This window comes from Argentina silus, assembly GCF_951799395.1.
Source record: "Argentina silus genome assembly, chromosome: 3".
NCBI classification, from domain to species: domain Eukaryota; kingdom Metazoa; phylum Chordata; class Actinopteri; order Argentiniformes; family Argentinidae; genus Argentina; species Argentina silus.
Window position 1 is genome coordinate 18052607 of NC_139657.1, and position 143821 is coordinate 18196427.

At 43.7% G+C, this 143821-nt stretch overlaps 9 protein-coding genes across 10 annotated transcripts in view; 5 read left to right on the forward strand and 4 right to left on the reverse strand.

Annotated features, from left to right (window-relative positions):
• The first annotated feature begins 16927 nt into the window (after nt 1-16927).
• Nucleotides 16928-40302, forward strand: ccnd2a (cyclin D2, a). The gene is made up of 5 exons (XM_083666376.1): nt 16928-17290; nt 18671-18886; nt 22906-23065; nt 29902-30050; nt 36060-40302. Exons 1-5 carry the CDS (start codon nt 17096-17098, stop codon nt 36231-36233), a joined length of 894 nt encoding a protein of 297 aa, XP_083522502.1. The 5' UTR covers nt 16928-17095; the 3' UTR covers nt 36234-40302.
• A 1074-nt stretch (nt 40303-41376) lies between these two features.
• On the forward strand, nt 41377-44964 carry tigara (TP53 induced glycolysis regulatory phosphatase a). Its single transcript, XM_083667361.1, has 6 exons — nt 41377-41439; nt 42025-42062; nt 42250-42371; nt 42661-42738; nt 42919-43029; nt 44417-44964. Exons 1-6 carry the CDS (start codon nt 41408-41410, stop codon nt 44816-44818), a joined length of 783 nt encoding a protein of 260 aa, XP_083523487.1. The 5' UTR covers nt 41377-41407; the 3' UTR covers nt 44819-44964.
• An 8811-nt stretch (nt 44965-53775) lies between these two features.
• On the reverse strand, nt 53776-56404 carry fgf6a (fibroblast growth factor 6a; the record flags this gene model as incomplete). Its single annotated transcript, XM_083667390.1, has 3 exons — nt 53776-53952; nt 55434-55537; nt 56065-56404. The coding sequence occupies 3 exons, from the start codon at nt 56402-56404 to the stop codon at nt 53776-53778; spliced, it is 621 nt and encodes a 206-aa protein (XP_083523516.1).
• A 1120-nt stretch (nt 56405-57524) lies between these two features.
• Nucleotides 57525-84691, reverse strand: LOC310802534 (solute carrier family 45 member 3). Its single transcript, XM_083666951.1, has 5 exons — nt 84626-84691; nt 68746-69071; nt 64265-65092; nt 61434-61699; nt 57525-61152 (listed from the first exon to the last, which is right to left on the reverse strand). Exons 2-5 carry the CDS (start codon nt 68891-68893, stop codon nt 60715-60717), a joined length of 1680 nt encoding a protein of 559 aa, XP_083523077.1. The 5' UTR covers nt 68894-69071; nt 84626-84691; the 3' UTR covers nt 57525-60714.
• Nucleotides 84692-86859: 2168 nt separating this feature from the next.
• Nucleotides 86860-97097, reverse strand: ferry3 (FERRY endosomal RAB5 effector complex subunit 3). Its single transcript, XM_083666173.1, has 14 exons — nt 97048-97097; nt 96303-96491; nt 96000-96145; nt 94503-94684; nt 94281-94380; nt 93982-94103; nt 93330-93436; nt 92905-93102; nt 92463-92591; nt 91699-91770; nt 91345-91547; nt 89792-89849; nt 89608-89675; nt 86860-88205 (listed from the first exon to the last, which is right to left on the reverse strand). Exons 2-14 carry the CDS (start codon nt 96481-96483, stop codon nt 88113-88115), a joined length of 1659 nt encoding a protein of 552 aa, XP_083522299.1. The 5' UTR covers nt 96484-96491; nt 97048-97097; the 3' UTR covers nt 86860-88112.
• A 19998-nt stretch (nt 97098-117095) lies between these two features.
• Nucleotides 117096-127758, forward strand: dyrk4 (dual-specificity tyrosine-(Y)-phosphorylation regulated kinase 4; the record flags this gene model as incomplete). Its single annotated transcript, XM_083667266.1, is given in 15 exon segments — nt 117096-117116; nt 120185-120268; nt 121597-121746; nt 121998-122145; nt 122407-122570; nt 123403-123539; nt 124273-124413; nt 125403-125541; nt 125734-125815; nt 125994-126166; nt 126361-126421; nt 126621-126750; nt 126939-127120; nt 127498-127723; nt 127725-127758. Coding segments are annotated over 15 exon segments (1872 nt in total).
• Nucleotides 127759-132197: 4439 nt separating this feature from the next.
• ndufa9a (NADH:ubiquinone oxidoreductase subunit A9a) lies at nt 132198-136396 on the forward strand. Its single transcript, XM_083665984.1, has 11 exons — nt 132198-132264; nt 132833-133003; nt 133572-133669; nt 133811-133902; nt 134017-134158; nt 134498-134600; nt 135000-135070; nt 135378-135454; nt 135631-135726; nt 135916-135982; nt 136103-136396. The coding sequence occupies exons 1-11, from the start codon at nt 132210-132212 to the stop codon at nt 136271-136273; spliced, it is 1143 nt and encodes a 380-aa protein (XP_083522110.1). The 5' UTR covers nt 132198-132209; the 3' UTR covers nt 136274-136396.
• Nucleotides 136397-137925: 1529 nt separating this feature from the next.
• On the forward strand, nt 137926-140747 carry ribc2 (RIB43A domain with coiled-coils 2; the record flags this gene model as incomplete). Its single annotated transcript, XM_083667232.1, has 7 exons — nt 137926-138042; nt 138153-138234; nt 138503-138814; nt 139263-139381; nt 139619-139846; nt 139990-140156; nt 140639-140747. 7 exons carry the CDS (start codon nt 137926-137928, stop codon nt 140718-140720), a joined length of 1107 nt encoding a protein of 368 aa, XP_083523358.1. The 3' UTR covers nt 140721-140747.
• Nucleotides 140748-140811: 64 nt separating this feature from the next.
• ada2a (adenosine deaminase 2a) overlaps nt 140812-143821 on the reverse strand; it is a 6359-nt gene continuing 3349 nt past the window's right edge. For both annotated transcript variants that reach the window (XM_083667230.1, XM_083667231.1), the window contains exons 5-10: nt 143489-143616; nt 143135-143225; nt 142802-142910; nt 142471-142628; nt 141976-142178; nt 140812-141846 (exon numbers count right to left, since the gene is read on the reverse strand). In XM_083667230.1, coding sequence (XP_083523356.1) covers nt 141756-141846; nt 141976-142178; nt 142471-142628; nt 142802-142910; nt 143135-143225; nt 143489-143616 — 780 coding nt within the window. In that variant the 3' untranslated portion in view covers nt 140812-141755. The remainder of the gene's footprint in view (nt 141847-141975; nt 142179-142470; nt 142629-142801; nt 142911-143134; nt 143226-143488; nt 143617-143821) is intronic.

A 143821-nucleotide genomic window follows, 5' to 3' on the forward strand; every position in this document is an offset into this window, starting at 1 on the left:
AGTGACAGATGGCAAAAACCTGGGAAAGCTTTCTTATAATCGTTAGCCACTGACATGCTGAATACAATACTCTATAACTAGCCTGCTCTCTCTCAGTCTTTCTCTCTCTCTCCCTCCCTCTCTCTCCCACTCTCTATTTTGTTCTTTTTTTCAAGGTGAAGAATGTGAAGGGAAAAAAGTAAAGTGTGTTGAATAGCTTGAGGGCATATTCTACAAAGTTCAGTTTTCCCCTGCTTGATGTGGCCCAGGAAGTGAATTCAATACACAAATATTTGCCAGGTAGTTTGTCTCTCTTTAAGGCGCGTCTCTACCTGAACTGGGACGCCACTTAAAGCCACACTTAGACAGCCCCCTGGACAAGGTCCCCTTTCATCCCCAGGACCTGCTCTCCCCCGGCATTTAGGGTCGCCTGGCTGCTTGACGGATCTGCTGCCCATGACCAACTGTGAAAGTCTTTTCTTGGTGGGGAAATGCCTTTATGATAAATGTATGGCTTGGAACAACCATAGCATTTGAATTCATAGATTAAACATTGCCATTCAAATCAATAGTAATATCTTGTTGTAGTCCCTTTTGGCTGTACCGGTGACCGTCTATGATGTATTGGCCAAACTGCCAGGAACTTGTCAATTCTATTGTATATGTTCTATTTCTATGGGAACAACAGCTGAGGCAGGACTTGGCTCACAGCATCCTGACTGTTTCAGACGCAAGAGCAGTTTCCTCATATCTTGGCTCTTTGTCAACAATGACCTCTTTCAGTTGTTTTTTTTCCAATAATAACTGAACTCCTCTACTCAGCATTTAAAAAAACACTCATTTTTCCTGTTCGTTTTTTTTTTCTTATTATTTATTTCCACTCCTGTCTTTCTGGCTAGGCAGACTGCAAGCTCATAAGTGTAACTCAATCTCCTGGCGGGTGGACCGGTGGACTGGGGGGGGGGGGGGGGGGGTCGGCAGTGCAGACCATGCGTGGGCGAGTGGGTGGGCGGGGGCGGTGTCTGGAGACCCAGAAGGGGTGTCCAAAGAACACCTCACAGCCAATGAGCTTTTCCGTTCACCTAAAGACAATGACTCCCATTCCCTTTCTGAGGATTTTCCCTTTGTGGATTTGTTTCTTTTCTCATTTTTCTTTGAAGAGAAGTTGCCTATTAGAATAGATCAATGGACTGACAAAGCTGGCACTTCTTACATAACTCTAGAAAGTTGCAATAAACTGTAATTAAACTCTGTAACAACACAAACACTATCAGACAATATGAATGTTTTGCTAAATCAAATTCCCAATCCAGATAATTTCCATCCACCTGTTATTCAACCACCAGCATCAACTGTTTGCATTTGTCATTGTTTGCAGCATTCTCACTGATCAGTAGACTCAAACTCTTGTTTCATTCTCATTGACTCATACAAGACGGCCACCAATTCATCTTTTCAAAGGGGCCTAACCCCCATCTCTCCAGACCGTCTTTCATCCTGCTCTGACCCTCCCATATGTGCCTCTAATCTCTCCCTTGTGTCTCTGAAATGTCAAAGCTGTACGCCGCGGAGGAGAGGAGAGGAGACGAGACGAGCGAGCATGTACTTGCTCGCTATGGATTTCCCATGGAATGCACATTTTCGGTTCAGCCTGTGTTGCGTGTTTTGATAGGCAGTGATTATGGAGCATTTATTTTCCTACTGGGTGTGGGAACCCAACCTGTTGGTACACTACCATTGTTGGTAGTGTAGGCTGTTTGGTTCAGCCCACCGAGGTTGATTCTATGGCGGGGGAAACTGTGACTCATACTGTACTCCTGTAGATTATATTTCGTGTTAACAAATAAAAGAACGATATTCACCTTAAGGTGATGCAACAGTATATAGTTTTTTCAGCCACTAGTTCTAAAATGAGCGTTCACAAGTCAAAAACAGGTCCTTGAAATAGAAAAAAAATGTGTTGAGAAATTACCTGATTGGACAGAGAGGGGCACACCTCCCCATTACCATGAGCAAAAGCTCCTGGTAAAAAAGTTTGTTGGGCTTAAACTAATAACTGTGTTGTCTCATGAGATAAGAAATCGATAAACATTATATCATAAACCATACATTTTAAGTAAAGAATTAGCTACAAAACTCGTGTAGCATCTCTTTAAGGGGTGTTATAATGACATGCAGTAAATGGCAGGCAAAAAGGGAAGTGGTGCATAAGAAGGGGAAAACCGGTCTTCATAACTGGGATGAGCATCCCTCACGAACAGGACATAATAACCACATCATTTGGGTTAGGGTTAGTTTATGCCAATAGATACACCTTACATATCAACCCTTATATAACCCTTACATATCAACATTTCAGTTAGCTTTAGGTATTTAAGGTGTGTGTGTGTGTGTGTGTGTGTGTGTGTGTGTGTGTGTGTGTGTGTGTGTGTGTGTGTGTGTGTGTGTGTGTATGTGTGTATGTTTGTATGTATGTGTAATGCAAGAATGTGCACTCACGTTTCTATTTGTTTGTATTTCCAAGAGAGAGGCACACACAGAGAGTCCTAGGGGTAGGGGTTAAGCCCTATCTGACTGTGGTGAATGGGGGAGGTTTGGTGGAGAAGGGGAGGGAGGGAGTTATGTGAGTGAGTAGAAGTTTGATGGTGGAGGAGGGGGAGTTAAGGGAGGGAGCCTCAGCAAGACAATTCCCCAGACGTCGGCCATTCACAGACACAGGAAATGCTTGACCTCACACCCTGAGAAACGTCCACAGCAGCCCACTTGTGTTAAAGGTGTAATTGGGCATAATTAAGAGCTGGCAAGAGGAGGACCTGCATGCCCCACATGCCTGCCTTCCCCCTGCCTCCGTGTTCCACGCTCCCTCCCTGGCCTGGTGCCTCTCTGGAGCCAACCTCACCTCACAGGCAACACATACTGTATATTTACAGCAAATGTACTGCCCCTAAACATGCAGGGGAAACTTCAGGACAACAACGATTCATTCAGCTGCTTTAGTGTTAATCTCCAGCTAGCTAGCGTTCCTTAAATGCCTTGGCTGAAATTAAAACCTCATTTTTTAGTTTGTTTGTTTTTGTGTATCTTTTTGGGTTTGTGTGTTTTTTATTGTATGTTGTCTTGACTGCTAACATGATGTTCCTCTATGGCACACATGCTAAACTATCCTATACTGATCTCATGGTTAGTAGTTAACATGTTATTGTATCAATTCCGCTAATCGGATACATGTAACGAAATTACCTGTGAGATGGTTTTGATGGGACATGTGAAAGGAGTTTAAGAAAATGATGTTTCACACTGAGTGAATGTCCCTTCAGTGACCCCTCTTGCTCTGACCTGTGTTTCAATCACCTCTTTGTCCAATCGGGCCTACAGTGGTCTGAAAGAACAGCTGATTCACTGAGGATTACTGTACCTCAGGTGACATGGCTGTAGAGAAACTCATCTTTCAAGACCATGCCTTCCACGTCAGTTAACCCTCCATTATATCATCTCCTGGAAATGTGTTTCTCCTGTTTGGAGAAGAATGATGTAAAAACATTGTTTGACATGGATGGACCAACCAGCTGGTTTGAGACTGAGGAGGGGGAGGGGAGGGGAGGGGAGGGGATGGGAGAGGAGAGAGAAGGAGAGACTGAGGAGAGGGGAGAGAGACGGAGTAACTAAGGAGAGGGGAGGGGGAGGGTAGAGGAGAGAGCAAAAGGGGAGAAGGGGGGTGAGGGGCAGTGATCACTCAGGAGGTCTGACCTCTGACTGGCTGGGGGAGCGGATGCCACCATGGTGAAAATGTTGGAGGTAAGGCATTTAAGACCCCTGGCCCAGAGGAAGCTATTCTCTATGATGAATGGGGTGTTATTGCCCCATAATAATGGCACAGGCATATAACCTGTAGCCGCACTGAGCCTGCTAAAAACAAGGAGAGGAAGCGACAAAGACAGAGAGAGGGAGATAGAGGGTGGGGGGGGGACAGAGAGGCATAGAGAGAGAAAGAGAGAGGCAGAGATAGAGAGACGGGGGGTAGGCATACAGCAGAGGATTACCTTACCGGAGGGAGGGAGAGAGGGAGGGAGGGAGATTTACGACAGAAAGCAATGCTGGAGTTTTCTCCCCACTCTCCTGACCCTGGAGCCCTTGTGAGGGCAGGATTCCAGAGGCCCCTCAGACAGAGACAGAGGTGCAGGGAGGGCCTGGCTTGTTAGTAATCCACAGGTTCTCTCCTCTCTTCCCCTCCCCTCCTCTCCTCTCTTCTTCCTCTCCTTTCCTCTCCTCTCCTCTCCTCCCCTCTCCTCTCCCCTCCTCTCCTCTCTGAGCCCCGACCCTGGGGACTGTTTACACTTACTCTTGGCTCTTCCTTCATATACACTATAAATAGCTGTTTAGTTCACAGGCTGATTCAGGAAAACGCCGGCCGGCGTCCCTTTTTATAGCTTCTGCATGACACAGCAAGTAGACTCACTCTTCCTTTTTCCCCCTCCACCACCAAAACAACGCATCCCTCTGTCTTTTAGAAAACACACATGTATTAGATTAGGCCAGTTTGGAAGGCCAGGGTCACACTCCTGTCAGTAATTGAAATGCGATTATGTATGAGCTAACGTGATTATGGCAGGGGGGGGGGGGGAGTGATTGAAAGGTGAATGCCGGCCTGTGATGTTCCCCCCTGCTCCCTTGTTCCGCTGCAGAATTCCTGAGGTAATGGATCATGAATGGATGCTCCTTCATACATGAAGATGGCAGCGGGCGGACGGAAGGGCGAGCGAGTGGGCGGGTGAGCGGGCGGGCGGCCGTTTAGGACAGGAGCAGAGCTCAAAGAGGGGCCACCTACCCTGCCCCTTACCTAGCCCTCACCACACCCTCACCCATGGGACTTAGTTAACAGTTACCCCCCCCCCCCCCAGTCCTGTCCTGTCCCTCTGACCCAGGTATGAAAGGAGAAAAAAAAACATGGACAACATAAACAGAGTCGTCAGTTGGTCAATCAAGACAATTACGTCTTGTTTCTGATAAATGGTAGTCAGTGTTTTCACAAGGTGAGGGCGACAGACAGGGAAGCTTCCAGATGGTGTTGGACATGGTTTAGGAGATGGAACTCAATCACCACAGACATCCAGAGACATTGGAACGTCGGTGCCAACCGGGGCATCAGTTTTCATTCTCAACTCTCATTCACTGACTGCCAGCTTTACAGTTCTCCCTTAGTAAGGTAATCTATCTGGGGGGTTTTCAGGGGAAACTACAGTATGTTATTGGTTTATATATATCCTATATCCTATCTCCTTCAACTCCAGTCTTAACGCGGAATCCTACTGTAACTCGAGATCCACATGCGTAAGTCGAATCATCACACACATTTCCCATTGAAATCAATGCAAGATTTACACAAATGTCGGAGTTACACGCACAGATCTTGAGTGAGGATTCCACCCGTAGAGAGCTACTGGGTGTGTAGGCTTTTGTTCCAGCTCAGCAGTAACACACCAGATTGAACTAATCTGGTGTGAAACTGTGAAGTGATTAATTCTCTCCCTCATCGGGCTGTCCCTGTGTTATTGTATGTATGATGAACTACCAGCCTTGTAGCTGGTTGTCTGCTGTACTGTAGTCTCTGGGCTGGCTGAGCTCAGCATGCCATAGACTGCGCTCTGTTGGGCTCATTGTGAGTATGGGCCTGGGAGCTGTGCTGAATGACTTTTTGTCATGCTGAGACAGTTGTCTCGTGAAGCTATGGCAGGTGTGAGGAGCCTCCATGGTGTACAGTATCTAGATGAAGCATTGCAGAGAGAATGCTCTCAGAGGGGGAAAAACAGAATTGTTTCCCTGTGAATGTCCTGTAGGTATCCTTTGATAAATATCTACTGGGGACTTGGCAGGGGACCAAAGACAACAAATCCCTCTGGGCCACAGAAAATCATTCAGGCCCAACATGCAGGGTGATAATGGGAGACATGGAAGCCTCTTTGTGTGTGTGTGTCTGTGTCTGTGTCTGTGTGTGTGTGGTGTGTGTGTGTGTGTGTGTGTGTGTGTGTGTGTGTGTGCGCGCACGCATGCGTGTGTGTGCGAGTATGTGTGTGTGTGTGTGTGTGTGTGTGTTAGTGCGTGTGCGCAATGGCTTTGCAAACATGAGGGTCACACCTGAGTAGCCTGATTGCATGCATGCCTGGTGTGAACCCAGGCTGTAATACTGTTGGTGTAACCTCTTTTCAGGTATCTGTTGTTCTGTAAAAATTCAATTCACTCAGACAGAGCAGTTGTCCCAAACCAGTCAGTAAAAATGTCCCACTCATAAACACCAAAATGCAGGGTGTGTTTGCTGAGGTAAAGATATTCAGATAAGGATAAACTCGTTATAAGCTTGCAGGCAATACACAGGTGCAATCATACAGTGTACAGGAACTGACTTTCTGTAAATGACTCTAGTGTAAAACTTGTCTGATGCCTCTGTCTGTCATCAGTCTTCTTTGATGTGTTTTTTAGGGTGCAGCCAGAACTGGGGCGGTATACTTAATGGTAATACACAGTTCTTTTTTTTGTGATAAAAGGTTTTGGTTGACTACAACAAGAAAACGCAGAACAACAACAAAAGACAACAACAATGAACAGGATGGAGGAGGAGGAGGAGGAGGGGGTGGCAAAGGACAAATTACATTCAGTTTCAATATACAGGCTGGACTCTAATCAGTACATAAATGTTTTATTACCATTATTTTTTTTAAGATCAAGATTAGGTTGTTGCATCACAACCTTGGTGTTCCCAGCGAGTACCGTGCTCCAATATACTGTACTGTACACATAACAGACCTAACACACCTGTTCAGTCATTAAACCAAAGCCTCCATTGCTCTTATGAGTCACCAGAGATTGTGACGGAATGCTGTTGACATACCTTCATAATGACCACTAACCAGCACCAGACTTATCTTGATTGACAAAAAGGGGAGGCAGGGCTCTGTACAAACTGATAAGTTAAGAAGTTCCTATTTGCTGAGCAGTGAGAAAGCATGGAGGTATGATGCACACAGCAGATGGTTAGTAGGGAAGTGCTGTATGAGATTTTCTTATCTGAATGGCATCTTATGACGATATAAAACAACAGTGGGCGGAGAGGAAATGCAGTGCATGCAGGGGTGTTTGACTGTGTCTCCTGCCCACACACACGACATCCGCTATTGTTGTTGTTAGCCCCATGGTGTTGTGGCTGAGGTACTGGCAGCAATCACACCCCCCTCCCCCTGGAAGCGCTCCCCATCGTTCACACAACAGCATTCCAGTCATAACGACCTCTCCTACCCTGTAAATAAACCCAAACGCTGTCATAGGTCAGACCTGGCATGCTAGAGGACGGACTCCATCTTGATTGACGTCACCCATTACCAATCAATTCTCTTAATTCCTCCAAAGGCCCCACTTTGTGAAGTCCCTGTCCACTTTATCATAGGATGTGCATTATATACTGGAGGTCTGACCTGTTGAATGTTGTTGGAGATTACTATAGGGGGCCACTTTCTTTATTCCGCTTATTGAATGTTCTTTCGCTTTCTTTCGCTTTCTTTCTTTTTTCTTTCTTTCTTTCTCTTTCTTTCTCTCTCTCCTTCCCTCTCTCTCCCCCTCCCTCTCTCTCTCCCTCTCTCTCTCTGTAATGTCTCAGCTGTTCCCTGCAGGCTAGCTGCCTGAGTTAGTGCCTGTGCTGTTATGGGTTCATTGGGCTGGTATGCGGCAGGAATCTTTGGATCAAGGTAATTTCACACTGTTCAACATTTTCCCAGGCTGTTAAGCTTCCCTTTACCTTTGTGCCACTCGGAGAACGAGATAGGGAGCGACACATGTTGCCATTAAACACACACAGCAGCCCTCGGAGCTGACGCCACCAGCGGCTTGAAAGATATGGCCTATAAATTACAGTCTGACACCACAGTTTCCCAAAAGGATCAGATTATTGCAGCATGATCCAAGTGTGGGATGGTGCTGCGAATTCATGTGTGGTGCTGTAATAATGATGAAGGGAGTTCCACAGTTCTACTAGGGAGGCAGGCAGGATTGGGGCCCCCCATTTGTCTCATTGTGTGTGTGTGTGTGTGTGTGTGTGTGTGTGTGTGTGTGTGTGTGTGTGTGTGTGTGTGTGTGTGTGTGTGTGTGTGTGTGTGTGTGTGTGTGTGTGTGTGTGTGCCCTCATGCCCTCGTGTGCGCACGCCCCCCTGTGTGCGTGTGCCTGTCTTCATTTATGTCTACTGTACATCTGTGTTGGTGTCTTCAACCAGCAACACACTTGTGTTTTTGTTCTTTTTAAGGTCTTCCCAGAGCGTTCAGTGTTGTTATTATTAGATAGACCAGATGAGTGAACACCTGATGGGTATGGAAAAGAAGTATAATTGTTTAAGTAATCTGGTTCTCATCTCTGCTATACCCCAGCTCCTATGTACCATCTGTTGTGACGAGAGACCGCCATGGCCCTAACCACGCATGTTGCAGGGAACATGTGGCAAAAGGGGCACCCTAACCCGCTGTGTGTGTGTGTGTGTGTGTGTGTGTGTGTGTGTGTGTGTGTGTGTGTGTGTGTGTGTGTGTGTGTGTGTGTAAGTGTAAGTGTAAGTGTAAGTGTAAGTGTAAGTGTAAGTGTAAGTGTGCTAGCTCGCCCATGCATACGCACGTTCAGGTGTTTGCCGTCGGAACAATGAGTTAAAAACCTTGAACCCCTTATCTTATTCACAATGCTGGGTTAATCGGGTCAATGGGTCAATGGTAGAGCACTTTACCGCTGCTGCCATGAAGCTTCCGGTTAGACTAAAGCATTTCCACCATTTCAATTTTAAATTTTGGGGAACACATAGTTAAACTTTTCATGTTTGCAATCCTCTTTTGTCTGTTTGACAAACAAACATAATGCCAAGAGGCAGGTTTTCTTTGTTCCTAATAGGGAGGGGTGCGTGAATCATACAGTAGATTAAACATGATTCGCATGACTGCCTCCCTCAGAGTGGATGTTTCTCTCGCTGGCTGTTTGGCAGCAGGTGTCAACCAAGGAAATCACTCAACTTTAACTGAGTGAAGACATGAATATCCATGCCATACAAATGTATGTGATTACAGTTGACATGTTGATATGATAGCTCAATAAGTCTGACCTTCTCGGAAACTCAAACTTATTGTTCATCCTCCCAGGGGATCAACTGTCAGTCATTCCACAACTGTCAGTCATTCCAATCTGTCTGACTGTCTCTAACAGGACTATGAGTGATGGGAAATATTTAGGACACATTGAAGTTTGACCAAGCTTGTGACCCATCCAGTTTTCATCATAAATAAATGGAAAGTCTGCAGTCCTCACAGCTATATTCCCTTCATTGAAAGCCTGTCCCTTGACAGAGCCTTAGCATACAGGGTTCTGGTGCAGGTTTCTTCTCTCCATCCTGGTCTTGGTACGCTGAGGTCCCAGGTGGAAGTCCTCATTATGTTTTTGTCCTCCCTCTGGTCCCAACAGTCAAAAGCTCCAACAAGTCGGGAGGTCCTCCTTGTTCAAAATGAGTTCATGGGGGACACAACCTGCCCCCAGACAGTCCTTGCATTCTGTACCAAGGCCCCTCCGTCCCAACAATGCCTTTGTTCTTATGTGTGGGTTGCAATGGAAGCGAGATTAAAAGAGGCTTGGGTTCTGGTGTGGTATCAGCAAGCAGCTGTTGCATGAGTGACAAACTCAAGGGCTACCGATATGAACATGGGAAAATCCTGGAGAGGCAGGGGGGTGAAGACATAGCAGCAGCTGAGCTGAGCCACTCCGCTCAAAAATGTGCTGTTGTGTTAAATACAACTGTGAGAAAGAAAGGAAAACCTATACTAAGTATCACTCTGTACGGCCAAAGGAATATTTACATTCCTTGGCAGGCGGAGGTGCCCAAGAAGCCCTGCCGATCTACCTCTCCTCTGTGCTTTTACTTGGACCCAGTTTTGATGACTACATGAAAGGCAGGGTCAAGCATGTGAGGAAGGGGAGGAGAGGGGGAGGCAAGAGGGGGAGAAGAGGGGGAGGGGGGTAAAGAAAGGTAAATGAATACCAGACTGGTGTTTCTCTGTTGGCTAAGGGTTCGGCTGGAGCTCCACAGACATCCTTATTGTCTATCTGGTGCAGGTTCAACAACACCAACTATGTCCTCTGTGGAATGACTCATATGTCCTTCAACATGTTGTCAACTACCTCTTTGATATATTGCGTCTGATACGTATATATTAATGGTGCTTTAACTTCATTCTTAGACTTTTCAAGAGCTGTTTTTTCCACTGATGCTATTTATTCAAAACGTGAAGAAAGAAACATTGTTGAAGTTGGGGGTTTGGAGTTTTGTTGTGACAACCAACAATACAGCTACATATTATTAATCTCTGCTCGTCTGTATTTCAACCATGTCAGTAGTTCCCAAGCTTTGTTACACCTGCAAATATTCCCTAATATCAGTCATACAATTCAAAACTGTTGCAACAAGACTGACTAAACAGCAACACTGTTACAACCCCCCATATTTCACATGGAAATGTCTGATGCATTTATTTCAGCAATCGGTTCGGTCCATCTCCTCAACAGGGAGGGTATTCACCTTTCCCAGACACCCGTCCCCTCGCATAGCCAACCCCTCCTCGCCCAAGAGACATCGGGAGACCACAATTAGACTTTGTTCTCTCCCTCTTTGCCCTTGTTTTTTAAGTTAATGAGATAAGAGCATGTTTAAAGAATTTGGGAGGATATCTTTGCATAAAGAATGTCTGAGGGAGTCTAGTGCAGTTCCACAGACCTGGTCATTGATTACAACGCTGCATTGTAACATCAGTGATAGAATGGTGAGAAATCAGGATTCTTCTAAGATCCCACAGGTGGTTGAGCTTCCAGGGATGACCGTTGTGAAGTTGGTAACATCTAGTACTCATCTAGAGCGTGAGAAGGGATAGGGATTGTATGCCTATATCATTGTTGATAATTAATTGTCAGTCTATTACTTGTTGTTCTTTTCAATAAGTAGTCATCTGGCTTCATAGAAGTCTACCAAGACATCTCACCCTCCTCTCTTTATTTGCGTGGTTTTGACTGGCTCTTTTTCCCTTTTATGCATCTGTCAGAGACAGGACTCTCTCTGTGATGTTGTTTGGAAACTATATTCAAGCAACATTGTCAAAACACCCTACTGTTATGGTGCACCAAATGAGTCTGTCTGATCCAAATGAATCTGTCTAACTGAACTAACCTGAAGTGTAAATTATCAAAGTATGTTATATGCACAGCTGTGTAAAAGAGACAGTTTGGAGCCAAGACTGATTCGACACATTGAACTCAGTGCAACTGCTAAAAGCTAATGGAGGTGCATATGTTCCATTTCTTGTTCACACAGGAGTGTACCTAGAAAAGTTTTCACAGTTTTTTTCCCTTTTTTACATACTGTCAATCCTTTAGAGGATTCTCTCTATGAAGTTTTGGGAAACTCCATATTCCAGTGGCATTGTCAAAAGTCACTTCAGTTATGATGAACCAAATAAGTTTACCCGATTCAAATTTGTGTGTCTGACTTATCAACATGTGTTATATTGACATTAATGTCAATGATGTCATTGTGTAAAATAGACAGTGTGAATCCAAGATGTATTATACAGACTCAGTGATGATGTCTAGGCTTTCTAGTTCTGTCTTTTATCATCCAGGCACAAAGGTACAATATTGTACATGATTAGGCAGATAAAGGACATGATTATATTATAACACTGTGGTATTGGCATCTCCGAGCCCTGGTTATTCACATTTATCAGCTGTAAATAAGTTTAACCAGTAGAGCTCTGCATACACCAGACGTATTATTGTGGTATGGATGAACAAGCTTTCTCTCTTGTTATTGTTTTACTCCCACATCTGCGATTGTTCAACCACGAAGAAATAACCGAGGGAAAGCTCTGTTATGAACATTATAAGCAAATCATAAGCGTGTGCATCAGATGTTTTGAACCATTGACTCATATAATGAATAGGATAACATTTTATGTACCATTTATTAATGATTTCAACCTAATTGTTTCTGAATGATTTCAAGGTTGAAGACAACCTAATGTGAAGAAGTTACACATGGTCCATACTAGTGTCTTTTGTTTCGCCCATTGTGTCTTTTGTTTCTTAATGATATTTACAGGTATGACAAGCTTATCAGAACTGTGAGTTTTGATAGACTGTACATTTATGCTCTGCTTTATATAATTGTGTTTACATTGCTATGTGACTGCCATACCTTGACTTGCTCTGCTTTGTATGCCATATGATCTTTGGGAATGTCAAAGAGAGATATGTGTCCAAATGTCATATTACCTGTCATACAGGTAACTGGTAGAGAAACTGAGTATAGTGAGGAAGTACATCTTTACCGTTTACCTCTCTGTTGAGTCAGCAAGCATGCTGATCAGTGAATATTGATGTAAACGCAGAGTGATACACACATGGCCAGTCACAAGTTCCATCTCCTATCATTTGGAATGAATAGTGTGCATAATTCAAATTTTTGTCATAAACATTCCTCGTCCTGTCATAGTATATTTACATTTTGTAATAATTTATTATATCAACAATATCAAGTATTTGTTCACCAATATTTTATGTCATTTTTTCAGATTTTGACATTAGTGACACACAACACCACATTCTGTTTCAAAAGCTATTTTAATAACAACAAAAACTTGTAATGTTAAAACCAGGCACACAATATGGAATACAAGCACAAAATGTATTTCTATAATTAACATAAGGTTATATCTTAATTTTGGAAATTAAATACTGAACTTTATTTATGTCCTTATGTAATAAATAATTACATGTTTTAATCTATGTACAAATTAATCCATTCTTCAAATTGTGTTATCAAAGATATCAATAACATTTCAAAACATCTTTTAAAGATAATTACAAAGGTAGAACGTAATAAAAGGGAACATATAAGGTATATTTTGCTGCATTAAGTGTGAAAGATTATTGGGTTAGTTAAACCAAGAACATATAGAAAAAAGATTTGTCCACCTTTAAGCAGTTTTGCCCTCTAATGGTCTGTGAGTCAAATCAAGTCTCTTGTTCTATTTATTTTATTGTTTAATTTTGAACAAAATATGTTTTATTGCTTTATGATAATTATCTGGTTAGAATGCCTTTTTTTCAATGCAGAAGTTTCACTCAATCCAGATTGCAGCTGTTCCACTTGTTGTACTTGTCTGCAGGTGTTTTGTAGCATTTGCTTTTGTGGAGCTATGTTTAATGTGTTTTTCAAAACATGCATTTGTCTTTCACCTGTCAACATTGGTCTTATCTATATACGCCAACTTTCACACAACCCAGTTTAGTTACATTGTGGGAAAGACCCTATTTTCAGAATTCCTATTTCAACCTGTTTGATGGTTAATTTGTGGTGCTTTCAAATATATAGTTCTATGTAGCCTAATGAACACATTTGTTTCATGATCATTTCAATGCGAGGAAAATGTATATTTTTCCATCACTTTTATTCATAAATATGCTAAAAAAAATACACCAGATAATGAGAGTTAAACAATGATAGGCCTATCTGTCAAGAGTATTTTGTGGAAATACAATGTTTAGAAATAATGAATATTTCTGAAGTTGAAATTAACATAAGGTTGGAGATAAATATATAGAAACGTTGTCTATATATGAATTTCAGCTCTTATATACATTTTCAGGATATTTAAAGTTAACAAAGTACAACCGTTTCACTTTGTTTTGTATTCAATATCCTGTCCTCAGTCGGATTTGATTGTTAGGAGGAAGAGACGTTAAACCTACTGTCATTTATAAGCTATTTATTTCTTGAGACCACAAACCTTCTCATAATGTCTCAAAGACACCTTTTATGAACGTTAACCCAGCAACTCATACTTCTTATATTCAGTCATACCCCATATGCCTCTGTTATTTTTCCGTTATTTTAAACCCCAACGCAGGCTGTAGTCTACCGTGCATCTTTGAGGGAGTTGAGCATGTGACAAACCACTCCTGTCACCATGAGAGCTGAGAAAACGTTTAAAACTTCACACTCAATTCAGAATAAAGTTTTATAAACACTGTTGCTGTGCTGTCTTGGAGTGTTCTTTAATTGAAAGCATCCGGGAAACAATGTGCGCCTCTCAGCTCTCCCCATTCTGCGTTTGACGCGCGCTTGGAGCCTGCGATGACGTCATTATTCCGCGAAAATAGAGCGTGGTCTGTTCATCACTGTCGGAATGGTTATCAAATGGGCGTCCTTTGCTGCTGGTTATTGTGTATTCAACTTCTCTGTAAGGTTGAATCACGAAGAAGCTAGACACGAACTGTGGTTGCCTAAATGCCTATTTTATAAAATTTCATTGTTTTTTTTTAAGTTAAGAATTTTCCAAATGTCAAAAATAAATGCACAAAATGTTTTCTCTCTGCATGGTGAAATACCCTATGACTATAGGCTAAACGTTTCCGAACTTCGCCAAAAGGAAATACATTTGAAAATAGCCTACATTTGAAGTACAAAAACTGTAAGATAAATGTGACACTAACTAGTGCATGGGCTCACAACTCATCCATGTCAGGTGGAGAATAAGAACGCAAATCTAAAACTAATTTGCACAAAAACATGTAAAAATAGAGTTAATAATGTATGGTTGTACTGGTTTGGATGAGTCGGCAGTGTGAGACGCGTGGCCATCCGTGCGCATCACAAGCGCAGCATCTGTTGGGAGAGGTGGCAGCTTCCACTGGACATGTATTTATGCGCCTGTAGGCACATGCTAGCCTTTTATACACTATTGCTATTGCATTGTATTTGTATTTGCATTGTATTTGTGCATATCCCTTTTCGGTCATTCATAATGTGTGTCTGGTATGGGGAAGGATTTTGATTGGCATTTAATTTATTTTGCCGAGGGAATTTACCTATGCAGAGAGATTCGTTGAAATACATCAGTAACCCAGAAATAGGTCTATATGGGAACTCCCCCATATAGACCGCCTCTCAACGAGCTATAGCCTACTTGCCAAATGTGTTGTGTTGTAAAAGTTATTCCTGTTCATTGAAAAACTTCCCGCATTGTCTTTGATGTAGATCATTGTTTGCTTATTATAGTCTGGTCCACTCATATGTGAGTGATTACGATATTCTCGTCAGTCAACACCTCATTCCAAATAAATCGTCGTCATATTGCATATTAAAATATTTACAGAAAAAAATATTAGAAAAATATAAGGCAATAATCTTACTGTTACAGCCCTATGCTTGCATTTTTCCTAATTTGTGTGGAAAATCTTTAACAAAAGACATAATTTCTTTACTGTTTTGTTTTGATTATTATTGTTACATGTTAGGCTAACATTTACGCGCCGCTGTTTTGAGTTGTCACTCACTGAGCCAAAACGTATTTGAAGCATACTTGAAGGAGTCCACAAACTTTACCATTATCATCATCTGACTGATATGATGTTTGAAAGCTTCCTCATCAGACTACTCAATTTGAAAACTGTTCTCCATGGCTTGGTTGCTGGAGCGGTGGATATTATTCCACGATTTCTCTCAACCGTTGGGGGCCAATAACATCCGCTAGTCGTGTGATTGATAAATGGTCATTGTGGGGTTAGTATGGACCGCACTGGTGCTGAGAAGGTAGGCTATATGCAATAGAAGTCTGCCCAGTAACAATCGGCAAGCCTCGGTCGCGCGCAGAGGACCTATTGGCTATGCAAATTGTGACAAGGGGAGGAGGAAACAATCTAGAGACAAAAAAATGCTTTAAAGAGACATTTCCCACTTCTCTCTCAAGTGTTAGAACAAAAGTGTTGCCTTACAGACACCATTCGAATGGAATTTTACAACTTTGAATGCTGCAGAAGGCATGCCTCATGCATCTGAAACATGCAATCAATGCAGTCTCTCAAGTTGATTTATTTCTGATTAGGGGATTTGAATTGACACATAGACAAGACTAGCTTTTGACTAACCATGCAATGTCTATAGTTTATCTTGACACAAAACAGATTGAACAAAACAATTCAGTTTTGATCTTGCACATGCATGGGTCTTAAGTTTGGGTCTTTTACTTGTTCCACCTCAGTATAATCATAATATGGATTATCTGCGAAATTTATATACTGTACATGCAGTAATTCACAGCACCGTGGACTGTCATCTCATCAGTTATCTATAACAGAATTGTCGCAACAACTTTTCTATGCAGCGTTTCCTAGAAAGTAATCTAAACCACAAGCCTTGCTGCTATATACAAGATAGCTGGTTAGACCTTTTGTAATGTGTGTGTGTGTGTGTGTGTGTGTGTGTGTGTGTGTGTGTGTGTGTGTGTGTGTGTGTGTGCGTGTGCGTGTGTGTGTGTGCGCGCGCGCGCGTGTTGGAGAGGGCGTTAGTGTTAAGGTTCATTGAGTGCATTAGAAAATAAGTGAGCAAGTAAATCAACATGAATGAGTCTTCTTTTAGCGATGCTGAAGAACAAATGAATGCAAGTTTATTAAAAACAAATCTAAAAACTCACAACAAATGGAAACATGACGTGCTGCAGTTATACAGTTCTACACCCTTGTCTCTGAAGGCAGATAAACGTTTCTCCTGCTCAAAGATGCTGAAGAGGGACTGCGTGTATATTGAAGGACCCAATGGTTTTAAATTATTGCAATAATTATTATAATAATGCATGGATTGGATTGGGGGGGGCTATTTTGGTTATAGCCTAGCTTATAAGATGAATAAAATGACTTAACATATAAATGTGTTTCTCAATTCATTAATATAGCCATGCTTGGCCATGCTGTTGTCATGTAGAAACGAACAGGAACACAATGTTTGATGAGAGCATGTTGCGTCTGGGTAACTGTTCTATAATGAGATCTGCTTGCGTCACTTCGGTCAGCACAGGCAGGCTTCAAATGTAGCCAGAGGAAAGTAGAAGCGAACTGTGGGGGAGAGGAAAAAGTTCGCAAGGAGAGGCAGGACTACTCTTTGGAGCCCTGCAGTCTCACTTTTATGCCTCCAAAATACTTTCCATCCAGTTTCTTTGCATCTAGCAATACTGTTATTGTATTTTCCCAAGAATAACACGACTTTTTAAAACTGAAGCGATCATGGAGCTGCTTTGCCTCGAAATGGACACCATCATAAGAGCTCGTCCCGACCCGAATCTTCTCTGTGATGACAGAGTGTTACAAAGCCTTTTGACCATTGAAGAGAGATTTCTTCCACAATGTTCTTATTTCAAGTGCGTTCAGAAAGATATTCAGCCATTTATGAGGAGGATGGTTGCGACTTGGATGCTGGAGGTTTGTACCGTAAACTCTATTTCCGTGCTGACGACTCGTCTCAAATCCCTATAAATCGGAGTTTATACTCCCTCGTTTTGTTCAGTATGTATGGTGTGTGAAAGATGAGGTTTATATATCACAGTGACGACAACATAATCCTGATAGTAGCAATTTCTGTAATGTTTCATCATTTCTAAACCTGTAGCATATTTGCCTCGAGTCACCATGATAATATCTGAGAACCCCTAAGGGAGATGGTAACGATGATGTACCATCAGAGAAAGCTTTTCTTTGCATATGTCTGATCTTGGAGAGCTGCTATGGATTATAATGTTATTTTTTCAGATAGCCTGAATATTTCCATGCACACGTATGCAGTTCAATGCTTGCCCTATTCTATATTCTAACGCCATGTTGGTTTTTCAGGAACAGTTGCAGTTTTTCCCGACGACTTTACAGTATCATAAACGCATTAACAGCAGTTGAAACATGTCAGAAATGAAAGAGTAGTGTTTGAGCTATATAGTGATAAAAGAAATGTATGTGAAAAATGTTGCAAACAATTTTTATATATTTTTGAATATCCGCTCGCGGAAGGGGCGCGGGCCTTATCTGTCTCTCTGTTCTTCCCTCATCGAAATCCGTCATCCAGGAATTAAGTTCATTTGTTGACACTTTATAGGACATATCCTGTTGGGAACGATATGGAAACAAACACGACCGTTTGAGCTTTATTTTCATGTATCACTTATTTGACTCTGATTCTCTGAAGATTTTAAATTAATTTTTGAAAAACTATGTTGCCTTGGCGGTGACGCACTCCACACCAACCACATGTCACTTCGATTTAAATTTGACATTTTATTCGCATTTAACCTCTATTGACACGTTTATCAATTGTCGGGTCTGATGTGAAAGGGATCAATGAACATTATGGTGTGAAAATTATAGATGTAGGCAATTTATTTATATTTTTAAATATTTTATGAAAATATGACGAATGAAAAAAAGAGTTTCCGCACTGTGCTGCATGGGTGTTTTCTGGCTGGGGTGATTGTGACTTGAATTCATTTCTTACTGAATGAACTGAAGGAATGCGACTCTATTGACAGCCTTTGCCTGAGACCTTTTTCAAAGCATGAAAATAATCTATTTCGAACTTATTGATGATGTCGCAACAGCTCTGGGCTGGGCTCAATTCTTGGCGAGCTCCCAATGTGGTTCAACGAATTGATATGAACATAGTCTCATCTATTTATTTGATTATTTCTTGAATTTCGTTATCAATCTCCAGTTGGTCATGCATTGGAGATATTATAGTGATTGTAAATATACCGATGCTACTTGAATTTTATGTTTTCAAATGCTGCACATTGTGACAGTCGCATCTCTCTCTAGGTTTGTGAAGAGCAGAAATGTGAGGAAGAAGTTTTCCCCTTGGCGATGAACTACTTGGACAGATTTTTAGCCGTGGTACCAACCAGAAAGTGTAACCTGCAGCTTCTTGGAGCGGTGTGCATGTTTCTTGCATCAAAGTTGAAAGAGACGCGTCCATTAACTGCAGAGAAACTCTGCATCTACACAGATAACTCCATCAAACCACAGGAACTGCTGGTAAGCAACAGTTGGTTTATTGTTTTCTCAATTTCTGAAAGTGGATTGTTATTATTATGCTATTATCAAAAATGCTTTGAAAAACAGGGCTGCATGTCACTCAATTTGGCCAATGTTTAGGCCTATCAGAAGTTAAACTCTGAAACCCATCTTGAAACATTCTTCATTGCTTTTCCTTAAAAGAGGCTATATTATTTTTACATTTTTAATATGCTCATTCTGTCATAGATATCAGGTCATCACACTCAAACCTGGATATTAGCGATTTCATGAAGCAAAACCCAATCTGTAGGCATAACCGTCATTTGATGGCCTCATCACTTTAGATGTAGGAAGCACCCCAGAGCGCATTGTCACAGGAGCTCTGTACAGTGACAGCGCCACGGGACTTTACAGTAGGCTTTAGTATATCGGTCTACATCGCCATCTAGTGGCAGATATTTGAAGCATAGCAACGAGGTCAGCAGTTGAACTCAAGCCAAAGTTTGGATCCTGTCCTCAGATGAGGACCAAGCAAGAGAGAGGTCTTCAGAGACAAGTCTAGCATTTCTTGGCATATTCTTGGTTTTATATGATGTGTTGATTTCTGTATTGAACTGTGTTGTATTTTTTATGTGTTGTTTTGTTATTGTGTAAATATTGTGGACAGGGTGCAGCTGCAAAAGAGGCCTTGGTCTCAGTGTGTTTCCCTTAAATAAATAATGGTTAAATTAAATATGCAAATTAGCCTTTTATCTCAAAAGTCTTCACCTAAATTCTCAACCATGCATGTATGCTCACATTTGACACTTTGGGTCAGTTTCCCGCATATGAATTGAGCCTAGTCGGCTAGTCCTGGACTAAATCACACTGTCAATTGAAAATCTCAGTTGAAGATGCTTTTTAGTCTAGGATTAGTCTTAATCTTAGTCCAGGAAATCAGCCCTTATGGATTTTGCTTGAGCCCTAACATGGATGTCCAATGTGATAGATGCTTCATATGATTGATCCAAGATCCATTGGGCCAAGATATATTGAGATAGAGATTTTAATGACAGCCATGTCACACACCAGAAAAGTCTTAGGTCAATGCAACCAAATGTACTATTAGTTATTACATAATCAATGCACTGTATTTGTTTTTTCTTCTTTAATCTGTTGCATTGGCATTCATTGAGTTGGCAATTCAAAGTCAGATTTTCCCCCTGTTTAGAGTATGAGACTGCTATTGCTCACAGACACATCCTGTACTGGTCCTCTGTCGTTCTTAATGCCCTGAAGTTAGAACCTTTGGCAGGACCATGGTGACTATAGAGTTACCAGCTGTTTGATAGGTCAGCCAGCCCTGAGCAAAGCAATAGAGGTGCATTTAAAAGAAAAAAAAGTTAGCCTCTCACATCAGATAAGTATTTCCTCTGCGATGCTACGTAAACATTCTTTAGTAAACAACAGCGAATCCCACCCATGTTGTGAAAGAGGCCACATATGATTCAGATGCGGCTGGGAGCTGTAGGCCTGCTTTTCTGCCTCCTGAGTTGATTGCTGCAGCACGCAGGAGAGCAGTGCTGCTGATCCGCCTCTGTGTCTCCTAGCATGTGCTGGAGCTGTGAGATGTTCCCTCAGTCGACTGAGGGACTGGTGTACTGAATTGTGTCTGCCTCAGCCCCTCCCTCTCTCCCATTGGTGGTGTCTGTATTACTAACAGCTGGAATGAATAATTACCTGTAGATAACAGCAGGATAGGGAGGGTTAGGGTGGGTGTAAGATTGGTTTGGGCTGGGCTGGGCTGGGCTGAGTTAGGCTGAGCTTGGCTAGGCTAGGCTGGACCGAGGTGGGCGGGCTGGGTTAGACTGAACTGGGTTAGGCTAGGCTGCACTTGGTTGAATAGGGTGGGGCTTGATTAGGTTAGGCTGTGTGGCTAGGCTTGGCTGGGCTGGGTCAGGCAGGGCAGGGCGAGGCTGGGCTGAGTTAGGTTACAGTAGGTTAGGCTAGTTTGGGCTGGGCTGGGTTAGGCCTAGGTTGAATCAGGTCATGTTCCTCCTACCCTTGTGGTTCATACAGAGGATGAGCGTGTCCTTGAGCTGGTTCCATGAGGCCTGGGTGTGTTCACAGCAGTGTTGCTCTATATGGCAGTCTTTTGGCTGACAAATAGATACAGGAAACTGGGGATCAGCTGCTCGGGCCACGTGATCCCCATCTTTGGTAACAATTTCTTGTAAAAGAAACCGCAATGGCACCCAGAAGGTGTGACCGGAGGCAGTAGCAGAAGGAAGTGGGCGCCTGCATGGAGGGTGTGTTGCAAGGTTGCCACAGCTCTCTCTCTCTCTCTCTCTCTCTCTCTCTCTCTCTCTCTCTGTCAGCCTTGTAGTTCTTTTTCTCCCATTGCCTAAACAGGGGCCCTGAGGATAGAGAGAGGAAACACTGCGGACAGGGGTTAGGTCAGAGTGGGTACTTAGGCTTGTTGCACAGCATTTACCATCTCAATGAATCATCAGTGATTCCTTGATGAATGTATTGGCGTCCTATTTTGTCAATGACATCAGTCTTTGTCAGCGGTATCTCTGTAGGGTTGTTAGATGTGACTAATTGAGATATTCGTTTACCGACTGCTGAGTGTAAGTTAATAGGGGAGAGATACAGTTCACCTGAGGTTTGGAATTAGTTGCCTCAGAGTTCCGGTGTAGTTCAGAGAGAGGAGTTAATGGCTGCCATATTGGATTCATCTCATGACTAAGCGCATGTGGCTCTCTGAAGGGGAAAATCACTAGCATCCTAGGTCACAGTCACAAGGACAGTCCCAAACCACGCCATTCTTCCCAAGTTAGTCACCAGGTCCTCCGTTACTCACCCCTTCTCTTAGAAATGAGAGCAAGTGTACACTTAAACATAACACGACAGTAACCCCCCCCCACACACACAACTAGGCTAAGCTGAATGTCATTGCACAACGTTACTAATCAACATTGGAAATTAGCTGTTGCCACTGCTCACCGTTTAAAAAGTTGATTAATTCTGCTGAATCTGTCTTTTATAGTTATGATCGTGTTCTTGAATTATGTCTATTATTTGTCTTATGTCTAAGCCTCTACTTTTATGATGTTCATGTCAAACGCTGGTTAGGTTTGTTTTGTCTGTGTGCCAGGTAAGCTGTAAATCATTCTAAATTAGGTCTGTTTGTCGTTTGTTGAACATTATTGTATTATACAGAGGGAAAGCAGTACCAGTGGCAATGTTAATTCAGGTGAGGTGTAATTAATTGATTCGAACCCAAAGGGCTAAACAAGCCATAACTGGTGTACAGTATAAATCAATACCGGCAGTTTAAACAAGATGCTACACATTACAGTCTGAACGTATCTGCTCTTACCTCTCTCTATTTCCCATGTAGTCCTAGTCATGCACACTCTGCATGTGTAGAATTAATTCTGCATAGATTACCAGCCAAAAGGTCATCCATATAGGCCCCATTCATCGCCATGGCTGTGGTGCTTAAGCATGTTTGTGAGAGCTGGTCTTAAAGAGAGTGCTCTCCCTCGCACAACCCTGCTACCCCCCAACCCCCAGACCCCTCCGCCAGCCCAGCCAGCGCAGCCAGCGCTCCCCTGAGGAAAGTGTCACATGCTAGACAGACGATGTTGTGAGGTCACCTGCGTTCGTGTCAGGGAGAGCTGCTGTTGTTGCCTCAGCCAGGGAGAGTAACGTAATAGCAATCTGTCTCTGCTCAACCTCTCCACCCCCTCTGTGCCGTACTGGACAGGCTAGGGCCAGGGCCAGAGCTAGGGGCCCGCACAGTCAGGCAGAGACAGCCTGATACAGACTTCACTAGCCTGGCTGTCACTGCAATGGTTGTGCCCTACTGTATACTGTACTATATACACACTGTTCAGCCTAATGGCTTCTCTCATACTGACGCACTCTCATTCTCCTTTATTCTCTCTTTCAATCTCTCACTATCTTTCTCTCTCTCTCTCTCTCTCTCTCTCTCGCTCTCTCTCTCTCTTTCATTCTCTCCCTCTCCCCCTCTCTGTTTCTTCCTGCAGGAATGGGAGCTTGTGGTCCTGGGAAAGTTGAAGTGGAACCTGGCTGCTGTCACGCCGAACGACTTCATCGAGCACATTGTGAGAAAGCTGCCGTTGCCCGAGGAGAAGCTCGCACTGATACGCAAACACGTTCAGACGTTCATCGCCCTCTGCGCCACAGGTATGGCAGGAAATGAGGTCACACTTCCTGTTTTGTTGTCACTGTTAACCCTCCAGGTGCGGCGCTGTTTGTTTAATCTGAAACATTTTCACCTATCAGAAAAGATGACCAAATGGAACCGGTGGTTGCCATCTGATATCATATTTGGCGTGAATTTTGTTTTTTTGGGCTCCTGCTTAGGTTTCTTTGTACGTCGGAGTGACAATGGATCTGCTGCCAAGTCAATTGGGTGATGATGTCTTGCATCAACATACTTGCGGGTGTTGCAAAATATCCTTTCCCCCCCTCTCTTTCTCTCAACATGAAATCACAATCCCCTTCTGAGCAAACATGGCTGCAGGAGCTCCATCCAGGCTGCTTTGTAGGCCCGTCACAGTGTCACGCTGTAGTGTAACTTAACTGAGACGCATTACCTTGATGTGAAAATATGTGGCTTGGAAAAGGCATGTGTCATGTGGAGGACATCTCCAAGTGTCATCATCTCTCTTTTCCCCTGTTGGTATGGTGGTTATGTTCTGGAGGCATATCAGTGGCTGACAGGGAGTATAGTGACACTTCAAAGGCAGTGCTCCTGGTTAAGGGGCATTCTCAGACCTGTAGACCGATGGAGGATGTGGCGGGGGCGGCGCCAGGCCATTGTCTGTCTCTGCTCTGGAGGTGGATTGTTCCTTGGAGATCAAACATTGAGGAGTCGTGGGAGTTCAGAGGAGAACTTGAACATGATCTGAAGAACCGGAGAGGAGGAGGAGGGAGAGAGAGAGAGAGTAGGAGTATATTGTTCCTGCAGTGCAGAAAAGTGAGGCATGTCATGTTTTCATATCTCTCCCCCCCCCCCCTCTTCTCATGCCTCCCAACCGCTGGAGGGCATGAAGACTTTCCCATGTTAGGGGGAGGTTGGGGCAGGTTCTCCCAGCACACACACACACACACACACACACACACACACACAAACTCACCAGCGCCAGCACCATGGGGGATAATGAGATCCGCAGCAGCAGTAGACTGGTGTGTCTCCCCAGGGGCTGTGCTCCACCCTCCCCCCCAGCCAGCCAGCCATGGGCCCTAGGCTGGGCCCCACCCCTGGCCCGAACAGGAATGCTGCCTTGCCTACACTCCCTCATGGGAAAGATCCTTGTGTACAGAGGAGGGGTTGGTTGGAGGAGTGTGTATGGATGGATGGATGGGAGGGAGGGTGACAGGTCTTTAAACATGGCACGTTTGATGTGGAATCTCCTTTCTGATTGTGCAATGGATATTGTAAGTATGTTGTGAAAGACGGAGCACATTGATGGTCTCTATGGCAACTGGCCTAAGTCCCATTGAAGACACTCATGTCAATTCCACCCCTCCACCCTCCCCTCTCTCTCTCTCTCTCCCTCTCTCTCTCTCTCTCTCTCTGCCAATGGACAGATTAGTATGAGGAACGACTGTCAGTGATCGGACCTATTCCCAAAGCAACATTGTGCAACTCAGATTCAGAGAGTGCACTTTGTCCTTAATTGCTTCAATGAGGCAGTGGATGTAAATTTACGAGTCTCATGGAGATGTAGATGTCTTGTAGGAGAGTCTCTCTGTAGATAACTGGGATTAGGAACAGGCCATTTGTCTGAACCCTCTCCTCTGAGTTGTATCTAGGCAGAGAGAGAGAGAGAGAGATAGAAAGAGAGAGAGAGAAAGAAAGAGAGAGAGAGAGAGAGGGAGAGAGAGAGAGAGCAATTTGGTGCATCTGAAGATCTCAGGGAATTCAAAACCCATTTGTGCAATGTTCCCAGCCGTAAATCTTAACTATCTGGTGAGAATCCTCCTTGAGAACTCTCCTTCTGAAACATGCTGAGAAGGTAAAGCTGGAGGAGGAGATTTTCGAGGGGATTTACATTTGAAAGGCAGTGGGCAACAGATCACCTGTGGCCTCCTCAGTATTTCATGCATTGAGATTCAACCCCAAACCCACCTTCTTTTTTTTAACCTCCATGAACCAAGCCTTCTGTCTTTGAGAGAGAGATGGAAAGAGAGAAGAGGAGAGATGGAGAGAGAAAAAGGCCTCTCCATTTTAATGGTTCCTCTTTTGATGAAACAGTTCCGTTCGAGGCACTTGGTGGTGGGATTTTGTCAGGTGGCTCAGCTCAAGCCGGCTGGGTATTAATTAATAACAATCGTAGCCTCCATTCACCACTATGCAAATGGTTCCGGGGGGGCTTGGGTAGAGGCTGGGAGAATGGAGACAAAAGAGCCGGCCCTACATTTCATATGCAGAGGCATGTAAGGGTCAGCACAGCGGGGGCTCTCGATAGGAAGCACCAGCTTTTCTCTGGGGGCCTTTCGGATAATGGTGGAGAAACAAGCTCATTAAGGGAGATTATTTCCCCCGTTCTCTTCCACAGGGACACCAAACCAAGCACTCCTTGTTTCTCCCTGGTCTGGTCTCCCTTTCTATAGAGGTAAAGCTGTGAGCTGGGGGGACAGACAGACTGATAGGCCTGGACTTGTCTGATGCTAATCATCTCTCCAGTCACCACGAACCACCAGGTTAGCAGGATCGCTAACAGGACAATGATCTGTGGTTGTACTGAAGATATCTGTGACCAACAAAGGAGATTCTTCTTCAACATGGTCAGCAGTGACGGCTGAAGGCTGAAACCAAAGGGTTATACTCACCTGAAGTCCATTTGATAGGTAAAATGGAGGTATAATACTGTACAGTATCTACCCTTCAAGCATTCCAAAGCTATCCATAGGCCGCATCAGGTTGCTAGTTTTCCTGTTGTGACCTCTTTGAGCTCTCCAAGTTGTGGATGGGAGATACTGTATCCTTAGCTTAGAGGTGGATTTCTCTTGTGCTGTAGGGAGAGATTCAGTGATGAGTCATCAGAATCTACCCACTCATTTCCTTCTTAAATGGCTGTTGACTGGAGAATCCCCCCCTTATTCTAAGGACGTATGATTCATACCGTACAGTACACTACAGTGTGGCATGGAGGTGGTCTTTTACCAAGATTTGTTGACTTTTGATTAGTCAGAGCATCCAACTAATTTCCCTCCTCCTTTCCTCTTGTCTGCTCCATTGAAGAATAATCTTCAGCATCCGTCTGTGAGGCTGGAGGCTGACTGCATTCACACAGGAATGTGATAACACGGTGTGTCATAGAATGGCATGTCCTGATCTACCCCTACTTCATTTCTGTAATCAACGCCACATTATAAAGACCCAGGGCAGCTTAGTCACTCTAAGGCCAGAGAATTTATGTGTGGATGTTGCAGTCTAGTGACCCTTTTGAACATTACCTACTTGTGTGCTAGCTAGACGTTAGCCTTCCACTTCTAATAGCGTATTGACCACAAAGAATAACATTTGTGGTTTGAAGCAAAGTAAATGTTAGTGACTGGTGGGTTTTGAGTTTGACCTGAATTTGTTCTCATGACACAAGAAGGCCTCCCTGAGCACAGCTGGGGATTATGGGTAGACGCCACACCCGTTTGTCCTTCCTCAGCTGACTATCAAATGTTATCGGTCAAATCCTGTCTGAAAAAAAAAAGACAACAAAAACAACAACAGAAAAATCCTGATTCAACTCAACTGGGGCTCCAAATTAAAGCTGCCAATGCATGTTATTCCAGTTGTGAGGGGCCCCGCTTCCTCCTCCCACGCTGGCCTGAGTGCTGTTGCTCAAGTCTCTGGCTGAGGAGTGGTGCAAGACTGAAGCAAGTTGTTACAGGATCCAACAGTTGAGAAGAGAGAGGAGGATTCCTGTTTTTGTTGCTGGTAAATCACTGTTGCTTCTTCTGTAGACTTGGTGACCCAAACCCATCTCTTTAGTGCCTGGTCATGGATTCTTATGTTTCCCAACTTGTTATGTGGATATAGATCAGAGGATGTATATACAGGGGAACTCCCGCTCCCGCAAAACATTATATTTTGTACCAGCAGGGGGTGCTAAAGAGAGTAAGGGAAAATACATGGGCTCCAATGGAGATTTTCCCAAAAATGGCTTTCGAAAATTGTTTTAGATAGTAAAAGACAATCTGACTTATTTCTAAGGACAGAGGACTATTCCCTAAAATATTTAAAAAAAAAGTCTTACCTCTCTATGCAGACATAATATCACAGTTAGGAAGCTTGTAGTGCCTCTCTCTGACCCATACTATGTCTGCAGTCTGGAGAAGCATCTTTAAACTTTGTTTTGACTCCGTGGTCCACTCCATTAGTGGTGAAACATACCATAATGCTAATCCCAAAATTATATTTTAATCAATCAACAGGCCCCAGGTTCTCAAAATGTAACCCATTTACGAAACAACGTAAATAAGCTTTACATCAGTAAGTAACACAAGCTCTTGATTTATTGCAGTAGCAACATCTTTTTTTCGTCCTCTGTTTTTGGCTTTAATTCAACTTTCCAACTTTAATTAATTTACACATTTAAATGTGTATACAGTGCATCTTACCCACCCAGGAGTTGGCCCTGGCTGGCCAGGCAGGCTGGTTGAGCGGAGGCCTGGGGATGCTGTGGAGGGGGGAGAGGGGGGAGAAGAGGAGGGAAGGGGGGAGGAGAAAGGGCCATTGAAAGGGGTGAGAGGCCTGCAGGCCAGGCCAGGCAGCCGCTGCTTACAGGGAGCTTTTCCATCGCAGGCGTCCCCACTCAGCTACATACACTGTTTATCCTCTGCATGAATATCAATGAGGAGCTGCTAAAATACGGCCATTCTTCCCCCCCCACACGCAGCGGCCTCCAGCCCCGCAGTGGCAGCCTCCATCGGCTGCAGTGCACGCGTATGCCCCTTGTTCCTCAACAGACCTGTCTTGTCTCGAGTGCGAAAAATCAGCTTGCTGCCCACTGCTCCACTTAGCTCCCACAAAGTGTGTGTATGTGTCTGTACACTCCAAAGTGTATCTGTATGTGTGTACTGTATATGTTTATTCACACACACACACACACACACACACACACACACACATACACACATACAGTAGATCCATGTATTTTCTCTATATAAATCTATAGCTCTCGTAAAGTAGTGATGTAATGCTGGGTCTTTATGTGCTCCTTCCTCTTGATGCAAGGTTGTCTTTAATAAATCGCTCCCTGGCAGCGGCCCAGAGACTAACACAGGGGTGTATAATAAGTTCATTTATTTGTCAACACTGGGCCACAAGATGAGAAAGCGCCTGGCTCTGCATGTTAAAAAGGCAGTGAGGGGCTGCCTCCGCGGCTATCAAAGGCCCTACCTCTTTGATTTGGAGAGAGAGAAAAAAAAGAAAAAGAAAAGGAAGAAAAACTCCCCTTAAGAGCCATCACACACACAGTTTGCTTTGCAATTGAATATGGCAATATGTAAATGCGCGGGGCTATTTCTATGCATCTGCCCCACTCCTCAAGCCCATAGGTGGCCCAGCAACAGAGGAATCGTTTTTTTTTTTTTTGGTGTGTGTGGGGGGTGGGGGGGGAGTTAAGGGGGGCGACTCTTTTCTTCTTCCAAAAACTCACAAGGGTCTGGACACAGACTAGAGAGCGATGTGCAGCAGAGCACACCCCCCCCCCCCCCCCACCACCACCACCTCTCTTTGTCCAGCCGTCAGACTGAATTGGTATCAGCAGAGACGGTTCATTGCTGTGTCCCTCAGTTGGTTGAGATGAGGTGATGACTTCAGACAATGGAGCCACACTCTCTTTCCTTCCCTGGCAGCACTTAATTAATATGCTAAAAGATAGGAGCCCCGGTAATACAGATCACTGCCTGTTGTAACAACAAAGACTGGCCATGTGTACTCCATTCAGTGGCCCCAACTAGAGGGCCTTTGTTTCTGGAAAGAAAGTTAGAAATTGAGAAAGACAAGATGAGAGGAGAGAGTGAGTATATGATGGGCGCGTATGTAAGAGAGAAATATATATATATATATATAGAGAGAGAGAGACGGCGAGGGATAGAGAGAAATCGGGGGGAAAGGGGGAAGGGGGGGGGCAGGGAGCCCACAGACTTTGAGGAGTAGCGCCTTAACCTAGAGCTGTTTTTTTTCACTCCCTCACTCTGCCAGTCGCCTTTTTGGGCTCCTGGCCCGTTCACAAGCTGTCTTATTTGCATTATGAATGACAGTAAGGGGAGCTAACAAGGTTATTGGTCTTTGAGACGCACGCCTGTGACCACACGTGGAAAAAGGACCTACAGCAGTGAGCATTGGCAGAGGCACTGTGGCTCTTTATTCCTCCCTTTCCAAGCGCTATGGGGCTTTTTTCAGGGAGCACACGATTTACTCAGGATATGGAAGAAAAGGGGCCGGACTCGGGAGGGAGGTTGACTGAGGGGGTGGGTGAGTGGGGGTGGGGGGGCATTGCTTTTCAGCTCCTTTACAAGCCAAGTGAACCCTCATTATCCTGGTCCCTGGTCATTAGCGGGGGCCGTGTACAGACCCAGCGCAATAAAGGGGATTATTTATTACCACAAGATTACCAAATCATATCGTCTCTGGGGTACACATCTGTACCTCTATTGTGTAACTACTCCTGAACTGAACAAAACTATTCACTACATCTCCCATAATTAAATGCAGCGTATTTTGGTAACTCACCTGTTGTTTTGAGCTTGATGCTTAGCTTGCCTATTGGCTACAAAAGACAGTGCCTTCTGTTGAATTTCGTGTTAACAGTATTTGTATATGGAACCGCCAGACAAACATATTCACTCCTCTGTGTAATAATAGCCAATAATAGTGGATAATTTTTGATAATCATTGATGTGTGTGTGTGTGTGTGTTTCATAACCAAGACAATGGAATGGACATGAAAATAAGTTGTTTCACATGATTCATGAACATATATATATATTTTTTTATCTTCCAACAGATTTCAACTTTGCCATGTACCCTCCATCCATGATAGCCACAGGCAGTGTGGGAGCGGCTATCTGTGGCCTGCAGCTGGACTCTGGGGACAAATCACAGTGGGGAGACAATCTTACAGATCTGCTGGCCAAAATCACTAACACAGAAGTGGTGAGTGGCACAAACCTACTGCACTCTACTGTTTTACATTGGATAGAACACAAAATGACAAAACGAATGGCTCCTGGTTGACAGAAAGTTCAACGAGTACTCATTTGTGAGAGATCGTATTGATGAGAAAGATAGGCCTTCTTAGGGTAATTTATTATGACTAAGGGCAAGGTTTGACATCTCCTCTCTGACCTCAGTGCCATTTCTCAGAAGAGGTGTTATTCATTTCTGTAGATCTGTCTTCATCGAAGTACCTACACTTACAGTAAAACTGTGAGTCAAGACTGAACCAGTTTTAGAATGAATCTTAAGTAAAGTCTTTGATTTCCTCAGCCAACTTGCTTCTCTGTGAAAATGGGCCCCACAGTACTAGCCAACTCTGATTAACATAGATAGACTGTGTTCTCCAGGGTATGTCAATTTAAAAGCAGTTCCCCTCCCACCCCAACTGCTTCATATATTCACTGTGCCTTTGGCAAAAATTCCATGTTCCTTATCCCAAAAGGTCACACGCCACATCTGTGTTTAGACTAGAGCTATAGGTAGTGAAATGTCATCTCCATTATTTCCCCATGCAGTTCAGGTTTGTTTCCCACCACCTCCCAGGCCCTCCAGGTCCCCTACATAAAAGAGCTCCTAATCCAAGCAGAATGTGGTCCTCAGATGCTAACACTAACTGTTAGCGTAGCCAGCAGACGGCTCTGTGGCTGTGTGGTAGTGTGGCTCTGGGTGGACGAAGCTCCGTGTGTGGCTGTGTGTCTGTCTGTTGCCGTGGCAGGGCAGGGCGCTTAGTCCAAACACAGGCAGGCAGAGCCTCAGCTGGCTCAGGGGGCCTGGCTTTCATCAGGAGGAGGAGAGGAGGGGAGAGGAGGGGAGGGGAGCTAGCTAGCTAGCTGGCTGGCTGGGGTGGATCTAGGTGGAGGGGGATGGACCTTTGTCCTTTGGTGTGTTTGTAGCATCTTAACAGTCCAGGGTTGTGTGTCGGCATTCCTCCTCCAGCAGTGCCACAGTGACCTGTGATCGGAGCCCAGTTCACCCTGCTGTAGTTAGGGGAGAGACCCTCCCTCTGGACTCACATCCAGACAGAGCTGAATCAGAGACAGACCTAGAGCTTTACAAACTCACTGCTCTGTCCTGCTGTGGGATGGGAGATGAGGGGAGGGATGGGGAGGGAAGCTGTTGAAGTGTGAAAAGGACACCAAGGGGAGAGCAGCCACAGCGAGTGTATGTCCTGCCTCACTTGCACTGGTTACCCGCCCCTCTCTCTCTCTCTCTCTCATGGGCTGTAATGCATCGCTCCTGGAAAGCGTCCCTCCCCAGTGTGTGGCGTGTGAAGTCTTGCTCTGCCGCCGAGGAAAAACAAATAGCTGCCCTCAGCAGCACAGGCTCTCTGTGTGTCAGGAGTGTGTGGGGGGTGGGGGTGAGGGTGTGTGTGTGGGGGGGGGGGGGGGGGGGGGTGGCGGGGTCTAAGGCTGGGGAATGAACTGCCGTCTCCATGATCAACTCCTCGTCACATTCCTGGATGCAGACAAGCCATGGCCGTAGAACAACAAACCAGGGAGGGATCACCCTGTGTGTGATGCAACATGTGTGAGGTTCCTTTAGTGTAACACTGAATGGCCTTTCAGAATAGTCGTTTCTTTATGGGGGGATTGCTAGTGCTGCTAGGAGTTCGCTACTCAGCAGTACCTCTGTTGCATAATAGTAGTTACACTATATAACACAGCAAAAAATGAGGAATTGACGATTGCGGCCTGTGTCAACTCCACCTTGTCCAAAGTTGAACCACTTAATGCGTCAATCCCACGCCCTAATGGCTACCTCAACCTCAATTATCAATTTGACTGCATTCGTCAGTGTGGTATGAAACCCAGTGTGAAAGTGTACACACATTTGGTTTGGCTCATGGTGCCGCATGGGGAGATGGCCCGGAGCTGCTGGGATGTAGTCTACAGATCGGCCAGGCAAAATATGAAGTTGAAGTGAACTGGTGCCAACTGCTGCTGCCAACACCACCCCCCTGGCACCCCGCTGGCATTTGTGGTATCCAGAACCTGTGGTTATGCAGAGGACATGTGATAGGGCCAAGTCACCGTCTCCAGCCCGTCTCCAGCCGCCCGGGGAATGTGTGTATAGCCTTAGATACACCTGGTGTGGCACAGAGAGAGCACCCAGTCAGGCACAGCAGCAGAGGCTGTCGGCGCTCAGGCCAAGCCATGATGGGCAAGAGGCTGGCACGGACTAAGAATGCAAACTGTGTCAGGGCAAGGGGGTTTCGATGGAAAAGAAGTGTGTCGGTGATTCTTGTATAATCTGAGGGAGTCTCTGTACAGTAGCTAGTAGTTTCCTGACATACATACTGTACAGTATGCGGCTTCAGTTGGTCATTTGCACTGTTGTTTTGAGTGTCAACCCCCACACAAGATGCAAGAGAGAGGTGTTGCTATGATGAAAGTTGTTTTACGGAAATACATCAGTTAATCTGAAACTTGCATTGAACCCGTTGTGAAGAGAGGTTCCTTCTCTATTCCTGCAACTGGCCGTGTTCTTTGACACAGGAAGGGAGGAAGGGGAGATAGAGGGGGTAAACGACTGTTTCCTCGTTCTCATCTGCTTTGCTTGGCAAATGTCCACTCTCTCTCTCTCTCTCTCTCTCTCTCTCTCTCTCTCTCTCATTCATCTTTCTCTCAGAGTCACACACCAGGATACCGGAAACACACATTTCCCTTTACTCCCCCACACCCCTTTTATTCCTCCCTTCGTCCACTTTTCACTTTCTCTTCCTCCTCCCCTCCACTCAACCCTTCCAGGCCATCATAGAGGTCTTCACGAAGCCCAAATTGTCTCAAATCATGTCAGAATAGTTCTGGAATTTTGTATTTCAACAATGATGACTCCATCTAGTCATGTGAGTGTTCCCCTTGACAACTTAACCAATGGAGTGTGGTATCTCCTTGTGATGTTGAAACATGGCTGTAAGCTGATTGGATGGAGAAAGGCATCACATTCCTGCCATGGTGCTGCTAGCATACATGGGGTCATGTGTTGGCTGCTCTACCCCAGGAGCATGATCCTCTTCCTAAGCTCTCTCTCTCTCTTTCTCTCTTTCTCTTTCCCTCTCCCTCTCTCTCGCTCTCTGTCTCAGCCCCTGAGCCCGGAGTAGCACCACTCACTTGTGTGGTATGGTATGGTAGTTAAAACATTCCATGGCTTCACACATTTCTCCCTCTGGTTTTGTCTGTCTGCGCCACTTCCTCCTCGAGATGCCATGTGACATCATAATGGACGCCCATGGATAATCCGAACAGCGTTCGTCTCTGTGGTTCCGTCCCTCCTCCTGATTGACTTGTCTAAAAAGCTGGTTAATACATATGGATGTTTTTCGGGGTGGAGTTGAAGGGGTGGGGGTGGGAATGTGGATTCAGAATTGGGCACAAGCTCCATTCCCAGCTTATTTAGTGGTGCCCTCCCTAGTATCTAAGTACCAAAAGCCTCCCTGAAAACAATATTAGTGTTTCCAGTAGTCACACATTGAAGCCATTATAGTTTCTTCGAATTAAGCCTGTGGGCCTTGGCACAGGGCTCCAAACTGCAGCTATAAAGAGCAGCAGAGAGGGGAATGTCTTTTAAGAAGTAAAGGCCTGCATTCTTGCGGTAAGACACAGACAGTTCCTTTACATGTTTTGTGCTTTAGTTAATTTTCTCTGAGGAATTGATTTTTTATGACTAATGGGGCACATGTTGGTGGGAAGTATGGAACCTCTGGAGAAGATTAAGGGGACGCTGGTCGGATTTCCTCCACGTCAGCGCTGTTGCTGTGGGAGACACCCTTCCAGAGGCTCCCAGCTCTGTCTCCTCAACATGTGACTCCCCTGTCGTTCCACAGTCCAGTCCTAGGGACTAGAATTGATAAGATGAACTTAATTCATTGTGCTTCACTATAAAGGGTTTAGTGTTGTTGAGTGAACCAATCAAATGAGTTTTCCTCCACCATTTAACCCCCAAAACTGTTTTCTTTGACAGTAACAACGTAGTCACGAGTCTCAAATTGTTACATATATTTAGTGGAACATGCAGATCAGAAATTCGTAAGGATGCTAGCTAGCCTACTTGAGATATAGCTGCAAAGACGTTCTTTGGCTCAGGGCTTTTCCCTACAGATGTGCTGTCTGTGTCACCTTTGATATTGTGACTTTTATGACTCAGCTATGCACAGCTGTGATAGGTAGGGCCTCTGTTCTGCTCCCATTTCATCTCGACAGGCAACACTTGCCCAGGCCCAGAAACCATAACACAGGTTCAAACTGTGGCCCATCAGGTTTAAATTAGCTGTAAATTTCGAAAGAATGTTTCCCTCTCCACAAGCAGTATACATCCACTAAAGCTTCTGGCCGTGGGGCTCTCTCAGTCATATTTCCCACAGCCGCCTGGTTCTTAAGAAGTGTGTGTGTGTGTGTGTGTGTGTGTGTGTGTGTGTGTGTGTGTGTGTGTGTGTGTGTGCGCGCACACATGTGTGCGTGCCACCAGAGGTCAGTGGTGTCATACAGTATATGCTGCCTAAAGTGAGCAAACATGTTATCAGAGTACACCATAGTCTCAACTATTAGGCCATAACTCTTTCTCCCTACTGCTTTCCACTCAAGAGCTGCACCTTGTCCTTGTGGCCCCAGCAGAGCAGACATGGCCTGTTCATCTCTCCCACATCCCTGGAGGCTGTCCTGGGTGTATTTTTCTGCTCAGTCTTCCGCCTCTCTCTTCCTTTGGTCTGATATCCCCTCCATCATCATCCCCATCATGGTGGAGATGGGGGCTCAGTGGTGGTGTTGACTGTTGAGAGGGTGCTTTCTCAGGAGGGTTCTCGGGTTCTTGCCGGCACTCTTTGATGGTGAAAAAGGATCTCTCTGGGTCTCAGGTGGAACCCCCCACAGGCAGAGAGAGAAAGAGAGAAAGAGGGAGAGGCTGGCTCTCGTTAAAAAAACACCACCTTTGTGTTCCCACAGGAGGTGGATGTCATTAACATAGCTTTAGTACTACCTGTGTTTTCACCGTTGTCAAGGCTACTACTGTTTTGGTTTTGTGTGTGTGTGTGTGTGTGTGTGTGTGTGTGTGTGTGTGTGTGTGTGTGTGTGTGTGTGTGTGTGTGTGTGTGTGTGTGTGTGTGTGTGTGGGCGTTCAGTGCTTGGCCCTGGTGGGCTGATGTAATGCTTGGGCCTGTTCCTCGTCTCCGCTCAGCCTTGGCTGTCTGTGGGGGCGGTAGGATAGTGGTCATCCAAACCCTGGGACCTGTTCTCAGAGGGGCCCATGCTCTCAAAACAGCCTCAATTCTTCATGGCATTGATTCCCCAAGATGTTGGAAACATTCCTTTGAGATTCTGGTCCATGATTTCTCAGGTGCACTTTCAAGCTGTGAATCTCCCGTTATATCACATCCCATGTCACAAACGACTTGTGCTTTGTGACATGGTGCATTATCTTGCTGGAATTAGCCATTAGAAGATGGGTAAATTGTGGCCATGAAGGGATGCACATGGTTAGCAACAATACTCAAATAGACTGTGGCATTCAAGCGATGATTGATTGGTATTAACAGGCCCAAAATGTGCCAAGAAAACATTCCCCACACCATTACACCACCTCCATGAGAAGGTGTACAGGTGTTCCTAATAAAGTGTTCGGTGAGTGTAGGACTTTGTTAGTATCCTGTCAGGGCTGTGGTTCCGATTAATAAAAAGGAAAAATAACAATATGAAAGATCAGGCAGATACTGCAAGTGGCCATGACAGAATAGACAAAAACACAGTACATTTATCTTGTAATCTATGAGGAACTCCAATGTTTGCTCTGGCAAAAATTGTGGAGGTCTTGTATTTGTTGAATAATCATCTGTGTGTGTGTGTGTTTGTGCATTTCAATCTATATTGTATAGACCCGAATGTACATAAACATCTGTGTGTGTGTGTGTGTGTGTGTGTGTGTGTGTGTGTGTGTGTGTGTGTGTGTGTGTTGCAGGACCTTCTGAAGGCTTGTCAGGAGCAGATAGAGCGCGTCCTGGTGAGCAGCCTGCGTGAGGGGAGGCAGCAGCAGCAGCAGCAGCAACAGGTGCAGCGCGGGCCCAGCAGTAAGGGCCTGGACGAGCTGGACCAGGCCGGGACCCCTACGGACGTACGCGACATCAACTTGTGAACCAGAAGGGGGCAGCAGCGTACCCGGAAAAAGCAACAAACAAATCAACATAAAAAAATCAACAAAAAAGACAAAAACGACAAAAAAACAAACAACCCCCTTGAAAAAAGTGCTTGCTAGTTTTTGTAGAAGTTTTTATTTTGTGATACAAAAACATGCGCCCATGTATATTATGAAATCAAAGCTATTTTAGATACAAGATAGGTTTTCTAAAATAGATATTCTATTCTAAAAGCTATGAATTTGAAAGCTCTATGGTGCCTCAGATATACAGAAGGGAAGCCAGTCATATTTTGCATTCTTTTTTTGATTGTATGATCATGATAAAGCTATATCTAATAATAAGAAAACAACAGCTTATGAAGGCTTTAAAAAAAAGTGGTGGGGAAACCATTCAAGGCTTGCGTATTTGGGATCACAATTGGGGCAAAGTTTTTCTGTTTTGTTTTTTTACATTTTTGGTTCATGTTGGTCTGTCAGATAGGAGACATGCTGGGGCTCTTCTGGCCGTGAACGGGAGTCCTGGTTTGGCTGTGTATTAGTGGCAAGGAGAGCACTCTGTAGCGATTGCAAAGTGTTGAGTTGAGAGAGGGACAAGTACGGTCCCAAGTCCAGGGAACAGCCAAGTATATAACTTCTATTATTATTATTATTATTATTATTATTATTAACAATAATAATATTATTATTATTGTTATATTATTATTATTATTAAGAAACGTCTTCGCAAATTCAGAGTAATAGACTCCAATAAGCTCTTTTTGTCAGGCTGCTTGTTCATTTGTTTATGTGTGTGTGTGTGTGTGTGTGTGTGTGTGTGTCTGTGTGTGTGTGCCAGCATGCATCCATGTGTGTGTATGAGTGGGTGTGAGTACCATGTACCATCACGTTGTATCAGCGGTGTGTGTGTGCGTGGTATCGTTAAGGCTTGGCACTTCAGTGGGTTAGTGACAGACTATGGAATAGGGCAGGAGACAGGGATACTACAACTGTCTTCTTTGCAGGGCATCTACATTATATCACTGCCATATAATTGTACTTCATTGTCGGCCGACAAAAAGCTGTGGGTTTGAGCCCGCTTAGGGCATTTAGAGAGGATGGAGAGATAGAGGGGGCAGGTGAGAGGGACAGACGATGTCCCTCATATTGCCTAGAGTGGTTGCAGAGGACTGTCACCTCACATCTGAGGTAATTTGAGGTGTTTGTACAGTATATCACTGCCAACAGACCAATCACAAGATAGCATCGTATTTTATGTTATTGTTATTTGGGTTCTTCTTGCGTTGTGGAAGGAGCTTCAGGCTGCTTTGTGTCAGTAGAGTGGAGTACGGTGCTGTTGGATGCACCTTGGAGTCTTGGAGGAGGGTCAAGGCCTACGGCTCAGAGAGAGCAGAGACGGGGGAGGGTGGGGGGTGGCTGCAGGAGGAGAGGGGTGGTGGGAGGGACTGTAGGGGTGGATGGCCGGGTGAGGGTAAGGGTGGGGGAGGTAGAGGGTTCGTTGGGGTGCAGAAGCATGCTGCTGTGTAGGGGAAGGAGATGTGTAGGCCTCATAATGTTATCTTTGATTTCTGTCTTTAAAACGGATTCAGGCAACATATGAGAAATGAAGCTAGGATCAAAATCAGACTGCCAGCTCATCATTTGAGTTTGATCTTTCCTTGGGAAATATTGGAGGAGGGAAAGATTGTTGTATCAATGCATAGATCTGTCCCACACATAGAGTTGTTTCAACGCGCCTATGATTTCCAACAGCGAAGCACTTTGAAAACTTGCTCCCCAAGAGACAAATGAAATGGATATGGTGTGGGGATCTACGGATGTTTTCTGTTCTCTTGTTAGCTTTTTTTTCCTTTGGTTTACTTTGTAGGGCTGGTTTCCCACAGTCAGACGTTTCCCTCGGCAAGCAGGTGTCAAAATAATGCCTAACACCTAAATGACAGAGGACATTCCGATCGAAAAAAAAAAAAACATTCCGAAACAAAATAGAGTGAGAGAGGTGCGGAGGGAGTCTGACCATTTCATGTATTGTAACAAATGAAAAAAAAATGCCAATGCAAATTTTTTTAAAGGCTACAGACAAGGTTTGTGATTTTGTTTTGTTTTTGTTATGTTTTATTTTGGTTGTTATATCGCATTATGATATATTTGTTTTACTTGAATTTTTTATTTTATCTGCTTCACAGCAACAACAAAAAAAACGTAAAGTCACATGGGCGATGTACTATACAGTAAAGGTTTTCATCATAACATCTAATATTTGCACATGTTCTGAGGGCAATTGAGGTTGTCTTTTAAAAAGATGAGGCCATTGGTTGTTCGAAGCTACCGTTTTGTAATTTAGCAAGTAGAGGCTGGCCTGGTGTCTACAATGGTTCCCTATGTATCTGCATTGTCCTGACGTTTGTCAACCCCTGTCATCCCCTGAGATTGCTGCTTCTGTCTGTTTATTGGCATGATGGGGTTTGATCAAGTCACCCAGACGTCAGCAAATTCACGTGCAAGACAGACACAGGATACATGACTTTGCCAGCACAAGGTAGCTCTATCTCGTGCAGAGTTCTTAAGGCTATGTTTAGAGGAGGTAGGGTGTGTGTGTGTGTGTGTGTGTGTGTGTGTGCGTGTGCGTGTGCGTGTGCGTGTGCGTGTGCGTGTGCCTGCATGCGTACATAGATTTGCGTGAAAAAAGTGTGTGCGTGTGTGTGTTAGGCAGAAGGGGAAGGTGGTTCAGTGTTTTAGCCGGCTACTCAAAATAAATGTTTTTCAGGAAAACCAATCTGATAAACCAGGCTGTATTTAACCTCTCACCAAAATGTGCCCCTGCTCAACATCTTCAGGATGTCAGCCCTTTTTTGTTTTCTGCAAGCTCTATACTAAAAACCTGATCATGATTTTTGTTTTGTTTGTTTTTTACAATGTAGTTGACTGTGTTTGTTTTAGGTTTGAATTTGTGTTTAGACCACCTTCAAGTTGTGTTTGTTTTATTTTATGGGGTGTTCAGACCCAAACGTGTAGTAGAGAGTTTGTAAGGGGTTAGATACTGTATTCCAAAGTGAAGAGAGATGGAAGAGGTGTGAAGACATCATAAAGTGTCAATATTTTTATTGAGTTATTATTATTGTCTTTTTGCGCTGCTAAAAGCTATGATTTTGTTTCATTCTTATATACAAAAAAATAACATTACCTAGTTGTGATGTGTCACTGTGTGCTGCTATTTTATAAACATTTGTATTATAATATAATTATTTTACTGCTTAAGAGATACATTCAGAATACCGAAGTAGATGGTAAATAGAAGAACATTAAATGAGTATTCGACTGGAAATGTTCTTTGTACAGTTTTGCTTGGATAGCATGTTTCTTTTCCCTTTTTATCTATTTTGCTCTCCTTTTCTCTGTCACATTCTGCAAATGCGGTATTTCTATACCTCAGGTTTACTGGACAAAAACAAATGAATTATCTCAATACCTCACAACTCTGCAGTTATTTAGGGAGCCTGGGGAGGGCAATAGTACAGTAGTAAGCACAGTAGTTTCCCTGCTGTGAAATGTACTAGCCATGTTGGGGGTGATCATCATCCCAGTACATGGGGCAGAAGGCATTCAAGGCTCTCATCTGGACTTAAACCATATAGTGGAGGGGGCACAGCACAACAACCTAACCTACTGTAGCACTTACTTGGTCAGTTAAAAATGATACCATGTTCATGGGGGTGCTACATGTGAGAATCATGTCATATAATTGTAAAGACAAATGTGAATGTCTGAAACATCATTGTATTACATGATTATACATGCTTTGTAACAATCACGTTGAATGTTGATAAATTGTGGTTCCCTGATCTTGATTGGATAAGCTTCGTTTAATTGTTGTGTGCCAGGTCCAATGGTCAGGAAAGCAATACAAAATGAGTGAACCAATCAAACAGCTCACCATGTCAGGAACAAGAAGTTGCAACAGTGTGGGTTTTCCTTCAGCTGTCCCCCCTCCACTATAAATCACATCATGTACCTCAATGTCTGTTGCACAACCTCTGTTCAATAAACTTCTGCTTTAAAGAGTGTGACACCATATCAGTCCCAATGTTATTCTCACTTCTGTTTTCTCTTTTTTGTATGTATTAAGATTAGTGGAGCAGTTTGCGGGATGTGTGTACATAGTACAGAACAATGAGGTGAACAGTTGAGATTGCTGTAGTAGTGAAACCAAGTGGAGGACTGGTAGAAGATATGTGGTGAAGAGATGAGATGGTGGGGTTGCAGCCCACGCTACTAAAGTCTGTTGCGGGGCTAAGCAGCATTGTATTGTCATTAGAAGATTGTCATTACAAAAGAGTTGAGAAGACAGACATCACATATCCCCACTTGCCTGGATATCAGTAGATACATCCACCAAAAACCGTAACATACGTAAATCAACTAGGGGGCAGAGAAACACAGTGGACAAGTTAATAGGTGTACCCTGTTACTTGTTCTACATGACTTCCTGATCCTCTGTAAACAGTCAACCAGGCAGGTGGGGTTGGTGTCCTGTCTGTCCACAGACCCTGTGGAGCCATTAGGTGCTCTTGTATGCAGTCAGTTAGGCTGGTCTCTCTGGGACTGGATGGTGTAGGCCTAGTAAGTGAATAAGTTGGTTTCAAAGTTAGTGTTGAATTCAGTATTGACAACTGTTGTTTATGATTAATCAGCTCGTTATTGATCTGTCTGAAAGGATACCTTAAAACGTGTTGTTAAGGATCTAGGCATGCTGTATGATCAATAAACTCACCATGAATGATAAGTGTGTTGTCCCTGCTATTTTTGTGTTTATGACTCACTCTATCACTGTCGGATCATATGATCCATTGAGGACTTGCCTACTTTAGAATCTGATTAACGCAACAACGTTTTAATGATCTACTTTATAACTTTATGACTTATTTACTATATGCATACTATCTACCATTATTGTTTCCCCTTATTTATTTATTTATTTGTTCATCCCTAGAGCTCTGCTATTGGCCATTTATGCAATATACCGGATCGACGTGGCCAATCAGATTCTAGAGCGTTTCTTCGTCATTACGGTGCAGCGCGTGTGTAGCTCGGCTCACTGTCAGTTTGACACGAATTAACCTCCTCGTCAGGATTTGTGGTTCAAGTTCATCAACTACCTCACTTTCAAAAGCATAACAATGCTTACATTTGGCCTAACGATAGTCCGACAGTAAGTGTTGTACAGCTTCATTATTTTGGGCATAGTTTGGGCACTCCTCTCATAAATGTTGAGAGAGTGCTGTATGTCTAGGTTGGTTTCTATTCGCAATACGACAGTTTATAACTCAAAGGACAGTGAAGTATAGCCTTATGTTATTGATAAGGTGTGCGCTAATTAAGACCACGGTTGACCAGTTATTATAACCATAACCTGTTCATAATTCTATACTGTATGCGACAGAGTTTGAATCGTACGTTGTCATCAGTGCATGCAGTGAGCTAGTGTCGCATTACCACAGCGACTAGTGGCCACTTCCATAAAGGTCAGAATGAATGTGAATTTTAAGCCTTTGGAATGAAATGTCAAGAGTTACACAGCCTCACGCAAAGTTGAACTCTGTCAACAGCTCCAGTTGCTAGTTACAGTATCGCCTTCAGACTAAACAGAAACTTACTGCAAAAAAAACTATATTGATTTTCATATAATGTATTGTATTATTTGTTTTATTCAAACAGATCCCCACTTTCTGTGGTTGTTTTGTATACCTTTGTATGTATTGTTTACCTGTTTACGGATGTTCTTTTTCTTTCCCAGTGGTGAAACACAATACAATAAAGACGGCCTGTTGCAAGGTATGGTCGACCTACTGTCAAAGACACACTTTGTTATTGATATACTGTAACTGTAAAAGGCCTGAAACCATAGTATCAACATAAATGAGCTAAGGACCATTTAATCTATATATTGTAGAATGAATGTAATATTTCAATGCATATCAGTATGAGACCTATTACTACAATGCCACCCATCTTCCCCCAGGCCAGGGTATAGACTCGTCCCTATCTGAGATAGGGATGCAGCAGGGAGAGGCCGCAGGACACTACCTCAGAGACGTCAAGTTCTCCAATGTCTTGGTCAGTGACATGCTCCGCGCCCGACAGGTGAGTGGTGATGATGGTCCAGAGATGCTCTGGTTGGCTGACAGGCAGGTTGGCTGTTTGCTAACATGGTGGATTCCAGTCTTCCTTGATAGATTTGGTAGATTTGCTACACGCACAGTCCTGAGATCTTCATGTTCATGTTCTAACACATTACAGGTTACTTTAATTTGAACATTCCTGATGGGAAACAGGGATTAATGATTGTATTCAAGGGATTAATGTAAGTGGTTGTCAGCAATCTCTCCTTGAAAGTTGTATGTTAAATATGGTTTCATCTGTGTTGTTTTAGACTGCTGAAATAATTGTGAAAAACAACAGCAGTTGCTCCGGTTTAGAAATGGTCGCTGACCCACTACTCAAAGAGAGGGTGAGTATTATCCCTCCTCTAGGCTGAATACATGTAACATTATTCATGTTATTAGGGAGTGTGTGCGTGCGTCCGTGCGTGCGTGCGTCCATACGTGCGTGTGTGTGTGCGTGCGCACAGTTGTATGAACATGTGTGTTGTACACAGAGACATCCGGTAAAAGAGCTTGTCATTTTTCAGAGTTTTGGGATAGCAGAGGGGCGACGGGTGGATGACATGAGGAACATGGCCAAAGCAGCTGGTCAATCGGTTCCAGACTTCACTCCTCCAGAGGGAGAGACTCCAGAACAGGTGAGACTGGGGAGAGCTGGCTGGCCAGATAGATTACCTCTGTCTCTATGCCTCGGTCTCTGTCTGTCTCTCTCTCTCTATCTCTCTAACTGTCTATCTCTGTTTCTGTCTCTATCTCGGTCTCTCTCTCTCGAAGTGAGGTGGGAGACAAGGTGTAATACATTTTAGCAACACTAGGTGGCACATTTGCCATTCATTCCAAGGTAATCCTTGACTCACTGAGGATGTACAGTGCCACACATTTGCATCACAAGCCTTTAATCAAATGAATAAATTGAGGTTGGTCAGCTTGATGCTTTTGAAGGAACATTTCACAGATGGTCACCACGACTCAACAGCAAGTTATAAGTGGTCCTTGTTGTCTAAAAACCCAGGAAATATAAAACAATGTACACAATTACGCAAGAAAATAGACTTTTATCGGACCAGGAAGTAATATGTATGAATGATCAAATCCTACAATACCTATAGTGCTTTATGGCTCCCAGCCAGCGACAAAGGCGCATCTAAGCTAAAATACACATTAGTAAATACCAGTGATGGATGTATGCGCTAATGCAGTGGTTATGGATGTAAACAAACCAGGCAGTAGCTAAATTGTTAGCGGTAAGCTCACTCCTCCCTAAAACTTGTTGTTTTCAAAACCATGTGAAGTACCCCTAAACAAGCTTTTGATCTACAGAACTAATTTTGAAGCCGTTTTCACTTGCCCACGCAAAGTAAAGTAAAGTGATTTGGACAACGATTTTGAGGTAAAAAAAATTGCTGAAGTGTCCCTTTAAAGTGAGGGTCAAAGTACATGTACCCTTGATGTCACACAATGTTCGCCATTGTCTCGATTAAAAAGTCACCACTCCTGTTTGAGAAAACTCAGTGACTTTGTGGGAGTGTGTGTGGGGGATGTTCTATTCTATTGAGAGACACTTGCCAATTAGGACCCAGTTTGCAGGTCACACGTCCAGTGTGATCATCTCTAACCTAGTTACGTGACATGCACACACACTGTCAAGTTGATGATGCAGATCTGGTAAGACACATGACGGCCACCTGAGGACCACAGGGGCCTCTGACATCAGTATCTCCAGCCACCCAGGACCAGCTTTAGGCCACTCCATCAGGATAGAACTAGTGCCAACCAGTGTTCTGTGGGTTGGGGGAGGGGGGATGGGACGTGTAAGGGAGGGATGAGCCAGTGTGTCATTCCCACTTGTGCACCCATCTCCCGAAGTGTGCACTTCCCTACATGGATTTGACAGTATAGGATTGGTGTAAGCATGGGCTGCCAGTTCAGTCACATTCAAAGCCATGTTGGGAAGTGCAAAAGTGCATACTTCCAGAGAAAGTTGGACAATGGGGACACAGCATATGAGTGCTTTGTCTTGTGTAGGTGAGGGTGCGGATCAGAGCGTTCATGGAGCGCATGTTCCAGCGCATGGTGGCCGACAACTGCAGCCAAGGCCTGAAGAAGGACACCTCAGAGGGGACAGGGGTGCCTGAGACAGAGGGGTCTACCATTGGTCAGCCAGACGATGGGGTCCGGTGCCTCCCGGCCCATGTTCTGGTGGTCAGCCACGGGGCCTACATACGGGTGTGGGTGCGGTACTTTGTGGAAGAACTGCAGTGCTCCTTGCCGCCAGGGTCGGACATGAAGCATGTGTTCTCTGCCTGCCCCAATACGGGGATATGCCGGTTCATCCTCACAGTGAAACGAGGAGATGCCGGCGTTACCCTCTCGGCTACCCACTGTGTCTTTATCAATAGGAGAGACCATATCAAAGTTGAGGAGTAGAGTAGAGAATAAAGGCCGATCAAGCTTTGCACAGAGACTCCTCTCAGGAGTCTGGTTTACAGTTATTTGAAGCTGAAAAAAAAGGTAATTCTATATTTATTTATTTATTATGTTTGATACAATGTTGATGTATATTATGTAAAACAATGCCAGTTGGAAAAATAAACATCACGTTTTGAAGCCTTTTCTATCTCATCTCTGTACAATAATTCACCTGTCAAAACCACCTCATATTTTCTATGTGCTTTTATTGAAATCAATAAAACAATTTAAATCTAATACACCTTTCTTCCCATGATACCGCAATGCAACATCTCTTCATGGAAATACCCTGTAGTCATTTAGGCCTCACTGATTAAAGGAGCACATTGATTTCAGGAAGTACAATACACTGGCTCATGATTTACTGTATGTGAATAGGGAGGACATATCTCTGTAGTATGTGCCTTGTACGGTAGATGCTATACCAAATGGCAGGGTTAGAATTTCATGGAGAACTGTTAATTTAGGCTTAAAAGATACTATGTGAAATCAAGGAGTGTGTTCTGGAGTCTCATCAAAATCATTTCATAGTTAATCAATTAACTAACAAAATGGAGATGGTTCCCAAGATAGTCACTTGATTTGTGCAAAGGAGAGGAAAGCAACCAATCTAAATTCACAACATGCAGATAAAATTGCTGTGTCATCTGCACTGTTGATAACTTGATTTGAGCACCTTATTCTAACCTTAGATCCCTTTTCACCATTGCTACCTGCTTACATCATTGTGTCCCTCTCTGGCTGGCCATTACTGATTCACTGTTAGCGTGGGTGTCTCTGTGCTCTAATGACTCTCTGTTTCTATATATAAACTCTGTGGTGTTTGTAATTGTGTTGCGGGGACACGAAGTGAAACTCCACTGATGTTGTCCTTAGGGCAATAAGTGACTTTTTTACTGCTGTGAATTAACACAGCGGTGAGCAAGGACCGGGCATGTTTGCACCTGAAGAGATGGAGAGGTGTTCAATTCAATTCATATAAAAAAAAAATGATTCATCTGTTATTCAAAGGCAATTACTTTTGGGCACATAGTCAGCAACAACAACTAAGGTGTATACTGTCTCTACCCATTGACCAGCTGTTTTTGTTCTACTTTTTATATTGGCTGTTTTAGCTGATTTATTCTACAGTTAAACTAAACTGTCTATCATAGAAGTTGTAAGTTGTGTGTCATTGCAAATAGATTGCATCATAGCAAATAGATTGGCAGAAAAGTAGTTTCAAGACTTTTGTTTGTCCAGGCAGAGTGCCTGTAATGATGACAGAACAATTTTACTGGAATCAGTTGGTCTAATTGGGATCCTCATTGGTTACCAGAACATCTACGTAAGTCCTATGTATGTCCTCATTGCAACTCAGCACATCATGTTTTAGCTGTTTTATCATCATTGAATCCTAAGATAAACACTGCCTCATTTGTTGATCTAAAAGCTGAACAAAATGTATTTGGCAATTTATTCAATTGATGATTCATGAGAAAATACTCTTTATTGATACAGTATGTTTAACAGAAATATAAGAAGGGTATGAACATATTAAAAACAATTAAGCCATGCACTTGGCTGGTTGTCAGAATTTAAACATGGAAACATATACAGTACTTTACTATTTCCATATGTTATGATAGGACAATAGACAACAAAACATTTAACGTTATAAATAACAATACAGCATGTGAATACAATTCAATAAATAAATATTCTCGTTATGGCTCATTACTATTGCTAATGGTGTCCAGCACCAGCTACAATCTGATCTGGGTCTAAGAGGTGACATCATTCAGCCATGTGAGTATAATAAGACACAGAAGTCTGATATTAACAGTCTGTATCATAACATTAAAGAATACCAAAATACAACAATACCATGACATCCATTGAAAATATGGGCTACATTTGCGCAAATTGAGGCTATAAAACCTAAATTAAATGTTGCATGTAAAGTAAGAATTATTATTATTATAGATTATATTGACCATTTAAAATGCAACATTTTGGTCCATTTGTTTTACATAATTGACTATATCTCATGCTAAATAAATATTGCAATATCCTCTGGCTCATTGCCAAACCAGTTTAAAATGTAACTTACAAAAAGGGTTAAAGGACATCAGGACACTGGTTCAACCCTCTCACCCAAGAGGGCAAACTTACGTTGAATGTTGCCAGACTTATTCCTCATCATATGCTACTCAAAAACATCTCTCTGTATGACTTATGATAAGATACTGTGATGTAATGTGAGCTGAGGAAAATGATGGACAACCTGCCTGACATGTTCATAAGTTGTCCTAATATATATATATATATGTACTAAAAGTGCCTGATTTATACAGTCAGTCTAATCAATTCACTCTACATGCACGTGTTCAGAATCAGTTAGAATGCTTTGATTGGACTTTCATCCCTGACACAGAAAACCAAACTCGTTCAAATAGCCTACAGACTGTGCCGGCATGTCCTGTGTTTTGCAATGCAAATATTTAAAAGTGCATCACAAAACTTGCATAACCACCGGTGGATTCCCGGCCTCCTGCGTTTTACACACGTTCTCACCTACTCATTCTTGACCTCAGCATCATCTTTCTACAGTATCTGAAGATGGGAGAAATGTGCATCAGCTATGATGATGATCATCATCTTTCTAATTCATCTCGTTGCTTCAATCTAACATGCCCCCTTCTCAACTTGTCTTGTGAACCTTCCATTCGAACTAGGACTGACAAGCCATCACAAATTCAAGACAATTGAGACACTATGACATACTGTAGAACTATCCGCAGGCCATGATGATTAGCAAAAGTTACATTTTTCAAAGCCTCTTTCAAAGCTACTCTTTCCCTGTCCCCACAATAGCAGTTTTGATTGGACTGACTGGGCCATTGGAATGCAACACCTGCAAAGGGTCGTCGCAAGATGTGACAGTCTCCTTGGAAACGGCACCAGCCTGTTCTTGTTGCTGTTGATGTTCCTGGTTCTCCCTCTCCTTGGAGGGCTTTGGGTGTGGGTTCTCTGATCTTAATGGATCAGATGGGTTTACATGCTGGCTCCTCTTCTGTCTGTGTACCAGAGGTAGTATGAGCCTTTTTAGCAGGACAGATGAGGGTTTGGGGTTCTTAGGCCCTTTCGGGTTCAGTGACAGGCCATCCATGGATGAGTAGAGGATATCAAGGTGGCTCTCCAACCCCAGGCCTTGGAATAGGCACTCCTCCCTGCTGACCATCATCTGGTAGAGATGCAACACAATTAAGTTGATTTTTAAATTTACTTAAGGAATCTGGTATAAACTTAAAATTATATCTATGGTGGAAAGACAAATCAATTGTTGGAGATTTGAGAAACAAGATGTGACTGAACCAACATGGCCTGCTCACACGATAGCTTTCTAATAAATTCCAATGCTTATTATAGCAAACCTCCTCACCGATCTGAACATCTTCCCCTCGGTGTCCATACATAAGAAGCGTTTACTTTTCAAGTCGAATATTGACACAAAGTTACTTGTTTCCATTGTCATTGGTAGGATAACTGTAAGGGGAAAGGAAAAAAATCACCCAAATGTCACCAAATAGTCTACAGTACCCTACAACGTTGAAGAGTTTATTCCCAATGTCAAATAATGAAATGATCCCTAACAATATGCAGTGTTTGTTAAGTCTAGTACAACAATGTAATGTGAAAAGAGTGTTGTTAAAGAAAAATAAACTTACTCAAAGAATCTCTGTTGACAGTTTTCCTCGCTTGACCATTCAAATTCATCTTCATATCTCTTGTTTTAACTTTCTGCAATTGCACGAAGTTTGTGCGAATTCCTTTGTTGGAACTGCGCCGCGATGGGTCTGGGTGTAAAGGGTAACAATCCACCGGTCCGGAGAGGTGTAGGACAGCCAGCCAGAGCGCAAGGAGAGCCGGGTGCATGATCAGGATAGATGCCGCTCAACACGTTTGTCCGTGAGGTGTGTGAACTAGGCTACCATGTGCGCTCAATTGAAATGGCAGAAAGTCCAAAAGTTCAATTTGAAGACTGATCTGTGATTGGCTCAGTCCCGTTGAGGATTTTGACGGGCCGGACTTCCAGTAACTCTCTAGATCCACTGTCAATTTTACGACCTCCTCCAAGAAATTGAAGTATGCAAATTGGGAAAAGGTACTTCGTTTACATTTCGTAGGAATTCAACCACCGCCCACTGACCTCAAATTGGCCCAAGTACTACTGGTCTCTGATTGAACAATAGCTCATTACAATAGTTACTATTGGCCGTTGAAGATTATTTGCATTTACCTGCAGGCTGTGGTGTGGGTCGAATTCTAGTCTGGCCTCAAGTTCCTTTTCCAATTTAGAACTAACAGATTTGGACTGGTCAGGTGAAAGAAATACGGAGGAGGTGCCTCATCATCTTGCAGTGTTAGGTTGCACCAGATACATAAATTCGGCTAATACCTGCCCAGTTTGTAATCAGATCTGTGAACACAGACGCTGGACAGGTGGATTAGTCCTACTTCGCCAAAACATATTTGTTTTTGCCAGATGGGGGAGCTCCAGACCCAAAGTTGAGCGTGTTGAGAATTGTATAGTACTGTAAACCTTCTAGTTCCATTAATATCTGTAGGAATTTAGGAATGTTTAACTATTCCCTCACAAAAATGTCACTCACAGGGATCACTGGCTATTGTTGGTTTGAATACTGTATTATTCTGTACACAGGGTGACTAAGGCAACATCAGTACAAGATTCTATCATGTTTTAGCCAGATCACAGCAAATGCAGGTAAAAATGGAACATGACAAGTAAGCATAAAAGCACAACAATCCATAAAAAACATTTTTTAATATCATTTCAGGAATACAGTTGACTGCTGTGCACAGCACATACGTACAAAAATAAAAGGAAAACCATTTTTTTTTAATATATTAGTATTCTTACTCGTCATCATATTTTTTTCAGAAACAAATGATTGGAGAAGTCTGTTGTTTCAAACTAATTTACAATCATTTCAATAAATCGGAACTAAGGCAGAAGGTGAGGTATATGTTTAAAAAGTGGAGGGGGATTCAGAGGAAGCACACTCCCCTCAGTGCAGGAATATAAAACTGAGAGAGAACACAAAGGCTGCCGACACACAAGGACACACACACATGGACACACAAGGACACACACACATGGACACACAAGGACACACACACATGGACACACAAGGACACACACACATGCCCAAACCCAAGTCAACATCTAGCCCTATCCCTTAGGAACTTGTGTTAATCTGAAAGGATAAGCTATACGAAATGTATAAGCAATATAGTGAACATTCCACCAAGCCTATCTAAGGGCAAGGTGGATGTGTTACAGTACCAAACAGTATCTACAGTATCTAGTCTTTTCAGTTTTCCACAAATACATAGGGGGCAGGGGTTGATTTGGGATTAGACAACAAATTCACTACCATCCGTCATCTCTTGTGCCACAGACGGCACCATTGCAAAAGTTGGAGAGCCTGCACTTCAGTGGATAGTATAAGATCAGGTTCAGGCTTGAACTTCACTCCACTATTTGAGTACCTAACACCAGGATGTTAGTCTTGTTGAGCAGCTTTAGAACATTTGGTACAAAGACCTATGTATGTGCACAGGTGTGCAGATAATCAGATGCCCCTTATGACTTATGAGAAGCCATCGTGACTGAGGCACATGTCTCATTCTTCCAGGTATCTCTATTTCAGTTCACATATTTGCTTGTTGTCATGATAGTGTCCTGTTTTCTGTATAGACCGGCAAAAAATGTAAATAACAAGTAAATCATGAATAATATGATGTTATTAACAAAACAAATATTCTTCACCTTCATGAACATTCACATTGCATGTCTTATTATAATGAGATGCTGGGGAGAGGGAGTGATAGAAAATAGCATCGACTTAAACCACCAAGATTCAATGGAGATTTCTCTCCTTGAGTAGTCTGAGTTTTGCACCTACTCAGATATTTACACCTACTCTAGTAAAACTATTAGCACTGCCACACAGTCAAAACAGACTGATACTGGGAAAAAACTACTTTTGACTTGTTCCTGATCATCCTGGACAGTAAGATGGTCAAGACATTTTCCTTTCCAATTCCACTGTGAGCATCCCTATTACATATTGGAAAAGGGTTTCATCTGGCATACTGAACAACACAGTGTTGCTTTAAATGCGTCACAATTACAGTAAATCACCTGTAGGAGCACCAATTATTTGTTGTTTCATAGTGATCAGTAACACTATACAGTCTACTACCAGCAAAACCAAACACAGAGAACCCAACAGTACCATGATTTCCTGGATAATTTGTTTATAATTTTTCAAAACCGTAAGCAATTTCACCACAAATGAATCACAATGACTGCAACAACTAGACCCTCTCTTACAGTCCACATCCCAGATATCCCTTTTTTCCGTTTGTGTTGCATTGTTCAATGTGGGATGGGAGTAGTGCTTAAGCTAGCACAGCAAGACAATGCAACGTTATTCCTGACTCAAGGTAAATTGATCTGATACCACCTCTGCTTTGTCTTCGGCAGAAACAGAGCATGATGGTGGGTACACACAGATGCTATCTGTGTTTCATCTCTACTACATCAAACCTGCAGTAGTCCCCTCTGTTCTGTTCAGATAATACTGTAGGCATATGTGCATTCTAGTGAGGCCTACAGTAACCAGCTCACAGCCATCTTGCCAATGCTGCACTGGAACACAAATTGAAAAGGCATGAGGTAAAAATATGACAAAAATTTTAACTTTTTCATATGGATTTTTCTCCAACAAACCAATCATACATTTAGCATTGTAGTTATCAAAGATGATCTGTCTTTAAAATCAGATTATGCTAATCCATTCACAATGAGTCACTGTCACTGTTCATTGTACACCAGTCAGAGAGAGGTTCAGAATCATCAAGCCACTTAAACCCAAGAAAGCCACTTAAACCCAGGAAAAAATGTTTTCCCTGAGCTGCCTGCCATTCACTGATAAATAAACAAAGGAATAACAGAGCAAATGCAAGGGGGAAGTGAGTCAAAGGGGCAAAGTGATCCGGGTCAACCTGAAAATCACTTGCACTTAGAGACACAGTGAAAGAGGTCCATGACTCTGACCTTGGGCTAAAATGGCTTGGTGGGGGGGGGGGGGGGGTGTAGCCTGTCCAACATGTTCCACACCCTCACCAGGTTAAACAAACAATGGGGGCCACATGCACGGTCCCTTATACGTCCTCTGCATATCATAACTGTCCTATTCTGGTTTCCGCTACGCTCTCCACTATGGAAAACTACAATATTTAAAGAGGCAAGACCAAGCAAGCATTGAGTTCAAGTATGCTGCATACGTAGCCCAAACATCAGTAAGCCTTTGGTGAATTGCTTTTTGAGACATTGCTTCTATTTCTCTTTTACACAAGACCAAGTAAGTGAGAACGTAATGACCAGTTTGAACAATGCATTCAAGAGAACAGCAGGTATCTATGAGTACAATCATTATCTAAATATCAGATATCAGACATACTGTAGCCAGATTGTGCTACCTGAAATATTGTTGGCAAATCTTTGTGACATGAAAGAAGCAACAGTTCTCAAAAAAAAATTCTCAATAAGAATATTTACAAATTTCAAATAAATGTAGCAGACCCTCATATCCAGAGTGACTTGACCATGAAAATCAGCACTATTTACGCAGCTCAACATTAACTGCAGAAATGGAGGTTTCTATAAGTGCCCAAAAATAAATAATATCATCAAAAGACTGCCACAGTAAGAATTTCATTCACTAGTTTGGTTTTCAACCCTCATCAATTTTGAAATAATCAACCCATAAAGAGTTATTGATAAAGCAGAGCTCCCAGTCAGTCCGAGATCAGACAGACAGACAGACACACACACACACACACACACACACACACACACACACACACACACACACACACACACACACACACACACACATTTCAATCTGGTCTGACCATCTGAACATATAAAAGCCAGGATTGTCAAAGCCCCCCCCCCAGACAGGGTGGGGGGGTCTCCGGTTCTAGCTTCCCACCTCTGCGGCTGTGCGTTCCTCTGAGGACTGTCCAGCGCAGAGTCTCAATTACTTAATTGATCTAATTATGGAAAGAAAATAAACTGAAGGTACTTCTGGCCCTCTAGGAATTGGGTTAAAGCCCCCCACCCCCAGAGTGTCTCTGAGGGAGTGATGACTTGCGTGTCATCCCTATTTCTGACTGAGGGCCGCGTTTCTCGCATGCAAGGGAAGGAAGGGGCCACAAGTAGGAATCCAAGGCACCGCCACCTCACCTCAAAGAAGCAAGAGAAAACGCTTTTCTCCAGTAAGTGCTCTAGTTGCTCTAGTTGTTCTAGTTGCCCTGACACTAGACAATGAGAATGTTGGCACAGAGGATGGGAAAAAACGTCGTTAGCCGTTTGATGGATGATGACAAAAGGTAAAAAGTAAACAGGCATTCTTCTCAGTAGAAATTTCATGCACACTTTTTTTTCATTCGGGACGTGGCGCTTTGAGGTAATAAAAAGTATCTGTTTCACGTCTAGAGGTTGAGCTGAGCTGTCATCCACTGACAGGCAGGGCAAGGTCTGCACCAGTTATGGCAAGCACCCATATAAAGTGAGGGGACAGATGAAGTCTCTCTCCACCCCTTATATAACAATAAAATAATAAAAATAATAAGCAGCAAAGAATGGCATATCCCATACGTTCCTAATACAAAGTAAGCTACCGAAATATACATATAAAGACTGAATAAATACTATCATATATAGTGGTATTTCTTTCTTTTGCAGTCCATTTGTATTGATGTATGCATGTATACAGTATTATGTTACCTGGGAAATAATCCACATGTGCAAATAAGTGAGTTATTGCCAGTTGAGTTCATATCCGAGGGAGGAAGTGTGTGACAGTCATGGCGGTGGTGGCTTTATTGCCTCTCTTCAGGCGGCCATGCTTGCTGAGAGCGATGTAGGAGCCCCTGTAAACGGAGGACTCATAAGCATTGTAGTTGTTTGGCAGCAAACTCTCCCTGAACTTGCACTCGTCATGGAAGACTGTCTGAAAATCGTAAAGAAGAGAGAAAGAGAGAGAGAGTATTAGGGGTGTACTTGGAAAAGTCCAATGTCACAGTCTGCAGTTTGATAGTATACTAGCAAATGATGCAATGCAAACATTCTTCATATCAGGACTGACATGGAAACTGGCTCTCAAAATTATTAAATGAAATCAACCACTCTGTCGAAAACTCACCAGAAATTAAATAGAAATGAAATTAGTTGATATGCGTTATTAGTGCGTATCTAATAATTATCCCTGACCACATATTCACCCCATATTACTGAAACTGGTAGCTACATATGAATGCCAAGACACAGCAACCCAACTTATAAGAAATTGTAATGTAAAATCATACCCATTCAACTTTTAAATGGAATAACGTTTCTGTTTACAGTTACTTTGAGGTGACTGAGCATTCTATTAGGATGCTAACATGGGTACTGCCACTCCCCTAGTTTGCACTGCTAATGCTAAGCTCAGCTGTGAATAAACTGAACTAACCGAAATCTTTATATTGATAAGATGGGGTAAATGTGGGTTTTGAGTGAACTAACCCTTTAACACAACAGCAATCATCTATCTTATAGCAGATTTTCAATTTGAAGTTTTGCAAAGGCAGGTGTGCTGTCAATTTGATTTCATCTAGTCAAACAAATTCTTAATTACATTGCCAGTTAGTATCTTATTCTTAAATGTGTGCGCTATTGCGAATGTTAAGATAGGCACTTTGCATTTTATGTATTTACGAATAGTCTCATGAAAGAGTACCATTGACTGTTACACTATTTGCTGACTCTAACAGATATGTTCTAGTAGAAGTAGGCCGATGTAATCACAATTTGCGAGTTTTCTGTTGCGGGAGACTGTGACACATGCTGGGAAAAATGTCCCGAGAGAACAAGAGGCAAAGCCGATGATGTCCGTCAGACATCAGTAGCCTAATTCAATCACTTATCAAATCAGAAATTCTGAAACTCTACACGCCTATTGGTTCATCGCTAATGCTGAAGAGATTCCGTAGCCTACATCACGTCAATGGTAATTAATCTTTAAGAACCACGAAGTTCTATAGCCTACACCCTGATGACAGGTTTTGGTGCGTCCGGGGGCTTTCCCTCTCACACTGGGCCGTATTACAGCGCGTGACAAAATTATGCGTCTGTTAACCTCATCATTGTTTGCCTACAGGGATACCGACCATATAACAGTCATCTTGCTTTATATATGTTACCTATAATTGTGTACGAATGCTTAATAACAAAAGAAGAATATTTAATGAATCTTCGAAAAACACATTATTATAGGCTAGAATTAAATTGAATCAGATTTCTTATTACAGGATTCTCAGCATACGTTCAGATAGTGCACATCAATCCAATATATGACAGACAAATAAAACCGGATCAGCCCTAATAGCACACTATTCTCGGAGCCATTAACAAATATTGCAGGACAATAAATTGAATACTGTGCATACCTACCGTTCCGTATAACCTTCCCCGGCTATTCATTGCGACAAACATCTCACTTCTTACACCATACAAGCTAACCACTCCTCGCTCTACCGTTGAGATTTCTATGAGACCTGATTGAACAAAATAATCAAATGTTAGAAATTGTATAAATCACACACTGATCATATTGACACACAACAAAGCATAAATAATGGTTACTATACAGCATGTGCTCTGCGTCTGTGGGTGTAACCTTGCAGGTTTGCTCCGCAGGATGCTGTGTCTTTGTTCTGTTTCCATTCCCATGTTCAGTTTCCAATATAAACTCAGCAATGTAAGCTATGCAATTATTGCAGTATTGGACGTGCATGTCTAGCCTATTCGTTTCTGGGCCGCTGTAGGACCCAGTGTAAAAATAAGTTGGTGTCTAAATGTGTCCATACATTCATATCATGGTTGAGCTTAGGAAGACATTTAGCACTGATAGATACTGTTTTTAATAGATTTGTCTCTGCAGTAGAAGACATTCAATGCTCCCTTAGCGGCTGGTGACACATCATGCAAATTATCAGGGGGTACATAGACGCTGAAAGATCCATAATTATTGACGACCCCGTTATGTCTTGTCTATTGCATTACATCTCAGGAAGCAACTCACTGTACTGGTTTTCATTATGTACACCGTTTATCCTGCCATCTGGGAGGACCTGAAGGTGAAACCCGATGCCCACGCTGCAGTAGAGCCTCCGCACTCTTTTGATACCCAGCAAATAGTCACTCTCCCAGTTCAGGTCCGATTTCTCCCCCGAGATACCCAGAATGGAGCGGGAGAAGAGGGTCTCCCATCTTTTCTCCAATAAAGTTGCATTTGTCCTGCTTGGAATAGGATATGATGACACAATCCCAACTAGGAACCCCAAGAGAACAATCGCAGTCAACGTCCAGTGCGTGCTGGCCTCGTAGGACATACTGATGAGGAGCCTTTGCGCAATGGCCATCCGGTTTACCTTCAGGGCACGTGGTCAAAATTAATGGCCCTAAAAATACCACTCTTCTTGTTTTTCTTCGTTCGGCATGCTGGCAGAGGATTATTTTTGGAACGCAGATCAGGGCTTTGGGCATGAAATAAAAGGCCCGGTGCAGAGGAGTAGAAATGGGAGAGCGCGGCGCGGCAGAGCTTATGGTGATGGTGGTGATGATTACCATGTTTTGCAGCTCCGCGCCACTCTCTCTCTCGATGGGCAACGCAGGCCGTGGAGAATACCACTCACCAAAACCCTATTTCACCTTGCCAGGCTATCGCATCTCTAGATGACATCATACTGACTTCACCGCTGCCCCGTCGAATAATACAAAGGGCGGAGGATGGGGGGAGAGTGAAGTTGCAAGCAAGCAAGAAAAAGAGAGGCGCTGAACTGCAGTGCCAAGTCTGTGGAGAGTTCAACGGAATTCTGTCACACCGCCCGTGAAACCGAGCAGGAGAGAGACCTCATTGGGTGGCGTTGAGCGTCCGTGGGACTTGATGGGCACTTTGGCAGCTCCCAAATTGGGTCGGTGGTCATATGTCTGACAGGCTGCTTCCTTATTTAGAAGGAAGGTGTAAAAACAGTCCACTTGTCACCGGAGAGCAATGGCAGCCTAGGAGGCCACTTCCTATGCTGTTTGTTGAAGAACTTTCCCAACAAATTATAATTTTAAATGTTTATCCAAATTAATAAATTTTGGATGCATGGATATGGTTCCTTGCAATGCATTTATGCACACTGTGGAAAGCCAATATATTTAACCATAAAAAGGCCTATATGTGCCTTCTCCTGCAACATAAAAGAACATTATATTTTCCTTCTAATAAATAATGTTTCCATAGCATGCCATACGTCAGGGGATAGTATGCAGTTGCGCGCTCCTGCGCGCTGACACCGGTTCTCCAAATTGTATTGCACAGACTTCCAAAGGATGGCGCTATTTTCAATGTTTTAGCTGAAACTAAGAAGCTGAGGCGCTTATTTCAGAATATCCCTGAGTCACCACCCCAACCAAACAAGTTATGTTGCACGGCTGTATAGGCCTACAAAGTTGTGCGCAATGACATACATACTCACAGACAAGCAATTTACAATGCAGTACATTTATTTTGTATAAAAATCTATTTGATGACTGCACAACGTTGAGGGATTTACAATCAGAATAAAATAAGATTTTCTTTAAAGTCTAAAAACATCAAGGACAACTCATTTGAAGCATCAGTGAAGACTGAAGACATACAGTCATAGCAAATCTAGTCATAAAGTCCCTGGCAAATGCCCCATGTGAACGAATCCCTGATTAAGTCTTAAACCCTGGCACATTTACAAAACAACTTTGTAAGCTTACTAAAGTCATGACCCTTGGCACTTGCTATCATGAAACCCAAGTACAGAACATTTGGACACAGAATATAAGAGCAAAACACTGTTGCTACTGTAAGTTATTGTATAGTAAGAAATTAAATGGTATGTGTATGTGTAACTGTAAGGGATATACATGGGGGAACTCAAAACAGAGGAAGAGGACAGTGGTTACAAATGATCCAGAGGGAACAGCATTGACAAGTCAAGGTAAAGTATCCTGTGCACCAATGATTTGAGACAGACTTAACAAGACATTATTACAGTATATGTCAAGAGGACATGCACATTCAACAACGTTGCTCCTCTGAAATCTGAATTGATACAGACAATTTGTCAGGATTAAATAAAAAATAAAAAACTATAAGCCAAACAAAACCAAGTGTTTTCACTGAATTACAAATGTTATGAGCGATTTTACACAGTCAATTGTGTGTATGACTCCGTACAACTACCAAAATGACAAATGGTAGGCCATTATTTTTTTCAATATGGGAAAACATTGACACCAGTCAACAAGCTGTCTTGTGAGGGTAAGCAATCAAAGGTGGAGTAACAGTAAGATGGAGAAATATTAAAATAAATTATAGCACTGCAGATATTTTTATACCACATACGAAATAATAATTTATCCTTTTTTCACAGAAATAGTCTGCCCTTTTGCACCTCCAACAGATGCAACAAAAAGAAGGCAAAATACTTTAATATGTGCTTATGATGTTGTTGTTTTTTTTCAAGAAAAATAAATAAATACTTATGTACAAAAATGCTGAAATTTGTCGAGGCACTTGAAAAAGTTAACTTGTTTTCCCAAGAGGTCTACTAGTACTTTATGTCCTCATGTCATACAGTAGGCCTAAGTTAGATAAGTCTTCAACTGTGCGTTTGTGGGGGATTCATTTCATCATCTGTTTTTCTCGAAAGGAGAAAATCATTTTTTTCCTAAAAAGGAGGAAATCCTAACCTGTCTCTCTTTATATAGTGTTTTCATTGAGCATGAACAACCTGATATAATCTGTCACTCTCTATCATACATAACTGCCAATGAGGCAAACCCCCCCGCCCCCAAAAAAGAAAAACAGCAACGTTATACTGACCCTATAATGAGGATACATCCGATCTAGCCATCCTCCTCATTGCATAAATGGACCATGACACTTACGTTGACCTATAAATGCAAGGTTACTTATTATAAAGCCCACAGAACCTCAGAAAGGGTCGGCAAATTATACACAGAATGCATACAAAGTAACATGTTGATTGTAACACAAGCATTTAACTAACAAAAACCCAATTTAGAAGAATAACAGAAGGCCACAATATATTTTGATTACTATTTAAATATAAAGCAACAGATGAGGTACAGTCAGTCTGTAGCTCATAACTATAATGTGTATGCAGTCTTCTCTTAGATGACAGAGACTCTATAGGAAAGAGTGTGCCTATCTAGAGTCATGTCATATCACTCTCTCCACCTCCCCCACTCTCACTACAAAACACACACACACACACACACACACACACACGCACGCACTCTCTCTCTCTCTGTCTCTCTCTGTCTCTCTCTCTCTCTCTCTCTCACACACACACACACGATGACCTTCAAAAGAGATGAATAGTACGCAGAGCAGAGTATCAAAATGTGATAGAAAACTGTCATCATGCACACAAACATATTTTCAGTAACCCAGTTCCCCCTGTATTGCTGCAGTGTTGCTAGAATGACTTTTTGGTCTTTTGCTCATGGTAATAGAATTGGGGTTACCACCAGAAATACCTGTGACTGTATTTTTACAGCATTGGATAATTGACCTCATTAGAATTTCCTAGATTGTCATTTCAGATGTAACATGTGGAGGTGATGGATGGCAGTAGAGCATCTTACTCTTATGGAACAAGATGTGATGGAACACGTGAGAGGCGACTATCCTGAGATGACTGTCCTGATGACTTTCCTAATAAAACTCAAATGCTCTGATTCCATAGAGCCACTTCATGCTAATAACACCACAGCTAGTACACAGATGACCTCGCCAAACAGGCTGCATAAGAAATTCCCATAGGGATATAAATATAATGTATCAATATACAAAATATATATACAGTAAAACTGTCCATTATTACCAAAAAAACATCACAACATGAGGGGGCCAGTTACACTTAACAAACACCCAATTTTCCATTCAATGTTTTTTTGTTGTTCCTTGATGGACAAGTCCAATGGTCCCATCACCTGTGTGATTACAGTCTGGGTAAGCAATGCCATCCATCCATTGTGACAGCAAACACAACCCGGGCTGGCTGAGAAAAACTAAAAGAAATGCCCATACAGTTCAGTAGCAGCAGGTAGCTGTGCCAGCTAGGACTATCACCCCAGGTGGTGGGCAAGATTGGCTAGGGTTTTGTCAGATTGGCTAGTTGTTATCATACAACGCACAGTCTGTGTGAAAAGTGGGCATTTAGTGGGCATTTTCCTCCTGTTCACCTTGGTAGAGTGGAGTGGAGATACTGATCTAAAAAACAGGGCCACTGCCAAACTCCTCTTTGTAATTGGCTGGCTGAGAATGGCTCATTTCTGAATTCCTGTGGGTTGTACCTGAGGAAATGGAGACAGGACCTACAGAAACTGTCTGAGGGACCATGGATGTGGCTGGGTGTAACAAGGAGAGTATCAGCTGACCAGCTAATGCTAAATAGTAGCTACAGTAACTCACTGCTGTATTAGCTCTGGTAGGAACCATTCTCACTGTCACATACACGCACACACACACACACACACACACACACACACACACACACACACACACACACACGCCTCATCGCAGTGCCAACGGCAACAGCACTGGACCTGTGCATGCAGGGAGTTGTAGTACAGGGGTGCGATTCCTTTACTCCCATGTCTCTCAGTTCTTGAGGTCCTTTTAGTCAAAGATGATATGGTTGGCCAGGTAGATGGCGATGGCACCAAAGATGGCAGAGGAGGCCATGTAGGCAGTGACGGACTTTGTGAACTGAACGAACATGCCCATGAAGAGCGTGGGGAAGACCTGAGAGAGGAGGAAGGTGCTGTCCAGGATGGCAAAGTCCAGCCCCACGCCACGCTTCTCAAAGCCCCCCTCATCTTCCTCCTGCTCTGGGCCTGAGGCGCTGTGGGACAAACCATTCTGGCTGTGCGGAAGGGGGTAGTACTCTGTAGAGCTGTCCTGGCTGAAGTATGCATGTCCGTTGGTGCCTCCCCCTATTTTGTGCGCCAGGCCCCCCTCTTCATCCATAGCTGTTAAATGCACAGCCGAGTCCCGCTTGATTGCAGCAATACCGTTTTTATGCAAGTTTTTGTTTCTCTTCTTTGGCATATAAATCTGAAATACAATAAAAAAAAAGAAGCACATTTAGTATACTGTACAGTGAGGTGTATGAATCATGTGAGTTTGTGTGTACAGTATATACTAGGAGGGAGAGATCAGAGAGAGTGAATGTTGCGATTACTACTGTATGAGCATAATGTGAGCACATGCTTGGTTTCAATCTACATGCACGTACTGTATCTTGTAGTGTATATATCCAAGTTGTACAGACATTAAATACAGGTATGCATAGTACCCAGGGGGACCATAGTGCATGTGTGCCTGGCTGGTCTTACCTCCTTCTCCTTGTGGTAGTGGCAGGTGAGGGTGTAGGGCAGTGTCTGCAGCGTGGCGTAGGCAAAGCCTGTGAGGGCGGACATCATGGTGACCAGGACCACGTTCTTGGACATACAGATGACCAGAGCAGACATGGTGAAGCTGACCATGCTGCTCAGGTAGACCCGCCTGGAGCCAAAGCGGCGGACCAGCCGGCTCATGGCCAGGGAGAAGAAGGTTGAGGTAGCACACTGCAGGAACAGGCCCAGGCTGCCCATACGGATGCCTGTGAGAAAAAGATTGGAAGTTATAACAACACATTAAGGACCAAATGGGATTCAGTGTGCAGGAATTTCGAATTCTGTTTGTTATAAATATACAGCAATCACGGCACGGCCCAAGAGCAAGGTCTACTATACACCACAGGAAGAACATGTGTTTGGTTTATTGCCATGTTTGAGTACACCACCTCTCTTAATAAGCAATACTTTTAGCTGTGTGTTTATGTCTTAAGATACAGAACACCTTACCACAGAAGACCCACAATCGTGGGTTTAACTGTGGTGTATAAATGGCCCTTTGTGTGTGTTCGACGTCCTCTGTTTGCTCATGGCCATAAACACACACAGACCAGATCCGGTTTAAAGACCAGTTGGGCTAGGTCTGCAAACAGTTTGACTTGACTGTATCAGACGCCCATCACAGACAACATTAACTTTAGATAAATCCTGAGTGAGAAAGAGAGAGCACTGAGGGCGAGGCCAGGCGAAGCGAAGCGAGGCACATGTTTACTGAGGCAGTGGCTCCTTGCTCCGGCCTGACAAGTGTCTGAGTTTCTCTAACCCACTGAAGAGGAATTCAGTGTTCAAACATAGAACAGAGAAAGAGGTGCAGATGACTCCTCAGCTAGAAATATGTCTGAAAACTAGTTTGTTCTCCCCTCCCCTCGTCTAAACAGCAGTACAGGCTTCTCCATTCCAAATAAACACATTCAAGTGGTCTACAATTGCTGCTGCTATGGAGAGGATAGTTGGCGGCTGCACTGACTGTTTTTGTTATTCAATCTAAAGCCTTCTGCTTGGTATGATTTCTCGGTTAGCTGATAGTGTCTATGGTCACAAGTTCAACAGAAAAGCAGCTCATATCCCACAGAAAAAAGGAAGTGAATCTGATAACAAAGCTGTTTGAGAGCTGAGGACCGAGCCTCCTTTACAAACACTGCAGCCAGGAGACCATTAAGGAATCATGCTGGGATACAGTACAATCAAAACTGCATTGAGGGAAAACTGCAATAAGAGAAACATTTATTGTTTCCCTGTATGACTGAATACAAATACAAATTTGTTCTACTACTGAGATTTGTTTTGTGTTTGGTCAAAGTTTTAGTTAACATTAGGTCTGCATTTTCACAATAGCAGTAAGAATTTGATTTTTCTATTTGATTGAATCTGGCCCTAGCCCCTAATTCAGTGAAGAAATATACACAGTAATTCTGAACTGTTAAAGTAATTCTGACCCAAATTACAAAATATTTAGAACCCTAACCCATATTTGTTTTCTTACTTTGAAAGCAGTCTATTGACAAGGATGGCTGCAATCCATATACTGCTGATCATTAGCATTTTGTAACCAAAAGCTATAACAATTAACCATGTATGAGAGCAGACACATAATTCAGAAAATCTCAAGGTAGAAAGTTGTCTTGATCTAAATTATGGGGTGTAATAACAAACGCTGTGTTATAGATTTAACAAAAGAATGACTCAGGCCTCGGACTTTTGTGAATTGGCCTCTCTACCTGACTAGAATGAACATGGTCTTTGTTTCGCTGATTCTTTGACATTAATGCTCTGTGAGTGTGACATTCCTCCTGGTCCTGCAGGCACAGAAGGAGGGAGGGATGGATGGAGGGGGAGCGGAGGAGGGAAGCAGGAAGTGGGCATGTGTGGGTGAGCGCTCTTGAACAGGAGTCTTCGAGAGCTACACACAGACACACAGGGCTGACATTGTAAACTTCTCAGTGTGTCTCTTTCCTTCCTAGTTCTTTCTCTGTTTGTCTCTTTCACTTCTCTGTCTTCGTCTTTCCCACTATAGCCTCTCCAACCACAGCAATACAATTCAATGGGAATGTTCATTCTATGAACTCAACTTCTATGTCCCCAGTCCACTGTTGCCACATGCTCCACCACACCAGATTTAATATGGAGTTTGAAGGTCACAGACAATGACAGTGCTCTTCTCCCTTGCTCCAAATATAAGCTGTGTACAATATTCTAGGATCGAGGGGATTAGGAGCCAAACTTAATGAATGGCATATTTACCCAGCCGGAACAGAGAGTGCACTACAGTGCCCTGTTACCAGGGCGATCAGTGCTGTAACTGTAGAGGGTAACTATTAACTTGGCCAAACGGAGACTCCCTGACTCTGCCAGGCTTCCTTCCACCTGTGCTGGAGGAATGTGCATGCTGCTGCATCCTGCCCAGCTGTGTTGGGGCCGGCTGGGCCAGGAGGCCGCTGAGGTAGAGGACACACAGGCCAGGTGGTGGAGGTATGGGGAGGACAGGCAGGCAGGGTGGCTGGAAAAACACTGACGAACAGGGTGGAGGGAGGTTCTTCGCTACTTCTTAGCCAAACGCTTTTTCCTGGTGAGGTCTTTGATTAGTTATTTCCTGGTCAGGTCAAATGATAACAATAGGCCCTATCTGTATATGCACTTGAATATGGCCATTTGAGAAAATCCAGTTCCCCTGATCACGAATCCACCTCATGATCATAAATGCCTGGTCCAGTCAAAGTATGTGGTGGTAATACCATACAGTACTGTACCTATGGAGAAGAGAGCCAACTCACCTTCATCATAGCGCTGCCTGGAGGCGGTGCCCGGGGCAGCGCTGGGCACGCCCTCGTAGAGCCCCTCCCCCACAAAGTCTGTGTAGAAGAGCATGAAGGACATGACAGCCATCCAGCTGCAGAGCTGGGCCACACACAGCTGCCTCATGACCCGGGGCACATGGCAGTAGCTGCGGTAGATGGCCGGGGTCATGGACCAGCACGTCCTCAGCAGGCACAGCAGGGGGCCCGACTTCAGCAACCTCAGCTTGCACTTGAGCAGGTAGCAGCAGGAACGCGGCACACAGGGCGTGCAGGGGTCAAGAGGACCGGGCTCCAACACCGCCGCGCCACATGGCGGCTCCGCCGACACCTTCATGGTAATCAGCACGCTGACCACGAAGATGAGGATGAGGAGAGAGAAGAGGCACTCGGCCTGGCCTCCCAGGTAGACAGACAGCAGGCCGCGGCTCCAGTCCAGCGCCGGGAGAAGGTAGCCGATGCAGCCGCCCAGGCTGACCATGAAGGAGAACATGGCAAAGGCCTGGCCGCAGTCCTCCTCGTCTCGGTACAGGTCCGAGAGCAGTGCCTCCAGGGGCGTGAAGCAGACCTGGCCACAGAAGTCCAGCAGGCCCACCCCCAGGATGAGGAAGCCCACCTGGAAGGTGCGGCCTCCCCAGGAGAAGTAGGAGGCCAGGACATCAGCGTGAGGGATGATGAGGAGGGCGATGAGCACGCCCAGAGACAGCAGCCAGATGAAGGGCCGGCGTCGGCCGTAGCTGCTGTTGCAGTGGTCACTGGCTGAGCCAATCAGAGGGATGAAGAGTAGGCCTAGCACTGGGCCGATGCCTAGGGAGAGAGCAGAAGAGAAACACCAGTGAGCAGGCACATCAACAGTAGTTCATTCATCCTTAAAAAACAATCTGTAGCTCCAAAGCTATAACAATGAATCCATAAAAGTGATGACGGGGTAAAATCTGTAATCACTGAATTCAATTACATTTTAATACAACAAATTATGAGAGCTCCAAGTCAATAGAAATAAGTCCTAGGAATTGTTCTCTTTTCCTTCATGCAATGTTTATCCAGAAACAAGTCCTGTATTTGATGTTGCCCGCCCGGCTGGTATCTTCCAGCTTCCTGCCTCCTGAAATTGACAGGATTTGGAGGTTGGGGGGGGGGCAACCCTTGCTCCCCCCCATCGCCGCTCCAACCATCCCTGTGAGTGCTAGTGAAAGCTGGCTACAGATGGGTCTGTGCCTCAAGGTAACCCAGCATCAGCTTCCTCCGAGACTGAGCCAAGTTAATTAGAGCACACCATGACAAAGACTGCTTGTCGAGCACAGAGTTCTACATTGTGGCAGTTACAGTACAAATGGCCAGATGTACGAGGCTGGATTTCACAATGGGAGCGCGCGTGGAATGCTTGTTTTGAAAACATGGTTTCAAATTCCTTCGCGGAAGAAAGTTGATAAAACACATCTAACAGATCCACATGAAGGATGTCATTGCAATGCTCCAATATGAATACAAATAGGCATTTTAAATTAATATCACAATGTTCACACAGGTGTAAGAGAAACACAATGTTAAGTGTGACCATATTTTGTATCACTACGAGACATTGATGCGAAAGACAATATACTGTATATACATATGTCCGTTTTTTCCAAGTAGTTAACTATTTTGAAAGCAAATACGGTAAGACAACCGACACCATTATCTAGAGGAAGGGGCACACTATACACACACACACACACACACACACACACACACGGTCCCATTTCTGCTGCAGCTGTGGAGGCCGATCATAACAATCCACAGTGTGTGTACAGCCTGAGCTCTCACTCACTCACAGTCTTATACTGTGTGCTAAATATGAGCATTCCAGGGTACCCCTGACCAGACACACCACATACAATCCCACACACACACACACACACACACACACACATCACAGTGTGCTTCCTAACTCATCAGATCAGAATTCTTTTATTTGGCCAAGTATATTTGCACATACAGGAAGGTGAGATACACACACCACAACAAGCTGTGTAACGTATACACTCTTTAATACACACTCTGAGTAAAGGAGGCCTGTCCCTCTTGGGAAACCATGTCTAATGACAGAGAATGGCCGACTGGAGAGAAGAGTGACAACTGGGAGGTAGAAATCCTAACAAGTGGCTATTAGATCAAGTAGATGCCAGGCGTTCTGAAGACCTGACACTACTGATGGGAAAAATTGGCCTGCGGAGACACAATATCCATCTTGATTCACGAAACACTCCAATGCCATTCCATTAGAAGGGGGAAGTGAGGGAGGTTTGTGCCAATTCCAGAAAGGGCTTACAGCCGGGTTGTGTGGGAACGATACAAAGAATATTTTTCTCACTTTCACATGCAGCTGTTTAGAGAGAGGGAGCGTGGAGTGTACAGGACTTTAACACGCATCATACTATCTCTCTTACCATTGACGCTGTAATTGCCACATGTAATTGCCACATGCATGTTTCATTCTGTGGAGAGCAATCTTTATCTGTTTGGTCACAAGATAATCTTAGAGAGAGAGAGAGAAATGCCTTTACAGCAAACCATGTGGAAGCCATTTGTGGTGAAAGGATAATGCAACTATTCACATCGCCTACAGAAGAAATGCACAGCACAGTGGCTGAATATACAAGGCTGGCGGTTTTTTATTCAAAACCTGAACATCTAATGAAGCTGTAAGCTAAGGTCAAACAAAACAGCATGCCACTGATTTGCAAGCAATGAGGTTCCGACCTTTAAAAAAAGAAAAAGTCTGTTTTTATACATCCGGATGAGTCAGGAGCTCCAAATCTCTGGATTCTTTCTGCTATTGTTAGAGAGTTCTAGAACAACCCAAAGCCACACAGCACCACACCCCAGAACTAGAATGTACAAAGTGAACTATGGTTTGGAACTATCCTGTAATGCTCCTGCTCCATCAGAACAGACAGTGAGAGAGTGTTTATGTTGATCTGGTCCGGTGCCGGGCAGCACCCACAGGAGGCAGGAGGCAGGAGGCTGCTTAGTCTCACCCCATAACTAGTTGCTGGGGTGTGGCCTGGTGTGGTTCAGTGGTCAAGTGCTACAGCCAATCTGCCCTGCTGACACATTCTCTCCTCCTCACAATCCTATCTCTTTACACTGTCTCTGTGCAATAAATTTGATAAAAAAAGACAAAAGGAATTGGAAAGCTGGTAGGACACATTGACCTGTAAGGCAATGGTGAGGTACTGCCCTGTCAGCTCCCCTCACAGGCCCCCTGTTCAAAGCCCAGGGCCTCTCTACCTCCACACTGGGCCCTCTGACAGCCCTCACCAGGGACAGGGCTGGTGGGTAAGAGGTGTAGGTGGGGCCTCCAACTCCTCTCTCAACTTAAATCCCTTTTGCCCCAAAGCGAAAACAGCTCAGTGGATATAAACTAATATACTGTAGCTCTGGTCAGAAGAAGCTGAACCAGCACAGGGCATGACACCCCACACAGCCATGTTCATCCACACACTATAAAGTGGAACATGTCTGTGAAGTGAGACAGGAAGAAGAACCATAGATATGCTTAATTTTATCTGTATGAAATATAAAACACAACTTCCGAGTGTACAATCAGTTTAACTATAGCAGTGTCTTCCTGGGAGGCTGTAGGTCTGTGAAACTGAGGTTAAGCCTCAAGCAGCTCCCTCTCCCACTGCCTTTCAATTAGAAGCAGAACAAAGGAACAGGTTATTTGGCCACTGATCCAGTTAATGGCGTTAATTATGTCCTTGGGTCTTGGGTGGGAAAGAAAGAGGCAAGGTGCCCTGTGGCCCTGCCCCACCCTGATACACACACACACACACACACACACACACACACACACACACACACACACACACACACACACACACACACACACACACACTCCCTCTGGCTGATCTTTGTCCTTCTTTAGGCAATACATACAACAATAAATACAACTCATTCAGTAGATAATCATTAGAAATGTATAAGAAGTCCAAAGCCAACAACAGCTGATAAATCTTTCATGTTGTACACAGCTGCATGGCTTTAATATGCATGAAACATTCACTAGGACTGCATTGATGAGTCTTAAATTTGAACCGGTGACAGCTTAACTGCAATAAGAGAGACTTACAAATGATTAGATGAAATGTAATCATATTTTCTGCTATTCAAGATGGAGAAGGAACAGCAGGGGGACTGGAGACTGTATGAATATATTAAATAATGGGAAACAGTTCACACCAAACAATCACTCAAGTGGTCAGCTAGAGATGGATGAATCCCAGCAACTCTCCAGTTTCTCCCTGAGGGTGTGTGTGTGTGTGTGTGTGTGTGTGTGTGTGTGTGTGTGTGTGTCAGAGGGTCTCTCTCATTTTCCCCCTTGAAGAAGCCCCTTTCATGTTTCATGTTTCATGTTTAATGAATGTCCTGACAGAGAGAGAGAGAGAACAGGGTTGTAACCTGAGCTGCCTTACCTAGCACCATGGTCATGTACTGCTCCTCCACCCCGGCCTCCAGCAGCAGGGGAGGCACATACGTGATCCCCGCGGCCACACAGATCTCCAGGCCGCAGGTCAGGGAGTTCAGCAGGACGAGACGCCACTGAGACCTCCATCCAGGCATATTTACAGGGTCGCCTTTCCTCCGTCCACTACTAGGGGCAGGGAGAGGGAGCGTGAGATACAGATGGCGCCCCTCTGGACGCTCTGGGACGAGGGGGCCGTTGGGGAGGGAGAGCAGGGAGGACACACACCCGTCTCAGATGACCTGGACGATCCATCCTGTTCTCAGCATTCTGGATCTAGAACAGAGAATAGAGAAATGCCATGAGAAAAACAGATCTAGAGACTAGTTGAAAACCATGGAGACTAAAGGAGACCCAGCGAGGGGGGGTGGGGAGACTAAAGGGCTCAAGCATGCTGTGCACGACAGGACACTCCCAGGGTAAAGCACCTGGTTGTCTGTCAGATGCCTCAGGCATAGAAATGTCTTGATTGCTATACAGCATGGCTTTCTTAGGATTCCACCATGTAGACCAGAGACAGAGACAATAAGAGACATACACAACCAGACACAAAGGCAGGCAGGGATTAATATATGTTATACATATATATATATACACACACACATACATATACACACATACATATACACACACACACACACACACACACACTGACTGACTGCTCAGAACAGAACAGAACAGCTTCAGGACTGCTTGAACAACAACAGAGAGAGAGAGAGAGAGAGAGAGAGAGAGAGAGAGCAACGAATGCACCCATTTAGCACCATCTATCTTTTCCTTCTGTTTTCTCAAGGCAGGGCTCGGCAGAGGGCATGACAAAAGTGGTGGTTGACAAAGAGAGAAACATTCCAGAGGAGCTTTCCCTCTCTCCCCTGCCTCCAGGGCAGCAGTAAGGGTAGGGGTAGTAGTAGGCAAGCAAGTGAGGCTGGAGTCTTCTGAGTAACACTGTCCTGTCATTAACTCTCTGATTCAGATTGGTCTGATTACAGCTGTGTCAACTGCCTCCTAGCATTGGGGCAGCTCGATGTCATTTTTCAGCAGCATTCATTACAGTATTGTTCACATGAATCACTGCTAATGAGCCTGCTTTTACCACTTGCGGGTGCCTGCAGGACCTCACACACAACAAGATGAACTTGAGGGATATGAACCTGAGGTGATAGAGCAGTACTGAGTGTGTGTGCCATATTCTGCCCTTCAGTGCCATGCTCAAAATGGGATACGCACGCACGCACGCACACACACACGCACACACACACACTCATATAGTCCTCTAGGGCCTGACATGTCATTCACTGAAGGACATCTTCCACCAAAGATGGAAAATGCCATTCTCCTTTTCACGCCTTACTGCTGACACAGCTCTCCTTGACTCAGATCCCATTTTTCAGGCAAGATTTCCATGTGAATAGGTAGGATAGGTAGGATAGGTAGGATAGGTAGGATAGGTAGGCTACTGTAGGGCTTCACCTGTGATGACCAGCAGCTATCCAATCCAAATCCATTCAAATGGGGAAAAAGCAATGGAATGAATCTGCAAGATGTTTTCTGTATTCCATACAATTATGAGTGAAGTGGTGTTTACCTTTTATTCCAGTAAAGAAGACAAGAGCAGCCCCGTATCTAATGATCTTCCTTTAGTGAACACTGAGTCAATATGAGCCTCAACATAATATACATCATTGTCCTCCACAGTGAAATCGGGGAGAGGACTGTGGATCTTTCACCCTCCATTCATAGGTCACACACGATATCTCAGACACCACTGGGAAAATTGTGATGAGACAGACGGCATTTACAAAATGACACTGATTGGCCAAAGGAGGCACATATTTCCCTAAGTGTAAATGATAGAAAACAATGGGCCGATGAAAATATTTCACAGTCAATTCATTGACATCAACCATAATGTTACTATCGATATTGTCCAACAAGACTTCATCAAATCAGTATAAATGTCCCTGTTTTATATCAATGCATCTCATTATAAAACAGTCCATTATCAGTCCATACAGGTCATAGACAGCTATTCAATTCTAATTCCCAACAACGGATGGAAAAATTAATTGTTTTTATTCTCTCTCTCATTAATCAAACAATTCACAATAATTGTCACGCAAGGAGGGTGCTACATAATTCGCGGGGGGGGGGGGACATGTTTACTGCAGCCTTGTTTACCAATTCTGTCACAATTTACTATTTAACCTCCTCCATGTCACACACGTACATGCACAGACATACACACACACACACACACACACACACACAACCCTGTATAACAGAAGAACCCGTCATTTTCCTCACACAGTCCTCCAGGGCCTGACAAATCAATCTCCACTGAAGGACTTCTTTCACCAAAGATAACAAGTGCCATTCTCCATTTCACACCATCACACCTCTCCTTCACTCAGCCTGTGTCCTTTCCTTTTCACACAACGACTCATAATACAAAGTCATCTTTTTTCTTACCGATTTCTTTTCGTGACAGTAAAGCCTGATTCTTATCAGAAGGAAATTGAGCAGGAAATGGCACAAATATCTAAAGATCATATCTACAGTAAGGATCACTCTACACAGCACTGAACTAAGTACTGGACTGAGGTGACGTGATACCATATTGGAAAGGGGAAGGGGGGGAGGGGGGGGGGGAGGGGGGAGGGGGGGGGGGGGGGGGGGGAGGCAGTCACTTGAGACAAATTGATTGAGAGAAATCCCAGCTGATACGTGATCAGATTTCCTTGGCAAGACGATTTCTGGGGGTGGGGTTCAGCAGTCTGGAAAAGAAAGCTTGGCATGTTCCTGCATCGTTATCATCATTATCATCATCATCATCATCATCTCATCAACATAATCAGATGAAGCACTGTCGCCAGCGTGCCATCTGAGTACGAAAGATGTGCGAGAACACTGTGAACAGTCACAGACACAAAAACAACAAGGCGCTAAATTCATATTTGGTGTGAAATATTCTTCAGCAATGTAGCCCATCTGTTTCCTCCTCGCAAATCAAATGGCATTTTTCATACCAGACTCAGTTAGTCATAAAGAGCACAGTAAATCTGCATTGTTCAGGTGCAGGGTGCGTTGACTGGCTTACATTCTAGGCAGTCTGTGTCCTTCAGGAGAGTTTTAGTTTTTGTCAAAATTACTATGAGAAGTTGAGAGGAAATAGAACAAAATACAAACACGTGACAAACAAACAAACAAACAAACACATTGGCCATTTTGTAAACTGAGTTGGTATGTGTAGACTAAGGGAGGGAAGGGGACAGATCTGCATATAACAGCGAACCAATTCAATGACGACTTGGATAGCATGAATGATCTCATCATCGTAGACATTTCTGGAGTAGCACACAGAGCAACGTGAGACTGAGGAGAGCAGAAAAGCAGGACAAAGCAGCGGCTTGAGTCGGCTAGAGCCAGCAGGGGCTTGGGTCACCGGGGGATTGGAAGAGAGGTGCATTTCACACCCATCAAACGCAATTCCCACCATTCTCACCAGCCTCAATACGCCCTGAAAAGAGCCCATCGGGGGACCAGCCTGCCTGTGCACCCCCCAACACATATTCCTCATCTCCTAAACCGCCCTCTCCCCCTCTCACGCTCCCCCTACCCTCACACTCCCAAGCCTCAAGGTCAACTTATGTGCTGACCTGCATTCTAAGAGGACCTTTGAGATTTCTGCCCACGACTGGTTATTCTTGGATGACTTTGAAATCACAGTTTGAATGCCCTCTATTCCCCGTCCCAGCGGAGCCCCCCATCAAAATGTCTCACTCACCCAACAGAACCCCCTGATGGCATGAACATACAGAGAATCTGGGTTTCTGCAGTGAAGATTCCAGGGTTTGTAAATTGAAGGTTGACCCAAGTAGCAGTGGCCACACTGAGTCATAGCAGAGGAGGAGAGTGTATGTGTGTGTGTGTGTGTGTGTGTGTGTGTGTGTGTGTGTGTGTGTGTGGCACAGCACGCCAACAACATTAACATGGCAGAGAGCAAAGCAGGGCCGAGTCGTGCAGCCAGACCCCTCTCTCTTTCTGGGTCCAAGTCCTGGACAGAGGGAGGCACATAGCTACATAGCTAGCAACCCACACACAGCCATTCCACACAAGTTTAATGACACCTCCGGCTCCACAATGTATTCTAGTCATGCCCATCGATCGTCTTGCCATAACCTCACCCCCTACTTAATCAGAGCAACAGCCCTCAGAGCATTGTGAAGTGATTACACAGACAGGGTCCAGGCACAAGGGCAGCCACCGTAGAGAAGGAGCTGAGGAGGGTAGAGGGGGAGAGTGGGGGATGAGGGGGGAGGGGTGCTTTTGTCATGACAGGTCTCCTTCCCTATGCCCCATTACTAAGCTCCATTCAGCCCAGGCCCCCCAAATCAGCCTTAATGGTTCTGAGGGGTATTATTACAATACAAAACAGGCTTTGTGTACATTGTGCCTGGGTACGTAACTTGATATAGTGAGGTATCAGGCCCCTTCAATTGGGCTTTTATTAACGCGGAGGTTCATATAAATGGTGTATATAAAAAAATGTAAAAAGGGAGAGTCTGTGTGTGTCTGGCCTTGGGGCTGGGAGGAGGAATTGCTCCGACATGACATCACAACCACAAGTGCCGTTCGGGCCGTGGATGCAGAAACCTCAGGAGGAGGCTCCTGTGGCGTTCTGGCTCGGTCTGAAAGGCTGCAGCAGCAGCAGCAGCACGGTAGTCTCCCCCCTCTGCTCTGTTCCCGTTAAGGGACTGGACTGCCGCCTGGCAGAAAACAGAGCACACAGCACTGTCCACAACAGCAGCAGGCTGGGCTGCTGGGCTGCTGGGCTGTTGGGCCTCCATGGTTTTGTCCTCCTGTCTTCCAGACAGTGACGCCCAGTCAGTCAGATGGAGTCCAGTTGAGCCTGTAGGGCTCTCTTTAACTGATGCAAGACCTGTTCCCAGAGAGCTCTGACTCCCATCACATGACAGGATGGCCTGACCCCTTCTGCCCCCTCCCAACCTCCTCCTCCAACCTCCAACTCTCTCCCGAACCCCACCCCTCTCCACATCCCATAATCTTCTCCCCACATCCGTCACCAGGACCCCTGACCCTGGCTTTCACCGCAAACCATGTGACCAACAGAACAGTTCAAAGAGAGCATGCAGATGGAGGACAGTCTGGTCTTGCTCTGCTCTCTTCCTAATGCGAAACCAAGGCAACGGCAAATGTAGCCTACTCTGTGGATATTACATATGACCAAGCTGGAGCTGAGCTTTACAGCTGACTGAAAGGATAATATAAGGAGGAAAAACATCCTTGCCTTATGTCTGGGGAGGCTAATAATACATCTGTCCTAATGCTCATGTGCAGTGCATTCTCCAGTAACGTAGGCTAATTAGGCCAAAGACTCAGAATACATTTTGGAAAGTTTAAATAGAACTGACTTTTTAAAACTTGAATTTAGGTTTTGTAAATTAATTGAAACTCCAAATGAAATATGTACACAGTTAGCCCTTCAATAGCAATTCGTAACCATAGCAATTTGTGATAGCAATTACTGGCAAACCAATAGGAGGGTTCTATGTTCTTTGCACTATGGACACCCTCCTCTCTCACACCCTCATAATTAGTCTCACCATGGGCCACAGCCCGCTACCACACAGGTGTAGAAATCCAATCAACAACCCTTCCAGAGCCCTCTGCAGCAGCTCCTGACCCTGGGGACAAGGGGGAGTCACTGGTGGTCGTTATCTGCCTGACAGAGGCCTCCCTGGGGCTGGGATTAACTCCATACATTACCCTCCCACTCCCTTTCAAACAGGTGAATGAAGTCAGTAACAGATCCGGGAGGTGACTCTTATCACGCTGGGCCACATAAATAGCACAACAACGGCGGAGCACAAAGGACGCTTCTGTAGCCTCTTGTGAATCAATGCCTGATAACGTCCCTGAGGACGGCTGCTTTTCAACCACTGAAAGGTCATTATGTAAATGTGAACAGACTAATATGAGTCTATAGCCCCTAAATGGCTTTGGTTAAGTAAAATCAGATGTGTTTACAACAAGTTAATTGAGAGGTAAAAAAATCCCACATGAGACGAGAGATGTTGGTTGTCTGGGAAGTTGAAGCAAAATAGAGTTGCAAATAGTTCCAGGATCAACCAAAACGGAGTCTTCAAAATAAGCAAAATAATAATGATTTGCATGGTGATGCCAAAGGCAAATGTCCTTCCTTGGATGGACAGTAAAGTTCTATTCTAATCAGCATGTACCATAGTCTTATCTTATCAATTATGGGCAGCAGTGGACACAAGTATGGAGTGGACTATTATAACATCATGCATGACTTACAATATGTAAAATCCCAACTGCCAATGCACAAACACAATTATGACACGACTGTCACACAGAATAAGTCAATCATAAAAGAACAGTAGCAACATTTGCATCTCCGAGTCCAGAGTCTGATTGTTAAGACCAGTTCATGCATGAAATGAGGCGCCCACATAATAATTCAAGATGATTAGTAGACAAACTTAGCAGAATGTTGATACTTACTATCTAAAGTACAGTAAGTCCAGGAGATGTCCTTTCACAGAACTGCATTGCCGATATTTCACTATGACGCAATCTTGTCCCACAAAGCACTCACACACCCTGACCACTTCAGATTCACATGCATGCCTTGCCCAATCAACACTCAACAAGCACTGGAGGACTGCTACACAGATCCCTCTTCTGACTACCTGCCTAAACTCTGACTCTGTCCCCCAATTGTATTCTCTTCTTCCCTTGTCTCCTCCTCTGACTTAACACTCCTCCTTCTTGCTGTCCCTCCCTCTATTCTCTTTCCCTTTCCATATCTCTCTCTCTCTCTGTCCCAGCCTGTGGTGGGAAAGGTGGGAAAACCCCTGAGCACTTCAGGAATCCATTCCTCGATATGAGGAAAAGACAGTGTGCTGGCTCTGACTTTGTACCCAAAACTCTCTCTCGGAAACAAAGAGTGAATTCATATCAGTTCCACCTCAGACCTATACACCACCTCCCCTCCCCTCCCCTCTTTCACTCGATCACTCCTCCCCCAAAAAATGTAGAATAGCCCCTGACCCAGTATCATGTTAAACTGCCTATCAGGTCCAGCCCTCTCATCCCTCCATGTACCCTTGCATCACACTCCTGTTCTTCAGCTCAGTCAGTCACAGGCTGCTCTCTATTTCTCTCTCTCTCACACCCACACACACACACACACACACACACATACACACACACACATACACACACACACACACCAGACACACACCAGACACACACCAGACACACACCAGCCCCCAGTGCTGACATGTCTGCTCTTCCTTCATGCCTGTAGGCAGGCCCAGCCCCTCAATAGAGAACCTTTTAATTTGATAACAGAGAGGACAAGTGGAGCGGAGTGGGATCAGAGAGATCTAAGTCATTAGAGCATGCCTCCTCACTTTAAGGAATCTCCATTTAGGGAGCTCAGGGGCAGATCAATATAAAGACAGAGTGCAGCAAATGGCTGCTGGCAACACTCCCTCTGCCACTAGAGTGCCTAGCATTGAATTAGACAAGCTTTAGGAAGCTCACAGTTTAAGCCAGGGAAAGATTGGATGCAGTTAGTTGGAGGACTTTTCTGTTTCCTGACTAACAAAAATATTTTCTGCAGTATCGCTTTTTAGATACACCAGGCTAACAAAACGGAACAAAACAACAATTATCCTCCCTTGAAACATACCAAGGGCACATTATCTCATTGCTATGCCATTATCTTACTACTTTGATAAAAGAAAACAGAACATTCAGTAAGCTGTTTCTCAGACTATTGTCTATAACATACCCTTTTTGCTAAGAGCCTTTGTCACTGAGAAATATGTAAGGTTTTAAGTAAGAATAATGAGCTTTATGCTCAGCAAATTGATTTAAGTCAAAACGCCCAGGAACTTTCTTTCCACCCAGTCACATTTCTATATCCAGCTGGCCCTCTTCTCCACAAATGACCAAATGACCAAAATAGCACCCTATGACAAGTATACACATACACACTTAAACACTACAGACTTTCATTTGAAGAAACTCCAAGGACATCTTATAACTGCCAAGTGTCAGCAAAACTGGTACTTTTTAGTGGCACTATTTGACTCAGACAATTTAGAGATTTTTTAATTGATGTTGTTTACGGTTCGTTCCATTCGCTCTTGGCTTTAGGAAGCATCAGCAGGCTACGTTTAGAATTCCATACGTGGGTTTGAGTGTTCCGTAAACCCTGCCGCACGACTCCATGCCAAACCCAGCATGCCCATAATAAGTTATGACAGTCTCCTCTCTGCGCTTTGATAACCGAGGAGATGAAAGCAACCATGTCAGAAATAGAGGCGTGGAAGTGAAGTGCTACTGCATAGGAAGGAAGGAGCTAATACAACTTAAATGTCACCCACATTCCAGATGAGTAGGAGGACGGAGAGCGGATCAATCACTCATTTGTGTTCTCCCACAGCAAATTAACCTTTAAGTAAATTCGTGATTGTGATGCTAAACATAGCTCTGCACATTCATTAGCTTAAACACAGAACCTTCCATCCTTAGGGATTGTCTCGCAACTACTTTATTGTTCTCTACTTAATTCTAAATAGATAGCTTATTAGCTGGAGAGAGAGAGAGAGAGCAGAGAGCAGAGAGCATGAGAGCCAGTGTGATGATGAAAGAGCACTGTGGGCCCCAGAGAGAGAAAGACAACACTTATCTGTGTGATTTCTCTGTGAAAAGGAGTCTCACTGCAGGACATGAGTTAAGCTGCTGGGAATACAGGCCACCATTATGACAACACAGGGACTATTAGAGACCAAACAGACAGCACTCATGGGCCTCTGACAGAGACACACATTCATAGAGGAGTCCACTGCAGAATGAGATCTGTAACTCGGTTGCATTTGGGAACACTCAGGACTTGTGTTGCTGGGCTCTGTTAAAGAGAGAGAGAGAGAGAGAGTGTGTGTGTGTGTGTGTGTGTGTGTGTGTGTGTGTGTGTGTGTGTGTGTGTGTGTTCCCAGGGTTGAGAGTCGTCATGGCGCAGATGTGTGTATGTGTGTGTAACACTTCCAGCTGTTTCTGTTAGGTAAGCTGGGAGTGTGGGGTCACGGACCTCACAACACCCCTCCACAGAGAGAGGCCAGGGCATAGCTGAGACGTGGCTAAGGCTCGACAGGGTCGGACATCAACAGGTCCATCTCTCTCTCTCTCTCTCCAGCTGTCAGACCACAGAGCAGCGAGCCCCAGGGGCCAACGATGAACGCCTCAGTCAAACGCTACACAAACCAGATGGTGAGAGGGAAGAGGGGCAGGAAAGGCTGCTCTGCCCCTATAGTACACACACACACACACACACACACACACACACACACACACACACACACACACACACACACACACACACACACACACACACACACACACACACCACTTTGCGTGTCGCTTAGCAGCAGCATTCTCAACACACAACCACTCCCTCAAAAACATACGGTACAAACACACAATAATTAAACACAAAATCAAAACATAAGGACGGAGGCTTTGAACCATAATTGTCATCATAGGCCCAACCCATAACACAGGCACAGAAGGGAAGTCCAACTCTGCTGGGACAGAAGAAATGTCAATCGTCAACTCCAGAGCATGAAAGGGTTAGGGTTAGCGTTATTCCGAATTGAATAATTAGGACAAAGATTTGATGAACAGTGCATTGTCACATTTAGAAATAGACATTTCGAAAATGGAACTTAAACAAGATGTTAGGAGCATGGGAGCAATAACGTTACGTTAGGTCAATGACCTTGCTCAATCTCATACTGTGTAATAACCTTATAATAAGGTCTTTGCATCCCAACTTTATTGATTTCTTTCAGATGCATGGGTGATTCATACTGGTCTCTCTGACATACTGAATGATGACTATAAAGTAGATCACTGGCATTAAGTACTGTATACATGTCTCTTAAGTGCGAGTGACAAAAGTGTCCAGGTGTGTGTACACTTGATTTAAACACAGATCGTGTGTGTGTGTGTGTGTGTGTGTGTGTGTGTGTGTGTGTGTGTGTGTGTACTTCCCAAGCACATGTACAGACATTTACTGACCCATCATGGCAGATCCCATAAGCCTGCTGTATGAACCATTGCTGACAAAACAATGGTCCAGCTGAAACAGGCATCAAAGCAGTCACACATATTGACTTAAATCATGGACTTGATCCTTTCAGAGAGTATACGGCTTCTCAGATATCAAAGGTCTCTCACTCCCTTCAAACACTAGAACTAGCATCCCTTTCAGCTCGCTGCATGAAAGAGAATACTATGGTGTCTCTCATACTTTTCGTGTTTCACAGAGGAGGCAATACTTCAAAGAAGAGTAAATCACAAACTTTTTTCACCCTTCATTTGTCTTAGCTGGGGAGCTTCCTGGCATTGGCACATTCATAAAGAGTTTATCTCCAGTAGCAGCAGTGATATTCATGTTTGGTACTCTTCTCTCCAACACGTCACTCACTGTGACTCTATGCTTTGTGTGTGTGTGTGTGTGTAGTATTGCAAAGATCTGACGACATCCTTATCACCATGGGAAAATGTCTGAGGACATGCCTGTCTGTTAGCTGCAGCGCCTAGTCAGTCTAGCACACCATGGCAGCCATTAGAGTGGGTTTGAACCGGCGTCAGACTGCGGATGTGCTTGTCATTACTGGAGAATTAGCAGAGGCGATGGGCTCTGTGACCTCCTCTACTGTACTCCCTGCCTTTCGTGAGAGCTGTACCCGCGGCAGTACTTCGCCTCCGACGCCAGGCCCCCACGAAAACACTTTAAGCAAGTGGGCGGAACTGAGTAAAGTCGCTAAATTGAATTATGCTGAGCTGAGTCGAGGGGGGGTGGGGTGTGTGTGTGTGTGTGTGGGGGGGGGGGGTCAGACTGAAATCAGGCACGAGGAACAGTTCAGTTTGTTGTTTATTTCTCTCTCTCAACCAGGAAGTGAGCATTGGTGTGTGTTCAAGAATAGTGCTGTAGATAGACAGCTGAATAGTTTCTGAGGCTTCAGAGGGTTTATGTAGAATTACAAAATCTCTAAATAAAAGTCATAACAACTACCACAGTGAATGAAACCAAACGTTGTCTAGCTAGAGGTTTGTCCAATTAATCTACCTCACTACTAACATGATCTATCAATAACATATGGGGATGGTTATTTACTTACTTCCAACACCCAAGAGCCTTCACAAGCACAAGGACAATAACCATTTGGACGGAAATAATTGGATTTGTCTGCCGGTCCAACTGAAAGCCATTAAAATGTTCCCTTAATAAAAAGATGTGGCTATTTTTAGGAGTTGTCACAGAATGTCGGCCTAATGGTGGTAATTGTGTATAGATGTGTAACTCTGCTATGATATCCTTCCTCCCGTGATCTACTTTGAAATAAAACACTGGATGAATGTATTTAAGCCGAAAATTCCAAGACATTTGAAGACACAAATAAAGACGGAAGAGGAGAGCAGTTGGTCAAGCTACTGCAGTCCTGAACTGCTGCCAATGTTCCCACACAGATTGGCAATGGAGGGGTTTCATGCCTGCCATTGAGGAAGTGGAGACAGGTTTTGATGATGTGGTGGAGGTTGGATAGGAAGTTGGATAAAAAGGCATAGATCTTCCATTACAATGACATTGTGCTGTAAGTCTCTCCAACCAATTAAGATAAGCCATGAATCAGGGAGTCAAAGAGGTCATACACCCTGAGAGCGGTTCACCCATGCACAGCACACTCCTTGTCCATGTGCGTCTCAACCTTTGGATGGCAAAGTAAGACTAGTTAATAGTGTAATAGTGAATGCTCTTTACCCTATCTTTTCTCTCTCTTTAACAGAGACAAACATATTTAAGAATCCTGAGACGTCCACCAAGAATCAGAGCCACTCCAGGGGGCATAGTAAGGCAATAGCAAAAAACAAGCTGTCTTTGCTGTGCTTCAGCATCTTTCTTTCAAGAAAAACAAAAACAAGGAGAAACTCCCCAAAAATATAACAAGACAATACAGAGAGAACTACATCAGCCAGGAAGACAAAGGCAACAACCCCATGGTAGGATAGCTGTCATCCTCCCTATTGATCTGATTGTTCCCATTAGAGAAGCCAGCTAGACTTCATTCTCCTTAGCCAAGCTGGCTTGAGCAGACTATTACAGGGAAGCTGTTTGGACTCTGACCTTAAGGCCAGGAGAGGCCTGAGAAATGCTTTTGTGCTGCTCCTCAGCGTGTCACGACAAGTCAGTTCTAGAACCAGACTTCATATATCCAGGCAGCCATTACTGCCTGCTGTGAGTTATGGTGATCTAAAAATGTGCATTCCAGAACTCTAGATTCCAGAACTGTTTTCTCAATCACTGAAGCAGGTGTTGTGGCCATTTTGATTGGTAGGTAGGTGTTCGAGGAGTGTTGTCCTCTGGGAGGCGGAGGAGAAAAAAAAAAAGTAGTACTTTTTCTTGTCATGTTTCACTCTAACAGTTGCTTGCTTCACTCCTGTTGCAACAAATGATCTCACTGTTTTCATTATGATAACAGCTTCACAGACATCCACATTCAACTCAGCAGTAAAAACATGAGGCTCAAGCGCTCTGTTTGCTCAAGGATAACTACGAACACTTCATACAGATTAAAAAAATGTACTCATGCAAAATGAGAGCTCACACTGAGACAAAGGAAATGGGTTCCACTTGGATTCAGTAAATACACCCAGTGGCTCAGGCTCCTAAATCTCAAAGCGATCATTAATATTTAAGTGTAGTATAGTCATGATACAATCTCTATTCAAGCTGACAGAAAATGAACAAAGCAATAAATGCTTCCTCTGCATAAAATAAAAAAACCACATTCCCTTGTACCTTATACACTCACTGAACACTTTATTAGGAACACCTGTACACCTTCTCATGGTGGAGGTGGTGGAATGGTGTGGGGAATATTTTCTTGGCACACTTTGGGCCTGTTAATACCAATCAATCATTACTTGAATACCACAGCCTATTTGAGTATTGTTGCTGACCATGTGCATCCCTTCATGGCCACAATTTACCCATCTTCTAATGGCTAATTCCAGCATGATAATGCACCATGTCACAAAGCAAAAGTCGCCTCAAACTGGTTTCATGAACATGACAATGAGTTCAGTGTTCTTCAGTGGCCTTCCCAGTCACCGGATCTGAATCCAGTAGAGCACCTTTGGGATGTGGTAGAACGGGAGATTCACAGCTTGAAAGTGCACCTGAAAAATCTGCAGGAATTGCGCGATGCAATCATGTCATCATGGACCAGAATCTCAAAGGAATGTTTCCAACATCTTGTGGAATCAATGCCACGAAGAGGCTGTTTTGAGAGCAAAGGGAGGCCCTACCCAGTATTAGTATAGTGTTCCTAATAAAGTGTTAAGTGAGTGTATGTAATATAGGCCTGCATATTACTGATATTGGGTTAAAAGGTACAACAAGGAAGTAGCCATTGAACAACAAGGAAGTGAAACATCCAAAAACAAACGCTATTCTAACAATTCTGATTCTGGGAATAGGCAGAGAGTGCCATAACAGGCTTCACTGTAAGCTCCCTATGCAATTCTCAGAAGCTCAGACAACCATTGTGTAGGTTGCATACCTCTGATTGTTCATGGCATCATATGATACAAGTATGGCATACAAAGCTTTGAAGAGGAGGCTTAGAGGAAAGAATGGCCTCTAAACCCACCGAAACATGCTTTTGAACCACTCTCAAACTGAGAAACTGAGCTAATTTCACTCAGTCGTCACTGGTCATGCTAAACTTATTTGAGGACCAAACATCAGTGGTGAATACATACAGGTAGTACAATGAGGTTAGAGACACTACAAGCCTATATATGATTAACGCTTAAAGGTCTTCAGTAGCTGTAAGTAGCTTGCCTGGTGGTGTGTGATTATCCAGGGCTTGGCAGTATTAGGAGCAGAGTGCATCTGGTCTAGCAGAAGCATTCAGGGTGAATAACGTTTCTCCAGGATGGACCCACAAGGAGGAGCTCAACCAAGGCAAAGCCCTCTCTGTCTGTCTGTCTGTCTGTCTGTCTGTCTGTCTGTCTGTCTGTCTGTCTGTCTGTCTGTCCCATTGTGCAATGCAGATGGAGTGTAGGCACATTTGAAATGTGGGATTAACTCTTCAACATAATAAACATGATAAAAAATATGTGTACAGTGAGTTATTACTATCTAACTACCATCTAACTTACTAACTAACTTAGAGAAGAGAAGAGGTGAGGCAGTAGGACTATAGGAAGTCTGTATTTTGCTGAAGCATGCATGACACACCTAAGTGGCTGTTGGAGTGGGAAAGAGGCCTTTGTTTAGAGGTAGAGTCATGGCCACAGAGACAATAAAAGTCCCTCTGTCATGAGTTGGAGCTGTTTAACCTTTTCATCCTCTACGAAAGTAATGTGGTTTTGGTCATTCAGTTCCTAAATGGAATGGAAACTTTTAACTGCGTGCCATTTATATACTATGTAATATGACAACTTCTGTTTACAGAATGGGTCTCATGGAAAATGTATGTTAAACAGTTCCTGTTATTTTGTTCCTTGGCCAGGAGAGTTTAAATAGAAAGGAGAAAAAAACACAGACTATTTGACTAATGACTATACACTCATACAGTACGGCTGGCAATGGGAGCAGTTCCCTTTGGAATCTAAAGTATTGAAAATGTGTCACTCTAATTACCGAGTTGAAACTGTAGACTTCAACAGGTGAACTGAATGTCAACTTGTGGTCATAGGAGCTCATGTGCAATAATGTCTTATGTTTGATCTCCAGATGAAAATGTGCAAAATTGCCCCAAATTATTTCTAATGATGGTGAAAGAGGGGCTACAGGGATTGAGAGAGATATGGAATAAAAAAGTAGGAGAAAAAATATAAATAAAAACATCAGTATGTATTTATTGCTGGGTCAGCAAACCTGTCTGACATTTAAAATGTGAAGTCTGCGCAATATATACATTTATGAAATAAATGTCAAACGATTTTCATCAGATGGTTAGCTTTCTCTGCAATTATGCATTATTGAATGCATTTTGATTTGTTTGTTATTAGTCTGATGTCATGAAAAGTGGAAACACTAGTGCTACTCTGTTAGAAAAGCCCTTCAGAGATTCCAATGAGTAAGTTTAAAAAAAAAAATAATAATAATAAAGATCTCCCTGAACTCTCAAAATACTTCCAAACGCCTCCTCCCCCACATCCATGTGTCAAAACAGCGGGGGTCTCGCCAACAGCGTGAAATGTTTACGGCGAAGATAAATGCTTTCGTAGAGAAAGAAATGCTGTGATTGCCATCGCAATCGGTGCGTAGTCGTTGCCATCATGGCACTTGGCACACTATCAATTTATAGAGAGCGCAGTAATAGGCCAAACGGTCAAACTTAAGGTTCACAAAAGCCCGAGCTAAACATCGTAGCCGTACACTTAAAACGCAGTCACATGCGCTCATTTCAAACGAATCATCACTTTGAATTTAAGATTCTGTAGACCACGTCGGCGAGAAGACTTCAAACGCATTGCCTTCGTCAAAAGCAATTCATGGAGTGGGAGCAATATATTTAGCGGAAGTTATAGGCTAAAAGATGTAATGTAGTATAACTTTTACATCTTGCTCGTTCTGTTTACTGAGCTGGCGCTCCATTTAGTAGGCTAATGCCTGTGGAAAGTGTGTAGCGAAACCCGACGAAACCGGTAATTTAAGTGCAAATTCTTAACTAGAACAGTGCTTTTCAGAAGCTTACCTTGAGTAGACGGCTCCCGTTAATCCATGCAGCAACTTGTCCACTTTTGTCGATGTTCCGTCGTAGTAACTTGTAGGAAGGACTGTGACGTGAGGGATTCAATGAACAGGGGAAGAGATGAGAAATCATGGGAGAATGGAGGCGACTGCTTTCCTGGAGAATTCAGGGAAGATGACTGGCCGAGACTTTTGTGAAGGACTTTTGTGTGAACTCCTTTATTGATGCGCTGTAATAATATATGTATTATTAATTACACACTTTTGCTTGATTTTATACTAGGTTATCTATTGTGCACAGTTACAGTACATAGGTTATTCTTTATTGTATGAAAAAAAAATTTTGAATGACAACTGTCACTTTGACAGTTGAGCCACCTCAGGTACAATCTTGCTGTGCATTAATTTAATGTCAATCAACGATGTAGCATATTATACATCTACTGATTGACGACTCCTCGGGCTTAGTACATGCCTTATAACCAAGATACGATGAACGTTAATTTATGATTTTGTTGGCCTTGGAGAGTAAACCATGAATATACATAATAATATGTTAAAACATATAATGATTATCTCAAGGAATGTCATTCCTTGTATCCATAGCTTTTGTATATCTATAGTTTTGGGAGCAGTTAGACTTTCTCAATCTCAACTCTCAGCTAACCAAACAATTTAGCAGGGCCAGGCTATTTGCCAGAAACAGAAATCACAGATTGAGGCTTTAGTGGTGAAAGGTTAAATGGTTTTGGAGGAACATTCCTGCGTCATTTGCCAACACTGAAACAAGCAGCAGAGATAGAACCCTAATATTTATAAATATCATCATTATTATACTATTACTCATGAATTGGTTCATGGGTTAGTTGACTTGAGCTGAATAAAAAGAAACTCCACTTCCTAAATGTATTTCATAATGAACGTCATCATCAACGCCTTGCTTGCCCAATGCGAAGTATACCAAGTTCCCTATCTTAATAAACCTGTAGTCTTTTTTAACATTACCAATGCATGATAAGCACAGTTGAGTGGCCTTGTGGTCATCTCCATGCTGTGTAAAGTGTAAACTGGTTATAATCCGGTTATATAGTACATTGACTGCTGGCCCCCTGGAGGCCATTTCCTAGACCTCAGTTCACAAGCTGGTGTGATGGGAAATTTTCCATTGCAATCAATTTTCATTGAGATAATCTTTCATAAGATAATGTTCCTCTTATTATGGTTTGTTTGATTGTGTTGTTCATGCCATTGGAAACAATACATTGCTATTGGTTCCCCAGGCCAATAGAGTCCAAAACACAACAGAGCATTGTTTACAGTGTGAAACTAAAAGTATTGCAAATGTATTTCAGTATAAACATGCTCTCTTGGTACACAAGAGGAACCACATGGGTCTCTGACCCATCCCAGAAACCTTGTACACTATGTAGGTTTGACTGAATAGGGCCCTAGGCTCTCTACCCTTCTACCTAAAGAGTTCACTCATACACTCCCCCTTATGGATCTAACAGGAAAGGACTAGTCTAGAAATATGGTGGACACTCTATTGAGCCCATGCCTAAACTACTGAAATGATTTCAAATGCATGAGGGGAAGTAAACAAACACACTTTCTTCAGATGCCTGAGGAAGGCAGTTTTCCCAGGGAGTTGCTGGCCTTGGTTGAGGAGCTTCTCTACGTGGGCTAGACTAGACGTAGTTGTCCCTGAGCAAGGCCGTTAGTTGGCCTTGTCAGAGAAGAGGGACTGCTCTATGTGTGGCTCTGACTCTGACGTCAAGGGCCAGGCTACACACTACCCTAGGGAGAAGGTGAAGGGACAGACATGGGGGCATGATGCAGAGTCAGCACCCCTAGTCCCTCTGCCCAAGGAGACCCTGGTCCCTCTGTCCCCATGTTCCCCCTGCCCCCGGTCCAACTGCCCCGCTGTTCCCTCTGGTCCCTCAACTATCCCCCGGGTCTCTCCGGTCCTTCAACACCCCCCACCCCCGCCCCTCTGCCCCAGGGAACCCAACACTTCAGGCTAGCAAGGCCAATGCCAGGAATGCCAGGCATTTGGTGACACATTTCCTTGCCGTTCTGTGGGTTCTCAACGCTGCAGTGTGGTATAAACACTGGGTTCTCACGGCTGTGGTACGGTATAAACAGTGCAGCAGGTTTTAACACGACACTGCAGGAGCTTGAAGAATGTTCCCAGCCATCTTGTTTTTTTACTTGAAAGAAGACATTTATTATGATTGGTGCACTTGGATCTTTTTAATCATCTTAATACTGTCACTGATCATCATGGCAAACATCTGACAAGCACAGATGATTTCATCCGTCTAAAATGACTTAATCCAACCAGAAGACATAGAGGAATGCAATTTCACTGACACATTAGCTTCAGGGAGATTATCTGCACATGGATTACACATGAAGAGTAAATACAATTGTACACCAACTGAAAGTGTATACTAATTTTGTGGGAGTAAAAAAAAACAAATTAATAAGAAACATTACTTCACAGAGATGTGTTTTAAGAGATTCACATTGGATCAGGACAGTAAAGAAGGTTTGTAGTTGTAAACAACATTTCCCCACCTTTTCATTCAAAACATTTAGTACAAATGCCAGTGTAAATATAGAGTGCATCTTAATGTAACATGTTAATAGGAATGCCACATAAGAAATGTGTTGAAGTGCTGAGACTGTGTGGGCAAACATCTAGCGATATGCTCAATAGGGTCCAACAACTTTCAGAATACTGCTAATGTTCTGTAAACAGAAAGGCTGCATATGATGATCTCATTCTACATGTTAGGTTTCTCTCAACTCTCATCCCAGTTCAGAATTCAACAACATCAGAGGTTACCATGATAAATGTTAATATTGACAGACACAACAGTAGGTAAGCCTAATGTATCAGAGTTGGTTGAGTGTTTGTCTCTGGGAACAGTGCCCTCTGCTGTTATGTGAGCTGAAAAATATGATACAGAAAGAGTCCTCCTGGCTATGATTCACTGCAATGCAGTATAAACACACCTGCGTAATGCTTGCCTCAGCAGCAACACAATCCATCTTTTTTAGGGAGGAAGAGCCAATATCGCTTTTTTGGGGGACCCGCCCGAAAAATTATGCCAATTACACTGGATCACATGTGGCAGAGAACTCTGGAGTCATCCATCAAGCCAACCTCTGTGAAATTTAAAATATTAAAATATGTTTGCTGGAACTCATTTATCACTCCACTTGCTGTAGGCCTATGCAAAATTGGTGGGACCCAAACAATATCCCATCCTTGTGTGTTTCAATCTTAGAATACAGTCAATTTTTCTCCTTTGGTTTCTTTTCATGATGTTGGATTCATTAAACTGTAACCTCATCACAGTCTGTAGAACTAAAAGTCTAATTGCAGACAGTGGCAGGATGAGAAGGCCATGGACTCTTCTGTTAAAGGTTCCATGTTGATTGATGGGTGAGAAAAAGACTTTGTGATTGGTCAACTGTCTCCATCAGCGTTTGGAGGTGAGCGTCAGGGTGGAGGAGACACGGAAGATCTGAGGCAGCATGTTGCTCAACTGGTAGAACATCTCCTCTGAGATACTCTGTCAATAAAACACAGACAGCATTGCTTAGTGAGCACACAGGGAATTTGGCAGTTCTGCAGCATAGAACACACACATGCATGCGTGTGCTCGACACGCGCGCGCGCGCGCACACACACACACACACGCACACACACGCACACACACACACACACAACCTATTAAAAAGGAAGGCTGTTAGCATAATATAAAAAGCTTTGCTTGCTTGTGTACAGCAAGTGGTAACAACAATCTCAGCGGGGACCTTCAGCTCAACGCCACCAGCCTCATTTCCTGTGGGACCAGTCAAGATGCTGGAATGAAGTGTGCTATGACAGCTGTGGTTTTAACAGGGAACATGTTTGTCTTTGTCGTCCTGTCGGTCGCTACACTAATGGGTCTTCTAATAAGCATTTCAAGTATTAATGTCTCCTCCACATCTCCGCACTTATGCGGCTCATATATTTAGACATACTGTATGTGGCTCAGTGGAGGTGTAGAAAACAATGCTGTTTTAGAGGTGCTATTTTTAATGGTGTCAGAGCGTAAAGGCTGGCAGCCGCCAACCGTGTGAGAGGCCTTTGATGCTGGTTTTATCCCCTGGACTTGTCAACATGAGTAATCATATCACAGTATAGAGAAGGCCACCCTGTCTGATGGCACTCGCTGGCTATAAGGACACAACCGCCTGGAACCACCTTGAAGAGAGCCACATTCATGAATGAGAAAATGTTTCTGTAAAGAATTAAAAAGTCTTCTGAAAACTGTTCTGAAAGTTAGCTCTTGGTTTATCATAACCTTCACAATGACTGAGTGAGCTTTGATGTATGTCATACTTCCAAATGGCTTCTCTTCTTTGTGATGGTGAATTGAATGCAAGTACTATGCATGTGTATGTGAGTCAATAAGGCCAGGTGTGCCTTTGTGAGACATAGGGGGCGGTTTACCGGACATAGATTAAGCCTAGTCCTGGACTAAATCACACTTTCAATAGAAAATCTCCATTAAAGACCCTATACAGTGGTCCACGGCTTGCAGTGCGCACATATACCCATGTCGGCATGGGTTCGAATCTGGCCCATGCCCTTAATGGTTATTATTTGAATAGTCAAAGGCGTCTCAGCCCTGAGCACTAACATGAGACTTTGTTGTTGTTCTCATCAGAGACCTTAAGAGCAGTCAGACAACAGAGATGTGTAAATTCAACTACCATAAATGAAAGACTTAGTGATAAAAACTGAATTATATGACTGGCTGTGTTCTACAATATACAATATAACATGCTATGTTATGCCATATAGGATTTAGTAAATCAAACTACCTGTGGAACTTGCTTCTGTGATTTAAACAAACAAGCAATTATCTAGTACTAGTAAACAAACCGCCTGTTGCTGACCATAGGGCAGTAAGGTGGTACTCTTACCTGTGGAACTAGAAACTGGACAGTCCGTGAGATCCCTCCATCCCAGGATGCCATCTCCATCATAAACCCTGCAGAGGGAAACATCTAAAGTTAAATCTGTGGGGTTTTAGTGACAATACACAGGCTATAAATGTCACCTTGGTGGCTTTTTTCTAAACTTTCTTTCTGTCTTTCTCTCTCTTACCTTTGACACATTTGAAGACCAGCTCTGCCCGTTTCAGGCACCAAGGGATGGTCATCTCCTGCAGAGGAGAGAAGAAGAGCGGAGGAATCAGCCTGGTGAAGCATGACCAACAACAACATGTCCCCTTCTGCCATCCCCTCACAGTTCCCTTCTTTACTGTCTACTATTGTCAGACTGCTGATTCTCAGAGAAGACATAAATCCTCTACATCTCATAGTGTGTGGGTCTCTTGATTGCTAGCCTACACACAACACATATAAGCCTGGAATAACAACTCAAACCTGGCCTTAGAGGGAGTGAATTTACTTTTTGCGCATTTGGGCGGAAGTGTGTCTGGCGAGACTACTTGATTTCCCTCAATGGTTACTCAGACCAATGCTGGTCTTTTTAATGTCTTTATAATGTCACTGTACATAGAATAGATCTAGCTAAAAGTAAATTTTTCTCAGTTGGAGAAACAAAGAAAAGACTCCGGATGGGAAATGCTTTTAAATGAAAAAGAGATAATTAAGTGTCTTTGGTTCCGGCAGCTTATGAAGTGAGAGTAGTCTATACTTGTAACCAAGCCCTTGCTTTAACTTGGGAGAAGATATTTCATCAGACATGTCGTGGCACGATGAAGAGACAGCCCTCTCCGCAACAGGGTGTACAGTATGTCAAGCACCGGCTTGTTGAGAAATTACTGTTCATTTACACGAGGTGCCTCCATGTCAACTCTGAGAGCTGTCTGTCTATCAATACTACTGCTGTTCACTCCTCCCCCTTCCCGCCACCCTGGCCTGTCCTGTGTGTAGTGAGCTCTGTACTGTATACTCAGAGTTTGAGTAAACACAACACAGTTCACGACTCTCTACTTTACCCCTCCTTTACTCCGGTCTCTGGAACTAGGGAAATGCTAGAGAGAGTTCACAACCAGACCTAAAGCTCGCCATAAGCCACTCCTAAGGTTGCACTGAACCATCGAACTGAGGAATGGAGGAGGAGACAATGAGGTATACAAGGGAGAAGGTATAACAGGCCAATGAATGTACCACTGAGCATGGTTAGAGCAGGATAAAACAGGAGATGGGGAGTATAGAAGGTTATCAAAGTTAATCAAAAATGATCTCTTCTAGGATCCAGACTGTCTGGCTTAAGGATAATGGTTACTACTCTGAACTGGGCGATCGCTTGGGTCAGCACAAGCCAAACAGCACCAATGATGCATGTATAGCAAATGCACTGTATGGCTGTCATCTCTCATCTGTAACAAATCTGTAAGGGACACTTGAGTCAGTTCTTGTTTTGCTTTTACACACTTTATCTCAGCTGGGGTGTGTCACCATTCGGCCAAAAAGGATTGATGTACAGCTCTTGTAAAAACACAAAAGTGATTTTAACCACTGACCCTGACCTTTACCCTTTCCCTAACCTTCACTCTAACCCTCTAAAGACAAATAGCTAGAACATTCACTCAAAAGTTCTAAAAATGCAGGCATTTCTGTTCTTGAGCATAGCGGTCTAGACATTCCCCCCCAGCCCTACGTGCCCCAGCCTGTGAAGCTCCGTCTCACCTCTGACATGTCATGCACCAGCAGCAGGGGGATGGTGATGGTGGTGACGTCGTGCGTGCAGCAGACCTTCAGGATGTTGCGCAGGCCCATGATGGCAGGGTCGCGGGCTGTGATATTACCCGAGCGCACGTTGTCGTCCACGCACAGGTGGAACACGATGTGGACCTCCGACAGGTTGCAGTGCCGAGAAATGTAGAACTCACCTTGAGAACAAGACGGGACCATCATAGGAACAGAATTCAAATTCCATGGGGGAGAAACAGTTGAGAGGGAAAAGCATTTTTTTTTTTTTATCAAATGAAGAAGGCCTCATTCAAAGTATAGAGACACAAATAATGTATTGATCAAATTTACCTGGTAAGATATTTGAGGGGTTTCTCTCAACATTTTTGTTCTTATCTTCGCTCCCTCCATTCCTAAGGACCTCTGTCAGAAAAACAAGAGGTGAGTTCAGTTAAGCATGGCCTGTATGGAAAAACACGTGCACAAAATAGACCACAAAGGATCCTAATGACAATAGCCGAGGCAGGGGACTGACCATGTAAGGTTAGATAGCCAGTAGGAATGTTTCCATACTTGGCTCTGATTAGCTCCCCACTCAATGGGCCACTCAGTGTGGATTGAGATAAGGATCTTGACAGACTTTTCCAGCAACACACATTGGCAAATATGTCAAAATCAGCCTTGTCCTGTCTGTGACATAATCCCTACACATACTGTACATGTGTGTCCAGCATGCCATTGACGTTGCCCTAGCTCAAACAAACATGAACAAACATTACTTCACAGGGCAGCGGGATCTTTACATTGTTAAACTGTAGCATGCTCTACCTGATGTTTATATCATCACTCATTTCATCTACTATATTTCCTCTCCTGTGTCTATAGACAATTTACAATTTACAATTACCATCCGTGAATTAGATAGTTATGGCACAAAAACACCTGCAATATATTGCTGGCTGCATATAAACTAAACTTCTTCAATCTGAATGACAGTAGCCATTGGTTGCAGTGTTACTGTGGTTGTTGATAGTGTGACAGTCAGTCAGTCAGTCAGTCAGTGAGTCAGTCAGTGAGTCAGTCAGTGAGTCAGCCAGCCAGTCAGACAGTCTCACCAGGCTGGTCTCTGTGCTTGCTGCTCCTCTGAGCCCGGGCGTAAAGCACCACCTGCTGGACCACCTCCAGTTGCTCCTCCAGTCGAGGGAAGTGGAAGTCTGTACACTCCTTAGACACAGTGGCAAAGTCTGGGAGACACAACAGAGATGATAGAACTAAGTGGTATGGTTCAGTATAATCTCACAACACGGTAGTGTAGGTGTGGAGGTTTAGGGGGACGGTGTACTGTGACCAAATTCAGGAAATGTATGGAGCCATTGCAATCTAAAAAACATCTTACTCTCGAGTTGCATCAAGGCATAGCAGAAAAAACAAATGTGGTCAAGGCAATAAAGGCAAGACAAAAATCAATGTATATATTGATTCTCATTTAAAAATGATCTCCTCAAACACAGTAAGCGCAAGGGCTCGGTGTAACAGTGCGGTGCCCTGAACCCTGACCTCTCTTGATGCCGCTGTAGGAGTTGACCCTGTTGTCCACCAGCAGTACGAGGCCGCACAGGGACGAGGAGTAGAGCGACAGGGCCGTCTGCAGGCGCCGCAGCTTCGTCCCGCTGCTGCCATGGCGACGGTGCTTGCAGAAGTCCAGCACGTCCGCCCGCACCAGACGCAGGTTGTGCATGGTCTTCAGCTGTGCACCTGGAACAGCCGACAACAACACAGTCAAAATACATCAGGAAATAAAACACAGAAAATAGACACTCAACAACATGTACATAATATGCACCTAGCTGGATGTCTTTTTATGATCACAGGATGTTCAGTATAAATCCATCGACTGTCATCTGTGTTTATTTTTACAGTGTGGGCCTGTTGGACCAGGCGGTGAGTGTGTATGTTTCCATGGAGACAGGGGACAGTAGTACCTAAGTGGATGGTGAAGCTCTCCTCCAGCTGTCGCTGCTCCTCGTACAGCCTGGCCCCAGACTCTGCAGGCTCTGTCAGCTGGCTGGCCTGTACCTTGATCTCCTCACTGAAACATGCACACGCACACGCATATTTTTCAAAGAATGAGTTGACAGGGACAGGGCGACACACTAACTTCCCACAAGGTGCTGCTGAAGTAGATGGAACATTCCATGCCAAAAAGCAAGTTCTCAGCATATACACATACACTATTCAGCAGTATGATTATTGTTTTTACTGTAGGAAATGTACTAGTATATCTCACAAAAAGAAAAATACATTTGTTTCAGCTGTGATGCTTTATCAATGCCTCTTGGGCATGCATTTGAGAGTACTGCTATGTCTGCAGATTTCATTCCACTGTGTCTGCACGCTTTCTTTCCCCATGAAAGCACTTAACCATCTGACTCTGCTATTCATTATCTTGATTTAACCAATTTTGCTTTACTTTTGCTTTACTAAAACCTGCTGAGTTGCATCCTTCTAGAAAACTATTGAGTACACTTCTGCACACACACTCTCTCTCTCACACACACACACACACACACACACACACACACACACACACACACACACACACACACACACACACACACACACACACACACTCACTTGATGGTGCTGTTGTTGGGGTTCTGGAGGTCCTGATGGAGCTTAATCACCCACTCCTGGTACTCCTGCTTCTGGATACCAGTCACTTGTTTTAATTCACTTGCCCACTTGTTCTCCAGCACCTGACCAGAGAGAAGAATCATTAATTATCAATTATCATTAATGTGTCATTACTGTATACTGTTGTCAACTTGTACTGTATGTGTATGTACCCTGTGTAGGTTTGTATATAGAGCTCTACAGAGACTTTATAACCCACATTCCTCAAAAGAGCAGAGATGCTTAATGCCTTACAGTACCTGCTGGGCATCAAAGTGCTGAGACGCCACTGCGTTCACATCCTGGTCACTCATGGTCTTCCCCAGTTCCTGCATGACTTTGTCCATTTCAGCTGCCTGTCTGGGAGTTGGGGTCACAGCAATTACAACATTAATTATATGTTACATGAGAGTAACTTCAATTAGATGATGATTTAAAGAGACTTAATTGACTTCAGGTCTCCATGATCATACAGTACCAACCTCTCTTGCAGCTTCTTGAGCTCCATGTCTCTCTCACTGATGAGCTCAGAGATGCTAACAAAGTAGTTGTGTTCTAAGTTGAGCAGGGTGTCGGAGGCTGGGGAGTGGATAAGCTCGTGGTAAACATCTGCAAAGTCCTCGTCCCAGCTGGGCTCCTCTGGGCGAGCATGCTCCAGCGTGGTCTAAGGACAAGCAAGAGAGGATGGTAACAGCCTGACACCACATCCGAATTCTGTACTCTTTTACCTGAGATGTGCACTCAGCTACTTGGATTTAAAAGCATAGGATGTGTGTGAGACATTGCTTACACCAATCCTATGGTTTTAAATCCATAGGAGAGTGCACAAGTGAGCACTTCAAGGAAAAGAGTGGAGGATTGGGACGCAGGGATAGAGATAATATTTGGAGAGTGTTAGTAGTGGAGAAGTAGCAATGTTGTGTGCATGGCCGAGTTCATGATCATAAATATGCAGTGTGATGAGAGTTAAAAGTGGTTGTTCTTTACAAACATATGAGGGATATCTATGGGAGAGAGAGAGAGAGAGAGAGAGACCTCATATTTCTGCCATATTTAGAATGTACATAGACTAGTATTTAGAATCTGAACCTTCTCTATAAATACGGATCTAGGAAATGTTATGCAACAAACATGATGGACATTAAAAGACCTTTGGGGTTCCTTAAAATACACTGGAAAGCTTCCATGAGTATTTCTGTGCTAGTGCAGTAAAATGTTAATGGTTATCCTGTATGTACCACAGCAGTCAGCTGGCGACAGGGCTTTATAGGAGAAGGTGGGGCAGCCCCTTTCTTTTTATAAGTGCTTGAGCAAATGGCAGCAGAATTTAAACTCATGTACTTTGAAGTGCAAATGCAGATGATCTTGTTGACCTTCTTAAAAGACAAAATTGGGAAGATATTCTGTTCCAAAGGAATTTGTCTCCGCTTTGATCAATATCAATTGAAAACTACCAGGTCTACTAGTATGTCAGAGACTTAATGATTTACCAGATTGATAACTAAGCTCTTTCAAAGAATTCTGTTATGTATTGAATCAATGAGGCGCAAACCATAAAAGTCAAACTCTGCATCACAAGACAGTACTCTTGGCAAATTACGTAGATTTGCTGTGACGTACTTTCCCTGTACTACTTTAATGATCTATGTCCCCAGCTAACACCAGGTTGTTATTATTATATCATCGTGAAGCACAGAGGGCGAACACTCCTGCAGCTAACCTTTGAGGTGAATGGATTGCTCAATCTATTCAATACAAAACCATTTTCTCACATATTGTAGGCTTTACATAACTTTTCTCATATATTGTAGGCCACTGTTGCATCTTCCCCCCAAATAATGTGCAGGTATGAGTTATCATCCACTCCAGTACTGTAGGTGAGGACAAAACTGAATTACACGGTAGCAATAACTTATATCTAAATGTACTAAATGTATGAAACATTGTAATGTGTTCTGGGTTATGTTTTGTTTTTTTACCTCTGAATAGGCCTTGGCCCATGTGTTTGTAAGCTCGTTAATGTCCACCTCTGCTGTTGTGAGTCTCTGTAGGGCCACCTCTGCCTCTCTGTCATAGTCTTGGATTGTCTCCGTTTCAATAAAGCTGGACAGCTCGCTCTTCAACTCTAGATCAAGACACATCAGATTAAACCATGTATTAGCTACCACATATATGTGTGCGGATGAATTAAATGTATCTGTGGCTGTATCTGTGTTGAAGATGTCAAGGTGCTTGATTGTTAGTGTTTCATTTACTTTAACTTGATTGAATGAAAACCTCACCGTTCTCAACGAAGCAAGGTATTTTGTGCAGCAACATAAGTCTACCATGAAGATCATTGACATTCTCTTGGACAGGAAATTGCAGAGGTACTTTGAGGACACAGTTCTGCCTCCCTGCCCTGAACTCAAACACAAACTCCTTTTCAGTGGTGGTGTTCACTTTTCCCTTGTTTTTCTTCATGTTTTCAGCTGAAAGCAGAAGAAAGGAACATAATAAATCAATACACGATTATCAGATACTGTTCACAATGCAGTCATGTCCATTGTCGTCATACGTGGCCATTTAACACACACACACACACACACACACACACACACACACACACACACACACACACACACACACACACACACACACACACACACACACACACACACACACAGTTAATAAGACTACTGGAACATCGAGCTAGCTAGGTTTGTATCTAGCTAGCTGGCTAGTGTGGCTGAAACAACAGGCTGACATAAATGAGCCCATTACTCTGATTAGTTAACAGACTAGATGGTAGATTAGGTTACGTTAAGGTTAGCTAGCAGCAGCCTATAGTATTGGAAATGGGCTCTAAAAGTAGTTAGGCTGTGTAACATTAGCTTCCTTGTGTTATGGCTAGCTAGCTAACAGCAAATCTACCTTAATCAGCAATAATATTGACACCGTGCTAATCTAACTGCAGTCGTGGTAATCGTTACATACGTATTACAATGTTGTTCACAAAAGACTTGGATGGAAACGATCTACTTTTACCTGTGCATTTGTGGATGTCGCTCGGGATATTTTGACAGCTGACTCTTAGTTTTTTTAGCTTGGTATCTGTGCTTCCAGAACACACCTTTCGTAACGAGCCAATACTTTATTTTCAAAAGAATATATCGAGATATAATTCATATTGCACGGAACGCAAACAAGAGCGTTGGAGATGTTCTTGGTTATTTTTGCAGCTATAAATGATTACTTTATTTTATCTGAAATGTTTACATCCTTGCCGAAATGCTCAACAACATTAACAAATCAAGTAAACCGAAACACAAAGTGGATATGCCTGTTTCAATTAGCAGCGGGATATTTGTAAACAAAAAAAGAATCCAGCTGCAGATGTTAATCTTAACTCTTTTAAGCCAATGTTTGGTCTTTTACATGAACGATATATTATTTTAGCTATATTTAGTTCAGAGGCTTTCATAGGACATGCCAGTAGTGTCAGTCCGTTCAATAGCTAAACACAGACCGGCCGTATAGAATTCTACCAGCATCCAATTTCGCTCAGCCTTCTCTCTATTTTCAACGATGACTCGGCCTTCCAGGTGTGTCAAGCAAATTTTGACATACATCGTCAGCTAGCTACTATAGCAAGCTAATTTCATTCCAATGTGGTCCATCCATCCTTTATTAGGCTATTTCTTCTTGTCGACAGAGACAAGAATCAAGTGAATTACTCAGACTTGCTGGACCTGAATGATGGTAAGGCTACAATGATGTAAGAGTATCCTTTTACATGCTGCACTTCATTGGGTCAGGCCACTGTAGTTCTGTATTTTACTTATTCAGATACAGACCCTTCAAGAAATCCCTGGTGAAAGAACCACAAAGAGACCAGAGTCAACAGTCAAGCAAATCCCTCAGCCAGAAGTCAGCTAAGGACAAGTACACATATTTGGTTTAAGAAAAACATACTTGTTAGTGTAGTTATCACACAAAATAACATATACATGCTAGCTGCAAAGTGTATTGATCTGTATCTATCCTTGCATGATTCCACTGAGGGGAAACTACAATACTGCCCGTCACACAAACAGTCAAAAGGGCACTGTGTATAAAGTTTGTCGGGAGGGTCATTGGCATCAGTATGATTACCAGTTTGACGTTGTTGTACTCTTAAATAGCAAATGAGGCTCTAGGCCTAACTTCTCCACTTTGATCTGTGATCTGTCCATGCATCCATTTTCTTGGAACAACACTACTCAGTGAAATATTAGCAGAAACCTGGAATTGGGTATCTGGGTTAACTTGGAGGAGACTTTTTCTGTTATGACTTGATGTAGTACTATGCTCAGTTGGTTGTACATGTTGTTACATTCCATTGCAGGCTTGTGGTGACCTGGTGTACTGCTGTAGAACTGAAATAACATGTATTTAGAAATATGCTTTATAACAATGTTATTACTATTACTTGAATTATCATCCAGACTCAGAGAGTGGCAAGAGTTTTGATGAGGATGAGAGCGATGATGAGTTCACTGCTAAAAAAGTGGAGAAAAGGAAAACCTGGAAGAAAACCCCACCTCCACCCTCAAAGAAAGAAAAGAAGCCTAAAAAAAAACCCACAAACAAAGTTACAAGCCATCAAAATGCGCCTCTTGCATCTAAGTCTACACAGATGGATCAAATGCCTATTAGGTTGATAGCATCTTCTCTTTTGTCACTCCCATTACAGTTAGTTCTGGATCAGCTATGCCCAGGCCTGCTCCTGCCCAGAAGAAGCTCCCTGCCACCCCTGCGTTATCCAAACCAGCCACTCTCAGCCCAGTAGGGGGCAGGCTTCCAAAGTGGAACTCACCAGGTGTGCCCCAGTGACTGGAGGTGGGCTAGCATTGTGACTAGCATTGTGACTGCCAACGGCCCTTGGTCCTAGCATAGATTACTTTTTCTTATGATGACTGATGGATAGATGATTCACTTACTTAGACAAATGTATTTGTTGTAAGTCGTTTTGGATAAAGGTGTCTGCTAAATGCCCAAAAATGTAAAAAATAAATAAAGAATAAATTAAAAAATTAAAAAATCTCAATTAAACTTTCTATATTCTTTATCTTTTCACTAGCTCAAAGTGGAAGAAGTTCCAGCTTCACCCAGAGCTCCACCTTGAAGTCCTCAGGACAAGGGCTGTGATTGGGACTGTCCTGCTTGGCGAGGGTCAAACCCCTGCACATGCTGCTGGGAACTGACTGACTACTAAACATTCTATCTGTGCCCCCCCCTCGTTCACTTGGTGTACTTATGTTACTTTTGTATTGTTGAAATTGAAATGTATTTCTTTTTAGTTTTAAATGTCTTTCATCTGATGTCCTGATTCTCTTCTTTAAATCCCTGAATGTTCTCTTTGAGTTATTACCTGTAAATAGGCCTATGTAATGTTTGCAAATGTAGTTATTTTTTTGTAGAATAAAAATAGGTTTGCCTTTTATGGATGATGTTGCTGTTATTCTGTAACCATAATTATAACAAAGTTGATTATTTCCCCCATGGCTGCAGTTTTTTTGCCTGGAGCACCGACTCCCCCTACTGGAGAATTTAATTGTTTTGTCATTTTGAATGACACTTAGTGAAGAAACTGACCAATAAATGGACAGATACATTTCTAAATGTGGTAGGAACAACGAAATCTGAAGCCTTGTGTGTTTTCACTGGGAACGTTGTTGTACATGTATTCTCTACAATTGCCCAAATCCAAACAGTATATATCTCAAACATAAGCAATTTTACTTTTCCTTACAAGTGGTTGAAGTCAGTGAATAGAAGTCTTTTTTTTCGCAACTGGCATTAGTTACATATGACACTACAGTTGGTATTGTAGCATGGCTATGTATCTATGGTAACCAAGTTATTTCGACTCCAGTTGTGGACTAGTTGTTGGTCCCTGAAGTGTAAATTACATTCTGATGTCCCTGCTGCTCCAGAGAAGTACCAGAAGATTAAATAAACTGGTCAAACAGCGTGTATGTATGTGTGTGTGTGTATGTGCGTGCGCCGTTGTGTGTCAGTACTGTACAACCCTTTTGGCACATTAGAGGTGGTCTGTTTGGAGTTATGGGGGTTAAGGAGGTTTTGATTTCACAATTCAGAGACAGGACATCCATTAAAGATGCATGACGTATCCATTACAGGTATTTAACTGATTTGCTTACAGGTCCCTCCTGCCTGGCTGAAAGGTTTCAGCCACAAATCACAGGCAGGTTGAACTATAGTAAACAAATATATAGGCTACTTATTGATGTTGGGATATTTATTTTACTTCATTTTAGATTATGAGAATACAGGTGATCAAAAACCATGTACAGGCTATTTAGGCAATAAATGGATCTGAATAAACTTCTGTATCTGTGACGTCGTTATAACCATTGTTGAAAAAGTGCTGAGAAATTCCCTTGGTTACGAGAACGCCATAAAATGTGCTGCTCTGATGAAGCGTGGGAGGCGCGCTACCTCCCCGTAGCTTGCAACATACGTAGCGGGAACATCCGCGCCTTATAATCATTTTTGAGAAAGTGATCGGGGAGGTCAGGCATGACCGTGATAGCTCACTAATCTGTTTGATTTCATCTCCAAGCCAACAATCATGAGTGCGCCGAATAAATCCACCGTCAAGAGGTTAGTATCGATTTTTAGAGGTTTGTGGAGTACACTATCAACAATATGCATTCAAATATATGTGTATTTGGTGCTATTTCTATAATGTAATGCCATGAAGATGTAATTACCTGTTCGGATTATTGATAGCTGGTACTCACTTATTTTGCAATATCAGAGCAATTCAAATTGGTATGATGATGATGATTTCAGAGATTTCATGATTTGCACCCTAAAGTCTGAGGTGTGTTTTGATATCAATACATCCATATAAACAAAGTGGAATCTATATGCATGTTGCTGTGCGAACAAGACTGAGCACACTTTGTATGAGGGAGGAAGATGTTAAACATTGTTTTAATTGAAGCAGGTCTTTGCCAGAGGGGGTCAGTAGAGTTTGCCATTGGTTTCAGACAAGGCTCTTCTGTTGACACACAAGAGCTGTAGGTGATGCTCTATATGTATTAAACAAATCAAGAAGAGGGCATCGTTTAACAAATACTTACAATTATATCAACCACCCTCCTCATATGAACATGACAGCTGTATTACAGTATATCATCAGACATTGATGTATCCCAGGAAATACACCACTGTATTTGTATTTTGTATTATAACAGAAACACAATGAAGAAGAGGCTTCAACAATTATTAAAGGAGAAGAATAGTACCCTCCCAGTGCTGAAAAAGGTAGGACAATATGGGCCTTTCATTCATATGAGCTCACTTTGATTCCATACAGAGTTCAGAAGAAATTAATGGCATAGCTGGCAAAGCTGAACAGGTGAATTTTCCAAGCATGGGGCTTATGTCTATCGTTACAGCTTTTCAGTGGGTCCCTACTCTGGGTCTGCACATGGCAACTAATACAGAGGCCACCATACAGAACTTGAATCTGAACTAGATTTTGGTAGAGAAATGAGAACAAGCTTATCTGGTCTTATTCACCCTCTGTCCATAACCAGCTCTTTAGATCAGGAGGTCAGAGGAGGCTTTGTGCAGCAGTCCATTTGACCCAGTGCTGATTTAGGAGCCATTTAATAAACTTTTAGGGTCATTGTGTGTGCTCAGCTGTCTGATTTATTCAGGAACACATTCTTCCCCTGTGTCTGGGGACTCTTGGCTTCTCCTGTGCTGGAGAGGCAGGAGAGGCAGGACGATTGTGCACCCTGGACTCATCATTGCCATCTGAAATACGTTTGACCTGCTGCTGACTAGTTGATTGGTGTTCAACACGATCATTGATCATGAAAGAGTAAGATTTGCTATTGACGTTGACTGAAGCTTTGTGTAATGCACATGAATACTCTCATGTTCTCAATTGATCACAGGAAAGTTATACAAAATAATCACATAGATTTGAAGAAAAATGTAGAAAAGAATGCATATAGTATCCATTCATCTTTGAACTGAGACTTGCAGTATAATGAAGTCATTAACAAATCTGGGCCACATTGGTGTTAGCCACAGTACCTGTACTTTTCTGTTGAGAGCACCAGCCATGCAGGTGTGCCCCAGCAGTGTTCTTCCCCTCAGGAGGATTAGTGTGGCCCATACACCACCCCTCCACCCCAGGACACATTTCAACTCTCTGCTGATTAAGTTGTCATACAGGCCACCGTCTGCTGAACTGACAGGCCCAGTGAGGAGGCAGGAATGACTAAATCCCTTTGAAGTGAGACAGAAACAGGAAATCAACTCTCATGCTACCTGGGACCTGTTTGGTCTATTAATAACTCCTCAGTAGGAAGTCTGGAATGAGGCTGGAAAACAAGACAGCCATACTCACTCTAGAGAGAAAAATTACTGGAGAGATAGGGAATATCTCAATGGGATTTCAACAGAAAAAAATGGGCTGTTTTGGATGCAGAGCAGTTGAAGTGAAATTGTTGAGAAGTCCTTGGGTAATTTCCATCACCAAAAAAATGACAAAAATGACATAGATATCATAAAGCTATCTCATATAATACTGTAGCCTTTACCATTACACTGAACAGTGCTTTGATCTTAAAATGTTATAGCAACCTGTGACTTGGATACTGAGTTGGTGTAGGCACTGCTAGCATTTGAACCCGAAGAACACACAAACTTCAAACTGACACAAAGCCCAAAACAGCCTTGATACATCATGAATCTCTGAGAAATGTTTCAACGAGAGCTGTTGCCAAGGAAACGGTTGGAGCTTTGGCACTTTGGAGCCCCCCCCCCCCCCCCCCCCTTCATCCGAGGCCACTGGTTCTCTTTCAGGCCTTTGCATCGAGTGATGTTGTTGTTCCAGCCTTGGGAACTCTCTGGGATCTGCGTCATCGCAAGACACAGAGACAGTAGTGCCATCTAAAGGACCATCGTGCGCATATGACACACTTTGTTTCTTTCATTCTTGGATATGACATACTTTCTTACATTCCTACTTATATATTTGCCGCAAAGATTAATCACAATGGGGAGGATTTTGCTCTTGTAAAACGTGTGTGTGCATGCGTGCATGCGTGTGCTCCATCCCTGAGGCTACCCGACTCGGCCTGCCACCCCCCTGGGACTGGAGGACAGTGTGCCATGCTGCCCATTATTCTGATGAACTCTGTCCCTGATAAGGTTTCTCATCGCTGTTTTGTCCTCCGCTGACATCGGACACTCAGAATTAAAGCTGGTCATTTAGAGAGCCTTCACCTCCACTGAATTACAGGGCTGTATCAGTGTCAGAGAGCATAGAGTTCACACTGCCACTTAACTCGCATGGCCCCCTGGAGCACAGGACTATGCACTGCTGTGTGTGTGTGTGTGTGTGTGTGTGTGTGTGTGTGTGTGTGTGTGTGTGTGTGTGTGTGCCTGTCTCTCTGTGTGTGTGTGTGTGTGTGTGTGTGTGTGTGTGTGTGTGTGGTAATCATATACAGTACATTCCCCCACACAGTAAAGGATCACACACTCACTTACTCGCTCACCACTTATCCAAATCACACTCTCACTGTATGCAAAATGTGTTGCAAACCACCCTCTCAACAAATGTCTCCCTAACTCGTCTTTCCACTTCATTCAACCCCCAGTGGTGAGATGGTGGAATGTATGGGTCAGTCAGAGCCGTGGAGCGGAGCTGAGGCTTATACTGGGGCTGGGTCACAGCACCCAGGCCATACAAAGCCTGTCAGACTTATTGTCACAGCAGCCATCACGTGGGGAGGCCTCTCTGCATGTGGAACTCCACGCTTGGTTGCCACGACAATGGGAGAGAGCAGAGCGGTTACCCCTCTGCCAGGGATGGCTGTTATCTGTGCCATTGTTTCACACAGGCCGTGACTAGCCAGGCTGGGTCAGGCAGGGCTGCTTGTTGTCGTAGAGGCTGTTACCATGGCAAGACCTGGGCATGACATTGCAGAGAGAGAGGACAGCTGGGACGCTTCCCAATTCGGACAAACATTAATTGGATTTGCAGGGATTGCTGGGTAAACAGCGGCCCAGGGGGGCCTGTTAATGAGCGACTGGCTTTGTTACATTAGTCTCTCTTGTTCTCCAGCCTCTGAGTCATGCTAGCTCGTATGCTGTACTGTACTGTGCCAAAACACAGCCCATCTCCTCGCATAGGGACAGGCCCATCATTGTGTAATGTGTGAAGCCGTGCCTATCGAGGAAGTGATTTATTTATATTTTTTATATTTTCATCTAAATTATCCGAGTTCATCTCACACACACTGTCATTGTGGTGCACTGACTGGCTCAGTATCTAATTCATGTGAACTTGACTTATGCAGTGTAGTAGAAAGGCATTAGGGAGAGAGGAAAATAATGGTTCACTGATAGCAACTCCAGACCTAGCAATATGTGTTAGTCAGAGAAAGAAAATAGTCCAGGCCAGTGTGTGTCAGTGTGTGCCCATAGTATGGTTGCCCATTGGATTGAATGTGAAAGGCCTGAATGGTACCCTACTGGATTACACCTGAGCCCCTGAGCCCATCTGATAAAGCCAGCCATGGTGTCTCTGAGACAGAGTATCTCTGTCAAAGACCTGTGATTTGATCACACACTGTTGTGGAACAGCCCTTGTATTTGGCACCTGAGGGAAAAAAACAAGTGTAGATTCCTCATTGTACATTGACACATGTCATCGGGTTAATTCCTCCAATTTGCGGTAATTGTTCTAATTTGAAGGCTGTGTATTGTCCGTGTGTCTCATTAGTCTGGCGTAAGCCCTTTTGTGTCCAGTTGGTGACAAAAGGGGATCACCTTGCGATGTTTGTTGTGGAAGGTGACAGGGTTGTGTGTGTGTGCGTGAGTTGGTAGATGTGAAAGAAGGGTTAGCCTGGTGGTGACATAACCACGCTCGTCTTACCTGGGTGAGCCAGCGCTCCTTCACCTGTCACCTCTTCAGGACCATGGACAACAGCCAGAGGACGCAGAGGACAGGATATGGCTGGGGTTGCTGATGGGACTGAAGGGGACTGGTCATATACCTGGGGTATAAGGAAAGATAAGGCAGTGAGCCAAGGAACTGGACATAAAAGTGTGTGCAACACACTGGACCATGGAATAGGGAGCAATGGCCTGTCATTATTCATGCTGGTAGAACAGAACTATTGTATAGTAGTTATTCACCACATCGGCAAAAAGAAGACACACACAAACAAACATACAAACACATGCACACAAACACAAACACACGCACACAAACACACGCACACACACACACACACACACACACACACACACACTGTTCCGCTGCACTTAGTTTCAACACTATGCTGGTTCCCTAATATCTGTGTCACTAACACTATTCGGCGCATCAGAGGACTTGGTTCAGGGCCATAGAGAGGGATAGCAGGCCATCATCACTCAGTGCCCTGCTCCATCCTCACATTGCAGCTCTGCTCTGGGGCAGCCAGGTCACCACCAGTAGCAAGTTTCACATGATATACGATCAGGGGATAGGGTTAGAACTGGCATGCCAGTGAAGTGTCTTCAACTCCACCAGCCCCCGTCCACCAACCTCCACCCCAAATCCCCTCACCCCACCCCAGCCTCAACCCACCCCACCTCACCCCAGCCTCAGCTCACAGTCTGAGCAACAGACACTCGTGGAGACAGGGGAGCCACCAGTGCTCCTGTGGTTCATTTCATCTGCCCAGGCCAGGGTAACTCTCACGTCCTCTGGGTTTATCAGAGCTGGACATGGGGCCGTGGGCTGGGTCACATGCCCAGAAGGATGAGCAGCCCCTGGGTGAGGAAGTGGGTGATGATGAGGTAAGACCTCCAGTGAGCTGACCTACTGGGGTGTACTGTACTGCTGCTCTGCTCACGCTGTTCTTCAGGAGTGTGACATTTACCATAGAGAGGGCAACAGCGATGGAGGCTGCCACAGTGCAGGAGTATATTGTAGAAGATCAGCAAGGAATACAATGCAGTGTAGTAGATTCAAAACATCTCTTGAAGCTGGTTATTTTGTTTGCAAAATCGCATTCCGTGTTAGAGTAATGAGTGCTTACTAGGTGTTCGGAACCCTCCCATTGTATTGGAGGGGTGTGGGTCTTTTTATAGAGCCCAGCTTAGCAGGGACATGGCAAAGAAAAGATCTGAATGAATGGACTGAACACAGAATTTGCTGTATCTTTCAAATCACCCAGTACATATTGATCAGTTGTGGCTGGGCTGGTACAGCTTCTGTACTCAGAGCAAGGGGAGGGTACTGCCTGGATATGGTTTCTGTGCTGCCCTGTCAGTCTGGCAAGCAGTCTTGATACTGTATTGATTGAGTGGCTCAGGGTCATAGACGCAAGAGAGCAGGATGCAGAATAAAGTCCTGGTGACTGTGAGGGATATGGATGCTGCATTGAGCCGTGAGGAGTGACTTTTTTATTAAGTGATGATGTGACTGAAGCAGGATTTGAACCCCGGGTCTCCCATGTGGAAGACATACACAAAGTTGCAAAGCTAAAGCCTAGGCAGGGGAGCTAACGCATATCTTCATGTCTCGGGCAGGTTACTCACACAACCTCTGCTACAATTTCAATGATGATATAAAGTGATGAGAATGTTCTCTCCTGTTCAGGGACATAATGTAATCGAGATTATGTGACACACTCCTCTTGGTCACACATGGGTAAAAGACTACCATTGGTGGGGGATGGTTGAGCAGGGGGAATTCAGGGGCTCACAAAGTGGACAAAACACATACAGTAGAAAAGACAATACAGTCATTCTTTGGCACAATTCTCCCCTAAAGAGCTGGAAGTCCACTCTCATGAAAAACTAAAGAAAACAATTGTTTAAAATCAGGGTGGTGAAGGTGCCCCCTGTAGAATTGGTGTCACGTTGTCTGCTTGGCATCTGTCCTCTCAGAAGTTGATCTGGTTTGAGCCAGGGATGATAACAACAACAAACCTCTTTAGGGTGATTAGAGGTCGGTCCAGACGGCATGTATTTATTATGAGTAGAATATGAATCCTGTACTACTGTCTAGGCACTGAGGGGAGTGTGTGTGTGTGTGTGTGTGTGTGTGTGTGTGTGTGTGTGTGTGTGTGTGTGTGTGTGTGTGTGTGTGTGTGTGTGTGTGTGTGTGTGTGTGTGTGTGTGTGTGTGTGTGTGTTGTTGATGGCCTAGTATCAGACATTTCTGATGCTACAGTGGGTGAGTAGGCCATTCAAGCCTAAAGCTCCTAAAGTGCCTCTTAGCTCACATACGTACACTATCTTTACCTCAGACTTAGCCTATATAGTCACCTCCCGGTTGTCTGTCTGGGCGGAACCATTGGGTGAGACTATTGTTTTTGCTTGGACATAAGCTGTGGCCTCCTCTAGCCATGACTCTAAGAGGCCCTGCACATCGCTAATGGGGATTTGGCTGATGGAGAGCTGGGCCTGAGCCTGATAACTACTCTTCTGATGTGTCCACGTCTACTCTGATAAACAGTACATGTTTTACTGACATATATGAACAAGAACAGATTCAAGAAGAGAAGATAAAGTGATTGTAATGACTGAATGGCACTTACTGATATTTATAGGCTAATTGTCAACTTGATGCCTTTATGCAATTTCTTCCCACGTTATGCTGGACACACATTGACACGCGACTGAATTGTCAGTGACTGTCTTTTTATTTCACAAATTTCATATGATACAGACATCATGTAATACTACAAAAATGTCATTGACTTCCACTCTCATCATTTCAGTCTTTGAGCTGAAGCTTTTGCTGTTACCGTAGTTCTGTCGCTTTTGATACCAAACTCCTCCTGTCTATGTTAACAGCCACTCCACTATTATTATTATTATTATTATTATTATTATTATTATTATCTGCATCCCCTTACGTCTCCATGCAGGCACCAAAACTGAGTTCTGTGAAGAGGTCGACCCTTATCATTACCTGTCAATGTGACCCACATCTTGTCATGCCCTGCTGTTACTGGAGCTGAGTATCATCTTAAACTGCACATGCCGCAGAGTGACTGCCAGCTAGGTCAGGTGACGTTGATATTGTATGTGGCTGTGGCTCGTCTTCTGGCTGGCGGCAGCTCACGAAGTAACCCCTTTTCCTGAAGTGTGCACTTGTGCACTCCCAGGCATGGATTTAAAAGCATATGATGGGTGTACAATAAGCTTCTCTACATCCATGCTGGGGAGTGCACACAAGTCATGTGCACACTTCAGGAAAAGAGTGGGGAATTGGGACAATCTTCACTTTACCTGGCACCTGTGTCAGATTAGGGAGCTGAAGCAGCCTGCACGTGAAGGCCTTTGAGGGGAGGCTTGGCCTGGTCATACCCTCCTTACCCAGATCACTGTTTGGCGGTCACCTGTGATGCTCTTTCCTAAGCTCCAGCGATCAGGGGGCTCAGGAGGCCAGCAGTCTGTTGAGGTGATCCTGTTATAGCTAGTAAAGCAATATGAGGTGGATCGTATACACTCAATCAATCAGAATGTATTTATATAGCATGTTTCATACTCAATACAATATGCTTTACAGGAAAAAAATCATAACAAACAATGGGAGATATTAAAAACACAAGATAGAAAAGGAAGATAATAACAGCCATAGAAGTTAAACTATAAAAAGAAAGCTGAGGAGAGAACTGTAGGGAACTGTAGAGATGAATGCAAGGCAATACAAGGAGAGGAACAAGGTAAACAAAACAGAAAAATAAAAGAAGGAAATCACACAGCAGTATCGTCAGCTGATGTTTCAGCTCTGCTCAAGAAAGGTTGCTCAAGCTTCTTCATGCAACAAAAATAGCTACAGTTTGTCACGGTCACAGATGTATGTTTTGACGTTGAAAGACCTTGTCTTGAATACACAGAGACAAAATGGAAAAGTCAGGTCCTTTGGGAGGATATCTTTCTTAAGAGTGTCAGTTGAGACACACACACATACACACACACACCTCTGCATATTGTTGAACAACTGCAGTGCGCTGCTTGGATGTCAGGCTTTAGAAGTGATGTGGTGACAGCATTTGGAAACTTGTGATATGACCTATTGGTCCACATTTCAGTCCATCTACAGTTTTATTAAAGGTGATGTTACAGTAGGTTAGGCCTGATGCCACCCTAACCTACCATTTAGATTAATTGGAGGGTGGAGCCCCCATCTGCTGCAGTGGAGCCTAGAGGGAGGGAGGGAGGGAGGGAGGGAGCGAGAGAGGGAGGGAGGGAGCCGCCGTGCTATGCCATGCACCGGGATAAGATTTCATCTCTGCACTGTTTGTCAGCAAGGCGCTGGTTTCCCAGGGGGGTTGCAGCAGAGCAGGTGGAAGATGGAGGAGTGGAGGGGGATGGAGGGGGATAGAGGGGAGGTGGGGGGATATCACAGCTCTAGTGGGTCTGTCTCCAGGAGACAACAGCGGGTAGAGGGCCGTCAGAGGCGCCAGGAGTGCCGCCAGGGAGCCCCATTAGCACATTGCCTTCGCCCCTGTCTGACTCCACAGCCCCATGAAGAGCCCACCTGCGAGGAAGAGTGCAACCTGCCCTCCCTAGCCTCCCCCGCCTCTTCTTCCAGAGGCCTCTCTCACAGCCCACAGGAAGCCAGCGGCAGGCCCCTGCTGCTGCATCTCCGGTACAGGATGGGTCCCTTGTCGAGCCCCCTCCACATCCACACGTCAGCGGCAGGCAGGCAGGCAGGCAGGCAGCAACAGCAGCAGCACTCTACCTCACCAAACACAGCAGCCTCCCCTCCCTGTCTGCCAGCCTTAGCCTCAGCCTCAGCCTGCCTCTCTGCCTCCTATCCGTCTCCTGGACCCGAGAGAAGCAGCTAGGAAGTTGACAGGGATGCCAGGGCTTCCGTGAGGTCTGATTCCGATGATACATGTCTGATATACTGTAGGTGATACAGGGAACCACTGTGGTCAGAGATTTTGAAGTAGCCTACCAGAGGGAGGAGTAACCAGTGTGTTGAACACAAGGAGGAAGCTTGATTTTTTAAAAACCAGGTTCAAGGACCAGCATCGAGATCCCTCTGCTCTGCTCTGGGGTGTTTCCGGTAACCCTGAGGGAGTGAACCCCCTCCCCCCCCCAACTGGGTGTGGTGGGGCCTAGGGTGTGGATGTGGGTGTGGTAGCATGGAGGAGCTCTACTATGGGGGGAGACGGGACTGAGTCTGCCTGCTGTGGCTTTAACCTTCTCCAGGGCTGCTGGGGCAGCAGGAACAGGAGGGTCCAGCCCGAGGTAATGGGAGGTACTTTGGAGGGTTAACTGCATCCCTCTCTTTCTAAGCCACTCGTTTTTCATCTCTCTCTCTGTCTTTGTGTCTGTCTCTGTCTCTGTCTCTCTCTCTCTCTCTCTCTGTCTCACTCTTTTTCCATCTCTCTTTCTTCTCTCTCTCTCTCTCTCTCTCTCATTCTCTCCCCCTGTCTTTCATTTGGTGTGGTCCTCTCCACAGTTGAGTATCATTTGCTAAACTGAACTGTAGATGTTAATGATATGGTACAGTACTGTTTGTTATACATTGAAACTTGAGGAATTCGGGGAAATGCAGATTTGTGCTGTGCACACTGTTCTGCTTCAGCTGGCTACAGTACATCACCAAGCCTTTATTCACCTGGGTGATAGAAGACACACTGCATGATATCGTTCATAATGCCTCTCCCTGGTGGACACTGACAAGGCTAAAAGTGGCTTGTTTGCTTGGTGTTTGATCATTAACAACATCCTCTGTTATTAAGGATTAACAGAGCTCAATTAGTTTTTCTTTGGTGTTTCACATCGTTGCACAGGATATAGTATATTGTACTTGTTTTATAATTAGACCATTCCGATGTTTATTGTTCATTGTTAGTCAGACAATGGAGATACGATTTTGATGGGCAAGTAAGAAGAGATGTAAGGGACTTTTGGTGGTCAGAGCTGGATGGATAGGAGTGTTTGATTACAGGAGATACAGTGACCACTCAGCTGAAATAGCAGGAGATACTGCTGCTTGCTGCAGCTTATCTCATCATTAACTGCCACTATGGAGTTTTAGTGCTGTGCTTTGATTTCACTGGTATTGTTGTTTTATCATTTTTGGCCGACACAGAGCTGAGCAAGAATCCTGATCAAAGGATCTACGTATGTCTAATGTGGTTGTATAAGCTGTTGAAACTAAATTTAAATCTGTCTAATTGTAACCAATATGAGCTTTTAAGACAATGGTACACTGGCAAGTTTTTGAGGGCAATATTGTCAGCAATTGTTGCCAGGAACAGGGATAGACTTTTTCAAAATCAACTTAAAAAGCCCAATTGTATGGAATCAACATTATCAGGCTATTGTTTTGTGCAGTAAATTCAGGTTGTACAGGTGTGGACCGCGGTTCTGGAAGTATTAAATTTGGGGGTGACTTGAGCCCAGAGCTGCCCAGAACCAGTTGGACTGAGAGAGAGAGAGAGAGAGAGAGCGAGAGAGAGAGAGAGAGAGAGAGCACAGTGCATGGGGCTGAGTGTGTAGCCTGTGTGCCCTCACTGAGCCCAATTGTGCTGAAGGAGCACTCCTTCACAGCTTGACGCAAAGAAGTGTTAAAGATGTCCGTGAAGACATCCTTAAGCTCCTCTGCGCAGTCCCTCAGCACACGGCCTGGGATGTTGTCTGGGCCTGTTGCTTTGCGGGGGTTGATGGTAGAGAGTGTCCTCTTCACACTGGCAGCAGACAGGCACAGGACCTGATCGTGGGGGGGGGGTGGGGTTTTCTGTGGGCTTGTTGTGTTTGTTGCTTCAAACCGTGCAAAGAAGCTGTTGAGGTTGTTGAGCAGAGAGATGTTGTTGTCGCAGGTCTGTGGCGCGGGCTTGTAGTCCGTTATGGTCTGAATGCCCTGCCACAGGCTCCGCGTGTCTCTGCTGTCCTTGAAGTGGCAGGTAATCTTGTTGTTGTAGTCCCGTTTTGCTTTCCTGATGCCACGGGACAGGCTGGCTCTCGCTGTTCTTAGGCCATTTTCATCCCCGGCTCTGAAGGCTTTGTCTCTGGCCCTCAGCAGCCGATGGACTGCCCCTGTCAGCCATGGCTTCTGGTTAGCCCGAGTGATGATGGTCTTTTTGTGGGTCACATCATCAGAGCACTTACGGATGTAGGAGAGGACAGTGTCTGTGAGCTCCTCATTGTCCGTATGGTTGTTCTGTGTGGCTGCTTGCTTGAACATGTCCCAGTCTGTTGTTGCAAGACAGTCCTTGAGAGCAGACCTGGACCCCTCCGGCCACACAGTTATCTCTTTCCGGACCGGTTTTCCGACTTTCACTCTGGGCCTATATGCTGGCATTAGCATGACAGTGATGTGATCAGAGAGTCCGATGTGGGGGAGGGGGGAGGCCTTGTATGCTCCTTTGTGAGAAGTGTAGACCAAGTCCAAGGTGTTTTCCCCTCTTGTTGGGAAATTGACATGCTGATGGAGTTTTGGTAGGACAGTCTTAAGGTCAGCATGATTAAAATCTCCAGCGAGGATGGTAAATCCATCTGGGTGTGCTGTCTGTTGTTCACTGATGGCCTGGTACAGTTCACAAAGTGCCGCATTCCTGTCACTGTTGCTGGAGGTTGGAGGGATGTATACTGCGGCTAGCAAGACCGCAGTAAACTCCCTCGGCAGATAGAAAGGACGGCACTTTATGATCATAAACTCCGCCAGTGGTGAACAGTGTCTGCATACTACCACAGCGTCCCGGCACCACGCATCACGAATGTAAACACAAACTCCGCCGCCACGCTGTTTACCTCCGTTGACGAGGGCTCTGTCCGCTCGATAGCATGTCAGCTGCTCAAGTTGTACAGCGGAGTCGGGGATGTTGTCGTTCAGCCATGTTTCAGTGAAAACAAGTACACAGCAGTTACTCACTGTCCGATTCGCTGACCTCAGCAGTCGTATATGATCCATTTTGTTGTCCAAGGATCGTACGTTGGCCAGGATGATGGATGGTATGGCTGGGCGAGTTGGACTAGCCGCTAGCCTAGCCCGGATACCTCCGCGCTTGCCCCTCTTCTGCTTCCTCGCGCACCGCTTCCGACCTCTCCTTTCCGGGGGAGTGTTGGCAGTCGGGTCGAGTCGAGTCGGGTCGGGTCGAGTAGTCGCGGGCCGGCGAAGTAATCCGAGCTCTTTGAGTGTCTCTGTTGTGGTGTCCAAAACGTTGTAAATCTTGCTCTCGCAGATGTCTAGCAGAGCCTGTCGACTGTACTTGTATTTCGACGCAGACAGACGAGACGAACACGACAAACTTTCGGGCAAACACTTATTAAACAAAGAAAAAACACGCAATCTCTGGAGCGCGAGTGGTCGCTGCGTGTGCACGCGCCGCCATTAACTCAGTGAGTCAAGCTGCTGTCCCATCACATTTCAAGACCTCCATCATCATACCTGTGCCAAAGAAATCCGCTCCATCCTGCTTCAATGACTATCGCCCTGTAGCACTGACCCCCATCATCATGAAGTGCTTTGAACGGCTAGTCATGTCTCACATTAAGTCCATCCTCCCCCCCACCCTGGACCCCTTTCAGTTTGCATACCGAGCAAAACGTTCCACAGAGGACGCAATCTGCTCTGCTCTCCACCCAGCCCTCACCCACCTGGAAAAAGCAGACTCATATGTGAGAATGCTTTTCATAGACTTTAGCTCAGCATTTAACACCATAATCCCGCAACAACTGATCTGTAAACTGGACCAGCTGGGGCTCAACACCTCCCTCTGCAACTGGCTGCTGGACTTCCTCAGCGAGAGACCACAAGCAGTACGAGTCGGCAACAACACCTCGAGCAGCATCACACTCAGCACAGGGGCCCCCCAAGGCTGTGTGCTCAGTCCCCTGCTCTTCACCCTGCTGACTCACGACTGCACATCAACCCACAGCACCAATCACATGGTGAAGTTTGCGGACGACACAACTCTGGTGGGTCTCATCTCCAAGAACGACGAGACCCACTATAGAAAGGAGGTCAACCTTCTGACCACGTGGTGCAGAGACAACAACCTCCTGCTGAATGTCAGCAAAACGAAGGAGATTGTGGTCGACTTCCGGAGAGGGCACACCGAACACCCACCACTGACCATCGATGGTGCTGCTGTGGAGAGAGTGAGCAGCACCAAATTCCTGGGGGTGCACATCAGTGAGGACCTCTCCTGGACCACCAACACCGCATCACTGGCGAAGACAGCCCAGCGGCGCCTCTACTTCCTCCGCAAGCTGAAGCGAGCGAAAGCTCCCACACCTATCCTGACAACATTCTACCGAGGCACCATTGAAAGCATCCTGTCCAGCTGCATCACTGTGTGGGGCGGTAGCTGCACCGAACACAGTAGGAAAGCACTGCAACGCATTGTGAACACAGCTGCTAAGATCATTGGTGCCCCACTCCCTTCCCTGCAAGAGACTTACTCCACCCGCCTCACCCGCAAAGCTACCTCGATTGTGAGCGACGCAAGCCACCCCGCACACAGTCTGTTCAGCCTCCTGCCTTCTGGAAGAAGGTATAGGAGCCTCCGTGCCCACACCACCAGACTCACGAAAAGCTTCATACCCCAAGCTGTCAGGAAGCTAAATTCTCTCCCCTCACTTCCCCCAGCCACATCCTCCAAGCTGTCAAGAAGCTGAAACCACCACCCCCCCTCCCAACCCTTCAGCCCCCCCCCCCCCCAAAAAACACTACGGACCCTGGACAATCCACTATTCTATTGCTACAATGCACTATTGCACTATTATTATTTTTTTTATACAGAATACACAGTATTTGGCTGCTACTTACTGTCTTTACTGACTGCTCTTTTTGCACTGTTTAAATTATTTTTATTGAATGTTTTACTTTTAGTATGTGTTATCTGTTGTGCCTGGGCACTTTATCTGTCTCACCGTGGGAGAGTGAGAAACGTCCTCTCGATTCCTTTGTATGTCTTGACATGTGAAGAATTGACAATAAAGCCACTTTGACTTTGACTTTTTGACTTTGAACAGATCATCCTCCAAGCTCTGTCTGATTACTGGAGTGTCCTTCTGTTGCATAACAGCCACTCTAATCATATTCATCTCCTGCTTTCCTTCCGTCGGTCTGTCCTCCTCCTCCTCAATGGAATGACTTGTTTTCCCCTCCGCAGCAGCAACAACACTGATGAGTCAGTCTCCTTGGCGCGCGTCACAATGGAAAAACGTCTTGCACTTACATCATTGATGTTAAGGGGTGTGAAGGACGGGTGTTTTGTGTCTCCCATTACAGAACTGAAACCATAGAAATCTAATTCTATGACTGAAACACAGCGATTCTCATACACGTCATTCTCATATTACGAGGTGATATTTGTGTGTCTAGAATCTTGGTTATAACATGGCTATTACATGGTTATCTGGTTATTACACACAAACATAATTACATAATGGCTATTACATTATGCCTCCAGCATATGCCTCCTGTAAGAGAAGGTGCCGTAGGCTTCATGAACCCTGTTTAGAGGCATTTCCCGGTAATTGAGCTGGAATTTACCGGTACTGTTGTCTGTGTAAACTGAGCCATACCATTAAATCTGGTCCTGGTCCAGAACTAGTCATGTTACCAGTGAATTCCCGATAATGTGTCTGTGTAAATAGGACATACGTAGGTGAAATGCAGGTAATGTATTTGTTTCCTTGTGTGAACGGGGTATGTATACATGTTTACTGTTGGGTTGTCAGTTTGTCTAGGTACTTTCTTTAATTTCTCTCTCTCTTTCTCCTTTTCTTTGTGCGTGTGAGTGTGCGCTTGTGTTCCTCTGTCTGTCTGCCTGCCTGCCAGCCAGCCTGCCTGCCTGCCTGCCTGCCTGCCTGCCTGCCTGCCTGCCTGCCTGCCTGTCTGTCTGCCTGCCTGCCTGCCTGTCTGCCTGCCTGCCTGCCTGCCTGCCTGCCTGTCTGCCTGTCTGCCTGCCTGCCTGCCTGCCAGTCTGTCTGTCTGTCTGTCTGTCTGTCTGTCTGTCTGTCTGTCTGCCTGCCTGCCTGTCTGTCTGTCAGTTTATCTGTCTGTTTGTCTATCACTTTACGCATAATGTTATTTTATTTAAAAAAAACGTATGAGTAATGCTATACTGTGAATATTTAAATGTCTTTTTTGTCCAATGTTGTAATATTTACATGAGTAATATCTGAATCATACACTACTGTAGCAGCCTTTCTAATACACCACTTGCCTGTCCCTGGGATCATAAGGAAATCCAGCACAGCCCTTACCATAAGTTATTTCTTCCCATTTGATTTTCATCTTACATCAAACACATGTGAGGTTAACAAGGGACAGATCTTCAAGGGGGTGAATTAATGATTCACAGTTTTCACAAACTGTTGGGGCTGCTCTCTCTATGCATCTAGCTGCCTGAGCTTTTTACCCCTTTTAATTATCTGTGAATGTAAATTCTGGTTATTGGAAATTCAGGGTATATAGGAAAGTTGATGGGCATCCTCCATACGTATTATATTTCCTGCTATACAAGGAGCTGTGATTGTGACCGTGACCATTCCTAAAGGGTACAGTGCGCATTTAAACCACACAACACAGCAGTAGTGGATAGGTTTCGGTGCGCAGTGAGAAAGCGCAATGGCCAAAAACCTCGCCATCAACAGTGTCGGTAGGCTGTAATTGGCCATAGGTAAGCGTACAAAAACAAATCTATATCGGGGAGTCAGCTGTCAGCTGCAGAAACCTGAACAGGTGGCTTTTCAGAGACTTACGCGTCAAGGCGAATGGACTAACAGCTTGCCGCTCTGTGTAATCTCCTGCTGACGACAGCAATATAGACCCTATGCAGAAAATTATGGGCAACGCTTGTGTGAGATCACTTGTTTGAGTTGAAGGTTCCGAGCAGTTCGTTGTTTCAAGTTGCATTCGCTCCTCTGGTTGAGTTGCGCTGCTGAAGTTTTTCTTGGATTGGTGAATGGCAAGTTTAGTGGACTGTTGATGATGTGTTCACGCCTTGCACTTTCCTGGAGTTTATAGTAGTTCCACCTGTACGGTACGTGGAGCTTGGGATATATCGTAAGGCCATCATTAACAGCATGTTTCCCGAAATCAATAAGGTGAGGTCATGAATCCATGATATTCCATCTTTAAAAAGTTATTATAGATTGTGATGATATTTTTAAATTGTTTTTATTTCACTGAGTCTGAAAAGTTATTAATGGGAGAGTAGAATGCGGATTCCCACATTTTCCCAAGAATGTTTTTATTTATTGTTATGCCTAACTATAACTGTAAACATTATGTGTTTTTGACAGATTACCACCCATATGTGTTTCTGATTCAACTGTTGTGATGGTCTGACATTTAGTGTTGACAGAGGCTGTGTTATGCTTCATCAAACTCATACAGTAACTATCACACTGAATCACCAGGAAATCAACCTCTTTCTCAGTCTTCAAGAATGTTGTTGTTGTTGTTATTCAATTATCTTGATAAATCTTCATTCATAAACAATCTCATAATTAACTTTTCAATGTCACATCAATAACCAGCCAAATACATCAAAGTGTATTTTGTGTAATTCAGTTTTTCAACTCTGGTTCAGCGTATCTTGATGGGGTTAATGCTCCCTTTTTAATGCATCTAACTTGTATAGTCTATTATTGCTCAGTATACTACATTTATCTCTTTATGGCGAGAGTTGTTGTTTTCAGTAACTGTCAATTACATATTTTCATAGTATGATTATCAGTGACATGAATGTCTTACATTCCTCATGATGTGCTATGCATTAACTGGTACTATGAGAGTCTCTGAAAATACACATTCAGTAATACTGAAATCACTTTCAAAGTTCAGCAACAACCCAAAAGCCCTTTTCGATATGTAGTGGGATGAACACTGCAAATAGTGACGATAGGGTGAGGGTAGGATCCAACTGGATGTTTACATGTTAGTGTACATCTGGTTGCACAGGGCTCCATTGCTTTACTGACCCTCAGCCCAACTGACCCACCTGGACCCCATTGACGTATGTCTCTTAGGGACAGGGTACTGTATGAACCCAACCCCAGCGAACATGCTCCACAACTACTCTGGAAACAGGGGGTATCCTGACATCTCAGGTGCCTTCAGTTACTGGACTATCAAGCTGAAATGACACATATCCAGTTTTTCTCGGTAGTTTACACCATGAATTCAATTCTATGAAACTGAAGTTCCTCATGCCCAAAGAAATAACGTACACAAGCACAACAGTAACATTTTCAGCAGAACAGTTCTCATTGCTTTCACACAAAATGCAAATGATAAGCACCTTTTTGCAAAACAGTTAACATATATTACATAATATATCTATATATTGACCAACAAAACTTAATTATTTCCTTACAGCATATAGCTATTTCTCCAATTAGAGTGAATCTCTACTCCATACATGTGAATTCTCATTGCTCAACAGTTCAAATGCTTACTGTTTTTCACCTTTGTTTTCAAATGAAAGTTGTCCAACCTGCAATGCATACTGGTGATTACAGTATAGTTACTATTTAGTGTGTCATTATGAAATTAATGGTGGATTTAACTTTTCATTAGATGACAAAGGATACAGTTTTGATGCACTGATTTGCTTTTGTGACATGTATTCAACGTTTTGAGAGTTATAGTGCATTTTGCAAAAGAAATGTGCTGTTTTGGCAAACGTGTTAACTGTTTAGGGGAACGTGTTAACTGGTTTGAAAAGTTGAATAGTGCTTCAAGAAATGTGCTCAAGCAATCAAGAAAAGAAACGTTATTGCACACTGAACAGATAGGTATTGTGTGTTTTGAAAGCATCCCTGGTTATTTGAGTATGAAAAAAGTTCTCTACAATATATGGCTTCATTGGCTTGAAGATGCCCATTGGCCGAGGCACATACAGTAGAGAAGCAGTTCTTTTTGGCTGATGATCAGGCCTAATGGGATTGGCCAGCTTAGTGCCCTGGCTGCCACAGTGACCCAGCCAGTGCAGCAGTGGGGAAGGCAAGGTTGAGTTACTCTGACCGCTTCTGCAGCCTGCAGGTGTTAATATTTGAATGAGTGGTTCCGCCTGGGGCTCACATTCCAAACATAGCCGAATGAAAGGTAAAGGTGATCCAAGGTGGATGCTGCTGCTATCCTACCACCGTAAATGCACCTTATTGTACCCCCCTCTGTAAGAGGTCCACTTATTCTGGTTCTGGTTATGTGAAAAAAAGAGCAGTGCAATGCTTTACTGTGTAGACTCTTAATATAGGGTTTACTTTCACAGACTGTCTTTTTGTTTTCGTCATAAAAGAAGGAGAACCACTCTCTGCAGTACTGTAGGGTTAGGGTTATATGTTAAATATATACGTATATATGTCTTTTATACTCTCTATAATTGCAGAGACAGATACTGTAATTGTAATCTGTCGAGCCTATTGAGTGCTGGATCAAGTCTATTCTCAATCTGCTCTAGTTGCTACCCCGGCCAAATATGCCCAGGCCTCTCAGACTCCTTTGTGTCCATCTGGGATGGAGGGTTTAGTTCACCCATATGGTGTCTCTCGCCTCTGACACGCTCCCCTCTGATTAAGACACGTGCTAGAATGGCTATGCTGGCAGTGCTGACCCTTAGTACACACACATACACACGCACATGCACACACCTACACACACCTACACATACACACACACACACACACACACACACACACACACAAACCAATGCTGCACTAAATGAATGCAGGTGGTAGAAAAACTGATTGAGAGGGAGTGAGTTATCACACATTATGGTCTTCATATGAGAGATTCTAAGGAGAGAATACTGCATCATCTTTTATAGCGTGGCAGAAATCCTGCTTCTCTGCCCACTGGCGATATCTGTGAGACCCACCGTTGTGCTGGGCCTGAAAATTACGGCTGCTTATTCACAGCAGTGCTTTGATGTTTTGGTTACAAAACATATATGACTTTGATTAAGATTAATTGACCTCCATAATGAGTCATATTGAATCTATTTAAGAAAACAGAATCTGATTTGGGAGAAAAAGATACAGTATTTCCGCAATAGTGTATGTAATGTCGTCACATTGATGGGTACAGACCAGAGAACTGGAGTCTTTGTGCATATGGGAGCAGCCTTTTTCTGTTTCTCTATAACTACCATAGTCCTCTCCCCCCACAGTCTACCAGACCAGAGGCCTTCCCCCACTCTCACAGACTGCAAACTGACAGCACCCGTCTGGGGACCAACCGGCCCTACCCACAGGTGAGTAGCTAACAACACCCACTCACATTCATCTCACCCCTGATATTGCCTGGATTCACCCACTCGATACCCTCCATGTCCCCTGACTCAGAGCAAGCAAGCCCCTCCAGGCCCCTCCTAGCACCACCGCCCGCATTTGCACTAAGACTGTTAAAATATCGCCTTTTAGGTCCTCTCCTTTACTCTTCTTTATTTATACCAAAACCCTACCTCACACTATGGAAGGGTGCGATGATCAGTGGTTCATGTTATTAGAGATTGATAGTATTTAGCAAATCATTGGGGTAACTCCAGCCTTGGAATTGCTGTTTCATACCAATAGCAGTCCCTGATGCCCTGCATAATAGTTGTTTGATGAAGCAACTCCTGCCTCACCCCTCCCAAGAGGAGGTGGTATTATGGTACTCACACTCTCTCACAGTTCAGTTCACACAGTAGAATAGACCTGGATGTGTCAAAGCAGGCAGGAACGATTGTCCTCCCTAATCAGCACGACTCCAGTTGTGTACAGGCAGGCACGGTACTGTGTTGTGAGTTTACCCCTTGCTTGTTGTAGCGGCAGGTGCATGGGTCTATGTTTGGCCTCTGTCTGTATGAGTCATAACTCAGTTGGCAGACATGTCAACAGCTTGTGCATGCGGCACGTGAGGTTAAATATCAGAGCTATGTATAGAACTGGGGTGCTCTTTACAGCACACGTTTTGGACTGCTGTATTTACTGAAATGAACAGGGCAGAGCATATATACTTTTGACTCTACAATGTAGTGGGTTGGGTTAGGTTAGGTTACTGTAGGTTAGGTGGGCAGAAAAAGGGCATCCATTGAGGTACACAAATGTTTATAATCCATTACCTTGGCCTGGTGTAGTGTAGAGGTCTCATTTCTCCCATCATTACCTGGGCTATGGCTGCACGGCAGTGACACATGTAAACGTGGTCCTACAGCAAGCAGGATGGCAGCTAGAGAAAAGGGCCCCTCATTTCCATCTCCCCTACAGAAGCATCAGTGACAGGCTCTGTCAAGGCCCAGTCCTCAGGCTTTTGTCCCTGCTTCACTCTCACCAGGCTGGGCAGACTGCTCAGTAATTCCACCCTCCACCCCCGGGGGTCCTGGTTACACGAGACACACCACATTCAGAACGTGCCAGAGTGGACAAACTCTACAGTAGCGACAGTAACCCTCTCACTCCCTCCCTTTTCCAAACCATAGTCATACAGTATGTTATTCAATTATTTACCTTCACTGTTGTCAGGCATATTCTCAAACCTATATCTTCCATTATTTTAACCATCTCTTTCTCTCTCTCTCTCTCTTCCTCTCTCCTTTAGAAGTTTGGTACAGGTGTCGGGACATTGCCTCAGCTGGAGCCCCCAGTGATCCAGGTGGTTGTCAGCAATGCCAAACTCCACCACCAGTCTGACAGCATCCTGCCCCACATCGCCAACAAGGGGGTGCAGAACAGCTACCAGACTCACCAGGTTAGGCTACATTTCACTCTCTGCCACACAATACTGTGGGTCTCCAACAGTACAGTAGCTCATTTTACGATTGCACGGTACAGAGGTTACATGCTATTTTCAGAAACTACACAGTAAAAAGGTCATTATTACTTCGTAATAACCTATGAATTACTGGTTCCACCATATATGTTGAATAAGGCCTTTCCCACAGTCACCAAAGTGGTGAGGCGACACAGTAGTTGACCTCTTGATCCCTGTGTGATTGACAGGAGGAGAGACCAATGCCGTCCCAGTTCCCCACACGGTTCGGGTCCTCTGTGGAGAACGTGTCTGACTCCATCACCACCAACAGCCACACCAAACAGGTGGAGAAGGAGAAGCTTTGTGAGGGACAACGGCTGCCCATGTCTCCAACAGGTTGGCTACATGACAGCAGAAACGAGGGGATGAGATGCTCATAGACATTCAGTTTTATTCGCTGTGCGTAAATACACCTCTTGGTTCATGGCAACTTCTCTCCCCAATATATATTTTGTAGCCTACATGTATTTGTATATGGGGTGATGCATTTGATTGATGCATTTGATATCGATACAGTACATCAAATTGTTATAGATATTCAAATTGGCTAGAGATGTCCTCTCTTACACTCCTCTTCCTTCCCCTCCACGGCTGCAGTGGCACTGAAGCACTTCCAGGGCCGTCTGACAGAATTTGAGCAGGAGGAGATCATGGACTACTCTGAGGTCTGGTTCCTGGGTCTGGACACCAAGAAGATCGAAGGCGCTCATGGGGCACCTCAGAATGCAGGCTACGATGATGAGCACGGCAGCTACAATAAGGTAAGATCTAGATTAATATCTTTAGTGCTGTTTCCTAGATTATGCCTCCTCCTAAACAAAATATGATTTTGTGAAAGCACAATTTACTCCAGGTCTTGGCTTAATCTGTGACTGAAGTTTCCAGTTATTTAATTAGGACAGAGGGTTATTGTTGTTGTTATGTTTGGCTGAACATAATTGAATATATACTAAGATACACTGACTAACTGGTCAGGCTGCCACACTGACTTCTTCCTTGACATAACAATAAATTGCATTATAATGTAATAGATCACATTAAGGCATGAGGACAGTTAGTCCTGGCCAAACCATATGAGCTGAACTGAGATGCAATGTGTGTCTTATTCTGATCAGTATGAATGTACTGGCCTGTCTCAGACTGACTGACTGGGAGCTGTGTTTAGACACATCATGGCTGTGTGTCTTCATTCAAGATCACTTCATCTGGGTCACACAGAACAAGTTAGGTCATGTTAACAATGCTGACAATGCACTGCACAATGATACAATGAAATACGGTGCAGTGTTATCAGATTAGCTAGCATTTGTCTCAGTGAGGTAAACGTACCCTGAGAAGTCATTACAGTCACCATAGAAATGTATATTTTATCATGAACTACCAATGAATTGTGTAGTCAATTATGTAGGACAATAAAGTTGATCGAATCGAATATAATGTAGCCTATACAGTAAGGCTCCTATGTTTAAAAACATGATCTAACATACCAATACTATACTGTAGCTACATACAGAACAGTACAGTACAAAACACAGAAAATATCCTCTTAAATATCCTCCTAAACAGCCACTTAAATGTCTGTCCTGTTCCCAGGTTCTTCATGACCACATTGGCTACCGCTTTGAGGTGTTGGAGGTGATTGGAAAAGGATCCTTTGGACAGGTCCTCAGGTGTCTGGATCACAAGACCAACGAACTGGTTGCCATCAAGGTCATTCGTAACAAGAAAAGGTACAAACAACACCTGTGTCTTCATATGAGCTTTCAGTGCTCAAAGACTCTGAAACTGACATTCTTATATATGAGATCATTAGGGTCATTAGAAAGGTCATTTGTCCTTTTCATGACCCTGTTGTGATGAGGTCACAGACACGCCTTTGATCATTTTATTCTTCTGGGAGGATGTATGGTCACCCTGATCCCAATTTAGGGTGTTTGAAGTCCTCATCTCTGGGTGTTGTTTTACCTGTCCTCCTCTCTCTGAGTGAATGTGACTCTGTCTGCTCCTATTTGATTGATGCAGATGCCACCGGGCCTTACAGCCCTTCAATAATGCAGAAAACAAAATGGTGCTTACAGCTGCAGTGCAGCCTCAGGTCAGCCTCAGGCTGGCCACTGTCACTTTGTCTTAAACGGTCTTGTCCCAAAGATCCTGTTTCTCCTGGGAGAGGACTACTGTACTATGGGCCAAGCAGCACCTCTGTTGTGTTGCATTTGTGTGCAAATCAGAACAACCTGAAAGTTTGATCGAAAAATATTTACCAGGACATTTTACTTGGTGACTGAGAAACGCTTACTTATCCAATACATTCCACCTGTTGGTGGATTGAAGCTTTCAGTCCAAATCAGACATATTATGATGATGATTGTGGTACAGAATCTATGTTTTGGGCTTTCACTGTAGGCTATTTGAATTGATCAAATTAAGATTGGCAACTAACTCTGTTACTTATTTGACCTGCAGATTTCACCACCAAGCTTTAGTGGAGCTGAAGATCCTGGATGCTGTGAGGAGGAAAGACAGAGACAACTGCCACAATGTCATCCATATGAAGGAGTACTTCTACTTCCGCAACCACCTCTGCATTTCCTTCGAGCTGCTCGGGTGAGTGTATACGCACGCACGCACGCACGCACGCACTCTCTCTCTATGTCTCTCTCTCTCTCACACACACACACACACACACACACACACACACACACACACACACACACACACACCCATACAGACACTTGCATGCACAGAATCAAAAAAGTCCTGGAAGAGGATAAAGAGAGCATTGAATTATTTATTTATTAATCAAAGGTATTCATGGTTAGGCACCTCTCCCAAGGATCAACAACAGGACTTGAGCACTAAACTCCCCTATCACATGCACAGATCACTTATCACTAGTCACCTCATCTGCTCCACAACTTTTGACAAGTCAGTCAGGTACAAAGTGAGTATCACAGCCTCAAACCAGCTGTGTTTTTAGCATAGATAGCCTTTATCTCCCATTGAGAGATCAGTGTTGTGTACCAGGCTGGGTGACCTTTAGAAGACGTCTTGGACTGCCACCTTGTCTAGCATTACTGTCACCGAATCCCTTAGTTAATGTCTTGATTAGGGCCCTACCTCTTTCCTCTCATGGTGTGAAGGCTCCAGTTACAGCAGCCAGAAATTTGGTGCTTCCCACAAGTGCCAAGAAATACCAGCCGTGTTTATAGGAAGAACTCTCAGATCCTCTCTGCAACAAATGTGACAACGTCCTAGATTATTATGTCTTATGGGTTTAGCAGAAAACATTCCCTTCCTTAATCTTGTTATTTTAGCTACTTGACTGCATGGAGAGCACTATAGATCTGCTGCATAAATTACTCTTTTATGTCATTTCATGATCTGAGGTAACAGACGTCTCTTAGTCTTACCACATCAGACCACTAAACAAACGACAAAATATAAAAGGGAGAATAAATGTAGCTGATGCAAGTGTTCAGAGTGGGACAGACTGAGGGAATCCTGGTAGAGTCTACTGAAATGTACCAGGGGGGTTCAAAATTGGTGTACTTGTGCCCCCTAGTGGACTAATGATTCCCTGTGTTCTCTTACAGAGTGAACCTGTATGAGCTGATCAAGAAGAACAACTTCCAGGGTTTCAGTCTGGCCTTGATCCGTCGTTTCACCCACTCCCTGCTCAAGTGCCTCCAGATGCTGCACAAGGAGAAGATCATACATTGTGACCTCAAACCGGTAGGATACTGTCCCCCACTGTTGAACAGTATATTTATACAAATAGTAGCCTACGCAGGATAGACTCAGTCCATATCAATGCACAGTAATAGTATCTTACCATGGAAAATAAGTGTTTATAGAGGGTCTAGTCACAATTGTTATTAATCACTTTGATGAATAACTTGTGTTTTTATCTTTATTTCACAACAGGAGAACATCCTCCTGTCTCAAAAAGGACAAGGGAATATCAAGGTGGTGGATTTTGGCTCCAGCTGTTATGAGCAGCAGAGAGGTGAGTGTTGAACCATTCTGTTATGCTTGGTATATAAAATCTGTCACCACAATCTACCACAACACTCACATAACTACTACTATGACTACTAACAAACTCTCCCCTCATCCCTCACTCCCCATCTCCCCCTCTCTCCCTCTCTTCTCTTCCCCTCTCCCTGTGGCATGCCCTCATGTAGTGTACACCTACATACAGAGTCGTTTCTACCGCTCCCCAGAGGTGATCCTGGGCCACCCCTACAGCATGGCCATTGACATGTGGAGCCTGGGCTGCATCTTGGCTGAGCTCTACACCGGCTTCCCCCTCTTCCCTGGGGAGAGCGAGGTGGAACAGATGGCCTGCATCATGGAGGTACAGAACACAACAAAAAAGTTAAACTTCACAAAACATTCTTATATCTGCTTACTATTTTGCTAGTTTGCTAGTGATCTTCAGTTCATAGAAATAAACATACTCTTCTTCTGTTGGCCATTAAAGTTTCTGTTGTTGGGATGTATTTAGCAATCGATCATCATTCAAGGAAATTGTCTTCTTTAACTTCACAGGTTCTTGGAATGCCTCCAAATGATTTTGTGCAGACATCATCAAGGAGAAGGTTGTTTTTTGGTAAGGACTTTCGATCATTTCTATTCGATTTTTGTGGGGAAATATATTAAATATTTTTGTCCTGATGTATACCTGTTTTCATAATGCCTTTTGCTTACAAACATACAATTAAACATTAGGACGAGGTGATGAATCCCTGGTTGGATTTTTAGCAAATTCTAGTAAATGACTCACTGGCGTTATTGATGACTTGGTACAGATTCCAAGGGCAACCCAAGGAACATCACCAACAGCAAGGGGAGGAAGCGACGACCCAGCTCCAAAGACCTGGCAGGTGTGTTGAAGACCAACGATCCTCTGTTCCTGGACTTCCTACGACGCTGCTTCACGTAAGTAACACTGATTTGAATTCTAGAATTAGGTACAAAATTGCTTATCATTCAGTGGCTCACTGTATCACTTATAGCAGGAGAGCTGTTGCCATGATAGTGCTGGTAGACCTGTAGGTTGTTTCTGATATTTGACCCCCCCCTACTCCACTCACTGACTGTACTGTATATGTTCTTATACGGTCCAGGTGGGATCCATTAAAGCGTATGACCCCAGATGAGGCAATGCAACATGATTGGATCCAGGAGGCTCGTCTGAACAAGCTCCGGTCCAAAACAAGACCCATGATGAGGAAGCCTTCTGAAAGTATGAGCAGCACAGAGAGCAATTATGAGCACACTTTCCGCAAAATAGTCAGCAACAGGACAGGTGAGACAAGACCTCTTACTATAACTCTCGATTTCTCTGTACTCAAATGTTGGAATTTCCTTTCTTTTGTTTTTGATTGTTCTAAAATTAATCTATTTGGTGTGTGAGATTGTCCCAGATTACACCTCACCTTGACATCAACTATAATCTATTCCGAGAGAAATAATATGTCTGGGCGCTTAGCAGCATAGCACACTCATGCACATATCACAGAATCACAAGGTTCCTGGTTTGATTCCAACATTCGACATATCTTGCATGTCATCCTTCCTCTCTCTCACACATCCTTCCTGTCAATCTCTACTGTCTCTATTCCAATAAAGCAGAAATGCCCAAAACATATAAAAAAATAAATAAAGTCCTCTTTTTTTAAGCAGCAGAAAAGGTGGGGACAGACGGCAACGGCAATGACAAGCTGAAGAGAGAGAACTCTGCCACGCAGGGCCAGATGGTGACGGTGGAGCGGCTGCGTCCCATTGGTGCCTCGGCAGAGGAAGAGTTGTGTGAGGGCGTGGCCAAGGTCACCAGGGACACCAAGCAGGAGGCAGGCGGAGAGAGGTCCGTACACATCATCATCAAGCCCCAGCTGGACGTGGGCACGGATGGAGAGTGCCCAGTGTCTGCCCCCCATCATGTAGCGAGCCTGGACGTGGGGAAGGAGGGGTAAACCCCACCAAGTGTTAACTGTTGTACATTGACTTTTTAAAATATACTATTTATATTTGAGTTCACTCTACCAAAGCTTCAAAAACCTTCTTTTCCATCCCCTCCTGTACCGTCAACAGAATACCTTTAGTTTCTGAAGGAGTGAGTGCAATAAAGGCTGAGCCAAAGAAAGTTGTTTTTTTATATAATTTTTGATCTTTCTACAGTAGAGAAAGAATATACTTTAAAAAACGGTTTTTTTCTTCTGCATCTTGTAGACTGTAACACGGTTTTAATTATAACACATATTTATGATGATTATGATGATTTAATTATGTACATTCGATCCAAATCATAAGAAATTACAAAAATGTATTTGTAATACGTTATTTTCCTGTACATATCCCTGCTGTGATTTTTAATGTATGTAATGCAGAACATGATGTATGATAATAATATGCTTCAGGTTATTGGACAATTTAGACAAGGTTTTACTTGTTCATGAATTATTTGTGTATGAGAAAGAGATTTTGTACTCTATTATGTCTGTGCTCGTAAACATTTTTTTACTATTAGACACTAAGAGACAATCCTTTTATCGATAGTTTGTGCCTTGCAGTATTAGAATCCTTGCACTTTACTACTGTGTGTACTGTACTGTACCTGGGATTAGACAATGTGGGGTGCTCCATTAAGATAGTTACCCTGTCAAATGAGAGTTGAGCAATCATTACTCATATCACTGGCCAAGAAATATTCACCATGCAAGTAGCATTATTTTGTGTTAATCAGATTCCCAAGGCAGATTGTAGAATTTATGGGATTCCAGTATCGAAGGAATAGAACAGAGTATAGGATAGAACATTCTGGTGTTGGTGACATGATTTCTCTTCTCTTATTTTTAGCTGAAATTAGTGATTCAATTAGTGTTCTAATCAGAAATAGCATGTATGCATTCATTTAATTTACATCTGATTTATGCCAATACACCTAGCTACATAAGTATGGAGGAATCACCACCCGGTATCTCAGTTGGGTGCTGAATCACCACCCGGTATCTCAGTTGGGTGCTGAATCACCACCCGGTATCTCAGTTGGGTGCTGCTAAATTGATTGACCAGTGACAGTTACACAAATAAAGACTGAAGGCTAACGATGTCCTAAGGGTGGATTAAAAGTGAAGTGTGTGACGTATTGTTATGTCTTTTTTAACTGTGAAATAAAATAGTTGTTTCAACTCACAGACCTCTTGCCTTTTTATCGTCTCTGTTTTAATTATTTTTTTCCTTTAAAGTGCATTCATTGTATTGCATCTGTGTATGACGTGTGTAATATAAATAAAGTTTAATTTGAACAAATTAATAAATAGCCTAAACTGTTAGCCATGAATAACTTGGCTACTAGCTTAGCCTACTAATTTAAACACATAGAGGATGTTTCTGAACACTTCTATATACATTTTGATACTGCCATGATTGAATCAATAAATGAATCATGAATGATGATTCATGCCATGAGAAAGTAAAAAAGGCTACACTGTACATCCAAACCAAATTACAATTCTTCACTGTGCAAATCATTCACATACAGTGCCCTGCATAAGTAATGGTACAGTGAAGCATTTTTTCTTCTTTTGGGTCTACACTCCAGAAGTTTGGATTTGAACTTTCTGTTCAACCCCACCCCTGCTGGAATGTGAACCCCAGTACACATCAGAGCCAAAGGGTTAAATCTTTACAACAGCTAAGCATTGGTGGTTCAGTGGTAGAATTCTCGCCTGCCACGCGGGAGGCCCGGGTTCGATTCCCGGCCAATGCATGCATACTTTTTTTTTTTAGAGCCCCTTCAGTGCACAGTAGCACAATCAGAAACTAAAACTTGTAGCAAAAACGTATAGGGCCAGACATGCTGAGGTGGCAGGTTGTATCTACATAGATATATAGTGCCCTGCGTATGTAATGGACAGTGAAGCATTTCTTCTTCTTTTGGCGCTACATTCCAGAAGTTCGGATTTGAAATCAAACAATTGCATAGTGGCCCTATTTCAGGACACCCAAACGGGATGGGACAATTGGCTTGACAGGTGTGTTCTGTAACATCATTTGTGCAGTCATAAGAGAGCTCTCAATGTCGCATATTGATTCCAGGCTTGTAGAGTCTGCTATTGGTGTCTGTCAACATGAGGACCAAAGAGACGTCAATGAACATCAGGGAGGCTATTATGACGCTGAAATATCAGAACAAATCAACCAGAAACATAGCCAAAACCTTAAATTTACCAAAATTTGGAACATCATTAAAATGAAAGAAAGCACTGGTGAGCAAATGGCCTGGTAGGCCAAGGAAGACTTCTACAGTGGATGACTAAAGAATGCTTCCCATGACTAAGAAAAAACCCAAAACAACTGTCCCACAGATCAGGAACATTCTCCATGAGATAGGCGTGAAAGATTGACATGTACCAGAATGATAGCAAGAGTAAAGTGTTGAGAAAAAATGGAACTACCCAATATCCACCACATACAACCTCATCTGTGAAATATGGTGGAGGGGGTGTTATGGTTTCGGCATGTACAGTATGGCTTCCACTGGAACTGTCTCACTTGTCTTCATTGATGATGTAACTGCTGACAGCAGCAGCAGGAAGAATTCTGAAGTGTACAGAAACATCTTGTCAGCCCAAGTACAAGCAAATTCCTCCTTATTGGACTGTGCTTCATCATGCAGCAGGACAATGACCCAAAACATACTGCCATAGTAGGAGTTTTTCAGGGCCAAAAAGTGGAAAGTTGTTGACTGGCCAAGTCAATCTCCAGATTTAAATCCAATTGAACATGCATTTAATTTGCTGAAGACAAAATTTAAGGCAAAACATCCTCAAAACACACAACAACTATAGGCCTGCAGTACATGCTTGGCGAAGCATCACCAGAGAAGATACCCAGCGCTTGGTGGGGTCAATGGGTTGCAGACTTCAGGCAGTTATTGCATGCAAAGGATTGTCAACCAAATACTAAACATGAGTGCTTAATTTGGACATTTAATAAATCTGTCCCATCACTTTTGGTGGCCTAAAGTTGTATGATTAGATTATGTGTTTTTATTATGTGTCAAGTGTAATTTCTTCATGGTGATAGCAACATGTACAGAAAACTCCTTCAATAAAAGCTGACAATTTCTGCTTTCACCTCATAGTAACTGTTTGATTTCAAATCCAAGTATAGAGCCAAAAGAATAAAACATGCTTCACTGTCCCATTACTTAAGCAGGGCACTGTATGAGGGCGCTATAATCACCTGCAATGCAACCATTCAATCGTGATGATTTAATCTATTTGCATAGTCTTAATCCATCATTATCTTTACTTTTTAAATATCTATATATACAATTGAATACAACTTTGATACAAGTTTATTACAACATAGCAGTAACAGTTAGTGAACCATTTTGAGGCAAAATATGAATATTAGCCTGTAGCATCAAATAAATTGAGCTGTGTGCAGTGGTGTGATTTCTCAGTCTGAGACATTTCTGTGATGGATTTTAAATTATTCACAGAAACAAATCATTTTACACGATGAGGGCACTTATGTGGTTTCATCCCAGAGTCCGCATATGTGCCTTACACCCTGAATGCTAATATGTTGCTTTAGGTTTTGTGCCGAACTGAAACGCTTTTCACATTGATTGCACCGATATGGTTTCTCCCCTGTGTGAATTCTCATATGGGTATTTAAATTACCCACACAGGTAAAGCATTTACCGCAATCCTTGCACTTAAATGGTTTCTCCCCAGTGTGAATCATAATATGCCATTTCTGGTGACCTATCCTAATGAAGCCCTTCCCACACACTTTGCACTGATATGGAGTCTCCCCATTATGAAACCTCATATGGGATTTCAAATTAGAATCGAAACACACAGAAATGCCACACAAATGGCACAAATAGTTTGCGCTAATGTGAGTTTGTAGATGATCGATAATGAATTGTATGGATTCAAAACAATCCCTACACACACCACGGAAATATCTGTGTAATGCTCTCGCGTGGTTAATCAAGCGAGAGGACATCCCACACACCTTGCAACCATTAGGTGCAGCATGTTTGTGACTGGGGGATTTCAGGTATCGTTGCTTTGTAGTTGTCCTGTCTCCAGTACTGACAGGTGAGCTTTGTCCTTTATTTGACCAGGTTCTCTTTGATTTTAGTGGCTTTAACCCCCGCAGTAGTCCTCCACTCTCCTTCCCACTCTCTAGACATCGCTCTGATCTTATTCCGTTGGTGCACTATGCAACGCGACAGGAATTATTTACTTTACCACCTCCTGCTGTTGAGGAACAGTATTAGCGCGTTTCTCAGTTGCAGCATTTTAACGTTTCGAATACTAATGCTGTTTTACCCTTCCATCTTGCCGTAGAAAGCACTGAGTGACAGGAGAATCATGGCGGCTTCAGCGCTAGTTAGCCGTCCTGCGAGTGTCCTTCCCAGGTTTTCAAGTGAGTAACACCAAACAAGCACACTCCGATGATGGAAAGACACTGTGAAATGTGCGGTTGTGATACGGTGGAAAGAATAACGTTCAATCTGATGATCATAGTACTGCTTTCCAGACGCACAACTACCTTCTGTGACCCTATTTTGTGCTATGACCTAGCTAGCTTTTGCTAACAAAAATGCTGCTCTCTAAGCTTATGTGTTATTGATTTAGTTGTTTAGTTTGTGAATCTCCAGACTAGTGCAGGCAATCATTTGACTAGCTTAGCTAGCTAAGAATGGCAGCTTAGACAGAGAGAGATTGTGTTTGTCGATCAACTATGGTCTAACTTGCATAGCAGCTGTTGTAATATTGTATTGTATATTTTGTTCCATCCTAGGTCAGGTGGACCAGTCATTTCCCGTTTAACTGACCCTAACAGCTTGATCTCTGACATTATCTCAGGCCTATGCCAGCTGTTATTTTAGCCACCTGTATGACTTCAAAATGTATGCATTTTGTTTTCACACAATACTGCTTATGTATCTGTTGCATACAGTATTGTATTACAAGCAACAATAACCCTGCAGGTTCCTGCACCCCAGTGGTGCTTTCAGCCGTCCCAGTGACAGTCCAGCAGAGGAAGGTCCATCATGCTGTCATACCCAGAGGGAAAGGGGGCCGCTCCTCCTCCAGTGGGGTAGCAGCCACAGTCTTTGGAGCCACCGGGTTCCTGGGCCGATATGTTGTCAATCGACTTGGTGAGTTTAGTTGGCCCTAGGGAGGGGTCAGACTCATGTTTTTGAATATTGAATATTGTTCATATTGCTAGGTGCTAGGATCAATTCATAATTTCAACAAAAATTATTTAAAAGAAATAAATAAAATACATGACTGTGTGACTGGCCAGCCAGGAATGATTTGATACTGACAGTGAGTGAATGAAAGAGCAGGGTCTGCTGTTACTGGATAGAATGATGACCAATGCCACCTACAATTTCACAGACTAGTGGCTTGCTAAAGCTGTGCCACTGAAAGTGAGGGAAAAGGAGTATTTTTCTATTACCTATTTGGACCCCCTTGATTGACTCGATTAAACTGACTCACCGGCCCGAATGACTTAGTGACTATGACCGTTCATTCCAATTACCTAGCCGCCCTGTAGCCTCTAGTATTGTCAGTAAATAATTGTTGAGGCTGATGTAAAGGAACACATCTAGTGTGATGGTTCTGTGAACTGAACATCATCTTTGTTTACATAGAGTACTGTATCGTTGTTTCCAATGGGACTGTTATGTGTGTTTATTGGTCTGTCATGTGTTTTTGCAGGTCGTATGGGTTCTCAGATCATTATTCCTCATCGGTGTGACCAGTATGACCTCATGTACTTGAAGCCCATGGGGGATCTTGGACAGATCCTCTTCATGGTATGTAAACATAAAGGCCTCTATGATGTCTCATCTCAAACCACCTCACTTATAAGTCCTACTCATGTCTATATCTGTGTTTTTCTCATGTAAAGTTACCCTTAAACGTTCCCATCAACCTCTCCTCCTGCTATGTTTCAGGAGTGGGATGCCAGGAATAAGGATTCCATCAGACAAGCATTGGCACACTCCAATGTGGTCATCAACCTGGTGGGACGAGAGTGGGAGACCAGGTAGGTAACTCATTAGGTGGTTGCGGCCTTTATAAAACGGTTTATAAGTATCTTATTCTGCTCTTGAATGTAACTTATCCATTATTCTACCTTTTTCGATCTCTCTGTGTAAAGCAACTATCGCTTTGAGGATGCGTTCGTGACAATCCCTCAGCAGATTGCGAAGGCCACCAGGGAGGCTGGCATCACAAAGCTCATCCACGTGTCTCACCTCAACGCAGACATTCGCAGCCCCTCTAAATACCTGAGGAACAAGGTCATGTACCCTGAAGGGCTTTCATGAAATCTCCTACCATGCCATTATATTTATTACCCAAAAAGTGATCTCCTGATAACATCATTCAAAGGTGTTTTCTTCAGACTTTTTCTTCTTATCTTTTTCCGTTATCACGTATGTAGACATGTATCACATATTGAAGGCATGTATGTAGATATATCCCACATACACAGATTAAAATGTGTATAGATGTAATGTGATATAAAGATCTTAGATGTAGCATCATGTTGTGTCATATAGATGTGTATCTCATTGTGTAGTAATGTGTAATACAGATGTATGTCTATAATGTGTGATATGTCTGGTGTTTCTGTGCAGGCAGTAGGTGAGTCTGCTGTGAGGGATGAGTTCCCTGATGCTATCATCATGAAGCCTTCTGAGATGTTCGGGAGGGAGGACAGATTCTTCAACCACTTTGCCAGTAAGTTGCCTAAGCAGGAGGGTCACCCCTGATTATTTTCATTATATTTTCGCGAACTGGTGCATGTAGTCCAGTGTGAATGGTCTGATAACATTTTACTGGTTGACCATTAGATTAAACAAAAAGAAGTCTCAACGTGAATCTGAATTCATTCATTGGATCATGTTTGACATAATTGTAAGTCCTCTATGGCACTGGAAACTGTAGGGGGAGCTGTTGCATGTTTGATCACTTGAATTGCAGTGCATTGATAAAAAAAATAAACAATTTTTTACATGAATTCATCTTAATACATCAGTAAGTCTTAAGGAGCTGTAATGGTTTTCTTTAAAAATGAATGAATTATTGGTCTTTGTTTAAAAATGTGGGGTAACTTTATTTCCCTGTGTTGACATACAGACATGCGCTGGTTTGGGAAAGCTGTGCCACTCATCGCCATGGGGAAGAAGACAGAGAAGCAGCCTGTTCATGTGAGTCTATGGCCCAGTTCCCAAAATGCCCCAACTGCTGACACTCTTGTTTATCTGAAAAAAGATTGGATATTGTAGGTATAAGCAAGATGGTAGGAGCTCCACCTTGCTCTCTCATAGGTTGGGTGGAATTAGTTTTTGCCATATTGCTCATACCTATCCAGTACCCTCAGATCTACCCAAGTGTCTTATTTAGGGAGTTGTGGCTCTGGACAGGTCCTATCTGTCCTTCTGATCTCAGCTCTGTGTCACCTTACCGCTGAGGCACAGGGACTCAAAAGACTCATTCTCCCTCTTTTCTCCTCAGGTGGTGGATGTGGCCAAGGCAATCATCAATGCCATTAAAGACCCTGACGCCAACGGGAAGACTTATGCCCTAGTTGGGTAAGGACTTATTATGGCGTTTACTTTTAATTCTCAATATACCTGTTGATCCTACAAGGCGTCACTGTCAATTGTATCTATTGTATCTATTCTTTACAAATCTGTGGCAAAAGTGACAATATTAGCCAACCTGTTCATCAAGCTGTTTCTGTGTTCTTTGTTCCTTTATTACTCAGACCCAACCGCTATCTCCTTCATGATCTGGTGGAGTATGTCTATGCTGTGGCACACAGGCCTTTTGTACCCTACCCCCTGCCACGCCCTCTGTATCAGTGAGTATGCAGTACACACCAGTGGCTATTTTTGCTTGTGAACCTGATATACTCAGTTTTTCCATTCCAATTCTTTAGCCTTTTCCCCATTAATGATGATATGGTAGTATAGATTGTCATGCCAACCCTAGGAGCAATGCCAAGTAACCTCAATGCTGACCAAAAACATCTCTCCTTCTTTAATTTCAGTCTTGTTGCAAGTTTCTTTGCGATGAACCCATTTGAGCCATGGACAACTCCAGACAAAGTAGATCGGGTAAGAAAAGGCAACAGAGGTATAACACGGAATAAACAGCTAAAGAAAAAGCATGTTTTTTATTTTTCATGTGTCGTGTGTTTAAGATTTGGCATAATAACGTGTTTGTGGTTATTCCAGTTCCACAGCACAGATCTGAAGTACCCAGGACTTCCTGGCCTGGAGGATCTTGGCATTACTCCTGCCTCTGTAGAGCAGAAGGCCATCGAGATCCTGCGGCGTCATCGTCGCTTCCGCTACCTGGAGGCGGAGCTGGACGAGGCCAAGCCAGCCAAGACGGTCAACTTCTGAGAATCTCTCCGACCACCTGACACGACCACCACCAAGACCACAGGCTCCTCACCCTATACTGTGCTGTCTTCTTTTACAAATATTCTCTGTACATAAATAAATAAAAGATGATCATCTAAATTATTTTTATGTTATGACTTTTTCATGATTCTGAATATTGTTCCTAGGTAGATTAGATTGCATTTAGACGAGACACCAGATGACGACACACCCCATAGTCCCAGAGAGCGACTGATGAATCAAAATGTGTATTTTTGTTTTTCAGGATTGGACAGCTTCACATTTGGAGTTGCAAGCATTTTAGTTCATTATTAAAAGATATTTGAGGAAAGGGACAGAGGAGACTAAACCCTATTCATTTTGACCACCAGAATGGACTATAGGCTAAGCTCTAGGTCTGTATTTTTGTGTGTGTGTGTGTGTTTCTGTCTGTCGGTCTGTCTGTCTGTTTGCAGGAACAACCAAAGCAGAGCAAAAACTGAAACCTCAGCCTGTCGTTACCAACTGTCGGGTTAGGGTTCCAAATAAAGACAAGTTTACAAGTTGCATGGTACTAAAAATTATGCAGTATTGTGCAACTTGTCGCAGTTAGCAATGGCGGTCGGCCATTACAGTACATTAACACAAAGTTTAATGACCCTAAAATTCTGCATGAAGCAATTTAACAGCTCGAGATTTTCACAGATGTCTCTTATTGACAAAGAAAATCTCATATCCCATTAATCATAATTTTCCTCAGTGACATCAATCATTTTTATCAGCACTTCCTCACGCAGAAAAACTGATCAAATCAAAAAATCTGAAAGACTCCTCAATTGTGAAGGAAGAGGTGGTGAAGGAGGAAACGCAGATGGTGGCAAAGGTGTACCCAAACTCATTCCTCTTTACCAAGTGGGGTGATGAACTCTTAGAGGATGAGCAGAGAATGGCGGAGGCTCTGTTCCAGAATTATGGATACAACATCTTCCTGAGTGACAAACTGCCACTAAACAGAGATCTTTCAGACACACACTCATTTTGGATGCCCACATTGAAGTTTACTTGGAATGGTGAGTATGGAGTTTTCCCTTTATCTACTGTATCAATAAGGTGTTTGCACTTTATTTTCTTTAAAATTAATAATGTCTGCTTATCTTTTGAGGTGCCTGTCTGCTGTTTGTTGTCTTGTTGTTTATTTGGTATGCCCATCTGCAGGGCGGAGCCACTATTGGCTAGGACAGGACAGGCACATTATGATGTCTTGATGTCAGATGTAAAGATGTTGAGATGGCCAATGAACAACTTGTGATTCAGGAATGCACTGGCCAGACATAGGAACTTCAATCCATCCTCAACCCGTCTAAAGTAGGACCAACATGAAGGGATTGTCATAATCCAATACAATCTTCTTATGAAGTTCAGTGTACTGTTTGAACTAATGGTTATGGTCAGACATTAGTGAGCGTATGAATTTAACATCACATATTCCTACATAATCCATGAAGATAAACCAGGCAGTCAGCACGATTCTTACCAAACTGAGGTCCGCAACATCCGAGAGGATCCGAAGGTATCCGAAGTTCAGGTATCTTAGCAACGGATATGTTTACAGAGTGAATTGATATTCTCGCATCGGAAAATCAATGGGAAAACCTGATAAAGCCTACGATAAAATGTACAATGTTGAATTACTGTCAGACCGCCTTACTGCGGTAAGTCTGGAGAGGAGGCGGAATAGAGAAATGCAGCGTCAAGACCGGATTTTCAATTCTCAAGTTAGAACAATTGGGGTAAGTTATTGTTACAAGTGCTGGACTCCATGCATTGGGACCGATATTTTGCCTTGGAAAGGATCATGGTGATCGCAACCACTTTCTGTTTTTTTTCTTTTTATATACAGATTGATAAAGAAGCTATTGATTTCCAAATAAATGAAAAAAAGAAAAAGGAGGAGGCTGAGACAGATTTACAAAAAGCATATGGTAAGTGTAGAAAATATGTAGGTAGTAGGTCAGTGCAGGGAGGACATTGCCTTTCCATTCCATTCCTGGCAAAACACTGCATTCTAAGTAATGTTAGAGTTCCAAACACTATAACTGCTCTGTATTAGCTTCCCTTCAAGGACTGGTTAAGCAATCAGGTTGTAAAATCTCTGACAACAATCCTAAGCGAATACATTAATTTGCTAGTCATGACAAAGTAAGTAAGTGTCTCAGTGTCATATCTCTTATGCATTGGAATGCCCTGTAGCTGCAGATCTGGTGCGTAACGACAGGGCGGCCTGCCTGCTTGATCAACGCCAAGTCAAAGATGAGCGTCTGATGCAGGAGGCCATTCTAGGCTTCCGCCAGAACTTCCAGCAGCCCTGGAGTCGGCGGGAGTTTGACCTGAATGACCCTGAAATGCTGAAGAAGCAGGAGGGGATCCAGATGCTGCCTGGGCTGATGGGAGAGGACCCAGACAGCCAGGGGAGGACTAAGAGGCAGCAGGAGCAGCTCAGGATGTGGTCCTTCCAGCAGCAACACGAGTTGGCCAAGGCACGATATGAACAAAGGCTAGAAGGTATAGTACCATGTAGTTCCCAGATACTTCTCTGTCCCAGACACTTCCGCCTCAAATGCTATGCACGCCTGGTGACGAGGTTTCGTATCATACAACCGAACACATCATGCCTGGTACTACGCCCTACACCAGGATTCTTCAACTCCTGTCCTGGAGAGCTACTGTGTGTGCAGACACTCAGTCCAGTCCTGTGTAGGACTAATATTTACTTGAAACTAACACACCAATTTTAAACAATCAACCAATTATCATGGTGGTCTTGGGTTGTATGGCATTGTGCCAGGTGTGTTAGTGCAGGGCTGGAACAAATGTCTGCATATTTATTAGCTCTTCAGCACAGTAAGAGAGTAAGAGTAAGAGACTCCGGCATGCTACTACACTATCAAACTCTGCCTCTCAAACACTGCTGCCTTTTCTCAAATGTTCGGCCTCTCCCTCCCCCCTTTAGAAGAGCAGTATGACCAGCGCAGAGTAGACCTGGACAACAAAGCTCTCCAGCTGCAGAAAATTGAAGAGGAGAGTAGGAGAGCCGTAACCCTGGCCACTAAAGATTTCAACCTGGCTAAGGTGACTCATTATAATATTACCTGCTGCCTAATAAGGTGTGTTGCATCAGGATTCATGTAACATCCTGTAACATGCAACATTACATAACTTGTCTACTGTGTGGCGGCATGTGCGTTTTTCAGCATGGAATTTGAATTCATAGATTTGTATACAATATCCTTTATTAGCCCACAGATCAAAAATCATAGGGTATACATTTCATGTATTTCATCTATATTCTATTTGTATGGTTCCCAGGCGGCGGAAACTGCAGAGCGGCGTTATCGGGAGTGGCAGCAGGAGGAGGAGGACAACAGGACAGATATCCTGAACCAGCTGCAGGGGGAGCTCCTGAGCGAAAGCCAGGATCAGGGCATCAGTGTGCTGGGCCTGCCTCGCCTCAGACCTGACAGTTACAAGGGCCTCAGCAAAGAGCAGCTGCAGCACATCATACAAGCCCAGCAGCAGCAAGTGGAGGAGAAGATGGTAAACCTGACATGTTGTCTGTCTGTCTTCCTGGATGTGTATCTTCTGGATAATGACTGAATCAATTACTAAATGTGTGTGTGTGTGTGTGTGTGCACGCATGCGTGCACATATGTGTGTGTTCATATATTCATATTCTTTAGAGAATCCGCGCAGAGCAGCATGAGGAGGAGCTCCAGCAGGATCATTTCCGCGTGGCCTCGGCTCGTACGGCCCTGCTCCTGGAGAGACAGCAGGCCCGCGTCAACAAGCAGCTAAGGCGCGCCCTGGACAACGTCAACGCACAGCTGGCCGACGCCCACCACGCACAGTGAGTCGCTCCCCACATGCTCAACATAACCGTTCAACACACTCTCTCTGACTGATGTTGCACACGCTAAAACGAACAGACGATATCACACATGGACACAACTTTGATTTATATATTTATATACAAGGTGAAATACAATAGTTCAATTAATTACAATGCAAAATATCAGATGCATGCAACATTCAGACATGGACACACCTGTACATTATTTCTTTCTTGAACAAACAGAAATTATTATTTTGAAAAGAAGATATCATTTTCTTCTGTTACACTTGTCATACTTCTCCACTACACCATTACTAACATATTTAATTACTTTCACAACTTTCTCTATCTCTCACACAGGATGGATCCTACTTTCTATGTTACACTTTTTAGACGTCAGTGGCCTATAATTACTGAAAATATAGGAAAATACTCCTGAGGATTAACAGTTAATAATCACTCCCTCTCTCCTCTGTGTGTTCTTTTTTTCATTTCAGGAAAAGCTATCTTGACAAGCAAGTGTACACTAACAACCCAGATGAAAGTTACTTCTCCCAGTTCAACACCAGCAGTCGATGAAGGACTAACATGCCATATTATGGTGTACATTATTACTATTATGGAGAAATACACTACTTGTGATACAGATTGAAGTAATAGTGGACATAATAAAATAATTGTAACACAGCAAAAGAAAACAATGTATCTTTAATCTTTTGTCTTGCATTCAGTTTATTTTTATTTTATTTTTTTACACAATTTACAGAATACAGTGAATAAGACTCAATTTAAAGGTACTCTCTGCAGAAAACGTCAATGTCTGAACGTATAAGGCGTGTCTGTGACAGACACTACTGTTCTAGAGTATTTATTTGTCATGACATGTGCCTATATGATCAGAATGCTAAAGTGTGTGCCTTGTTGCAGGAGTACCCATGATAATAATAAACATTCAAGTCTAAACCTAAAATCAATCCCATTTTACATTAAATCCCTTAACAAAAGACTTCAAGTGTTCATCCCTAAATGACTAGCTGCCATTACCTTGACAACAAAATAAATGTAGTCAGTAGTCAGTTCATACAGTATAAGCATTTCTCCCTCTATTCATTGTTACACAATGTGAGAGTCAGTCAGTTCTGTACAGTACCTGAATTCACAAATAAAGTACAAATACAGTCCTATAATGGAACTGAAAAAAATACAGTTTGAAAATAAAATGCTTTTGCGTGAATACAAGCTGTGTGCTTTGACTCCTTCTCCTTGACTAGTAAACTCAGCTCATGACAGGGCCCTCCATTTTGTGGGAGCTCACAGCAGTGGTCCATCTGCTGGATTCATCCCAGGCGTGTCATACACACCTCATCCACTGGGGGGCGATATGAACTAGTGTTAGTTTTCATCTCAAGCTGAGTTCGCTGAGCTCCGGCTCACTATTCATAGAGATGTCATTGTTTTTGCCTAATAATATATTGAGTCTATTCACTTGACAGTGCTACTACTGAAACAGAAATAGCATTTCAGATCCAGTTTTGTTATGCCAAATGTCTGTCCCTTTAGAAGGTAACATTGGTCATGTCCTTGTCCCAAGGATGGCCACATTTTTCCAGGTCTCTATTGTGAATTATCTGAGACAAACTTGTCCCATTTACTCTGCCATAGTGCCAAGGCTTTCTCCTTCTGCTGCGAAGACAGGGAGCTGTACCTGGAACATAAAGAGGAGAATGTCAATCAGAGCCCTTCTCCTATTCTCTCTCTCTCTCTCTCACTCACTCACTCACTCACAGGCCATTCCCATTACACAATCATTTGTAATTGTCAAGGTGATCTTCACCTGATGGAGTTCAAGGCCAGTTCTTTGAGAGTGCCTATGTGAGAGCTCATCCCACCAATGCCCACGAACGCCTCATAGAAGTCATAAGAAAGGCCCGTGGCCCCGAAAGTGGCAGGGTCGTCAGAGCTGATCACCAATGGGTGGCCCTCTGACATCAACACAGCAGCCGGGTGATTCCGCAGATCTGAGACCAGTTTGAGCACCTGGAGAGGGTTTTTAAAGGGAGAGTTTCAATTAATGGCAGGAAGCCTTTGTGTTCCTCAACATGTGACTATCCCTGAATCCCAAATATATCCCTAGACCCTACCCCATGGATACTTGTGTAGATCTGAGAGAATTGGATAGGTTTGGCATTATGGAAATAGTTTTGAATTTCCTTAATCTTCTTACATTTATCCAATCCTCTCAGATCTACACAAGCGCCGAGGGAGAGTAGGGGCTAGGATGTGATTTGGGATTCAGGGTTAGAATGTGGTAACAGTGGTGATGCTGTACCTGGTTGGAGATGGGGCACACCTCCACAGCCACACCTCTTTTCCTGGAGAGCTCTTTGGCCACAGGATGGCGCACTAGAGCGAAGCCGTGACCGATGCGAGAGGTGTTGAACAGCAGGGAGTCCAGCAAGTTCTGATCCACATCAGTCCCCTCTAGGTCTAAAGATTAAAGTGATGTCAATCAAAGTTATCTTATGTAGCTTACAGATGCCAGTTATCCCTGAATACATCAGTAAACTAACCTCTATATGCTTATACTGTGAAAAAGAAGTGCCTTTATAAGATGCCCCAGACAAATAAGAGCATTATCAAGAGGAAGGGGTTTGGCTCACTTGTCTCTCCTGCATGAAAGAAGAAAGGCAAAGTAACTCCTCTATCCGCTGGCAGAGACAACGCCTCTCTGAAGTACCAGAGGGATCTCCCACGGTCCTCTCGACCCACCTGCAACCACAAGAGCACAATAGATAGCGCCTAGACCCTAGCAGTTTATCATGAGACCTCCACAGAATTCTGTCAAGTACATCTTTGTCTGGAAATCAAACCATATCAGATGTAACATTGTGGGACTTCAATTAAAATCTATTTTTATTTGTTAATTTATGCTATTTGTATGAATATTATTCCTGTCAATAAACGCTACTACTAATACTGCTGCTAGTGCTCACTAGGTCAAATCCAGCCATGATTTCAGGAAAGTCTCTCTGCAGGTTCATTGCCTCCTCCACAGCCTCTTTCACCATGGAAACATCCATCCCCCTGAGACAAACAGAATAAACAAAGCACATCTTACAATTACAGTAGCATGTGTTTTGTCTGTCCTACTCTTCCAGAAATCATATTAACTAAGCATTTGGGTCCCACGTTGGTTTCAGCTTTATCCTATAAAAGGAATTTCCTGCATAGTCACCTATGGATAGCCCGAAGCCAGCCAGGTTTCATTACAGTTCTAAGTCAGAATGGAATCAGAATTTTGGCTGGTTCCAGGCTAACGTATGAATAGTGAAGATAACCATAGTTACCTGTGGACAGTGAAGATGACCCGCGCTCCCAGGAAATCTGGGTGTTCTGCCACAAACTGCCTGGTGACGTCCTGGTAGGTCTTCAGGCTCCAGGCTCTCTCATGCGTCCTTCCATCCAGCTCGTATGTCTGTGCATCAGCAATGAAATTACATCACACCAGCAGGTAATGGTTATTGGTTATGAATCACACAATCTTGTACTCTGAGGCACCTTCATAATGGGAACATACTGCAAAGCATTGACAGACCATTAGTCTATATATACAGTGCCCAGAGTAAGTAATGGGACAGTGAAGCATTTTTTCTTCTTTCGGCTCTACACTCCAAAAGTTT

What these genes read in the sequence shown, in the direction of transcription:
- ferry3 (XM_083666173.1), bottom strand. Translation starts at nt 96,483, where the DNA reads ATGAAGAAAAACAAGGGAAAAGTGAACACCACCACTGAAAAGGAGTTT. An exon ending in AGCACTTTGATGCCCAGCAG is followed by an intron (nt 94,104 to 94,280) that starts GTACTGTAAGGC and finishes CTCTCTGGTCAG; the next exon opens with GTGCTGGAGAACAAGTGGGC. An exon ending in CCCCTCAAATATCTTACCAG is followed by an intron (nt 91,548 to 91,698) that starts GTAAATTTGATC and finishes CTTGTTCTCAAG; the next exon opens with GTGAGTTCTACATTTCTCGG.
- tigara (XM_083667361.1), top strand. Translation starts at nt 41,408, where the DNA reads ATGCTTACATTTGGCCTAACGATAGTCCGACA. An exon ending in GGCCTAACGATAGTCCGACA is followed by an intron (nt 41,440 to 42,024) that starts GTAAGTGTTGTA and finishes TTTCTTTCCCAG; the next exon opens with TGGTGAAACACAATACAATA. An exon ending in ACATGCTCCGCGCCCGACAG is followed by an intron (nt 42,372 to 42,660) that starts GTGAGTGGTGAT and finishes GTGTTGTTTTAG; the next exon opens with ACTGCTGAAATAATTGTGAA.
- ccnd2a (XM_083666376.1), top strand. Translation starts at nt 17,096, where the DNA reads ATGGAGCTGCTTTGCCTCGAAATGGACACCATCATAAGAGCTCGTCCC. An exon ending in TTGCGACTTGGATGCTGGAG is followed by an intron (nt 17,291 to 18,670) that starts GTTTGTACCGTA and finishes ATCTCTCTCTAG; the next exon opens with GTTTGTGAAGAGCAGAAATG. An exon ending in TCAAACCACAGGAACTGCTG is followed by an intron (nt 18,887 to 22,905) that starts GTAAGCAACAGT and finishes TTCTTCCTGCAG; the next exon opens with GAATGGGAGCTTGTGGTCCT.
- ndufa9a (XM_083665984.1), top strand. Translation starts at nt 132,210, where the DNA reads ATGGCGGCTTCAGCGCTAGTTAGCCGTCCTGCGAGTGTCCTTCCCAGG. An exon ending in ATATGTTGTCAATCGACTTG is followed by an intron (nt 133,004 to 133,571) that starts GTGAGTTTAGTT and finishes GTGTTTTTGCAG; the next exon opens with GTCGTATGGGTTCTCAGATC. An exon ending in CTAAATACCTGAGGAACAAG is followed by an intron (nt 134,159 to 134,497) that starts GTCATGTACCCT and finishes GTTTCTGTGCAG; the next exon opens with GCAGTAGGTGAGTCTGCTGT.
- LOC310802534 (XM_083666951.1), bottom strand. Translation starts at nt 68,893, where the DNA reads ATGCCTGGATGGAGGTCTCAGTGGCGTCTCGTCCTGCTGAACTCCCTG. An exon ending in GTACATGACCATGGTGCTAG is followed by an intron (nt 65,093 to 68,745) that starts GTAAGGCAGCTC and finishes CTCTCTCCCTAG; the next exon opens with GCATCGGCCCAGTGCTAGGC. An exon ending in ACTACCACAAGGAGAAGGAG is followed by an intron (nt 61,153 to 61,433) that starts GTAAGACCAGCC and finishes ATTGTATTTCAG; the next exon opens with ATTTATATGCCAAAGAAGAG.